This window comes from Vidua macroura, chromosome 8 (assembly GCF_024509145.1).
Source record: "Vidua macroura isolate BioBank_ID:100142 chromosome 8, ASM2450914v1, whole genome shotgun sequence".
Classification (NCBI taxonomy): Eukaryota; Metazoa; Chordata; class Aves; order Passeriformes; family Viduidae; genus Vidua; species Vidua macroura.
The window spans coordinates 17,263,283-17,405,822 of NC_071578.1; the positions used below are offsets into that span (position 1 = coordinate 17,263,283).

General features: G+C 43.1%; 4 protein-coding genes and 1 pseudogene across 5 annotated transcripts; 1 reads left to right on the forward strand and 4 right to left on the reverse strand.

Annotated features, from left to right (window-relative positions):
* Positions 1–312: 312 nt before the first annotated feature.
* LOC128810604 (lysosomal acid lipase/cholesteryl ester hydrolase-like) lies at positions 313–11,283 on the reverse strand (annotated as a pseudogene).
* Positions 11,284–14,812: 3,529 nt separating this feature from the next.
* ANKRD22 (ankyrin repeat domain 22) lies at positions 14,813–25,134 on the forward strand. 2 transcript variants are annotated; one of them, XM_053983608.1, is made up of 6 exons: positions 14,813–14,966; positions 20,901–21,092; positions 21,851–21,958; positions 22,276–22,353; positions 23,196–23,294; positions 24,049–25,134. In XM_053983608.1, the coding sequence occupies exons 1-6, from the start codon at positions 14,946–14,948 to the stop codon at positions 24,124–24,126; spliced, it is 576 nt and encodes a 191-aa protein (XP_053839583.1). In that variant the 5' UTR covers positions 14,813–14,945; the 3' UTR covers positions 24,127–25,134. The 2 variants fall into 2 exon arrangements, with proteins under 2 accessions (XP_053839583.1, XP_053839582.1); XM_053983607.1 differs by lacking the exon at positions 14,813–14,966 and having other exon boundaries at positions 20,841–21,092.
* Positions 25,135–26,000: 866 nt separating this feature from the next.
* Positions 26,001–39,017, reverse strand: LOC128810614 (lysosomal acid lipase/cholesteryl ester hydrolase-like). Its single transcript, XM_053983626.1, has 10 exons — positions 38,938–39,017; positions 35,564–35,702; positions 34,167–34,281; positions 32,920–33,118; positions 32,196–32,305; positions 30,569–30,705; positions 29,842–29,982; positions 28,637–28,708; positions 27,664–27,732; positions 26,001–26,687 (listed from the first exon to the last, which is right to left on the reverse strand). The coding sequence occupies exons 2-10, from the start codon at positions 35,693–35,695 to the stop codon at positions 26,454–26,456; spliced, it is 1,209 nt and encodes a 402-aa protein (XP_053839601.1). The 5' UTR covers positions 35,696–35,702; positions 38,938–39,017; the 3' UTR covers positions 26,001–26,453.
* A 2,542-nt stretch (positions 39,018–41,559) lies between these two features.
* On the reverse strand, positions 41,560–57,343 carry LOC128810626 (lipase member M-like). Its single transcript, XM_053983647.1, has 10 exons — positions 57,291–57,343; positions 50,245–50,356; positions 49,020–49,137; positions 48,111–48,309; positions 47,517–47,626; positions 46,645–46,781; positions 45,992–46,138; positions 44,914–44,985; positions 43,370–43,441; positions 41,560–42,246 (listed from the first exon to the last, which is right to left on the reverse strand). Exons 2-10 carry the CDS (start codon positions 50,281–50,283, stop codon positions 42,013–42,015), a joined length of 1,128 nt encoding a protein of 375 aa, XP_053839622.1. The 5' UTR covers positions 50,284–50,356; positions 57,291–57,343; the 3' UTR covers positions 41,560–42,012.
* Positions 57,344–68,529: 11,186 nt separating this feature from the next.
* On the reverse strand, positions 68,530–74,457 carry TMEM72 (transmembrane protein 72). Its single transcript, XM_053984229.1, has 5 exons — positions 74,388–74,457; positions 70,455–70,521; positions 69,984–70,055; positions 69,173–69,312; positions 68,530–68,990 (listed from the first exon to the last, which is right to left on the reverse strand). Exons 1-5 carry the CDS (start codon positions 74,455–74,457, stop codon positions 68,530–68,532), a joined length of 810 nt encoding a protein of 269 aa, XP_053840204.1.
* Between the last annotated feature and the right edge of the window lie 68,083 nt (positions 74,458–142,540).

Consider the following 142,540-nt stretch of genomic DNA (forward strand, 5'->3'; position numbering starts at 1 on the left):
TTCACATGTACCTCAGCTTCTTCAGAAAGACTGCAATCACCAAAATAGTGTAACACCATAGGGAAGCAATGTAAAAATATTGCAAACCAATTGTCAGTAGTTTGTAAACCTCTATACCTATCCCTATACCAATAATCAACTGCTAAATAGAAATCTCTTGGGTTTCTACTGCATGAATTAAATCCTTCTGTAGCACTCTAAGCATATTTTTTTAGTAGTTCAATGATTTTCAGATACATTTTCTCAGTTGCATCAAGGCCCCAAAGGAAATCAAGATGTCCCCATGTAGGAAAATGCTCATGGTAAATGAGATTAGTAATCCGAGGAAGTAGCCTTGCCATGTCTGTTGGGTCTGCAAATTTGTCCTGTCCAGCACTCCAAACAGCAGTTGGTATCTTTATCTCCTCTATCTTGTACTCAGGAGGAGCAGTCTGTAAGACAGGGAGGAGACCTGAGTGAATGCTGCTGTATGAAAGTTGCGTTTAGAGAGAGGTTTCTGTGCAAGCACCTCTCTTTGTCTTTTGCTTCTGCACTGCCCACAGTAAAACCATAGGGATGAAGGCCACCCTCTTATTGCTCATTGCCCTAACCCCATTCCCTGTCTTGCTTGTCATCACAGAAGTTAAAGAAACACAGAAGGTTAAAATGGAGATCATCTGAGATCTGAACCAAATGACTTAATGCAGGATGGTTATTTGTCAGTTTGGTAAGGCACCGTGCACAAGATGTTTTGAAAACTTAACCTCATCAAAGGGTGGTTCAGTTATCTTTCTTCTTGACTGCTTTTTGGGCTATTTCCTAACCTTCCACAATATTGGGAATAAAACATTGCCCATTTCAAAATTTAAACTTCAGGTATTTAAAGACCATATGTGTGTATGAAAGGTGTCTGAGAAGGAAGGTGTCCTTGAAATCTTTATCTACTTGTAAAATAATGTGCCCCCCATAAAATAACCTGCCCTGACTCACAAAGCACACTACAAGTCAACTGATCTGATCAAACCTCAAAAATAATCAGGCGAGTGATAAGAGTTGCAAGAGGAGCAGAGCATTTTCAGATGTTGATTAACACAGTAACTAAAGCTCCTACAGACCAAATTTTGCCTGTTTCCTTTTTTCCATACAGGATACTTTAGTTCTCCCCAGCAGTCTCCACTGTGCCATACTGAACCATCCCTTAAGTTTAGTTTTTACAGCAAGTAGCCTCTGAAAACCAAGGTATGCATTTCCACTTTTTTTTTTTTTTTTCATCCCCATTTTAATGTTTAACTGAAATGCAGACTTTGAGGATTTTTGGGGAAGAGCTCTGTAGTCATCCAGTCCTAGGACCTGGGTGTGACTCTTAGCCCTTTGGGAATGGCAAGCAAGCTGACATGTTGGACACGTCCCTGCATCAATATGGGAGGCTGCAAGAATCTGTATGTGCTGTGTTTGTGAATAGACTCTGACAATCATGAGTATTAGATTCAGGTGAAGCTTTACCTAAGACCACCCTTCCCTTCTTTTTGTAGCATTCAAGGTGCTAATATATGAATTTTTCTATTCTTAGTTTTGCCAGGACCTAAGGATGAGTTCTCAGAAAAATGAATTGCCTTACCTGGTTGTATTTCTTCACGTTTTCCTTGCAGCCGTAGTCATAAGCTTGAAATTGGTCTGCATGTTTTATCTGTTCATATTGTAACAAGGACAAATAAAATGAAAATGTTAAGAGACAGAGTGCAGGAGTTGTTTTCTTGCATATGATTGAACTCAAGTCTCTGGCAATAGACAGGATTCCAGGGATACTGAGGAGGGATCGTGGGATGAGTGGTTTCACCACCTTTCCTCTTGCTAACATTTTCTCCTGATCTTCAGCCACCACCCTTGTTATGTTTAGTTATTAAAGCCTTGCTGCCCTATCTTAATTGGCTCTTCAGTTAGCTAACATAGCTCTTTGTGATGCAGGAGCATGTCAGGGCTCTCACTAGCCTGGGATACCTCCTCAAAATCCTCGACTTTTGTGTGCCTGCTTGGTCTGGTCTGCTCTGCTCACAGTAGTGGCAGCGATATCAGAGGCTCTGAAGGGCATACAGGAATATTGGGAGCAGGGTGTGATTACCTTAGCACTAAACTCTTGTCTTCTGTGATTTGTCTAAAAGGAATATCAAAATAATAATAATAAAGGAATAACCTGTCTTACTGATACTGTGTGTGCATTTTTTAAAATCTAAACTTCTAAGTAACTGAGGATATGATAGAAATCTGCTAGCTCATCTCTGTTTTCTGGCTCTGAGTGCTGGGTTTCTGGTCTGGATACCAGGAATTTTAGGCAGGGGATGTAGAGCAGCACACATGTATTTAAGGGCTGGTTTAAATGGCACAGTTCACTTAGAGTTCACTTAAGTTCATAGTTCACATAGTGTGATGTGTTTCTGAGCCAATGCCATCTTGTCCTGGTCTGATTTGGAGCCTAGGCAGAACAAGCTTAGGTCTGAAAGTGGCATGAGGTACCAGCAGAAGAGGCAGTTCCCCATTTTGCCATTGTGTCAGCATAAACATTTGTGCATTAAACTGGCTTTTGGAGGTAACCAAGGCTGCAATTAACCCTCTGGGAGACAAGCTTTAACCTAGATCACTTCTTTGGTTCATTCCTGACTGTAAAGTTCTCACTTATGCCACCTGCCAAATGCCTAGACTGTGCTTGTGTTCACTTCTGCAGCTTTCTGCACACATCTCCATAAATAAGGATGAAGGCTGGAAGCCATTAGAGCCTAGGGAGGTGTGATGTGCCCTGGGGAAATTTCAGATCCTGGTGACAAAGGGGAAATTCAGGGAATGGTCTGATGAGCCACGGGGAGCAGGGCTCACTCTGTGACAGGTGAGATGTGATGGGCAGATTTCCAGATCTGTCACCTCTGGACTTCCCTGTTGGCTGTCAGTTGCATAAAAAGCCATACTAAGAGTGTTTGTATGTCAGCACAGTTATACCTGCTGCCAATGAATAACATTCTGTACTGATGTTCCAGCTGGGTAATGTCCCGTGTATGAATCTGTTCGACTCTGGAGACAAAGCAGAAGTGTTATGAAGGCAGAGATCCAGTGCTGTGACAGAATAAAGCTGTGAAGGCCCTGAGCAACACACTGCTGCTGTGTTAAACCCCCATTTTTATGGGACATTCTTCAGATATAAAAATGGAAGCTGAGGAAAGATTCACAAATACACTAGTTTACAGTAGGAATGATTACATAGGATTTTTTTACCTTTGGAATAATCTTTTCAACATTAGTCTTTAGCCATAGAGAAAACATCATTTGAGAAGCATATATGGCCTTTGTTTTCCCAGTTTCTATGATTTGTATGATGCTTTTAAATAGTGCTGTGTATAATCAATAGAGAAAGATTGTTAATATGCAGTTCTCTTGAGCATAATGAAGCTGCATGTGTGAGAGCTTTTCATGGGTACATTTGTTACATAGTCTGAGAGATGAAAGGTGACTGGAGAACAGACAAGTGAAAGGTCTGTAAGAACAAGAGGTAGCAGCCAGAGTAAAGGAATGCAATCTTTCTGCTGGGAGAAGTGTGAAGAAACAGCTTTGAGTTTTGGCTGGAAATGTTTCAACGTGTAGCAAGCAAAAATAAACCATCTCTTATGTTTGGAGGAGTCAGATGTCTTGTTGTTTAGGAAGGAAAATATATGAATTGTGCAAAGGAGAAAAAGATCTTTGTCCAGTTGCCCTTCAAAGCTTCTTCAGATTTCTTGTATTGAGGTGCTTACCGTGTTCATATTTTGTATCATGCCCCCGGCTATGTAGCAGAAGATATTGCCACAAACTTTCCCCAGACATGCACAGAACTGTGTTACAGGTCCATTCAGCAGCTCATTGTATTGAAGAAGTCCTTTGCAGCCAAGTAGTAACTGAGGGGAGGAAAAGTGCAAAACTTTTCTTAGCTGTTGCAAGATTATTTCATGCAGAAAACTCCCTCTTCTTTAAGTCACTCTCTTCTTTAATAGCCTTGCCTCTTCACAAGAGGCAAGATTGCTGAAACTGCTTGTTATCCCACTATCCTTTATAGTGTGTTCTTCCCAAGGGCAGACCACTTGTTCCTCCTTCTCCTTGAGATGAGTGCTGGAGGTCACTATCCATCTGTTTTTAGTGTACTGATCTCAGTAAGAAAGGAAGTTGGCTGCACTGATGGCTGCAGAATACAAAAAGTCCCTTTTTGCCCTAATATTTTTTCCTGGCAGGTACAAACTGTACTGCAATTACCACTCCTAAGTAAAGAGGGATCAGACAAATGAGACAAATGAGAAGGGTGTAGAGCTCAATGCTCTATAGTCACATCATGGGTGCAGCTTGGACAGAAAGAGGATGTGCTTCTGTGGTTTGACATAAAGTATAGCATGCATGATTTCCACATTCCCAGCAGATGGTATTAAGTTGACACCTTCTGGTGTTTAAATTTAATTTATCACTTTACAAGTAAATACTTTACGAGCATAAATGATCTGCATGTCTGATGAAACTAAGATGTGAAATATTTTATATGTGGTTTTTATTAGTGCTTAAGTCTAGATTTAGTAGACTATATTATATTTCTTTTGTTCTGGTATTTGAAAGTTTTCTTCAGAAATATTTGACTTAAATAAATAATGATGAAAATATGCCTGCTACCTTCAAGAAATTGCAAAAGCGATATCATGTGAAACCTTGCAGTTTAGCTCTCTGGAAAGTCTGATGTCTGATATGCTAAATTCAATTCTAACTGATCACCCCTTAAAAGTTCAGGTTGAGTGAGTCCAGTAGAGACAAAGGAGACAATTATGCCTTTCTCTTTAGAAGGAGAAATTACTTACCCTGATCAGTGGCTGGGGAAGCCGGGTAATCGTTACCAGAGGACTGGTGGCATGTGTGATGGTGACCACTGGTGCCAAAGCAAAGAATGCTTTTATCTTCTGAGACAAATCAGGATAAGTAGAAAATGCTATGAAGCCTGCAAGCTCAGAAAAGGAAGTCAAGTTGATGAAGAGTTCTCCACAGACCAAATAAATAAAAAAGCAGTAGGCAGCAAAGGAGTGAGACTAGATTAGCACCCCATTGGCTGTTTTCTATTTCTGTGCTGCAGACCTAAAGAGAATGTTTGATTCTGGCTTAAAACTTTTATTTGGAAGATAAAGTTCATTCTAAGGATACAAGTTCATTAGAGCATGTCCTGATACTGCTTTTGTCAGAACTGACAATTTTGTGTTAAGGCCAGTTTTGGTTGAAAAGGTATATTAATCAGATTTTTGAAATTCAAATTCTCTCTAAAGTTCCCTAAACTCAAAATAAAGAGTTTCTCAGCTTGCAGTCTTTAAAAGACTGTGCATGTGCATGCTGGCATTCAGCAATACAAGAATTATCTGAAGATTAAGAATAAATTTTTTCCTTGTGATTAAGCACATGAAAGTGAATTCACACATAAAGGAAGAGTATAAGGAAGGCATTTAAGCTAAGATGGGTTTGTCCCATTCTGTTTTCTGAATGTGTATAAATTTCTCCACTGATGGATTTGACTAGCTGACATAATTATCTGAAGACAACGAAGGTGGTGACTTCGTCTGAACTAGTAATTCTGTAAAAAGGCTCTTAGAATGCACATATGGGAAGAAAGGAAAATAATTTCCTAATAATGCCACTTCCCCCGATTTTCTCCTCTGTTTCTGAGTTTGTTTTTCTAAAAGGACAATGTACACTGTAAGATAAACCCCAGAGTCTGCTCACAGACCTTATGTATAAATCATAAACACTAACACTGACTGTTTGGTACCAGACAGTTCTAACATTACCTGCAGCTGACCCTTCAGAGTGACCAATATAGTAAACATCCTTCTGTCCAGTTTTATTCATGATGAAGTTCAGCTCTGCTGGAATGTCGTATTTACCTATCTCATCGAAGCTGTGGGGAGAAACACAAAAAGCTGGCAGACAATTTGACTATCCCAGCGTGAGTTACTGACTGTCAGTTTTGTTCATTGCACCAAGCAGGACCCGTTGAAGGAGGAGGTTGCACACTGTGTCTGCATCCTTGCTTGAGCTGGGGAAGTGCAGAGGGGTGCAGCTGTGCAGCCTGGCTGCCTGACACCTTGGGCTCTGTGTGGATGAGGTGCCAGTTTCACCTGACAGCTGCAGCCCTTGGGGAACTGAACTTAATCAGTGCTTTCACCTGCATGGGCTACAAGAAATAGTTTTCTCTCAGATAAATTTATCTCTCAGATAACAACAAAGTTGTAGTAGATCAGGTTTCTAGACTGAGCTGAGCAGTCTCCTGTCCTTTCTGCACTTGGGACACGGTGTCTGGTGGGAGACTTCAAGGTTACAGATGCCTCCCAGTTCTGGAAGCCTTTTCCCAAAGAAACCAGGATGGTGTATGGACAAAGGTGATCTGTGTACTTCCAGCTTTGCTTCTGTGTGTGCTGATTCCAGAAGAGCCTATCCAGATCATGCAGCCAATTCCTTCTTTTAACCTCCCTGATATGCTCAGGAGTGGCTGCATCTGTGGAAAAGAGTTTGTCTAGTCTCCTTAAATGTTGCATGTCCCACTTGAAGTCAGATTATATGAAAACATGTAGTGTTTTCATATAATTCAGAAGGGAATTTTTTTCATCTAGCCAGAAGAGGAAAGGTTCTGCATTCTAGTAGCAACTGCCTAATCTTGCTAGTTCCCTGAATGTTCCTTTCTTCAGAAATTCTTTCTCCACAGGGTACCTGAACTGCCAGAACTCTTTCTGGCAGGGTTTGAGGGTCTTATGTTTTAAAGACCAGGTGTCTCCTCGGCTGTTTCCCAACCAGACATCATAGCCAGCATCTGCAAGGATGAAGCCCAAGCTGTTGTTGGGCAGGTTGGAAATCCAGTGAACAGCATCTGCTAAAATACCATGATGTAGCAAGACTGCAGGCTTCTTCCCTAAAACAGAAGAGATTTTCTTAGGCTGTAATAGTAATAGGGAATGTGTAGTTAAAACTGAGGTGCAGAATTTGGTTTTACAGGAGTGTTTTAACCAGTATACAGAATTCAGGCTGCATTCTAGGCTGAATGACTGAGTGCCCTTGCTGAGATGGCAAGGTATGGAACTTTGCATATACAAAGGGGAAGGATGGAGAATCCATGTAAGACTTGGCTCTCAGGCTGTCCTTATACCCTATACATCATACCTGTATTTTGGCTGTTCCTTCCAGAAGGAATTCTGTAAACACCAAGAATGTATCCATCCTCCGTTGGGACTTCATATTCCTCGCTGGGGAATCCATGATATCTGATGATTTCACTCTGTGGGAAGCCAAAGAAGAGTTTGTTATCATGCATTTACAGTGTAGATAGTGGTGTAAGAACTGTTCAGAGGCTGCTTCTGCCCAGGAATGTAAAGCTAGCCAAGAACATGACAGGAAGATAAATGTGATAGCATATTGCCTGCCTTTCTCCACTGCTCTGTGTTGTAGTGGTAGGGAGGGACACCAAAAGGGATTCCTGCAGGAAAACAAACCCCAGGTCTCTCTTTTTTGTGGATGATTCTATAGCTGCCATGCTGTAGCCATGGAGGCTGGAGGATGCAAACAGCGGCAAGAGGAGTTGGGATGGATTTCTGTGAAGTGGTTTGTGTATTCTACTTAATGCTTAATATCACTTAAATTGTAGTAGTTGCTGTAGCTGTGGCACTCAAGCACTACACAGAGTTATAAGAGTAGCAGGATGAAGTAAAGTCTTCATCAGACCTGCTTAGATGGTCGTTGTCTGGAATTTGATTCCCTATTATGGGACAAAGTGAGTGACTAACCTTTTGGGAGATAGTTTATCCTGTTTTGCAAGGCTGACACAGGTCTGTAGTATGATATTCTGCCTTGGAATGTGGTCAAACCACTCAAATAATGTCCTATTTTGCAAGCTATCAGTGGTGGGCTGAGAAGGAGCATCATGTGTTCCTGTTGGTGTTGAATTATGCTAAAACAGGTCTGACACATCAACCCCAAATTAGCATCCTGATAATGAAACAAAGATCCGGCAAAGATAAACTGCTAAGCCAACCTGGAGACATAAAGTGGTCAATCACTTTATACTTTCAAAGTCCAGTCCACTTTCATATGGTTAAGTTTTCCTAATATATCCCTTCTTGGAGTGTATGAAGATTTCTCCTTTGGGTTGGGACACCCCTCAAAGTTATTCCTCGAGGCTGAGCAAAAGAGATTTTGCCCACAGTTGATATGGGTGGGGGTGTTACATAAATCTCTACTTTAATAATTGTTTCTTTTTGCTAGCTTTAATACAATTGCTTTTATATGATTGCTTTGTTATAATGCACTGTCCTATATTATCTTATACCAGTAGTTTTAGCTACTCTTCTGTGTAGTAAAAAATTCTGATTAGGATATTTTTATCTAATCATTAATTATAATAAATAATTCTTTTTTTTATATAAATATGTCTGGTTAGTCCTGCAGGACAAAGTTGTAGAATGGTTCAATCACACCTTTATAATTCCTTAGCCTTTAGCAGTGAGAGTCAGAGGCTAGGACTGGATTCAGCTGCACCCAAGCTCCTCTTTGAGAAGGACTTTGGAAATCAAGGGGGTCCTTTCAGCACCTCACGACTCAACAGAAGGGCTTCTCTAATGAACTTTGTCTGAAGCTCACACTCTCCCCACCACAAGGTTGTACCTTTCTAGACAGTAAACAGGCAGCAGTATCTATCTGACCACAGTGAATCCTTTCTTTCCCAAGTGTGGTTAAGCAAGCCATATAGGGTGGATCTCCTATTTCAGACTCACAGCACCACCTACTACACTGCTGCCACAGTGAGGAAACCTTGTTGATTCAGAGCAAAGGGTTTTTGTTGTGAGAATCTGCTGTTTGAAGAAGGGGCTCAAGCACCCTTACCTCTGTACGAGGCAAACAGGATGGTTTGAGGGGCAGGCCTTGGGAGTAGAAGCCAGCCTTTGTTTCCACTGCAAAGGAATTCTTCTCTCTAGCTCAGACTGCTTGGATAGGAGCATCAACATTTCCTCTAGGCCCATGATGCTGGAAGGACCCCTTTGAAGGGAACTTAGTTTAGCCTCCTGATAGGCACTCTTAGGCAGTGGTGGTGGTAGTGGGAGAGATGCTTTAGGAAAAAGGAAAGAAGATGACCCAACTTACAACATTCATGAAACATTCCGGGTTGCGACTCTTCTTGCAGCGGCTTGTGTCAACACCTGCAGTGGAGGCTGCTGTGAATCCTGCTGAAAAGGCAATTCCTTGGGAGCAGAGCAGCACAAGGCGGCACCACATCTTGGGGCTGTGTGGAAGAGTATGTGCTCTTTGTTCACTACGAAGAGAGTGGTGTGGAATTCCACAGGAAGACCCAAGAGGAGAGTCTCCTGAAGGTTGCCCAAGAACTGTTCCCCAAGGGCTGCCAGAATAAGTACCTGTGTAAAGGCAGGATTGTCTACAGCTTTTCCTGTTTAATATGGACCACAAATGAGTCAAAGGCTCCAGGATGAGAAGGAACCAACATGGGGGCCTGTGTTTATATGATATTGATGCTAGTTTGTGATGATACCTTCCTTTCTCTCTACATATTTTATATCACCTTTTCTCTTGTAAATCTGCCTTTCTTGGAGAAAAGGCTGAATTTTCCTGGATTTTAGGCCTTGTCTGTTGGTCACAGTAAAGCTTGTCTGAACAGAAATCGTAGCTCTCTGTGTAGCTAATGCTCTGCTTTTTGGCTGTAGCCACCTTTGTAATTAGCATGGATGAAACAGGTCATAAACCCAGAGTGTCTTGTCTGAAACACCATGGGGAAGATCATTAAGATTTGGAGAGTGTAGAAAGGACAGGTAAAATGTTTATTTGTATCCTCTGAATTTCTTCAGGAGGGAGGGAGTGAGTGGGTTGTCAATTATTTTTATTTTTTATTAAATCTATCATATCCCTTGAGTGACCACATTTGGATTACGCCACAATTGAAATATTATAGATAGATAGATAGATAGATAGATAGATAGATAGATAGATAGATATAAAAATTATATATCATTATATATTACTAGAATATATATACAGTGTAATATTATACTTTGAATATTGAAATCCAAACTCATTGTGGTCTATCCACTTTGTAGGAGAACACTCCAATTCTTTTGTCAATACAACAGAAATCCTCCTATCTGTGTGCTCTGGAAGCACAGTTTCACAGTAAATATTTCACTGTTTTCTGCTATTTTATTTAGTTCAAACAAAAATAAAAAAACACTTTCCTCTTTTTCTGCATGTGGAGCATTATTTGGGAAAAAAACTAAAAAGTTCAGCATAAGTCACAGTTTGTAGTAAAGATGAAGCTATGAGGTAGCTAAATTATTACCTTTTTTATGGTGTGCAGTTTTCTATACACTGTCCTGAATATGAAAGCTTTGTAAATCAGACATAATGCACCAATCAACTCCAAGGCTTGGCACACAACTGTCTCATTAATTTCAATGGCCAAGTCATGACTGTAGGAGCCTTGAACAATCATCTAGTATTTTCATGCAATGAAACAATGCCAAAGAGTGACATTTACTATGGCAAACTGGAAATAACTGAAATACTTAAAAAAAAAAAAAAAAAAAAAAAAAAAGAAAAAAAATGGTAGAGGAAGGTGCCTGAAAGATACATTCAAAAATGCCATTTCTGGAGGTTTTTGACATTAATGAAAACAAACCTTAAACCTTCTAGAAATTCATCAGTGTACTCTTGAGAGAGTCATATGGCCTTCACATACACTATAAATGGGACAGAAAGACACCAGGCTAGCAGATGTCAGAATCTCTGGGTTGACTTACAGGGAAAACTCAAATGCTTTTGGAACTATAAGAACAAGATTTATTTAAGTTATATACATGCTTTCAATGCTGAGATTTCCATGCATCCACAGTGACATCCATAGGGAAAAAAACAAGGAGAACAAAATGAAACCATTAGTTACTTCTTTTTCCCATTTGCATGGGCCAAAGGCTTTTTCCTCTCTACCTCTGGCACACCTGCCCTTTGATGCACAGCAGTCAGGAAGGATGGCAGGCTGGTTGCTCTGAGAACCAGCTGCACAGAACCAGGACAGCACATCTGTATGGAGACAGGCAAGGGAGAAAGAGAGCATGGATACATATGAACAAACTTACCTCTGGTTTGACTCCGTGCCTGCACCTTCTGCTGCCCCTCCTGGTCAGTCTCCTGCCGATTCACTGCCAGAAGCTTGTGCCAATAAAAGGAGCAGCAGTAGAGTTCTGTGTGAGATCTGCATGTATAGGAGAGCATGTTTAAGTGCTGCTTGTTTGGCAGCATTTAAGGAGTGGAGTTATTCTGTGATAAATAGCACCGTTGCATGACATTCTGAAAGACCAAATTGCACCATGGATCTGGTGAGGTAAAGAGGCATCTAACCTGTCATTAGAATACTTATGAGGAACTTGGTTATTCTTGTTCCCTGAGGCTGTGGCAGATCTTTATCTGTACTGCTACCTGTCTTAGTAAGTGCTGTAACTCCTATATTTTGGGATAAAAAGGAGAAAGAACCCATCTTTTCTCAAAACTTTCTAGCTGTGAATGTGATCTCTGCTGCTGTGGGCAGTACAAAAGATGTTTTGGTCACTGGTTCTGCACCAGTTGTTTGTTTCCTCAATTGCTGATTGCTTGGGGACAATCCTCCTTTGTTAGATAATCTTAGAATAAAACCAGAAGTGATTTGGAAGGTGTGAACCCCACAACATACAAAAAAGAGTTTGCTCTGAATTACCCTGTTTCTGTAGGGATTCTCAGGAACTGAATTAAGTTTCAAAACATTGTTTAAACTTCGAGTCAGGAGAGGGTGCTAACACCAATTATTATTTCTAAGCCACCTTGATAAACTCTGTGAACGCAATATATTAGAGACCCCTGCCTAACCACTGAATTAATTGAAGCCAGCCTGGGGGGCCTGATCCTCACTGAAACCGGCCTGGCTTCTTGATGCAGCAAATTCTTTGAAACGTGGGTGCTAATGATATGCTGCCTTGCCTGAGAAAATCAATGAAGTAAGTACTTGTTAGTAAACAAAACCTGAGAGTCACCACAGAAACAATTCTACTTTATGAAGTAGGGCGCAGTCTGTGGAAAAGCCAAAAAGATGATTTCTCAATGAAAAGCATCACAGCTCAGCACAGACAGATCAGCAGGTCTGATACCCCACTTAGTGAGAAATATTGAAGACTTTGCTCTATTCCCAGATAACACCATCCTACATTTTTTGTTTTATAGAATTGCCAGCTGGGAATGATCTGGAACATTTTACCTATATTACTTTGTGATGGCATATGGGATGTATGATATATTTTCTGATATTGTTGATGGGAACCAAGTGAAGAGCAAAAGATATGTTAGCCCAAAGGGAAAAGAGAATGAAAGTAATGCATATAAAAGGAGAATAAAAATAGAATATAAAAATAGAAACAGAAACTTCCCAGGATGGGCTGTCCTTACTTAGAGAACCAGGGCAGCTGAGATAGTAAGTATTCTGTTTTAAAATGCTGTGGTCTGGCCTGGAGCTGGACCTAGCGTGAGCTCAGTTTAGTGTTACAGAAGACAGGCTCTGGTCCGTGCCATGGAGGGGTTTCTTTGTGCTTGTTGGGTCTGTTGAGTCAATCCTGTCCTGCAGCAGAGGTGCAAGGGACCCTTGCAAGGATGTTGTACAAGTGGTTAACAGTCTTCTGAGGGAAAGTGTAAGGGGTCAGTGTCCCTTTTGTGCAGACACTGGCCATTCCAGGGCTGCATTTCTTGGGAATATGCATTTGGGAGGACTGTTCTGCACACGTCTCCAACAAGCCACAGGTTACTTTCCTGAGAGTAACATAACTCATGTGATTTGTGGCAATACAAATTCTAGTGCTTGGAATTTAAAGAGACAAATGATCTTCTGTGACTTGTATTGAATATGCTGTTCTTAAGCTATTGATATCTAGTTTAAAAAATTAGTTTACCTTATTATTGCCCTGGTGAAGGTCCTTCTGAAAAATATTTAGCTCCCTTCTGGCTCACATGAAACTTCTGAAGTGTTGTTGAATTCTGTCAGGAAGTAAGAATCATGTTTCCTAAACAGACTGGCTAGGGGACAGTTTGCCCATGCACTGTCTTGGCATCCTTTGGAGAAAAAAAAAAAAACAAACCCTTAGTCATAAAAAATAATTAAGTTTTTCAGGATTCTAATCTTCATTTACAAGTATGGCAAAGAGCACTGAAGCAATAGGTTAATCAGAAGTTCACAGAAGTGAACCTGTGACTAGATACATTTGCATGAGTTTCATACCTCATCATGGTTGGGCTGCTTAAGTGTTCTTGGACCAAAGTAGTCACTTCAGTGATTTTCAAGAGGACCTGGGATGGGATGCTGGATTAAATGGTAATTTACACTGTCTTGAGAAAAGTGTTACCTGAAGCTATTGCTCTGCTTTGGAGAGGATGTTTTATTTTTTTTTTTGGTCTTTTTTTTTTTTTGTTTGTTTGTTTGTTTGTTTGTTGGGGATTTTTAAAATACCTTTTCAGATTACCATACATTTATTTATTTTTGTTAGGAAGAGATTAATTAAACTACTAAATTGCTTTATGTAACATCTTAGTGATTTAATATTTCTGTCAACAGGTTGTAGTTTATAAATTCCAAAAAGCAGGTCAATAGATGTGGGAGGATGTGAATATCTTAGGATCTTGATGTGAAGAAGATCTTGATGAAATACTGGTGAGGAAGACCTTTTCAGCTTTGAGGTGTTACTCACTCTTCCATGTCCTTGGTCCAACGTCATATTCACCACATTCTTGGAGATCAGTTTGTTGTAAGGATCCCACTGAGTCTGTCACAGGTAGGTTTTATGTCTGTGTCTGTTACATGGCAGCCTAACTTTCTTCTGATAAACAGCCACTGAAAGGGTTAAACTGGTGCCAGCAAAAGAACACTACAGCCAGTGATGTTGTACTACTTTAATTTGAGAAGGCTGGAGATAGAATAAGAAATTTGGTAGGTCCTCCACCTCGCTGAGAATAAATATGAAAATTATTTGGAAATAGAAGTTCTCAAATGTAAGGCAGAGGGCTTGGATTGAAGATGCATGCTTACATGCAAATGTTTTAAAACTTTTTTAAAATTTTGCTTGAAATACACGAAACTATATTTAAAACTACATTTAAACTATAAAGGGAAAAGATGTTTTTGAGGTGAATGCAGAAATTTGAAATACACATGCCTTGCTCAGAAAGACTGAGTATAGTAGAGAAATGCTATCAGCATCTTATCCTCAGGGCCATCAGCAATAATTCTCTTCCCAATTAGCATATAAAATTATTAGGTTAAACATGAATCATATTCATTGGTTGGGCTGGGCTAGAAGGAGAAGACTGAGCAAAAGTGATGAAAGTGGCCGGCCTGTTTAATTAAAGAGTGAGAAGCTAATTATACTGGGAGTTTTCATTAAAGGTGCGGGATTTAGTTGCTTCCCTTTTCCTGACAGGCATTTGAAGTATTCTTGCAGAAGGTTTGGAATATGTTTTTATTTTTGGAATGCTCTCTATTCTTTTCACTCCTCCATTTCTTTACTCGTGAAACTTTCTTCCCTTCTCTGTCCCTTTTCTCCTCGACCTGTTCTGCTACTTTCCTTTTTAGGTAACTGGAGGATGTTATTGCAAAAATGACAAAGGAAAATGCTTCTGTGTTGTAACTTGTTCCGTCAGTCTCCCATAAGCTGCTGTTCTCACGTTTACCTCCCTGGGTTGGGTTTCTGAAGGCAATTGTTTTATGCTACTAAGTAGAAAGCACTGAGCGGAAGCATAGCTTAAGAAAAAGTGATACTTTTAAGTTAACTATTAACCAGATTCAAACAAGCTCAAGCACATTTCAAGTGAGGGTAACTTGCTGGGCAGTTGAACAAGAAGGAACTCCAGAGTGAAGAATAGGCATGGGGATACTCTATTCAGAGGTACGTGACCATTTTCTGCAGTTACTGCCGCTGTTGAAGGTATGGATATTCACTGGACTTGGTTTGTTCCCTTCACAGCCTCCCATACACAGGCTTGTAGAGATCTAGAAGTTTTTTTTCCCCTTTGGAAATGTTTTCCTTTGTCTATTACAAGCCGTCAGTAGTATTGTTTATAGAAGCAAAGAAAATGCAATAACCGGCGTAATTATCGTGGCTTCACAAAGTATGTGTTCAACATTTTCTGTTCTGTGTTGAGATCAAAATGATTCTGTACGTGGTGCAAGCAGCAAACAGCTTTGCAAAAAAGCAGACAACTCCTTGGCTTACACTGATACAGATAATAAAGTTAATGCCCAAGAAAGCCTCCCACTCCTCTCATATTGTTTTAGGAAGGAAATTATTTTTTTATCTTATCTTTATGGGTTAGTCCCCAAACTACAGTTCATTTAACATTTTCCTGTACTTTAGCATAAATTCTACTTAAACGTATTCTGTTACAAATTTCCCATTTGGACGTGTGGGAACAAATGAGGGTTTTGGTCCTTTGTGACTGTGAAAAGAGTGCGCTGCACTGTGTTTGTGTTTCTGGAGGTAGCATTACATAGCTGTTGCTTTTAAAGGCTATGTTTTTATGCTGAAAGCCACCCTTTTATTTTCAAAAAGCTATTCAATGAAATCAAGGATCTTCTCTTCTTTCAGTATTATCAGGAACCTGAATCTGTGCATTCATAAGGTGATCGGCTGAATAAACTGTAGCTTATTCTGAAAGGATTTCTTGCCTCTCTCCAGATCTACTGCTCTGAGATAGTAGTGCAGTGGAAATCAGTGTAGTCTAGCTTAATTACACAGGTTTTTAAAGAATGTTCAAATGCTGTCCATGTTTTTTCATGCTTATTAGTTAATATTTTCATATAAATTCATTTTCTCTCCTTAAACATTTTGAGATACTGTTTTCTGGGTAAATTATGGTTCATTTATACAGGATAGAAAGCTAGGGAACTGAAAATAAAGAGTTGTAAGTTGCCTTTTCTGAGAAGCATGTATTGGATATTAGTGTATTCCTCAGCATCCTAAACATAATTTAGACTTTCCTGTAAAGTTCATAGCATGCTTTTCAGTATAATTTTAGTTCAAAGGAAGAGGCTATGGATTGATTCAGAGTATTTTGATATTACAAAATGTCTTCCTTTTTTTCTAAACAGTTGCAAAGAGTTGATGCAATTTAGGCAATCCCCTGGAGTTCTAAAGGAGGAAGCAATTATAAACTGAAATTGCTCTCCAAGTTGCAAGACAGGCTTTACCTTCACCTCCTCTCTATTGGTTGAGTGCTTTGTCCTTCATACTGTGCCTTTAACCTTTACTTGTGTGGTAGAACTTGCTAAATAGCTGGAGGTTTATCACTAGCTCATCAAAGCTAAGCAGAGTGTGATGCAAGAAACTCTGAAAACATCAGACAGGTTCAGATGTGGTGGTTCATCTAGATTTGTGTACACTACTATGAACTAGTATCAATCATGTTCCACAATTGATTAAAAAAAAATCAAAAAATTGGTTCTATAACTGCCCTTCCTGATAGTGCAAGTGTTATTGCTTTTCTTGTACCACTTATTTGTGATCTTGTACTGAGTGCTCTCAGCCATGAAAACCCTTGCATGTCCTGTGAGTACTTCTCACCTTTCCTGAAGCCATAATATCTACTGAACAACTAAACTCTGGTCTGAAGGGCTTGCAGAAGACGTATTGTAGAAAGTGAGATTTTAAACACTGAATTATTGGCATATCTAATCTTCAAACTCTACTTTCCATTCTCCAGTGTCTGCCCACTGCTTTTTTTCAACTGGGCAGACTGTGCTGTAGTTCATGGTTAGCCCTGGTGTTATGGCTGGGAAAAGGCACCTCTGGTGAGGGTGAAAGGAGTGTTTGGGATTGTGATTCTGTTTTCTTCCCTTCCTTCCATTGTACATTTTGTGCAGAGTCACACTGTCAGGTTCATCCTGTGTACCTTGTCTGAATGCTGGGTGGTGCTGCAGGAGTGTGAATGAGAGCAGAGGGAAGGGCTTTGCTGCCAGATCTTTCAGAGAGGCCCTCTCCTCCTGTTTGCCTAAGCTGGAATTGTGGATCCTACTCCCCCTCCCTTCAGACCTGAGCCCGTGTCTGTATGGGGTGCAGTGTTTGTTGTGCCAGTGCTGGGTCTGCCCTGCTGCTTCAGGGAGCTGGGCCAGGTCTGTTGTGAGATCCCTGGGATTTATAAATGATGTGGTGTGGGCAAGGGAAGCCATTCTGTGTCTTGGACTGCAAATGTCCCCTGATGTTGAGATCTCACTGGTGCTTTCGTCAGAATTTGTAGTTGTGGGAGCACTTCTCTTCTCACACATCCACAAAGGAGACTCCACAGACATGTCCATGCTCCAGTTGCCAGTGCATCTCTGGGAACAAGGGAAGCTGCAGGGGCTCTCCTGGCTGTCCTCCACTGCCATCAGACTTCTCTTGTTGTTGTCCTGCTCCTCGCCACAGCTGAGCATGAGCCCAAGACATGAACTGTGGATTCTTTGGGTATAGCTTGCCCCTGGCATGTGAAGCTCAGGTACTCTGAGTACTATCCCATAGGTTTGTTTCTCTCTTGTGTGTGATGAGTGGATAACAATAACATAGCAACAATAATAACCATAACAGAAATACGAAACTGGCTGTGTCACTACTGAGGAAATCTTCTAACACTGTAGAAAACAGTGAGATTTTCCAGTCTCTTATCCTCCAGGCTTTTCTATAGACTTAAAAGAAATATGTTTTCTTGTGTTTTGGATGGAACCTACTGTTTGTACCTAACACTGTTCTAACTCCATACTTGCCCTCCCTGCTGATCCTCCAGATAGGTGCTGTCTATCTGTTTGTAAGGAATTGTATTACTGTCTCATGGGCAAACTTTGGGGAATAGTTTAAAACAGTCTTAAGCACAGTTAGTCCTCCTTTAGATAGGGTTTCCAGAGTGACAACCCAAAAATAGTGAGAGGTGGAAAAGAGATTTGTGGCTGAGGCTTCACAACCACAGAAATCCTGGCATATGCTCAAGCCCCAGCCTGGGGCCAGGCAGTTTTTGTGGCCAATCTGTTGCTAATGGAAGCTTGTTTTGTTACTTTACTCTGCTTATGAATACAAATCTCTTTCCAATTTTCATGCTAAATTTCTTGGTCAGATGTATCACCTTTTTTACCGTGTTCCTTGAAATTAATTGGTCTCCTTTACCACTGACCCTTTAATTTATTTTGGAACACTAGGGACAGTGCTGCCTCTCCCTAGCCCAGCTAAGCAAATCAACCTTTCTTCAGGCTCTTCGTATTCCTCAGTTGTAGAGATGTTTCATGTTCCTGCCATGGTCTGATCTCATTTTAGGACCCAAATGACAAGAAGTCTACACACCATCCCAGTAAAGTGTCTTCTATAACAACTCTTTCTGTGAGAGACACTAGCTAATATAGCATTTGCCTTTCTTGGACAAGTGGCTGATTGCCAACTATTTGTAATTTTTCTTATCTTTATACTTCTCTATCACATTTTTTTTTCTGAATCCTTATTGTTAGTGGTATCAATATAATAAATTTATAGTTGTTGATACTGTTTGTTCCTTTACTTAAATATTCTGCTATGATATTTGCTTTTCTATCCATGGAAAAGTCAATTTGAGAGGTATATTAAAAGTTTGGTCTGTGAGACTTTTCACCTTTCTTTGACTAAAAGGTATTTTCAATACTACAAACCAGCAGAGTGGGCCTCAAAAAAATCCCATACAAATGGCAAAAAAAGTTTGCGTTCCTTCATTGTTGTTGTTTTTTTGGTTTTTTTTTTTTTTTTTTTTGGTTTTTTGGCTTTTTGTTGTTTTTTTTTTTTTTTTACATATGAATGGAACATGTTAATGCAGACAGTATAATTTCTACAAAGTACCCCCACTCCAGGGGAATAATAAGGATTGAAAATACATCCTTACTTTACATCATACTTTAAATACATCAGTTTCTCAGGTATTAGTTGCTGGAATGGATGAGAACTGCTCCCTTACATTCTCTGTGCCCTGGATGTTTTCTGAGAACAGCTGGTTTCAGTAGGTGAAAGAGCATGTGTGACTTGTGTGTGCTGGGCTCTGTGCATGACTTCAGCCCCAAATAATGTGGTCTCTCAGGGAGTGGTCTGTGTGCCATCATTGTTCATGGCTCTAGAACTGAGTTCAGCAGTAGTGCAAGGTTTAGAAAAAGATCCCATGGATCAAAGAGAGCATCAGTCAGAAATGCCTTGGGTTTAATCACCTAGCAAGTAAAAGTCTTGGAGGCAGTACAGAAAGAAAAGCAGAATATATCCTTGAGCTGCTGAATGAGCAAAACCAGCCTAGAAAGGAACAAATTTATATGGTAAATGACTGGGATTTGAACAGATGTTCAACCAAAGAGCAAACCTCCTGCATCTTTAAATAAGTAAAGCAATACCTAAAAAAAAGAGTGATAGGGAAATCAGAGGTGCAGACAGACTCCACAGGATCTTCTCTTTCCTGGACATGACACCAACATTACAGAGAGCAAGGTTCTAGAGAAAACCGATCTTTTAGATGGCACCTGTGTGCAAATCACATCAAAAGGGGTTTGAAAGAGGCTTTACTCTTCAAAATCATTAAACCAGTTCTTGTTCTGGTGAAATGCAAAATGCCAAATTGTATAGTAGGCTTCTATGCAAATGCAGACAGATGTGCAAGTTTAAAATATGGCATGTGTTTGTAGATTTTTGACTGATATAATAGAAACAAAACAAGAAGTGGTGCAAGGTCTGGTAGGCATGTAAATACTTCCTTTGGAAATAAATCACTTCTCTTACACAGCTGTCCATAAAACTAAGCAGTAATTATGCTGGAGATAAGCCTGTGTTGTAGATCAAAGTTTGGCTGAAAATTGTAAATAAGGTGCATATTTTTAAGGCAGGAAGGTGTGGGGGTAGAGGGGAGGACAGAGAGGAGGGAACAATCTGGAGGAGTGAGGAAGGAGCTCAGATTTCAGGACTAGATCTTTTTCATGTAGAGCACTTAGTGAAAAAAAGGAGCATGGAGAGGAAGAACTACAGCTAATATTTAAAGAAAATTTCTATTTTAGAAAAGGTTGGGTGAAATCCTCAGTATCAAAGAAAAGAAAGACTTATTCTGTTTTTCACTGGAGAACTCAAACGCTACAGTCTGCCCCACTTCTAAATGTTAGTTTCTGCCTGTATTAGGCTGTTAGAAACTTGAAGTATTCCTGCCCTTCTCAGTTTCTCCTTAGTCTGAATTTTTACTACTGGAGAGGGAAGGAATTGCAGTTTAGGTCAAGGATGTGTAGAAATTGTGAGTGAAAAGCTGACCAGCAAGCAGTTCTCAAAAGCCAAGCAGGATCTGACCTGTGGGCACCCTGGCATGTACTTTTTTAGGTATTTCAAGGTGTAGAAAAGAAACTTTGGTGGGTGCTTGGTTTTTCAACTTTCACGTGAAATGTGGTTCTCTTCTGGGAACGGATGAGTCAGGAGTGGTTCATTCTGCTCAGCCAAAGGGAAAGCCTGAGGTAAACTCAGGCACGTGGGCTTGTCCCTGCTTGCTGCTTAATACAGTGACCAACTCCTGTGAGAATGGAAGCCGGTTTGGGTTTTTTTTTCCCTAATGTCTGCAAATAAACAGGATTTATTTCCTGAATTATAGAAATAGCATCCAAAATGAACAGAAAATCCAATCCACTGTGCAAAGGCTGTGACTTTGGGGCTGAGAGCTGTGTAGCAGCTGCAGAAATGTCTCCTACCACCATCTTCTGGAAGGCACCAAGAACTACAGCCTCTGTCAAGTGTTCTAGGGTGTGTGAGCAGTAAGCCAGAATGGGAAGTATGGATGTCTTAGTGAAACACGTGCTGATGAATATTGTCTTCTCACTTCAGCCCATCTGTCAGGCAGCTTATAACAACGATTTCAATAAAGTTCATCTCCTTTTGGAGCGCAACAGCAACTGTTTGAATGTCCAGGACAGCTTCCTTGGAGACACCCCCTTAATTTGTGCATGTAGACAAGGAAACAACAGGATAGTTAACTATCTTCTTGGGAAACATGCTGATGTCAACCTCAGAAATAAGGTAAGTGGCTACTGACTCTTCCTTGTTCTTTCAGATTCTTGGAGTGCCAGTGGGGACACTGGCAAGCACAGACAAACATCAAGTTTGTTTCCTACTGAGGATATGTGGAGAAACAGGTGGAACTAAAAGGCTTCTCTGCTTATTTTAGGGCCATGTGTCCAGCTCCATTTCGAAAACCTGTAGCATGTTTAACACTGTAGCACAAAACTTTGCAGACCTGCCCTTTAGTTGCTTTGGTATATTCAGTTTTCAAAGATTTTTTAAAGCTCTGTTCTCAATAGGAGTCTGTGGTGGTTTTTACTACTTTCCTGTTTTTCTCTGATGTCCCAGAAGAGATGTCCTAAGGTCTCACATATCCTTGCTTCAGTAGCCAGCACCTCTGTAAGAAGAGGGGCTGTGGTGATTCCTCCTGCTGATTCACCTTGCTGTGTGGCAGCAACAGCCACATGTGAGATACCCACTCTCTCCTTTAAATTTCTGCAGCCAGGTCCAAGTTTGCCAACACACACATGGAATCCTTTGGATCCCACATCCTCCTTGCATGTGTAATCCAATTTCCATGACCCTCTATGTGTTAAATGTGCTTTTACTTGAAGGAAGCAAGATGCATGTGTCTATTTCTGCTTGAAAAACTCAGGAGATTTCCTATTAGATAGTCCAAGAGAAAGCTTGTGGAATTTAAAATTATCTACTCTAGTCAATATTAAACAGAGTGGGTTCACTGAATCTGGTGCTAATCAGAGCTGCTTTGTGTTTAGAAGGACCGCACTTGCCTCCATTATGCTGTGAGGAAACGGTTCACCTTCCTTGACTATGTGCTCATCATAATCCTCATGCCAGTTATGCTCATTGGATACCTGCTCATGGTGAGTCTGGATGGAAGCAAGAATGACCCTGTATCTTTCCCTTGCCATTTTTCATGGCAGTGTTTCAGGCCAGGAACCTCTAGAGAATATGGACTGCTTTCTTAAAGCAAGACTGAATGTGTACAACAGAAGGAGCAGGGATTCTGCTGTGGCTGTAACTGGTGAAGGAACAGATTTGTATTACTGCATCAGTCTGACATTTCCAGAGACTATGCCTCTTTTTGGGAAAGAACCCTATGGTATTTAGCACAAATATACTTAAGACTATGTGCAGATTAACTGTTTTACTGTGTTACTCTTTCCCTTGCACCAAACAGGTCTCAAAGATGAAACAGAATGAATACCTGGTCAAGATGTTGCTTAGAGCTGGAGTTGATGTGAATGCTACAGACTCTGTAAGTGGGTTTATACAAATGCAAATGTGGCTCACATGCAGGAAACAATACTAAAAACAGCCAACAGAACCTTCTAGCAGCATAGCTGGGGTAGGAGCATCAGGGACTGAACTGACTAATGTACCAGGAGGATTCAGTGTTTCTGCTTGACACTTAGGCAATAGATGTATAGTGTATACAGAAATAATTCCCCACTGATCAACTAATCCTCCCTTTCTGATCAATGCCCTCATAAGAGAATCCAGGCAAGCTGGGCTCAGGTACTTATGTATTAAATACCCAATTCTGTAAAGATTCTAGTGATATAAGCATCTGAGTTTATCAGCATTTATAAGATTTTAAACTGGAACAGGTTTGTGGGCTAGAGAAGACCCTGTGTCTTCTCTTGGTCTTCAGAGTATGCTGATCTGCCATATACAGAATTATGTACCCAGTAGCCTACTTGGGTGAGGTAAAGAGCTCCTCTTCTCTAAGGCAGAAAAGGAGAAACACCAATTTTATCAGCAAAGAAATTCTAAAATACTGAAGTGCAAGCAATCAGTATTGTTTAAAATGTAGTTTCTGAGATCAAGCTCATGTGATCCCCTGAAATGATTCGCTTCCTGCTAATGTATCAAACCTGTTTTAGCAGTTGCATCCCAGGGAAGGAATTAATTATTTTTGTTCCTGTTTCTCTCATGGTAATGTAATTGTTTTACTGTGTAGTGTATTGTGACAGGAAATGGTATGTGTGTTTTGCATCCAGCTGTTAAGGAGAATCTGATAGGCTACAGGTAGTCCTACTTAGCTAAGTTCTACTAAAGAAGTCATAGAAATAAAATTAATCTGCTGTTTCCCTTCAGTCTGGCAGCACAGCCCTTCACTATGCTTGTGAAATGAAAAACCAGGCAGTCATTCCTCTACTGCTTGAAGCTCATGCAGACACTTCTGTAAAGAATCAGGTAAGAAGGTGAAGCTGATAAATGTATTTGCTTATCATGGTGGTCAAGCAGTAAGTACATTGTAGGCCTTAGCTGGTGCACAGCAGTTGAAAGAAAAGGCTGCATAGCTTCCTGGCAGCCAATTTGTTTCCTGGTTGGTATGAAACTTTTATTCCATTGGCTTTTTTGACTAGAGCAGCTTTAAAGTATGAATTCTTCACTGCTGGATTTCTACCAGTAAAAGCTGCCTGCATGTCCCCTGGCTTAGCACATCTCTTAGCTATCTTTATGTTGCCTCTTCTTACCTCAGAGCTACTCTACAGTTGTTCCTGAGATGTAGGCTGCAGGGCAGGGATAAAAGTCTACCTAGGTGGTTTTTGTTCTGTTGGGCACCCTTCTTCTGAGAGGCTAAGTCAAGCTGCTTCTGTCACCAGAACAGCTCAAGTGTTTCCCAAATCAAAATTGACCTGGGAGTATCTGCACTACTGAGTTGAGGTGAACTGTGTATTACCTATGTTGCTCTTGAAATCAAATCTTACCTGAGCTCCATACATTTGGATATTACTCCCAGGAAACAATGGAAAGGCTTTCCCTACTGTAGGGGAGGTCTCTGTTCCCTTCTTCAGCCAGAGCAGTATTAGGCCCAGCATGTCCTGAAACCTTTATTTTAGAGCAGAAGTGACAGGGGACCCTACACAGGTGGCAAAGTTAGGAAATCTCGTTGTATGTGACCCATATCTGTCATATTGCAATGTATTTTATGTGTTTCTTTCAGGATGGGGAGACTCCCTTAGATATAGCAAGAAGATTACAGTTCCACAACATTGAAAACATGATAAGAAAAGATTCTTAGCCATCAAGGATTCTCAAACATGCAGAAAATTACCTCATCTGACAACCCACGTTTCACAACAGCGGAAGTCCTGCAGAGGGCGAGGGATGACCCTTGATAAAGACTCAGTCCACATCCATCCATTCCTTGCTGCAGACTTGGACAGTTTTGTGTGAGATTCGTCAGTACCCCAAGGCCATGAAGTTCATTTTATTTTACTAAGCCATGAATTACTACAATAGTGTAGTAGTGTTCAAAACATTGCCCTTTCCATCTGCTTAATCAGTTTTATTACTTGACTTCTGCAGACTGTGGATTTTGAAAGCTAGCCATTAAATATCTGGAAGCCTAAACATTGCATATCATGGTTGGCAGCCAATGCAAAAATAAAATGTCTTTTAGAGTGTGTGTTACTTGTTCCATAGGGAAACTAAACAATATGCTACAGCAGTTCTAAAAGGTCTGGTACCCTTCGTCTTAGTATTTATCTTCCTACAATGGGAGGGGCTGGGAAAACAGATCTCTCAGTTGAGCCCTTCCTACAATTTTCACATACCTTAATTCTCACTGTGTTGCTACAAGGGATCTTGTAGGATAGGACTATCTTCTTTTGTTTTCATCTAAGAAATGGCAAAAAGAGATTCAGTGCATTGCTGGAGACCATAAAACAAATCAATTCCCAAATCACTTTAATGCATTAAGAAAGAGTAAAGAAAATATGTTTGGCTCAGTAGAGAAACAGGTCTCTTGACTACCTTTCCAATATAAACAGTGTACTAAAGAAAAAAAGGAGTCAATAAATGAAATGCTGTTGATGGAAACCAGATGTGTCATTCCCATGGGACTAGACAGGATAGCATGATGTACAGAGTGATGCATGCAGGAGGGGATAATACCAATCATAATAATAATATATCCACGAGTCTTCTCTTGCATAAGTGAAGGCAAAAGAAAACCTGCAGTAATAAGCAATGTATTAAAGTGGTCCAGTGCTTTGTGATTTAATAATGCAGCAATAAAGGGGAAACTTCTTTCATACACTGCTGTGTTGTGCCTCCTTGGTCTAATGGATCTTTATTTTTGTTGACAATTTTGGCCTGTTCCTGTAAGCTGTCAGAAGTGCAGTACAGCATTGCTAATGGGTGCTACAGTAGGTGTGTGGATAACCTAGTGTACTTTTCCTGGGTTGCAAAGACATCAGTGTCACTAATGTATTGTATGTCAACTCCAACTCCAAAGGGTCTTGGATGGAAAAGCTGAGCTTGAGGCTGCAGCCAGAAACACTCCATGAAATAAAGCTCCTTGTTGGAGCCTGTAATAATGAACATTTTGTGTGCAGTCTGGGGACAGACACTCCACATCAGCTTGTAGGTGAGAAGAGGGGAGGCACTTGCATGAATTATGAAGACAACATCTCTTAGGGCTGATGGCCAGAAGGGGCATCCAACTACTTTGCCATTTTTTAGGAACTGCTTGAATGAAGAATGGCCCAGACACAGAGCTGTGTAAAAGTGAATGCTGGCAGCTGACAGCTGTGTAAAAGTGAACGCTGACAGCTTTCATGGCCAGTGTGAAGAATAATTCATAGGGTGGAAGCTGTATTGCCTGGAGTGCACCTTGCTGGATGGGTCTACATCTCCTTATTCCACAGCTGCCATCTGCGGTCTTTGAAACTATGAGGGGTTCAAGGTGTGTGAACAAACATTTGGGTGATTTGTAGGCATGGGAGGCAGAGGAATACTTCAATGAATTTTTTTGAGGTGGGATTCCTTGGTATTTTGTAGTCATCTATTATCTGCTCAGTTTCTTGTGCTTGGAGATCTCTTGGTTGTGTTTACATTAAGGGGTAATTTGAGGAGGGAAAACAAAAAAGACAGGTTCTCTGTCAAGAGGATCAACAATTTAATTTAAACAAAATTGTTCATTTAAACAGAGAAATGATCAAATCACACTTTTGGGTCTCCATAGGAAGACAAAAATTGGGAATGAGAATGCCTCAATTGTGTAAATAAGATCTATCTGAAAACAACAGAATTTAGGCTTAGGAAAATTAGTCTTGTAGAAATAAAAAAATTTGAAATTCAGTGATCCCTGCAGTATATACTCAAATATATTCATGTTTTCAGCTTTCTTTCTTATATAGCTCAGACTTCTCAGGAAGCCAGCAGTCACAGTAACACCATGGAAAAACTCAAATTATGAGGAAAACAAGAAATAAATAAGAACAAATAAATACCCATAGAAGTATCCATTATGTGTGCCTGTGTGTTTACCTCTTCCCCACATACCACCCTTATTGCCAAATAGAAATTTTGGAGGTTTTTATAATCAACACTCTGCTCATGGTTTCAAAAATATTTTCTTAATAATTCAATGATTTTCAGATACATTTTTTCAGTTGCATCAAGGCCCCAGATGAAATCAAGATGTCCCCATGCAGGAAAATTCTCATGGTAAATGAGATTAGTAATCCGAGAAAGCAGCCTTGCCATGTCTGTTGGGTCTGCAAATGTGTCCTGTCCACCACTCCAAACAGCAATTGGTGTCTTTATCTCCTCTATCTTGTACTCAGGAGGAGCAGTCTGTAAGACAGGGAGGAGACCTGAGTGAATGCTGCTGTATGAAAGTTGTGTTTAGAGAGAGGTTTCTGTGCAAGCACCTCTCTTTGTCTTTTGCTTCTGCACTGCCCACAGTAAAACCATAGGGATGAAGGCCACCCTCTTATTGCTCATTGCCCTAACCCCATTCCCTGCCTATGGAATGACCCATCCTAATCCTGTTCTTTCTATAAAGCATGGCTAAGGGTTGTCTTGCAGTTTGGTCCTGGCTTATGCTCTTCAGAGGTGTGGCCATGGAATGACCAGTGTCAGTATTCATAAGTCAAGGACTGTGGAGATTTTTCCTGTGTGTATTCAGGGTGAGGCAATCTATAAGTTTTTTGGGGTGCACGGAGTGCAACTTTGAATCTTAGTTTTCATGCTTGGAACTGAAGTAGAAAGGAAATAATTTGGTCATTCATGATTTCACCCTAGAAAATTTCTGAGTGTGTGAGATAGAAGTGACTGATTGCAGCTCTGGAGCCTTTCTGTTTGTGAAAAACAGCATTTTGGTACAGCACGGGATAGTGCAAGTCAAATGTGCTGGTTAAAAGTGAAATGGTTGCCAGTTCACTGGAAAGGTCACTGGAGCTGTGAGATCCATTTCCTCTCTTAAACAAAAGGCAGGCTTTGAAGATTTTTGGGCAAGTAAAGAGCTCCGTACTCACCCAGTCCTAGGACTTGGGTGTGGTTCTTATTCATTTTTGGAATGACATGTAAGTTGACGTGTCATTGAGCACATCCCAGCATCAGTAGGGGAAACAAAATGAACTTCTGTTAATTGTCTGTAAGGGTCTATCTCCGCCTTGTTTGTGAATAGACTTTTACACTTGCGTGTGATTCAGCTGAAACATTATCTCTCCCCCTTGTTAGTACTCACAGGTGCTAAAATTTGAATTTTTCTATTACTAGTTTCACCAAGACTCAAGGGTAAGTTCTGAGGGAGTCCATTTTGCCTTACCTGGTTGTATTTCTTCATGTTTTCCTTAGAGCCATAGTCATAAGCTTGAAACCGATCTGTATGTGCTAGCTGTTAAAAGAACAGACAAATTAAAAGATATGAGAGACTAAGGAGTAGAGTGCAGAGGGTAATTCCTGCCTGTGAATTAAGTCAAGGCTCAGGTAGTGGACTGTGTTACTCCCACACCTTCCTCTGGTTGCAGGCTTTCAGGGTGCTGAGGATAGATCACAGGGTAAGTGGTATCCTTGCCTTTTCTCTTGCCAACTTTCTGTCCAGATCCACCCTCAGTATGTTTTGTTACTTAAATTTTTGTTTTACTACCTTAGGTAACTACAGTTGGGGTCACTGTTTGTCATGCAGAGTTGGGTCCAGTTGTCACATGGAAAGAGAACCTGAATGTCCATAATGTGCCAGGGCTTTTACAGGTCTTGTGTAATATGCCTTGCAGGACTGGTGAGTGAATACCTGGAGTTATTTGTTTGTTTTGGTAATTTAATTTTTTTGCACAAACATGACAAGTAATTTCACTTGTGAGTGGTAATAAAGGGTGAGAGAAACCCAGTGTCTGTCAGTTTAGAAAATCTTTGATTCCAGGATTTAAATAGCTGGATATGTGCTAAAAATCTGCCTGGTGCATTGTCTTTGCTGTTCTATCTTCCTGTTATCTGTGTTTGCTTTGCATCCACTTGATTTCATTAGAGGTTGGCAAAATAGACCATAGAGTCACTAGCTGTTCATGGTTTGTGTCCATTTCCTGCCTAGTTGTATCCTGTGGGACTGACTGTGGGAATCTTTGTCTTCAGGAGCACATCTATATTCTAGACCATATTAAATGTGCAGGTGCTCATGGCAGTAGGTGAGAAGGTATGATGGTCAGTTTCCCAAATCCAAAGCCTCTGGATTTCCCTGTAGGCTGTCAGTTGCATAAAAAGCAGTAGTAAGAGATTGTTTACATGTCAGTGCACAATTATACCTGTCGCCAATGAAAAATGTTGTGTGCTGATGTTCCAGCTGGGGAATGTCCTACGTACGTATCTACTCGACTCTGGAGAGAAAGCAGAAATTTTATAGAGACAGAGATCCAGTGCTGTGACAGAATAAAACTGTGAAGAGAGTTTCTATTAAAGAAGTCAGCTTACAAAACATTTTTTATAATTCTGTTAGGGAGGTGTCCCAGTTCCATCTCCCTGGATTATTCTTCAGCTATGTTATCTTGCTCTGAGAACCACCTAAGTGACTTAAGCAAGGCAAGAAATATCCTTCATAGTTCAGCTCTGCAACTCAAAAGCTGCAATTGATTTTGATTTGAACCTTTGAGTCTAACTGCTTTCCCATATATGCTTTTAAAAAGGATTATAGATGAAAAAAATGGGCCCAGTTGTTACAGACACTGCAGTAATAAACATTATACAGGCCAGCTTCTGCATACTTTGGCCACTGTAAAGGGGATTGGCACCACAGCATCCAAGTACTGGCAAGCAGAGGGAAAACTCTGCTGTCTCTCCTGTCCCCTCTGACTGATGCACAAGTGTTTGTGAATCCCACTCTAGGTGTGCTGCACTCCTCAGCACAGTGGAAGGGCTTTCTGTAGCTCTACACCTTGTGGATTGAGCTGTTGAGCCCAGTTCTAAGGTCAACAAAACCAGGAAAATGCCCCTTACAGTGGTTCTTTGGGACCAAGTTTTTGGTGCAAATAGTCTGAAAATTAGGAAGAAGAGGAGGTTTTTCTCCTGTCTTTTACCTTGTTCAGAGTGTTCAGAGGACCCCAGTGTCTATATGCTAAGGAAGGGAACTGTCAGCTGTATTGGCATGAAGTCTGACTCCATCACTCTTTGTCTCTTTTTTAAAGAACATCTATGTGTGACAAAAATCTGGTTGGCTTAGCCCCAAAAGGGGGTACATCCTGACATGTGCAGTACAGCTCCAGTCTGAACTCAGTTCTTTCCTTCTGCCATTGGAATGTGCCTAGCTGTTGGTCCCACCCATCGGTAGCCCTAGCCATGCTGCCACTGCTGACAGTACACCTCATCCTGGCGTTCCCTCGGTCTGCTGAGAACTACATTGTGGTTTGTGGACGTTTACACGCGTGACAGTAACTAGACAAGGATATAGTGCACAAGTGCAACTGCCAAAATCCCTTTAGTTTTGCTCTGAGTAGGTGTTATTGCATATACTTACTGCATTGATATTTTTTACACTGCCTCCAGCTATGTAACAGAGAACATGGGCACAAAACTTATCCAGGCTTGTACAGAACTGTGTCACAGGTCCTTTCAGAAACTCGATCTGGTGTGCAGCTCCTTTGCAGCCAAACACTAACTGAGGGAAAGGAAAAGTGCAACACTTTTTTTTCTTGTTACAGAAGAATTTAATGCAGAAAATTGTTGCTAATAGCCTAGCCTTCATAACACAATATTCAAAGAGTGCTGGAACAGCTTACCCTCACAGTACCCCTTAAAACACCCTCTTCCCCACAACGTATCATTTATTGTTCCTCCTTCATATTACTATCAGCAATCCTCAAGCAAGCTATCCTTCCATTTCTAGTGTGCTGACCCTAATGCCTACTCATTTTTAAATAAGTCCTAGAGATTGTCATGTCTGTTATTGCAGTTCTGGTTTAACTCCTCCTGCATGAAGCTAGCAAAATTTTAGTTAAACAGCAGGAATCCTAAAATAGGACAGAGTTTCACAAGTGTCCTTCTTCACTGGGAGCTGCTGCTACAAGCTCTATATCCTAAGTATTTTCACCACAGGGTTTGGGAACAGTTTTTTCAAGAGCACTCAGTTCATCCCAAGCTCAGTGTCAGCACGTCACTTGTTTGGGAACACTTGACCTCAGGCTGAGGGAACCCTGTGAAGATTAGTCAGGCATTGGACCTCTTAGAAGGAAAAAATGACATACCCTGAGCAGTGGTTCAGGAAGATTTGTTAACTTAACCAGAGGGCTTGTAGCATGTGGGCATGCGGTTACTGGGCCCAGAGCAAAGAACACTTTCACCCGTTTAGCCAGCTCAGGGTATGTATAAAATGCTATGAAGCCTGCAAACACAGAAGAGACAGCCTGAGTTAGTGAAGATATCCACAGACAAATTAAATACATGAACAGCAGATAGCAAACAAGACATCATAGTAGATTTGCAGCCCACTGTCTGTTGTTCGTGTTTGTGCTGCACGTTTTACTTAAGGAAAGTGTTGAAGCGAAATCCTGAAACTAATTTTATTTGGAGGTAAGTTCATTTTAAGGTTTAAAGCATGTCTGGGCATTGTCTTTATCAGAACTGTTTTTATAGGCAACATGTCGGTTAGGTTTTGAAGATATTATTAAATTCCCTCTAAAGTTCATGAAACTCTCATACAAAAAGAGTTTTTTGAATTAAAGTCTCTAAAGATCGATACATGTTTATACTCTTATGAAACTATAGAATAATTAGCTGAATACTGGGAGCTTTGAGTATTTTCAACTGATTGCTTGCATCACAGGCAGATGAAAAAAGCCTAGATACTTGGTTTGTTTTGCCGTGAGGGTACTTAAATACTCTTATGAGAGGCAAAAAAAAAAAGAGAAAAGGTCAGAATTTGTGACAATATATGATTTTTCCACAATTCCTTCTCTTTTTATCTGGGTGGTTTACACTAATAACTGGCAGCGGCTCCTTTCTAATCAATGCCCATTCATGGATCTTACACATAAATCATAACCATCAAGAACTTTCAATTAAAGAAAAAAGAAAGTTAGCATTTAGAGGCCATGAAATGAGTAATGACAAAGGCTGGACCTAAGAGAAAACAAACTATTAATGTTTCTGCTTTCCTGATTTTTGGTCTCTGACACTATGCTTTTAAACAGCAGTGTGGCCAGTTATAGCCAGTCATGAACTACAACTGAAATGGTAAGATTGAAACTATGTCATGACTTAGTAATTTTAAGGTTATTTTTCCTTGCCTTTGAGCAATTTGATTTAAAGAAATGTATTCATTTAAATTATGTATTATAGGGGCTGTTTTATCTTTTTAGTTTTTCCATCCTGTTCACAGGAACAGGCTCCCCAGGGCAGTGGTCACAGCACCAATTCTGCCATAGTTCGAGAAGTGTTTGAACAATGCTCTTAGGCACATTGGGGCTAGCTTGGGCAGGGCCAGGAGTTGGACTTCAATGATCCTATGTCCCTTCCAGCTCAGGATATTCTAGGATTCTAATTTTCTGTCTTAATACAAAAGAACTTCATAAAAATGCCCATTGCTGAGAAAAATACCTACAGCAGTACAAGAAGTACCCAGTAAATTACTGCTGTCTGTAATTATTGAAAAAGTTGAACTATCACTGCATCTTCTATTAAGTTTATTTGCTTCTTAAGGGTAACCAAAGCTGATTTTAGAAAAGTTTTTCATATTTTCCAAATCTCAACACAGAAAAATCTCAATGTTTTTCTAACTCTCTACAAACAAGAAAAACAACAGAATTAGTGTGGAGAGTCAACTACTGATCAAATAGGAACACAAATGGTTTCCAGTAATTCTCCTGACATTACCTGCAGTTGACCCTTCAGAGTGACCAATATAGTAAACATCCTTCTGTCCAGTTTTATTCATGATGAAGTTCAGCTCTGCTGGAATATCATATTTACCCATTTCATTGAAGCTGTGGGGAGAAACACAAAAAGCTGGCAGACAATTTGACTATCCCAGCGTGAGTTACTGACTGTCAGTTTTGTTCATTGCACCAAGCAGGACCCGTTGAAGGAGGAGGTTGCACACTGTGTCTGCATCCTTGCTTGAGCTGGGGAAGTGCAGAGGGGTGCAGCTGTGCAGCCTGGCTGCCTGACACCTTGGGCTCTGTGTGGATGAGGTGCCAGTTTCACCTGACAGCTGCAGCCCTTGGGGAACTGAATTTAATCAGTGCTTTCACCTGCATGGGCTACAAAACATTTCCCTCTTGGCTGAATTCAACTGTGAGAGATGAGATTTCTAGACAAGGCTGCTCAGCGTGTTCCAGATGAGGTTCTTGCTCTCCCTCTCACAGTACAGTCTCCCTTTTCCTCAGCATCCCATTTCATTTCCCAGTCTCTGAAATCTCTTTCCCAGCCAATGTTCCCAACTCTGGGTAGTAGTGAGCATCCATCTTTGTCTGGTTCTTTACTCTCCTGGGTCGGTGTAGGTCCTGATCTGATGCTGGTTTAGGTAAAGGCCATCAGGCTGAAGCTATCTAGTCCCCTTGGAGTATCTATGTTGAGTCTTTGTCTCTCTACTGAGTACCTGAACTGCCAGAACTCCTTCTGGCAGGGCTTAAGGGTCTTGTGTTTTAAAGACCAGGTGTTCCCTCTGCTGTTTCCCAACCAGACATCATAGCCAGCATCTGCGAGCACGAAGCCCAAGCTGTTGTTGGGCAGGTTGGAAATCCAGTGAGTAGCATCTCCTAGAAAAGCATGTTGCAGGAATACTGCAGGCCTTTGCCCTGAAAAAGATTAAAATATACTTTTATTGTAACAACAATTAATGTGTATTTAATATTGGAGTGCAGAGTTCAGTTTGTGAGAGGTTTCCTTCTTCTAGAATCTCAGAGGAGAACTATACATAGATATTGGTTTGAGAAGCCTGAAGGATTTTTTCTATGCAAGCAGGAACCATTTAATGACATTTCATAAGCATTTTACTACAGGTCTGGCAAATAATGAATTTACTGAGGATGCCTGTCCTACTTCCTCTTGCCCTGGAAAGCCAGCTTACAGCCCCTACGCTGAAATCATCTACCCAAGGGTGAAAATTGCTGAAGGCACAATGGTGTATGGAAAAGAAAGAAAAATTAATCCAAAGAAGGAAATCGACACTTCAGTAACCACTGAGCAGGGCTGAGAGGCCCCTGATCTAACTTGGCTAGCCTTATTTTGAGAGTCAGGCTAGTCCAAATGATCTCCAAAGGAGATGCAGTTAGGGGAAGGCATCCAAATAAATCATTCTATAATACTAACAAAGACTAATAATCAAAGTGACAGTACCCAGGGTACCACAAATTCCAGCTAGAAATTTTTGTTCAATTCAGAAAATGTGATGAAACTGATGAAATGCATTTGCTTTTCACTGACAACCTGATTTTTTTCCTCCTTCCTTAAGAATATCTCTGTTCTTCAGAAGCCTGGGAATTATTCATATGCCTAACCTCAAGGGCTTTGTTGTCAGACTACTATTTTATGTGTATATGATTTAAGTTGCTAAGGCAAAACCTCCTCAAATCCTGTTTACCAGCCTACCTGCCAGACCATTTGAGGGAAGAAAACCTCCAACCCTTGGATGTAACAAAATTATTAGGAAAGTCTGAAATAAGGACAGAGACACTGAATGTGTGGACTTCAGATAGGTTCAGGATTCGAGTCACATTTCTGACGAGGTGCTCTTGTGGAGCTGGAAAGGTATAGAACATGCCAGTGCAGGGGAAAAGGGGAAGGATGGGGAATCCATCTAAGAGTTGGCTCTCAGACCTTCCTTGTGTTCTGTAACTGGCACACCTGTATTTTGGTCATTCCTCCCAGCAGGAATTCTGTAAACAGCAAGAATGTATCCATCCTCTGTTGTAACTTCATAGTCCTCACTGGGGTATCCATGATATCTGATAATTTCACTCTGTGGAAAGCCAAAGGAGAGTTTGTTAAATGTGTCAGTTGTCCTGCTCTAGAGCCTAACCAAGATGAGCAGTGCAGATGTGGGATGTGCTATGATGGTAGAGCAAGGCCCCAGCCACAGGGACCATGCCTGAGAATAAACATTACAGGTCTTGTAAAAAAGATGAAGCAAAGTCCTCTTCAGACCTGTTTAGATGGTGGTTGTCTGGTACCTATCCCCCTATTATGGGACAAAGCAGAACTGTGCTGAATGACCAACTCCCTTCTGAGAAGTAGTTTGTTATGTTATGCAAGTCTTACACAGATTGTACCTTTCTACAGATTAAATATGCAGCCATATCTGTATAGGACAATGCCAATAGCTGTGGGGATGGTCCATAATGAATCCCTTCTTGGCAAAGTGTGGTTAGGCAAGTCATGCAGGCAGAGCAAACAAGGGTGGAGTCAAAGGAACTAATGGGACCACCTACACCTAATTTTGCATGTACTCTGAGGAAATCTTTGGTGACTCATGGCAAGGCATCTTTGATTAGTTTGCATTGTGAGAATCTGAGGAAGGGGTTCAACCTCCCTTACCAATGTTCTGAGCAAACAGTTTGTTATGGAAGGGCAGGCTTTTGCTTCACTTAAGCCTCTGCCTCCATTGCAAAGGAATTTTTCTCTGTGGCAGCCCAGACTGGATAAAAAAATCAAGGTTTCTTCCAGGCTAGTGCTGGAAGGTTCCTTGTTCTCTTGCCAGGTTTGCATTCCTCCCGTTATGCAGTAGCCTGAAATACCAACACCTGTTGAAAGCTGACTGCAAACAGGTATCATGAGCCATGACACAGCTCCACATTTATCATATATCTGTTGGGCTTCACCCTAAATGCAGACAGCAAAGTCTGTTGTTCAGTTTAGTATGGACTGGAGCAGTAGTCTGTGCTCTGTCCACAGCCCAGGGCTGAGTCTGGCCACTGGGATCAAAATTACGTAGTGTGGATCTCCAGTGCCCCTCAGGAGGTTCTGGGGAGCTGCCTAGCCTTGGAAGCAAAGGTAGCAGCCAGCAGTCCCCACTGCAGTGCTACATGTCTGTCCTCATGCAACGAGCAAGAGGCACATCTGTCCCCAGCAAGTTCAGAGCCAGCCCTCATGGTGGGAGTGGCCCCAAGGCAGTGGTTTTGGAAACAGCAGGCTGGGAAAACAGGAGATGCAGAAGGGGCTCTTCTTAGCTTTCCTGACAAGGACTGTTAGTTATGCAACTGGCAGAGCAGCTTTAGAAAAGGAAAGAAGATGACCCAACTTACAACATTCATGAAACATTCCGGGTTGCGACTCTTCTTGCAGCGGCTTGTGTCAACACCTGCAGTGGAGGCTGCTGTGAATCCTGCTGAAAAGGAAATTCCTTGGGAGCAGAGCAGCACGAGGAGGCACCACATCTTGGGGCTGTGTGAAGAGCACATGCAGGGGTGTTTGTGTTAGGAAGTGGTGTGGTATTCCACAGGAAGACCCAAGAGTCTCCTGAAGGTTGCCTAAGAACTGTTCCCCAAGGGCTGCCAGAGTAAGAACCTGTGAGCACCTGAGATGACCATCACCCAGCTTGTCTACCTTTATCTGTCTCCACCCTTCTGCCAGCAGGAGAGGTGAAGGGAGAAGAAAGCACTGTTTGTTTCCTGTCTCCTCAGGAATGAGGTGAAAGAGGTTCAGGATGGGCTCTCTTTAAGCTTGCCCTCTCTTCCTCTGGGACTGAATGCTATTCTTGTGTTCTCAGTGGTGTGCTGGGGGGAGGAACCTGATAATGAAGCTCATGAAGGGACCAGGAGTAATTCAGGCACTCTGTGAAGAGATTTAATGGATGTTGGGCAACATGCTTGCACGTTCAGTGCCAGTTTGTGCTTCCCTCATAGGGTGATGTGCCCCAGAACAAAATCAAGTTCTGTTTGAAATCAGTTGCTCTGAGAATAAGGAGCAAACAAGGTGACTATGTGTGGCTCCCCAGAATTCCCATGAGTCAGTTCCTAGTCAGCGTTACCTTTTGGCCACCAGGCAAGCAGCCGTGAGGAGTGAGCAATAGATCCTGAGACTGCCTTTGTGCTGCCAAGGGCCTGTCTCCATTACCTCTTAGAAATGGTTGTCTATGGTGCAAATCTTGTATTGGTCATGGGGAAGTGAGACCTTGCCCTTTCCTGGGATGATGGATGGTTCGAGATTAGCATTTCTGAATAGAAATTACAGAGTGCAGTCAACCTAGTACCAGTTTATGCCAACTCCATGTAAAATAGATATGCTTCCAGGATTTAGTCTTTATTTTCTAGAACTCAGATCAATGAGTGCAGGTACACTGCTCTCTCTGAACTTCCCAGACTGTTTTTCAATAAGATAATTTTGACACAACCATCTCTTAGAAAAGAGAAGAACACATTCTGTGACCTAGATAGTTACTGAGTGTGGGATTATAGGTTAAATCTGTGTGGAAAGCAAGAGCTCACACATTCAGTGCTCCTTGCTTCTTCATTCTGAAGAACTGCACAAAAAAGATTGGTCCATGAAGCTCAGTACTGTGCTTATGTATTCAGGAAAAGCCACATCATACATCATACCTCAAATTTTTGTTTTATGCTGTACTTTAATGTGTGAGGAGAGAATGATGCCTGTGAAGAGAAGAGTAGTAGTCATTCTGCATGTGTATAAAAAACATAAAGATCAGGCAGGAGACCTAAATGTTAAATTTAGAATCCATGGGACTTAATGCAGTGTAAGTCTTCAGGTGATCACAGCATCTTGTAAGAATGCCTCCCCAGTAGTGGCTGGGGACACCACTGCTCTTGCAGGCTGGGCTTCCTCAGAAGAGGACACATTTCTATGACCATGGTGTATTTGTGTCCACCATCCTGTCCATCCTTTAACTGACTTTTGATGTAATTGTTAAATATCTGCCAAGTCCAGCACTGAGATACAAGCCTGTGCAGTGATGGGGGTCTCAGCAGTTCCTGAGGACTGTTTGTTAGGGGAGGACAGGGAATGCCACAGGGTTCAGCCTTGCTGGGGGGAAGGCAGGCAAAGGCAGCTGGTGTCATGTTCAGGAGCAGCCAGCAAGAGACTGTCAGCATTTCAGAGTCCATGTAGCTTCACAGTAGCCATAGCAAACATGGTTTGTGAGTGAATTTCATAGGAGACCTTCCTATCTTAAAGTTTTTGTTAGAAAGTTAAGCAGGCTCAGGAGACAAGTCTTTTGGAACGAGACATTAGACATGGAGAATGCAATTTGTAATGATGAACAGAGGTTCTCATGTAGCCACATGTTTCTTGAGTCTGCTTCTAGCATAAGACATCTGTTGTGACAAGATATGATGCTCTGTGAAGTTTATTTGTACTCAGGAATGTTCAATATCAAGATCAAGAGAAAATAAGGAAGTATTCCCCATCAAATAATGGGGAAGAAGAACAGAATTTGTGGGATGAGAGAGAGGTAAACAAGGAAAATATGTTTTGACTTTTAGTGATCTTCAATTTGACCTTTAAATTTGACTGAACAAACTTAAAGAAGTCAAACCTCATGAGTCATCAAACAATTTAAATGAGGCAGCATTTGGAAACACACAGAATTTTAAATTTGGCATAAAACCACACTTCATTAAATTCCCTTTGTATATCAAATACTTCTTAATTTTTTTGTCAAAACAGGAAGCCTCACAACTATATACTCAGGCAGCGCAGCACTCTGTTTTGCTTTCTGCTGTTTTACTCTGTTCTGTGGAGCAAAACATACCTGCCACTCCCTGCACTGGGAATCTCAATTTGGCAAGGAAAAGTTCTGCTAATTTCTCAGCTTGTTTTCACATCACTACCAAAATTAGTTGAGGCAATGCAGAGGCTTAATTATTCCTCTTATTAAGGTAAACTTTCCTCAATGAACTCTGTGATCATCTGGCTTAGCTGGCATAGCTTATGGACTTCCAGATATTCATCTTTTACTCAGATGCAGGGGCCCAAGTAGCCTCAACCTTGGCAGTCCACTGCTCCCTTAAACTCTAGGAATAAAGACACGAGATGCGAACAGCTGTTTTCATCTAGTGAGACGAAGTCATACGTAACTATTGAGCATGGTAAACTATCATAAAAGAATATGCTTAGATCGAAAAAATATCAGAGAGAGAAATGCCTTTGAAAGTTCCTCTATGTACTTTGAAGATTTAGTGAAGCTAAGACGCAAGCCATTCTACATTTTTTCCTTTTATCCTTGTGCCTTAAGCAGTCTAAATTTACTTCATAGAAGCTGTAAGGCATACGCACACCAACCAGAAGAGCAACTGTGACTAAATATGCATGAGAATTTGCTGCCTTACTCACTAAGAAAACGTACACTCACATTATACAGAAGGAACAGGAGGTCCAGATCACACGTTGTTGCAATACTTGCACATTCATTCCCTTGTTCTCAGAGGGAAGAAAACAAGTAGGAAGAAAATTAAATAGTTTCTCTTTTTCTCCCTTTTGTGCAGGTCAAATTTCTTTGTCTTCTAGTTTAAGCAGAGGAGCACTTCAGTGCATAGCAATAGACTTACAGATGAGAGAGGAAAAACACTGCTTACTTTTACAAGCAACTGCACAAAAGCAAGCATCTTTATGGAGACAGGAAACAGAGGAAGAGACCATGAGTATGTATGTACAAGTAACTTACCTCTGCTTTGACTGCCTTGCTTCTGTCTTCTGCTACAGTCACTGGTCCGTCTCCACCAACAGACTGATTCACTGGCAGAAACCTGCGCCGATAAAAGGAAGTCAAAACAAAATGAGCACTTCAGGGAAGCAGCTGTGAGTGTTATGAGCTGGCAACACGTATTGCAGAGCGTGTTTGAGTGCTGATTTGGCAGTATTTCAGAAGTGGGGAAATCTTTGTGATGAAAAAGATGATCTGGTTTAATTCACCACCCCAAAATGCACCACGGAGCAGGCAAGTGTAGAGACTACCTATAAATCAGTGGTTAGTATGTTTAGCTGGGACCTGAGTGTTGCAGCTCACCGGGGCTGTGGCAGACCTTGATCGGTACTGTTGCCCAACTGAGAGGCTGCTTCAAATGTAATCTTTTAAGATGAAAAGGAGGAAGTGTCCAGCTTTTCTCAACACAGTGTCTCCAGAACACTGTCTCTGGTGTTGCTTTTGGTTTATGTTAACTTTAACATTGCAGACTGACCTAAATCTGTTTTCCAGTGAGCAGCACAACTCATGAAACCCACCTTATTCTGCATTAATCACACTCCAGTGCTAAAGAAGGCTTGAAAACGTGTAACCTTTTTCCCAGTGAGGGAACAAACAAGGGTTCTTGTTTATCCTAAGCCATTTTCATCACCTCTGAAAACATGGTATCTGGAGATCTTTGCTTAACGGCTGAATTAGCTGTAGTCAGCCAGAGGGCTCAGTCCTCACTGAGATTGGCTCGATGACCATGGGCAGAAGGACTTGTTCCATGTCCTTGGGCAGCTGGGCTATAAACTAAATAGAATCCTCCTACATGAGAATCAACCTGTTCAGCCAATTAACTCACAAGTGTCTTATCAAGGAGAACTCGAGTTTCATCATGGACTGATGAGCATTTAGAAGAGCACCAGATAAAAGGGATGTGTTCTTGGGAACACCATTGCATAGTATGATGCCTTTGACTACTGGGGGAAGGAAAGGAGTGAAACAAGAGGATGTTGGTGACAGCACAGTAACAGTTCTGCTTTACATACAAAGTAAAGAACATTGTTTGGGATAGTGGGAAAGGTAGTTTGATAATTTCTCAGTGAAAAGCATTATAACTTGACTTCTCTGATATCTGTGACAATAAGTATCATCAAACCACAAACTGATCACTCAGAAGGACTTCTGCAACATGTCCCTTCTTCTCATGTCCCAAGGTGGGATCAACAGTCCTCATGATGTGTCCAATGCTGTTTGCTCAACCTGCTTTTCCTGACTGTCCAGAAAATTCAACTCCCTGTCTCCTCTATGATGTCCCAGGTTGTAAGATAGCTGTACAATTGCAAACTCCTTTCTTGGTGACTTTATGGAATGCTCTGCCTACTCTCAGGTATGATGCTATTGCATTTAGCATGGAAAGGATTGAAAACTTATAAACCAGGTCTCATGTTGTCATACATTTTCCCTACAAGCAGCAAGTTAGTTGAAAGATTGACTCTCTGAAGGGTATTTGCCTCCAGGAATTTGTATTTGATGGAAGGAATGTCCTTGTCCGGAGGGGAACTGTTTTGTTTGGATCAAACTCTAGTTATATTTGTGAAACAGAAGGCAACAGGACAGCCTTCAGCAGTGGGCTCAGTAGATGAAAAAGGCCTGTTGTTTCTCTTGCAAGGGAAAGGTACAGAAGTGGTAACAGCCATGGTTAATTTGTTTGGCTAATGAACCATTACAGAGTGAGACACTGGTCCTTTGGTCTTACAGTGTCACCAGTGAACTGTCCCAGTGCAACAGCTGCACTGTGCTGGCTAGCATCCCAGACCTGGCCCACATTAACATTTCATTGAAAAGGAGAATGAGGGTGTCAGGCTGAAAGGAAACCCCTAAATGCACTGTGTTTCTTTTCACAGTGGAGCCAATGGAACTTTGTTTTGGAGGAATGGTGACCTATAATGCTGTAACTTAAAAACCACAGAGGTAACCCTTCAACTGAGTGGTTTTGTGCAATAACTACCTATTTGAAATAAAATTGATAGAGTCATAATTAACTCCGGAAATTAATAGGGTGAATAATTCTTTAGCACTGTCTTGAAAGCAGCTCTTTCCAGTAGTGGCCAAAGTGCTCTAAATTTATATGGGATGAAGATAATGAATTCTTTCTAACAATGTTTGGGTACTTCTCATTTTAGTGTTTAAACTCCAAAGAGGCTCCTCAGAGCCTTGACAAAGTTTAGATCATCTCAGCTCTGTGAAAGCCAGTAGCTTAGATGTGAAACAGCAGGAGGTGTGATGTTTCTGCTGGTGTAACTGGGAAATAAATGGTCCCATGGAAGTGCTGCCATTGCCCAAATGATTAAGATTGACTCAGCAAGGATTTCTCTTTCTCAGGGTGGGTCTTGAAGGCAAGTTTCCCAGCTTCCAGGTGCATGCTTGAACAATGATACTGGCTACTGTTTTCTGTTTGTCTCCACTGTGTCCTCTTCCCCATGAAAACAGGGAGTATTCCTGTTTCAAACAAAGACAAACCATCTACTTTTCAGGAGTGAGGTGTTTTGTTGTTTTTTTTTTTTTTTTTTTTTTTTTTTTTTTATTAACTTACTTTTTTTGTTTAATAATCTTGCTTAATAATAAAATTATACAATACCACAACTGGTAGAATAAGATTTTGATTACACTATGCCTTTAAATAACTGCCAGCCCAATAAACTGAGCAATAATCTGAAGAATGGAAAATGTCTAGAAATCACCAGAGAAAGGAAGTGCTTTCATTACTGTTACAGTCTAGAGAAGAGAGTAGGCTGGAAGCAAAACCTGTCTTCTGTTAGCAAAGTATGGCTATTGCAGAATTGAAAATGTATCAATTGAAAAAGTATTACAGATCCACAAAGTTGCCAGAAAATGAGCTGAAGTGTATGAAGTGCATGAAGTGCACTGTCAGGATGCAAAAGACATTGGAGTGACATGTAGTGTGCAGGAGGAACCCTTTCTCTGACTCCAGATGCAACGGATGGAGGTTTTTGTACCTAGTGAATCTAAGCGCTGTTGAATGAGTCAGGTAAGGCTTCTGGTTGTGGGTTAAGGATACTTCTGCATCAGGTCAATAATTTCATTGTACACATGTAAAGGTGCATCCAATCCCCAGATGAAATCCAGGTGTGCCCATTCAGGAATCTTCTTGTGATAGCTAAGCTTCTTGATTTTAGACAATAAAATGGCTGCATCCTTGGGATCTGCGAGCAGGTCTTGTCCCCCAGTCCATACTGCAGTTGGTACAGTCATCTCTTCTATGTTGTAGAGAGGAGGAACAGTCTGGAAAACAGTACAGGAATGAGTGTCCAGGAGAGCACAGCAACTTTAAACATTCATCTGGGGTTTTCTTCTGCCACTGCTCGAAGTAGAGTGTGTAAACCAAAGAGGAAGGAAGTCCCCTTGCCTGCCTTTTCTATCTGTGCTCACAGGGATTATTCAACTGATAGCACAGCCAAAAGTAAAACACCTCCTGAGCTGACAAAGAGTTATTGTTGAGTCTTTGCCCTCTCAAATGGGAATCTTAGGGCAGGAACCTGAAACTAGACAGATGTCAGGATGCCTCTGGATAAACCCCCACCATGGTCCTTTTGAAGTACTGTTCAGTCCCAGAAGACATGGGCTAGAGAGAAAACACAACGTGCGACAAGGATGAAAAGGATCATGAATGGCTTCTGTAGGAGAGGGAAAGCAGCTTAGAACTGCTGTGTTTGGAGAAGAGACACCAGAGCAAGGACAGGAGACAGGTTTATACAACCACAAATGGTATGAAGAAAGAGCACTGTAAGTAATTATCCCAAACACAAAACCTAGAAGGCATCCCATGACTTTCCAGGAGCAAGCAAATTCAAGGCAAACCAAAGGAAGCTGCATTTCATGCAAGTCATCATTAAAACATGTAACTTGTAATGACAGGCTACTGTGGAGACCTAAAGGGTAGGAGGGTCAAGGATGGGATTAGATTGTTGAGTAGAAAAGGTGTTCCTCAGGGTCTGCTTGAGGACAAAGTCCTTTTGTCTCTGGCTGCCAGAATCTATGGGTGGCTGCTAGTTTTCCAGTTTTCCTAATGTTGTCATCTGTTTCAGTTACACTAGAAGGCAAGATGCTTTTGTTATTTTCTGTGTACTCTTCTTTTTCAAAGTTATTTTCCTTTTTTTCTGCCCTTACTTCCCCTTATTCCTATTGATCATTTCATTGGAAATTTTTTTGTCTTCCTCTCTCTTTCTTTTAAAACGTATTAAATTTATTATTGCCCCTAGTGCTTGCATGCTTTCTCTGTTGACTTCCAAACTGAAAAGCAATAACATTTTCATTTACTTATGTTCTGAGAATGTGTCTCCTTCTATGTTTTTGCTCTCTTCCAGTGTGTTTCTGTGCTGTCCGAGGTTGCTTCACCAAGACATACCTGTTGGTATTTTTCCATGTTCTTCTTTGAACTGCCCCAGTCATAAGCTTGGAACTTCCCCGAGCGGGCCTCCTAAGAGGATGAACAAGAGCAGGGTAGTTATAAAGCCAGTGTTTGGGAAGTTTTTGTGTTCTTTCCCTGATGAACCTCTGACTCCAATCAAAAACCCCAACAGAAGTTCTTCTAAGAGCTATGAAAGAGTCGATAGTAAATTAATTAGAAGTGTCAAAAAGTGAAAAGAGTCAGATGTTGTTGTCATAACAAAAGAAATTCACATCTTCTGCAGACAGACCCAAGGATGTCCTCACAGGCAATTTGTTCAAGTCTGTAAAACTGCTGTTAACAACTGCTGTCAACAAGTCCATCTCAGTGCTACTGTCTTGTCCTATCCTTACAGTCATGCTGCCAACACTCAGCTCTGTGAAGTTAGAAGTTACCTTTTTTAGTTCTTCCCCTTCTTGGCTTTACCTACAGCATAGGTTGCTCCTACTCTGAGAGACACCCGTGCCAGAATCTTGGTATTGAAATTCTGTTAGCTCCTTTAGTTGTAATAAGGACTAAGTAAGGACTACAAAGACTTAGGAGTATTACTTCTGCATGTTTATGCTTGTAGTCTGTGGTTAGATGCTGAATTACATCTGAGTCAATTTGCAGAACTCCCCCCACTCTGCTTTTGTAACCCTTTTTCTTCACAGAAAAAAGTCTAGGTCATGGTTACAGAAACAATTTATTCAACCTACTTTCTAATGTAGATCTAATGCAATCTCACAGCCAAAAGTAGAATTTTATTTTGAGTAAGTGCCTGTGCAGATGTCACTCAGACATCTGTGTGTTTGCTTTGCTGAGAAGGGCACAAACACTCCTGCAATTTCTGTGTGCTCACAGCTGCTTCCAGCGCTGCTCCAGAGCCCGTGGTGCTGCCAGCAAACCTCGGATGCTCAGAGTGTGAGCCCAAAGACAGAAAGGCAGCTCCCATCAGCACTGCAGCTGAAGAGGTACTATGGCAGTACCTTGTAGGTAATGGATATAAACAGTCTACTAAATAAAGTATTCATTATTTATGGTTCTACTGCTGTTCAGACACTGACAGCCTTGAAAGTGAGAGAAGAAACTACAAGGGTTTTAATAGTAAAATGTGACAATTTATGTGGCAGCCTAAATCCTGCTTATTTCTTGACACCACATTGGAAACATGACTAATTTAAGGTAAACTCCCTACAAACGGTGGTCCTAATTTATAAAAGGTACCAGATACAAAATAAGAAGAGTGATATGTACAGGTGCACACACAGCCTACATATTTTTACTCAAATGTAGCTCTTCATTGTTGGCTTCAAATGTACCTGTATCACATAGAACATTTCTACCCTGCTGGCAAAAGAAGGAGCAATGAAAAATAGTGTTCTGAACTGAGTTTTCAGTTGCAATTCACAAGTTGCATGTGTTTCCAAGAAGTTGGCAATGGCTTCACAGCTGGTTATCTCTTACCTCTCTAATCAGCTCAAGGTGAGTACCCATCTTATCTTTCAGGGGATTGCTCATACCTGACTCCAGTGGACTATGTTCTGCACAGAAGTTCCAGCAGAGGTTTGGGCAATATACACGTTGATTCGGTTCTGAAAGAAAATATTCAATGAGCATTCTCTTCTTCCCTTCTATGCAGATGTGCATCAAAAGATGTACACTGCTACAGCAGTGTCATGTGTCAATTAAACTAACAGAAACTGGAGTGGCATGATTGGAGACTCCCTCAGATTTACTTCACATGTGGGAGTATGTCAGATTAGGAGTAGCACTGAAAGAGCAATCCCCAACCAGAGCATTTTCCAGGATGACTAAGAATCTAAAAGAATCTACAGGTGAGAAGGAATGAATAGAAACCCAGCAATTTAGACCCCAATCTGTGTGGTGTTTTTCAGAATTCTGTATCAGATTCTGTGTGAGAGAGGATCACTGTTGGACAGAACAGCAAAGGGAAATGCAATTTCCTGATGAATGCATGGATATTTTAAATAAAACACACGCTAGTACTACTGCTGTGTGATCCTTCCTCAGTGAACACTTTCTGAGGCATTTTTTGAAAAATGTTAGAGCAAAATTTTGACTCCTAGGTGATCTGTCTTACAGCTGGACATAGCATGAGGTGCCCAGGTACATCCTAATACTCTCCTACCCTGATGGTCCAAGGCTTGGAGAATGAGGACAAGGAGGAATATGTGTGTTCCTTTCTGTGTTGCAAAGTGAAAACATGAAGCAGGTAGACTTTTCATTTCTTCTTTTTCAGTTTGCCAGCATGTGAAATATCTCTGATGAGACCAGTAGCCACAGTATGGACCATGATATGGTACCCTGGATGAGGTCTGTCAGAAGGCAGACTGCAAAATTCTGGGGGGCTCTGAGCAGCTGTCAGCTGCAGAACTGGTATCAAATGTTCTTCTGAGGGGAGAGGCAGTCGTTCCCTGCTAGAGATAGGGCAATCAGCAGATACTGCTGTCCAGTAGTGGGGACTGTTCCCTGCAATGCAATACTAATAGAAATTCAGGATTCACATTACAGGATAGAAGGTGAATTTGAGGAGCATAAGCTTAAACTCTCAGTAGAGCTGACAGAAGTTATACGTACCACATCAATGTTTTTCAGGTTACAGCCACCCAGATTGAAGAAGACACTTCTACAAAGCCTGGCGAAAGCTCGGTGACTGCAGACAGGGGCTATTATCCTTGTTAGACACTCGGTCTGGGGAAGGAATTCTCTGTTGCCAAGCATGCCCTGTGAAATACAAAGGTAACAGTAATTTAGGAATATACACACTTCTCCAGCAATTTCAGTGGATCTTACTCACCTTTTCTCCATTTGTCAGATGATGTTCCCACAAACAAGCGAGAAATTACTTGGTTTTCCATTGCATCAGCCTGCTTGGGCATTACTCAGTCTGGGTTACATCACTTTTAATGAAGAGATATGTTACATGTTAACTCCAATTCATAGTTTAAGCTTTTATATCAGTTGTGGCTTTGCCTGGAGGAATCTTGGAAACCTTTGAGGATCTGCATCTTTGTACCTCCCTGGGTGACCTGTCCCTGTGCTGTGCCGTTTCCTTGTACTGAAAACTTTTCTTATTGCCCTGTCTGAGCTGTGGAAGGCCTCACCACAAGGTAAACCTGCCCACATGCAAATGAGTTGACTTCACAAAGCCCTATATTTTCTATTTTTCCATTTTAAGAGCTGAACAAACAAGTATATGGTTAAGCAGTGGAAACCAAAATATCACACACCTTGAGCATTTTCTCAGGAAGGTAGAGGAGTTTTGTTGCTGGGCCTTTAGCATACTTAATAGCAGTGACAGGTGCCAATGCAAAGTAGAATTTGATTTTTTGAGCCAGCTCTGGCATTGTTGAAAATGCAATGAAAGCTGAAAAAAAAAGAAAAAAAGAGGAGTTAAAATCCCATATTTTTACAATAGACTGTTTTCAGTATTAATATATATTCTGCACTTTCAATTTATAATCAACCTTGTTAGTTTTTCAGAGACTATGGTCCAACCTAGATTTGTATGTAATCCCTCCTCTCCATAAATTACCAGCTTGTAGAAGTTTTCCTCTTCTCAGAGAAGCTTCTTTCTATATTTTGCAGCTTTCTTCCAGACTTGATTAAATATAGATGTACATTTCTGATGTACATTCATGTATTTCTTATACTGTTGGGAGGAAAAGTAATTTTTCTTCCCGTCAATCCAATTTTGTATTTTCTTTTTGCATGTGTACATCTGGTCCAAACTGGCCAACTTCTCTTTCTATACTCTCATCTTCCTGTTTTGTTCATTTTGGTGAACTTATCAGCTGCTATTGGGCACACCCTTGCATCTTGGAAAGAAACAATTTGCAGGGGCCACGCACAATATTTTCCAGTATAATTCTTATAATTCTTAACAGATTTCCAGCAGCAGTGCATTTGATCCATTATGCTTCATTATCTTTGTAATAAATTTTAAATGTCTACAAGTTGAAAATTGCTTATACTAACACAGTATTTCACAACTACAAAGAGTTAATGAAAACTTCAGTACATCCAGTAACTCAGTATCTTAAATCACATTTTACTTCTGTTTTCTGGAAGAATTCCTCTCTTCCTCTCTTAAGGTACTTACCAATGGTAGTACCTTGTGAATAGCCAATATAGTACAACTTCTCCTGTCCTGTTTTCTCCAAAATGAAATTTATTGCTGCTGGAAGATCAAACTTTGCCATCTCATCAAAACTGCAGGCGGGAGATTGAAAGAGAGGAATGCATAAATTAAAACCCAGACTTTACATTGAATTAATATTTTTATTAGTAGCTTGTCAGCAAAGAAACAGTCTGACCGATTTAGTGAATTATTAAATTGTTCTGAGTTCTTTGTTTTTCTGGCACTGGATATGGAAGATATTACTCAAGATTTTTTTTGGGTTATTGTATTACACAGACTAGTGTTTCTAAGTAGCTGCCAAAACTGGCCCCAGGACTGAAGCACAGCTTGGAGATGGCCTGTGCAGGTTCCTCTGAGTTGTTCTGCTGCTATGCCTCTAGTTTGAAGAACCTGTTCAAGCAGTAATTAAAGTCATCTCCATTACTATTACAGTTCACATGCTTTTATAGGGGCACCTCAGCAAAAGCAAATGCAAAGAATGCTTATTAAAAAGTAGCATATGCAAATCCCTGTAAATAAATATTTAAGGATATCCCCTTCAGTGGTTCTGTCTACCTAAAAGCCCAGAATTCATCTTGATCAATGGAATACTTCTGATGTTTTCTTGACCAGCGATTCCCTCTGCTATTTCCCATCCAAACGTCAAATCCAGCATCAGCCAGCAGGAAGCCCAAGCTGTTGTTGGGCAGATTTGTGACCCAGTTACGAGCATCTCCCAATAATCCATGCTGGAGAAACACAGCAGGTCTTGAAGCTGAAAAATAAAGCAAAACCAAAACAGTTTATAACTGTTTTTATCTTTTCATTTCCTGGTTGTTCAGAGACATTATTGTCTCATATTCAATACTAGGTTTTTTTCCTGAATCAGCAAATCTTAAGAACAAAACCCCTCTTTCTGTAAGAGACAACTTCTAAGCTTCTGAAAGAATTTATGGAAAGATCTGCCTGACACCACAGCAAACAAACTTGGCACCCTCTGGTCATTGTTTGTAGAGCTCAGACACATCAGCTTGAGATTCACAACACTGATAGAGAGATGAAGGTGTGGGATTGTTTTCAGAGATTTCCTTTACCCAAAATATGAATCAGACACTGATACTAACCAGGTGTAAACAAAAGCAAAGCAAAATTAGAAGCTGGAAAAGCTTTTGCAAAACAAGCTGATTAGGCAACCTTTATCCTATTTTTAATTTTTTAAAAGGTTTTACTCATCAACTCTTACTAGGAAGCATATACTTCATACTATGGTGGATTTTTATTATAAATAGGTGCTTGATATTAATTTTGTAGATCTTGCAGGTTGTTCAGGGCAGCCAGAACTCTTTCCTAAAATTTCACTCTTGTATACATGAGTGTATACATGAAAGTATACATGCATTTGGTGGATGTTTTAAAAATACAAGTTATCTCTTTTGAGAATATGCCCTATCTATGGTGGTGTTGTGCCATATTAAATAACTGTACCTGGGCTTCCTTGATTCTGAGTACCATAAGGGATTCTGTTAATGGTAATGGTATAACCATCTTCTGTCATCACTTCATACTCCTCGCTGGGGTACCCTTTGTAAGTAATGAGCTCATTCTAGGAGAGAAGGTACAAATGCATTTGCTTGCACAAGTCCATTTCATATAAGACAGTCACAATGAAAAAATGTTAGAAATCAGGTACAGCTGGGGATTTAACCTACATACATTAAGCATCTGAATATATGTAACCCTAAAGCAATAACAAATTTCCTTTTTTCTTTATATCTAGGAGTTTACTACCTGGTTAAAACATGTCATATAAAATCTGTATTACACTCCTGCCATGCAATCATCACAAGCCCTTGCATTCTGGTGATATAAGAATCCCCATAAGCTTCTAGCAGGACCTTATGAGCTGACATGAGGTGTGTGGCTGAGACGAGGAGCTGTCTGGGTGCAATGCTTCTGATTTGTTTTGATACAGCCTGGAACCAGCTTATTTAAACTACCTTCAGGGAAATCCAGACAGCTTCACAACTACAGTGTGGTGAACAGCATAGAGGCAGTGAGCACTGCTGAAAAGCTGACTACATTATAGAAAAAAAAAAGATCAGGCATTTGCATAGTTGTAAGGGAAACTAGCACAGCCCATCTAAAGCTCTGAAGTAAATATTACTTTTGACCTGCAACGCTCTATCCATTTTGTTACAAAAGATTATTGGTTTTTATAACTTGTAATCAGAGAATTACTCAATGTATTTTGCCATGCAGGATAGAACCTCCAAGATTTTAACAAACAATGAAATTCCTACGCAAGCTTGCTTGGCAAGAGGTGTTTTTCTGAAAAGCTGGCCATTTCTGGTCTCTGCTGGTCACCACTAGTTGTTTACAGACTTCATTGCTGATGAAATGCTGACATTCCAGATAGTCATTCTTTCAGATAGGCAGGTAGTGCCAGTAATAGCAAGCTGGTAACTGATATTTAAAAGGAAAACAAGTCTGGAGATTTACTATTTGCTTTAATTTCTACCAGAGAGAAGATGGGCTGTTACACATGCAGGCAGAAGAGAATAGAAGAGAAAGCAGTGGTATATACAATGACTAGAGAGGATAGGTTAAACAAAGGCAGCTTATCTACTCTGTTATTCCTAACACTTAGAAGCCCCTCTGCTGTAAGTCATGCATGCCATCCATCCTCAGGTCACTCCATCAACCAACTTACAATACTCATAAAGGCTTCAGGATCCACAGCTCTCTTCATTCTTCTCAGTTCTTCTGAATAAATAACTCCCTGAAACAAATATGTCACAGCAACAAACAGCCATATCTTCTCCCTGAAAAATCCAATATATTAATCTGTCAGTAGTTCTCCTCTGCACTTGCAATCCAGACAGGTTCTGTACTTTTCTGATGAGGACAGTGCTGTCTAATAATGAATGGAGCCAGTCTGGTACTCCCTACTTGTTAATTAAATGGAACAAAGCTGACTTCAAACACCTGTCTGAGGGTGTTGGGCAGCAACCTGGATTCTGCTCAGGTTTGGGCTAGGATGTTGCTCTTGATCAAGGCAAAAGTATCAAGGCAAAAGTATCTAAGAAAAGGAGTAAAGCTTCTGGAGAAATGAATTTCACCCATTTGTCCGAGAAGTAGGTCACTTGCATTACCATACCATGCATTTGACCTTTAGGTGAATTAGGAAACATTTCTGGCTAACTCTGTGAAGCCCAGAGTTATTGGGTAACTCGTAAGTAAATCAATCATTGTCACAGTGAAGATTTCAAAGTGGAGATAACCAAGTTGTTGGATAGTTAGTGGAAAAAAATAAAAACAATTGCAAATAAAAGAATTAAAATGATTATAATTTAAAAAAAAAACTTAGGAATGTAAATAAAGCAGTTCTTTATATTTGCAAAATTTATACAAATCTGCTTAATGACAAAATTTATCCACTCCATGGACAAAGGAAAAGAACACTTAGCTACATGCAATTGCTAGGTAAAGACTGAGTGCAGGGACCAGGATCCAGTTTTGTTAAGCAAGAAAGGAACAAAAAAAACCCTGAGAGGTAGTTGTCCTGCTTAGAGGCACACACAGCTGCTTCATTGTCTGTGAAGACCTACATACACTTGGCTCAAAGAAAATGCAGTGGTAGTATTAGCATCTACACTATAGAACCCCCCAGAAGCCACACCTAAACATCTGTTGTCCCAGTGATAGATCTTTCAGTCAGACTGATTCAGCCAAAAAATCTATTGCATTTGTTGTTTTTCTATTCAAGAAGACTTTTAAACTATTTTCCCCCCAAATAATATGAATAGCATTTTTTTTTTTCTTCTCACAGAGCAACAATTTATACACTTACGTCCTAGCACTGCATTCTGGTACAGCCTGTGTGTTGAAAATGTGTAGCTCCTTTTGTAGAAAAAGGGACTTTTAGAAACCTTTGTTTTACTCAGCTATCACCCTTTCTTTTTGTTTAAAGTCACCACTTTCTGATTCTCTCTCTTGCCATCTTCTCATACACCTTCAGCTACCCCAGAGTTACCTAAATTCAGGCTAGGTGAGCCAGGCCTGAATCTCTTTAGGCAAAAGTAATCTTGCAATAAATAGCCATACTTTCACCTACTTACAAGCAAAACAACACAATGAAATACATTTGTTCCCAAAGAGTAAAGCAACTCCTCAAGCTCAGGTTTCATACCATCTTTTGCAGCTCCCATGAAGCCTTCACCAGTTTTGGATCATAAATAAATCAAAGCATTACTGACCTTGTGCCCAAAGTCATGTGTTTGGCTTAGCAGCTGTGGCTGCAGAAGAATGAAAACTCAATTCCTCGCTGTTTGGAAGTGGTGCTGGCAGTGAAAGGATGGTCATGCACTGTTTTTTTCCCCAATCATGCAGCAACTTGACAATAAGCCTCTGTTTCTTTCCCACTACTCATTCCTTCTACTGTCACTTCAGCTTTTCCCTGATGCAGCACCAGAGAGGGGTGACTCCTTTTATTCTCAAACCTCATGCTTTTCAGCTCCTTAGCCACCACAGCTATAACAAGGCTCTTCTACTATCACAGATTGCTGGATTTTTAAGGAGAATACCAGCCTCTGTAGAGTGGCAGAGCAGGATCAGGAATTTTGAAAACAAATATATTCATAGATATACCTTATCATACCTAATGAAATTGTCAATAGATCTGCAACAATTTTCTCTCTTACTAACAACCTACCAATTCCAGCTTCTCATGTTATCTGGAAAGGAAGAAAGGAACTCTGATACCTCTACAGATGTTACTGCACATATTTTTGTTTTATTTTTTAATGCTTTGGTTGCTGTTCCATAATTCAATGTTGTTGCTGGAGTGGTTTCAGGAGATTTTCCTCCATTTACATTTCACTTCTTAAATGGCCATAGAATTGAACATTTAGGATATTCCCTAAATGAATAGTTATGAAACTAGAAGACTTTTCTGTAATCTGTATAGACTCGGAAAACATTGCCGAGATGGGCACATGTGTGTCAGTGGTCTCAAGCTTACTCTGAGCAGGCCAGAACTGTTCAGCAGTGGAAATTAGGTAGGCCTGAACAGGGAGTCCAGACACGTTCTCTTTAAGGCATTCAGGACAGTGACCTTTTAAAGTCTCTTCTTTTTGTGGAGGCAAGCCCCATGCAGCTGTGTTCCACCATGAGTGATGTCCTCCCTACAACAATACAAACTTTGCAGAAGTATGAGTGAGGATCTTTTCTGTTTTTCCACTTGTGTATCCTGGTATGAAGCTGGTAGGTTTTTCATCCTGCATGTTCCAAGTATTTTTAAATCTTGAAACTAATTATTCTTTCTTGTTCAGTTCCCAATTTTTATTCCTCCAAATATTCTTTCTGTCTCACAAATACTGTTCATCCACATAGAACAGATCATCTCAAACACTGAGATGAACATTGACCAAGGTTTTGAGCAGGATTTGATATTTCTATTTAATATTATAGCTTGCATGCCTTCTTCTTGCAGTACTGCCTCTGGTTAGGATCAGAAATATTTAATATATCCTCAGAAGTTATTTTCTTTAGTATTTACAGATCAGAAAGAAATATTAAAGAAAATCTCAGGAGAAGACCTGTTCCTACAAAACTTGTTATCAGGCTTTCAAAGAGAAATAGAAACATCTGAGTTCAGTTTCTGGCAGCAAATTAGGAGAGGAAATGATTTTCAAAGAGCTGGTTTAGAACATAGAGTGTTTTCAGATATTGATTCTACACACAGGATGGGATGTTTTCGAATCTTCTCATTATTTCCTTTATATAGTCCAAGTTCTTTCATCTTTCCTGTAACAAAAGCAGGTTTCAACCTTTTTAAATTCTCAGTGTCTTTTGAAACTCGACAAGAATTTCATGAGTGAACTGTTTAAATGTTTACTTGCCTTTGAGTACCTCATGCTATTCTAAGTCATTAAGATGTGCTATTAACTCACTGTGAACAAAGCCGGCTTCATTCTTTAGTGCAAAACAATGCTCCAATAACAAAAAAATTCACTAAAACGTTGTATACACATGGCATAATACCATAAATAGCAAATGACTGGATAAAGTCATTGCAGGCAGTATGTGTTTCAAGTGAGTGTTTGAGATGGGAAAAGAAGGTGAAGGGTTAGTGTTGGGCTGATTTCTTTAAAACCAGACATGCACACTCTGTTGTAAATCATCAGGTTTCAGTGGAAGTTACTCACACTATAATCAGGTATGGAATTCAGTGGAAATGCTTAAAGGTTGAGATGTTGCTGTCAGAGTTGTGGCTGCATCTTCACAAGTGTGGTCATATGTAAATGAACTTTAAACTGGTCAGTCTAGGTGCCCTTATATAAATAAGTGCCTTTATATAAATTGTTCTCTACATGCTCAGTTTATGAAGCCTCAACTCTTTCCAGTGCTTTTTATGGATAAAACTCCCATCAATGTACAGAATATCATCCCTAGCATTTTTGTGTTTTCTGTAAACTCTTTGCTCCCCCATTCTCTCCTGCTGCAGGAATTGGACCTGGCTCTGGAAATTACTTAGGAATGGAAGATATTTTTATACAGCTGAATATAGCAGTTCATCATTGATCAAATATGTCCTTTTGGCTTCTTCATGCAGCTAGTGAACGTAGTTATCAGAAATGTTTGGCTATTTTAAGTATGCTAAGGAGGGCCTTTAAGGCGAGGTATGCTTTACTGAGAGACAGACTTGTTTTTGTGGAAGTTGCCATCCAGGAGTCTCCAAGGGAACACATAGCAGCAAAAACAGAAGGATCCCCTTGTGCACTCATATGGCTTTAAAAACATTTCATGTCATAATGGTGTAAACAGTTGCTTCCTGAGAGTGAGAAAAACACTGAGAACTAAGCACAGGGTCTAATAGTGTGCTCTCCACTGAATCCCTGGGACAATACCTGATTCCCACAGCATACAACAACTGCCCTCAGCCACCCACCCCATGCTGTTGCCTCAGCTGGAGTGCTGCTGGCCCCCAGCACAGGCACATTTTGGGGGTGAGAGAAGACCCTCCCTATTCAGCAATGGACCCTACACCTCCAAACAGCAAAGGAACTGCTCTCAGGGGAGTCCATACACACAGACAGAGGTGCAGAAGCATAGAGCACTAAGGAGAACAGGCACTGCTTGGGTGAGAGATTCTTCTCAGCTCTGTCAGGCCTGCAAAAATATTTCTGGTGGTCATCAGCAATGGACTTGCTTGGGGGTTACCAGCAACTGGGCTGAGTAGCACAGTATTTGTAAGTGAGTAGCTCTGCACTGGCACTTAGACAATTATGAACCTTTCCTGTGACAAAGTAAACTAAGAAGTGTAAAAAGGAAGAGCTCATGAGGGACAGAGAGGGCTGCATGCCTGGCTGTGCTGCTCACACTGCTGGTGCCTTGTCTGGAAATGTCCCAGGCAGCGTTGCCCTCCTGCTCAAGTGCCAGTCACGTATAGAAGGGGCAGCTTCCACATGAAAAGCTCAGCATCAGCCTGTCTGTTAACTTATCCAAAGGAAATGCAACTTGCAAAAAGAGCAATTATTTCCACAATACTTTCTGGCTGATGCTAAAGTTTGTGAAATGTCTGCAAGCCAGGACTTCTTCACCTCCAAGGGTGGATGAAGTCTGTGTTGCAATTTATGAGCTTTGCCTTGTTAAAATTGTTTTGCCTCACAATCTCACAAATGCAGAAATTTTTTTTTAATCCTTCTGCTAATTTTTGTAGCAATGTATAGAGCTTTTCACTCCCACAGTCACCAGGTATCAATTATATCAACTATAATTAGAGAAGAAAGGAATTTACACATGTGCTGACACATGTGGAAAGCTGAAAATGACACATGCTTTATGTACAAGTATGCTTGTACTTGTTGCTAAATGAAGGTCTTGGGAGTGTGAATTGAGATCCTCTGGCAGAAGAATTGGGACCCGTAGGAGCACTGTGCAGGCCTTGCACTCAGTGTGCAGCAGTCTCCTGCTGAGCATGGGCCATTGAGCACTGGTAAGCACAGACTGAAGTCTCTGGTCAGCTTCGTGCTGCCATCAGCAGGACTGACCCAGGTATTTTTAGGGGTCAAAGGGACTGTGGGCAGAGGGGCTGTGGTTTTTCTTAATCCTAAAAATTAAAGTAAGGGGTTTGCTCTGGGAAAGAAGGAAGGTGCTGGGGAGGTTAGAGACAGCACCGCTAAACCTCTGTCCTCCATTCAAACTGGGATTTTTGCATACCTGTAACTGGGTTGAGTGGGGGCTGAGTTAGCAGCATCCCAGAGTAGGATGCCTGCCTTCTTTCTGCTGGAAACTTCTCATCAAATATGAATTCCATTACTAATCATTTCCATTAAGGTTTGTTCATTCTCTTCATGCATTAAAACCAACTTCCCCCTAACTTCACACAGAATCACACAGAATCACTAGGTTGGAAGAGACCTTAAAGATAATTGAGTCCAACACATGTCCTAACACCTCAACTAAACCATGGCAACAAGTCCCACATCCAGTCTTTTTTTAAATACAGTCAGGGATGGTGACTCCACCATCTCCCTGGGCAGGCCATTCCAGAACTTTATCACCCTTTCTGTAAAAAACTTCTTCCTAATATCCAACCTATATTTCCCTTGGTGCAGCTTAAGACTCTGTCCTCTCATTCTGTCAGTTGCTGCCTGGAAAAAGAGACCAACCCCACCTGACTACAACCACCTTTCACGGAGCTGTAAAGAGTGATAAGGTCACCCCTGAGTCTCCTTTTCTCCAGGCTAAACACTCCCAGCTCCCTCAGTCATTCCTCATAGGGCTTGTGTTCCAAACCCCTCACCAGCCTCGTTGCCCTTCTCTGGATGCACTCAAGCATCTCAACGCCCTTCCCAAACTGAGTGGCCCAGAACTGGACACAGCACTCAAGGTGTGGCCTCACCAGTGCTGAGTACAGGGGAAGGATGACGTCCCTGCTCCTGCTGGCCACACTATTCCTGACACAGGCCAGGATGCCCTTGGCCTTCTTGGCCACCAGGGCACACTGCTGGCAACTTCTGCTATGGCAGCAGGTGAGATAGTCATGGACCTGTCTTTCCAAATTGTAAAGCACTTATTTTTTCACTTGTACCTTTATATATATTAAGAATTTATTTTGAAACAGCAAAGGTTTTGCTGACTCATAGATCTGATCCTTTATCTTAAAACAGTGAAGATACAGTTACCAACACAAACTAATGATTTGCTCTGAGCATCAACATTGATTTTCCCACATGAAATAATCTACTGTAAACAATGAAAAATGAAATATACAGTAATTATAAAATTAAGATGATTACTTTGTACTTAGGATGCAGAATATTGTTTTGATCTTTTATAAGGGAAAAGGAACATGACAAAAATATTTTAACCTTAGCTATAGAAATGCACTTTAAATAGCAAAGCTGCTTATCAAATATAGTCTGTTTTCAATGCAAGCTTTCCCTTTTAAAGACAAAATTTGCCTGCTGACCCCAAAGTGATACTTTCCAAACCAAATGAAGAACCTACATGTTCTATTTTACTTATGTCAACAAAATGTTTCATACTCTTGCTACGTGAAGGAAGTTAACTTCTAAAATGTTAGTGCCAACACATAGTTCCACAACATTGCACAGAGGAACAAATGAAACTTATGGACCTCTTTCAAGCTCTGCTCCACTGAATGTTGCATTAGACACCAAAAGTTTTCATTAAATAAGGGAGTATTCTTTCATTAAGACAAACAATATCAGACAAGGGCATAATTCTTACCATCCCAAAAGAAATCCATGTCTTTTTGATGATCAGGATGACTTCTTTGTTTTGGAAGCATTTTGTGAAGGGTCTTGAGGCGGGAAGATCCCTTTGCAGGGGGGTCTCATGGCTGTTTCACTGCCCTGGAGCAGATAGTAGCGGCCATCTGAAAAGTAGTCAGATCCCAAAGTCTGTGTAAGAGGACACTCTGTCCCTCTTTGCTAGTGGGACTGTCAATTTGCAGAGGAGAGGCTCCAATATTAGAGGAGAACAGGTCTGAAAAGCTGGTAATTTGTATTTTCCTTTTGAAAACCAACAGGACAACTAGTCAGGTCTTCACTGTCCAAAAAGTTGTGGTGTGGTGATCCTCAGGCTGTTTCTGGTCTGAGCTGGCAGCAGCCCTACAGAGCAGCACACAGGGGTACCAGCTAAGACCTGGCCCTGGCAGCACCAGTCTTAGCGTCTGTATCCCTTGCACTGTGCCCCGTCCCTCAGCTGGCAAGGCTGGGCTGGCATCTCCCTGCTGCAGCAATGCCCAGCCAAATCAGTCAGCACTGGTTGTATCCACAGTCTTGCTCAGGTCATCCTGACATCTTGAAATGAGTGTCTGGTGTCCGTGTCTAAGGACTGGGACACTGGGCCACTCATCACTGTTATTCGATCTTCTCAAGTAATTCTGATCTCCAGGGCTTTTGTTCCTTCCTGTGCTTCAGCTGGCACCTCCAATTAGGAGGATTTTGTGCATGAACTGTTCCTGCTACTTGTCTGAACAGCTTCTAAGCTGCAATCTTGATAATATGAATAAATATTCAAATAAGTATATGAAAATTGTGGCTGAAATCCTTCCCTTTGTGCCCTAAGGGATGCCAGATTTTTTTTTTTCCATATAAAACATAAATCATGTCCTAATTATAAATTGTACTGAAAGAGACTTTAGAAAATGGATTACTGGAGATAAAAATGTCATTGTTTTTGCCTCAGGAAAATAAAATATCTGAAAGAAATATTTAAACAAAATTTTAAGAGGTAGGTAAATTCTTACAGTTATCAATGCTGTAAAAAATTTAATTTGATCCTATCAGAATTCCTCTTTGTTTAATAAATAGTTCCCTGAGCACTAGATGAGGCCACCCTCGTTTCCTGTCAGTTTGTACCCTACAGTTGATTGCAGACTGCAGTAAAATATTTAGAGTATCTCTTGCTCTTCTTCCTCTTCTAATTTCCTAATCATGCTGCTTTCCTTACTGGTCAGGACACTTGCAATCTTTCTCTTCTAGTTTGTCAACTTTTTGTTATCAAACAACAAAGCCTTAATTATTTTGTGCAGGACTATGCTGAAAACCAGGGAACATGCAGACAAACACGCAGCATAATCTGCTGAACATCGATCCCTTAGGAAGGCAGCTGAACCTTCCTCCCTTAAGCCTTTGAATAAAATTACAGTATGTTTCTATACTCCTGCTGGATTGCTCATCAAAATGGATTGTGCCATTGCAAAACAGAACTATTTTTTAGACTAGTATAATTTTCAAATAAGAAGGCATGCACAAGTACTTTTAATAAATGAGTTATACTGATATTATGGACCTTCTGCAATCAGACTCACTCTTTAACTTATGGGCAACATATAGTGCCAGATTTGTATGTGTTGCATATACTGGATACCTGTCTTTTTAGTTTCATAAGAAAGCATTTGATTCCACAGAAGGCATTGGACTGGGAGGTACCCTGAAGTTAGTGTCACTGTTTTCTGCATGGCTGTGCATGGTTCACTTTTAACAAGGGAGGAACTGAAATTAGACCTGTTCAGAGAAAATGGGATCCACCCAAAAATGGATGGGAGTTCCCAGTCTCCAAGGATCTTGGCATGTATGTGGAAAGAATCATTACCATTTTGTGTATTGTGAATTCTCACCTGGCATGTTCAGCACCCTGGAGGCTGTTCCAGATTGTGCAGAAGTGAACCACATCTCCATACCAAGTTCTACTGGGATATTGGGGAGAGCCTTTGGGATGATCTGTGGAAGGAGACAGCTTTGCCTTCCCCACTGCAGGATTGCTAAAATCAGCAGATTTTCCACATGATGCCTTCCCCACGAGTGATGCTGCCACTGGCGCCAGGGAGGGGGAGCAGCATGAGGGGCAGGTCAGCTCTGAGATGGCTTCTGTGACCACTGGTCTATAATTTTCACTTGGGACTGCAGAGAATTACAGCCTTGGACTTTATTTATTAGAAAATTAAATCAAAGCCAGGGCTAGATAATTGCTTATGGCAAACTGACTTCTCTATGTGATACACCAGCCATCAGCTACCAGTGGGTAAAATCATAAATACAGGGTGTATGTGCACACAGGGTGTGCTCGTGCAATCCTCTGCTCACAATGGCTACTTTTTCCCTCACATGGCAATTCACTTCAGAGGGAATTTTGGGGAAAATATTTTTTGCAGAATCACAGAATTTCAGGCACTAATCTCCCTGTTTTTTTCCTTTCTCTTTAACCCTTGGTCACTGTTACCTATGGGACACTGGACAAAGACTGGAGAGTAGCAAAAGCAGGGGTTACTCAACACACCAGTAATCAGATCCTGGATGCATCAGCAAGGAGTAACCAATGAGCTTTAGTACCATTTCATATGCCTTTGAGAACCTTGCCTGCCTCTGGGATTTGACTCAGGCTTTGTATGTAGTTATTTTGGCTGAACCAGTTTCTTGGTCGATCATGTCTGGACTGTGTTTTATCTTAATCTGGTAAAGATTGCTTTATTTACAAAACTATAAGTAAATAATGAAGACTGGATTTTCAGGTAAACTTCACTTGGTTTATACAAAGCAACAGCCAGATTTTCAGGTGTAGAAGAAATTTTCTATTTCTGATGACTGATGGGCACAAATTGTTTAAAATCCCGAACATCTGTGGTGTGCAAAATTTACACGGAATGTAGCTGAACATTACAGGGGGAAGGAATGTATTCAGTTTGATATTATCCTTGGACTTCAGAATACTTGATAGATCATCTCACAGTTTCTTATCCAGTTCTTTGATGTTGTGCAGGTTAGAGGGTTTTGGTTTGTCTGTTTGTTTTTCCTGTTACTGATATATTTGGTTTTGGTATTTTAGTCTGGTGGTGAGGCTACTTTACACCATTATGACTTTTCTAGCCATGGTATATTTTCTAATGTGCAACAGACTTTGGCTTGCAGAGATCTGTCCAGCACAAAATGTGTGTATAACCATGCTGCAGAGGTTAGCTCTGTTAGCATGTGAACTCCAGAGGGTTTGCTGTCTTTGAAACATCAAATGCACGATGCATCAGCTGCCCAGTGTGCACACATGCAGTTCTGCCTGAGAAATCACAGTCAGAAATAGTGTCACTGCACCTAATTGGAGACAATCACCCTGATATTTCCCATCAAAGCAATATGGATTTACCGAAGTGACACAAAATGAAATAGCAGACTCTTATTATGCAATGCACGTTGTCTTGTTTATTAGTAATAGATAGGGGTGGTCATTTAAAATGAACTTGGTTTGCTAAATACAATCATAGCATGGAAAGGTGTGGTATCTCCTGGATGAGTTGAGGAAAAGCTGTTTAGCTCCAGTGGTGGTGCTACAAGGACGAGCCATTCCCACACACACCCTGGTGTGCCACAGCTCACTGTCCCATGCACTGACCTCCCTGTGCACGGGGAAGTGATGCACACATTCCTGCTGCTCCTGCCACAAAACCACACAGCCGTGCTGCAACAGCAGAGCATTGCACAGTGTTCAAGCCATCGCAGAATTAAAAAGCAGATGGAAGAGTTCTACAGGGCAACTAATCCTCATGTATCTGTGTTTGCTTATGTTTGCTATATATTTGCATTTTTTGAGTCTGCCTTCTGGGCTTTGCAGGAGAAAGAGACACTCCTAATATATATGGCAATTTCAGTTCCAGATTCAGCTATATGTGGCCATACTTCTGCTCAGGGAGAAAGAAAAAAAAAAATCTTCATTTGCCCTCTCCTGCTTTTCATACACATCCATTTATCCATTTACGAGTGATTCATCCAGGGCAGAGTAAGTTTATAGACTTGTGAACTCAGATTTAAAGCATGATTAAATAGATCAAATGAAATATAAACCGCAGTATAGTAAAACAGAAATTCCCCTTGGCTTCAGCTCTTCTTCGCAGCTGTTTTGCACAGGTATTGAGCCAGGTACACACCTACTCAGCTTCACAAGAAAGCTTTTCATAGATGTCAAACGTTTTCTTTAAAAATATAGAAAAAAGGCAAAATGCTATTAATAAAATTATCTTTCATCTTAGTAGTGCCAGCATTAAAGTAATTTTAAAACACATTAATGTTTTCAGAAATATTATTTAACTTTAATTTCTAATTATTGTCAAGTGAAAGCTCTGTAAAACTTGATTAACAATTATCATTGCTGATTTTCTACTTGAGATTAGCTTTGACTGAATTCATTTCTACTTGTAATTTTGACTGTGCTTGCCTGAGATGAAGAATCTTTTTAATAAGAAAAACACCCATCTGAATGGCTGATCTGAATGCCAGTAACATGTGGGTTATAGTCTTATAAAAAAGGTTGAAGACATTGCTCAACTTGATTTTTCTTACACTTTTGTTTTGAATTGTTATACAGACTTAGCTGGTTGTAGGGCAGTTATTTGAATAATTACTTTTCAATAAAATTATTGAGTAACAAAGCTCAGCTTGTGCATGGCAGTTCTGTGCAGTCCAGAGTGGCTGCATGAGCATTTCACAGGTGACACAAGAGTTTTCACAGCTATAAGCAAGTAACAAGAAAGAAGAGAGTCTGTCCAGAACGGCACACAGGACATTGTTTTGGGGCAGAATCAGCACAGTGCCTGCAATAGCATTTCCAAGGCAATGTAATTCCATGTGGAATTTTTTTCTTTACCTTGTCTGTTAGTTTGTCTCACATGAGCTGTGATGGTATCCTGTCTAGATACACAGTATTGAGGGAGTAATTCATACCTGTGGCACGGTTTCAGGATGAGTAGCACTGAGATTAACGGGTTTGGGGCATTCTTAATTGTAGCTGTGAGATATAAAGCAAAAAATATTTTGCCATTTTTTTGCCAGGTTTTCCATGGTTAAAAGTGCTACGGTAGTGGAAAACAAAAAGGCATGGAATTTTGATTTAGAAGGAATCAGCTTGAATAAGGAAATGTTTGTGTCTGTGATTACTAGTTGGAAAAAAGAAAACATGAAACAATGAGCTTGATAAAATGATTATAGCAGAAATGCAGTATTTTAGTACTGGATAAGAGCCAGGAAAAGTAATGATAAAAGCAGAGCTTTTTCCATTTCCAAACCAGTCAGCAAGAATTTGTTTGCAATTTCCTTCTTAGGGCACTTCCATAAGATACGTTGACAGTAAGATTGTCATATTTTTTACACTGTCACAACATGTAGTCCTAATGTGAAACACATAATATCTCTTTTGGAGAAGACACTGAATTTCCATTTCTGCAGCTGATGATTTCTTCTGAGCTTGCAAATGCTTGCATGAGAAACAGATGTTGAGATGGAATAATAATTAATTAGGGACTAATAAGATGGAGTTCACTCTCCTGCCTGGGCCCGGGTTTTTGAGGGAAAGGTGCTGGCTAAAGGGTGAAATTTCCTTCTCAGGTCCAATCCCCCAAGAACTGCTCAGATCAAGCTGCCTTGCCACATTGCTGCAAAGTTATATACCCATAAAAGGGCTGGGTACTGTTTCCTCAACAAGCACAAAAGTAAAAGAAATTATAAAGAACCCACAGCAAGTCTCCCCACCTTGAAAGGGAGAAATGGAGTGCTACTATATCAGATTCAAAAGTCCTACCATTATACCAAACTCCCCCAGAGAATTTTACTTGAGCTTAGAGAGAAGTCAGTGTAGAAGATCTTCTTCCCCTCAGTTTAGTGCACAATAAAACATTTTAGTGTGCTTCTGCTTTCTCATGCTATTGAAGGAAGTAATGTTGTCCAGCAAAAACATAACAGAAAAAAAAGCGCTTTTTTTATGGCACAAATTATTTTTAATGTGGTTTTTTTGTTTTTTTTTTTTTAATATGCTGCATCAGCATGCAGTTGGAAGAGTTGGAAGATGAGGTTTGCCAAAAAAAACCCTGGAAAAACATAACAAGTTAGCTAGGGCTGCTGTATAGTTTCTCTTTTCTGGGCACATTCCCTTTGTCTGCTTCCTTCTTTCCTTCTAGGCACAATTTGGAAGATGTGAGCCCCCTCTGCAGTGTTGAAAGCCTCATCCAAAACTGCAGCTGCAAGCGTGTGTCTGCAGGGAGTGTGGGGCAGTCGGGGAGCTGGGTGCCAGCAGGGCACTGTGGGCTGACAAGCAAGGTTGGGCATCTGGTGAGTACCGAAATCACCTACTCTTACAGAGGGGGTTTGGAGAGAAAGGGACGGGAAGGAACTGTGCAATCATGTCACAGTGCATGTAACTTTGTTCAGCATGACATGATCAAGACAGTATTTCCTTTTAAATAGTGCCCTGGAGGGGAAAAGTTTGGGGTGAAGAAGTGGCTGGGCAGAAAGAAGATATGAGAGTGGGATAGGGATTAGTGTTAAGATGCTGTTTACCTTCCTCCTGAGCTGTAGGAAGTCCAGGATGTGACGAGGAGGAGCTCCCAATAAATATTACTCTTCCCTTTTTTTTTTTTTTTCCTTTCCTTTTTATTTACTTTTTTTTTTTCCTGTCTGACATATGGATTCCCTTTTTAGTCTGTGAGCCAAAGACCTGGGTTGGTTCCTGGTGTTTGCCTAGAGCCTCAAAACAAGATTCAATAAAGTCACATGCTGAGTGAATAATTGCCTAGAATTAGAATCCAAGAGGTACCTCAAACATTAATTAGGATATAACCTATGCAGTCATTTCACTAGTGGTATGTCAGCTGATATATGGTGGCTGGAAGTCATATTCCTGCTTTTGCATCGTGCCAAGCAGATAAGGGAGCTGACAGCTCCAAGCAATCCCAGGCAGGTTTGGGATCTAGTTTTGGTTTCTGTAACTTCCCTCACAGAACACAATACAGGAGACCAGCCAAAACAGAAACTGCATTTCTGTCCCAACACATGGGAGAATCTCCTGACTGGGATAGGAGAAGGTGCAGGGCTGAAGAGTGGTAGGGTTGCAGGTGTGTTAGTATGCAGCATTTGGAATCAAGTGGACACAAGTCCTCTCCTGCATGTGGATATGACTCAATGCTGAATTAGAAACCACCAATGCCACTGATGCTGATAGTGGTGTTTGCTGATGCAAGTGTTGCAGTTACAGGCTCAAGCAGGGCATTTTTGATTTTAATTGCTGACACTGCAGAAACTGAACACTTTTCTCTCCAAGTGTGCCTTATTTTCCTAACACTGCTGTTGTTTGGGTAAAACATTAATTTCCATGTTTCAAATATGGAGCAGTGCTCAGAGAAACAGGGGACCAGAGTCCCAGTGGGGATTTAGGAGGGTGACCATCTGAGTCCCTGGTGTGAGGTGGAAGCACTGTGGTGGGGCAGGGAGTGTGCATGTCTCCAGGGCTCTGCAACAACTGCTTATGAATTAGAAGAAGAGAGGAATTGTAAGTGAAGTTTGCACCGAAATCTGGTTTTCCTGCATAGAAATCATAAAATGGAATAACTGCTTGCAACACACCAGTTCACTACATTTTGATAGGGGCTATCTAGCATTGTAGAGTGTTTCCACTTCACATGTAAAGCAGGCAAAATTTTCCTGATGCAGGGGAATCTTTGGTGGAAATTTTGAAGGAAACAATTTCTGCCAGGATTACCTCACAGAGTTTTACCTTACACATGTATTTCTTTTGGATGATTCATCTCATTTCCTTTCAGTATGTGAATCCACCCAGGAGTTTATAGCTTTATGCACTCTAACTCACTGGATTAATCTCAATGGACCAGCCGAGTAATGAATTTTAGCAATGCAGGCAAAAATTACATAGCAGAGTTCATTTAGTGGTGTATGGCCTTACAGTTCAGGCAGCTCATATTCAGATACCGTGCACTGCAAAGTTGATAGCATCAAGTTCTCCCTCTTTTTCTTTCCCTGCAATTACCATGCATATATGAGGGCTTTTCTCACACAGACCCCCCCAGTGCCCTCTACATCATCTCTGGTGCTTTCAGTAGCCCCTGGGATGGCTCTCACAGCTAGATGTAGGGAGTGGGGCCAACAGAGAAGTGCACACTTGAGTGAATAATCTCTGAGGCCTCTGCAAAGTCATCTGACACCCCCTGAGGCTGAACATTTCCTCTGCACTGGGTTTTAAAGAAAGCCTGAGGCTTTGTTTCTTTAAGCAGTTGAGCTGCTCTAACAGCCTGCTGACTCTGAAAGAGATTCTTTTATCTCCCACCCCCTTAATTTGTGGCTGGCCCTCCCTGAACTTATTTGGCTCATTACCCAAGAAGATAGCCACCTGCTTTCTTTTTCCTAATTATTGTTCCTCTGGGCTAACAGGTCTGTACAGTGGTGGAGCAGGAAGGTGGCACCAGGGGTGGGATGGGTGGTGAGGAGCAGAGAGGAGAATGTACAAATGGACTCCTTGGCAGGGAGAACCTGGTCAGGTGCTGTTTGAGGTGCAGCTTGTCTGCCTCTGAAGGAGCAGCCACTTCCCCAGCATGGATGCAAACTCTTGGCAGACTCCAGGGTGAGTCAGCCATGGACCTTAACTGAACAGGCAATTTAATACCACAGAAAAGACAAGAAGATTTTTTTCCCTGGCCTTTATCTCCTGAGCCAACTAGCTGTGGGGATGGAGAAGGACAGGCCACACAAGGGAGCATACAAGAAAAGCAACCAGGTCCAATGCTGACTCCACGAAGCCCGAAAAAACATCTCACTTGTAGCTTCTTCCATTCTTGGTTCTGAAGGGAGACCTACAACAGACTTTTAAAAGATAAGCCTAAAAATGGAAACCTAATTGTGCAGACTCTAAAAAGTGCAAATGCATTTTAAACACTTCACAGAAAAATGAAATTTGCTCCCTACAAACCTCCAAGTGCCAAAGGTGCTGTCAGCACATTGCTTCACCCCTTGTGCTGCCCCACAGGTACAAATCATGGGGCTGGCTGATTGAGTAAGGGCTGAAGGATGAAATCTGTGGCAGAGCATCTTTTCCCACCCAGGCTGCCCAGGAGCTTTGCTAAGGAGAAAAGAGTCTACAGCAATACAGTCTTTCTCTTGTCAGCAGATTGCTCCATATATAGGAAGCAGTGCCTTTTCAATGAAGTTTATCTCCCTATGTGCAATTAATTAAGCAATGTTCAAAGAAGAGCCTTGGATAATGCAGAAAGCTGACTTTGCTAATGAAAGTGGCTTTAATTGCAGAGCAGATGTGTGGTGAAGCTGGGGAGCCAGCTCTGCCTTCTTGGGCAGAGTAGGCCAGGGTGGGTATCCTCTTAGCATGGCTGGGTTGGGACCTTGGTTGGTGCAGGTATGTCTGTCACCAGCTTTAGAGGAAAATAGCTTTATTTTTTATCTCCTAATGTGATGAATACACCAGGTGGAGGGTGAAGCTGTGGGTGGATCTTGGGCTTGCTGCTATCAGTTGTGCAGTGTTAATTGGGCACAATTTTCTGAAGATATTTTTACAGGTGCAAATCCACCCTAAAGGCACATGTGTACACGACTCTTCCCCAGCACACCATGACAGGGTGGAAGGTTAATTTCTGCAGCCAGAAACAGGAGGTCTCTAATCCATGTATCATGTTTAGAGCAGATTAATAACAGCTACTATTTTAAATGTTGGTGTTGCAACAAAAAGGTTTTTGTCTGTGTCTCATTGTAGGACTGACAAGTGTGTGTAACCCTTCATAAACTGCTCTTGTCAACAGTTTCATTATTAAACACAGTTAGTCAAATATTGTGAGTCAATGTCTTTCATCTTCTTCCTCATCCATATCACAAATTAGAAGTCACTTAAAAAGAGTTTATTAAAAAGTAGCACTGGTTTCTTATCTCAATTGCCTTTTGATTACACTTTGACTTACACTGCTTTTCTAAATGAACACGATGATTGTCTGTTGGAGAGCTGAGATCTTAAATAGAAGGAATAATGTATTTACAAGAAAAGCAGCCAGCTAACTGGCTTCTACCTTATAAATAGTCTAGCAGATCCCAGGAACTTTCTCTAATTACCATCACTTCCCCCCAGTGCTATGTGCCTGGACTCAGAGCATTTATAGCTTTTCATCCCAACAGCAGTGACAATGTGGCTTCTTGGCCCATGTCCAAGAGAACCCAGCCACCTAAGCTCTTCCCACATGTCCTCAGGTGGGAGCTGAATAGGAGGGAGATGCTTGATTATGACTGAATGGTCCTCAAAAGGCAGAAATTATGCCAGGATTAAGCCAGAGTTATGGGGTTCAGGGAAGACCTGGCATGGAAGACACTGGTGGGACAGTATGGTAATTTTATTATTGCCTTTGCCCTCTGGGGACCATAATAACACACACTGGAGTTACACACAGTCTGCTGTGCCAGTGAGGTGCTGAACCTCAAGACCTGGGCTGCCATGTCATCCCAAAGTTCTAATTCAAGGGGGCTGTCCAAGCAGGGGACACCTGGAAGGCCCCTGCTCCTGCTTAGGTGTCCCCAAGGCCAGAGATGATTTCTCTGCTGGGCTCAGAGTGCCTGGGGAGGTACTAAGCAGGTGCTAATGCCAGGGGTGTGCTTGGTCTCAGCCCACCTCAGAAACATGTTTTGCATGTCTCAAGCTGCTGCAGCGGATGCAGATGCTGAGAGGGAACTGCAGGCTGCAGTGCCTGTGCTGAACGCGGCCCAGCGCTGAGCTCTGCCATGTGCAGTGAGGGCCAGAGGGACACAAGTGCCCCAGCAGAGGCTGCTCTGGGGCACAGAGGTCTCCCCTCCTCCTGCCTGTGTCTGCCAGAAGGGAGGCACGCTCCGTGGCTGTGGTGTCAGAAGGAGCAGGCAGTGGTGTGTAGTGCTGAACGGGGGGTGACACGGGTGAGGCCGTGGGAGCAGAAACCTGTGCTGGCACTACCCCGGTTGAACCAGCGCCTGTCCCCTGGGCCTGCCACAATGCGGGGGACAAAGGAGTGCAGGCAGCCCCTTGAAGAGGGGGTGGCACAGTTGTCACCCCGAAAAGGGTGCCAGTTTTGTGCCAGGAAGGCAAAAAGGGCCACCTCCTGGGGCCCTTTGGCTGCTGGAGCATGTGTTATAGGGAGCATGTCTGTCCTGTCCTCATTCCTGCTGAGGGCTCAAAAGAGGCCGGCAGAGCTGAGAGGGGCGATGATGATGGGGGCATCAGGTGAGGTGAGGATGGGTGTTGTGTCCGATGTGGTCTCCTCAGCCTCACTCTCCACATCCTCCAAGTCCTCGCTGACAGAGGGGATGATCTGCACCACCTTCTCCTGAAAGTGCACTTGCTTGCGAGGGACGGGCACGGCTGCTGGTTGGACAGGAGTTTCTGGGGCTGAGCTGCTGTCCTTGCTGCCCTTCAGGATGCTCTTCATATGGCCCAGAAGCGAGCGGTGCTGCTCCCTCTGGGCCCCGTGGAAGGTGTAGGTCTGCTCAGTGTCACCAATGATGGTTGGGGCTGCCTCAGTGGCTGAAGGGTCCACGTACTGACCTGCCTGGGGATGCATGTCTTTGTGCCCTGGGCTCTTCCTCCTCTTGCTCAGCAGGAAGTAGGCCAGGGCAGTGAGCACCAGCATGGAGCCTGGAGACAAGACTAGGTTGACTGAGGGCTCTGGCAAGTGGGAAGGCCTTGCCAAGCAGTGCTTGGTCCGGCTGGCCCAGTGCCATCAGCCACCAGCCCAGCTCCCTGCACATCCCCACCCCCACCCCTTGACAGACCATGCTCCTCTTCCATCTGCACTACTCCCCACCCAAGCTTCTCACCAGGGATGGTGACATGCCAGACGAGGACGGGATGCAGGAAGCAAGCCACTGAGAGCAGAGTGTAGCCCAGGAATTTCTGGAAGCTCCCTGGGCATCTAGCTCGCTTCCAGAAGGCCTGTGCCAGGAATTCAGGCTTGTGACTGGGGAGAGAAAGAGAGGTCCTTGTAGCATGAGGCACCAACCATATGCCAAGAAGATTTGGTCCTAACCATGACCCATCTAAATGTGCAGATCCTCACTCTGGTTTGTCAGAAAATGGGTGTGCTTTTCAGGGAAGATAAGCAAAGCCTGAACGTCTCCTGTTGGGAGAAGAGCATTTGCCAGAGGCCAGTAATCTCAGCACCTCACTAATCAAGTGTCACTGTTTGGAATAAGGTGTAGTCTCTAAGCTGTGAAGACTTTTGAGTTTCTGCTACAAGACTGCAGCAGTGCTCAGCCTCTGAAAAGGACATAAGGATTGTAGACATTTGAACTTCCGTGCTGTCTCTGAAGGGAGCTCAAGCTCACCCTGGGGATCTGGTTCTTCCTCTAACCCGGGTACCTTGCGCCTACACACTGTATAGAAGACCAGGGTTTGTTGTGCTGATGCTCGGGAAATTAGAGCACAAGCCTGGGTTAAAACACAGGTTTAAATGGCTGTGCACATGGACCCATTTACCTCCCCCCATCTGAGTGCACTTGCCTTGGCTTTAGGGGCAGGACCTTTGGTCTGGCACTTGCAGCTCCCCCAGATCTGGTGTTGCCTGTAAGGGGCAAGGTGCCTTTGGGAGGTCCCACCGTGGCTGGAGAGTAGTGGGCAGGGTCTACTCACGTGAAGCACATCTCCAGGAACAAACTGATAAAGAAGAAGCCTTCGCAGACAGTAACTGCAACCCCTGAAAAACTGAAAGGTGGAGCTGTCAGGGGAGCAGGGCTGTGTTTGAGTATATTCTGCAGGTGGGCAGAAAGGGCACAGGGGGCCAGAATTTACTATCCAATTTTCAACAGAGTCTGTATGCTGGGGTCTGAACACCCTTTGCTCATCTGGTTTGTGGAAAACTCACAGCCCTTCTGCCCCTGGGAAATCAACTCGCAGCCAGTGTTGCCTCTGGCCTGCCGGAGTCTGCAGTAGCATTTATTTTCCTAACAGAAATAGCTTATTTTTTTGAAAACTCAGTATGGAGATCTGAAATACCCAAAGCCTTGCCCTGCTGCTGTTGAAGTCTAGTCTGGTGCTACATATGGTGGAGGGGTTGACCTTGTCACCCCTGCCAGCTCTGATTTCAAGGGCAAAAATACTCACAGCAGATAGAAAGCCAGGCTTTTAAATTGTCCTCGCTGCAGAGTTTCTATGCCCACACCGATCAGCACTAGAAAGAGAAGGTAGGAAAGATGCTGACTGCAGGGTTCATTCCCAGTTCCCTTGGGTTAGTTCCCAGCTTCCAGGATAAATGTCCCCATTTCCCCAGGGGCTAGCAAGGCAGCTTCTTCCATGCAGGGCAGCATGTTAGGACTGCCAGCACCAGTGATTCATGCTGACACACCCACCCAGAAGAGTCAGAGATCAGTGCTCCCCTTGACATACATCCCTGAAACCCATCCCAGCTACACCCCTATTATGGCAGCCTTGCCACTGTGTGGGCTGGGGAAAGGTGCTCTGGGAATATCAGCTGGCCTTGGACAGCTGGGGGCGGTGAGCAGCAACTTCCTGTGACCAGCAGTGTCCTGTGACCGTTCCACTCTCTGCCATACTGCCACATCTCAGCTGCCACAGGGCCCACTGCCCCATCCTTCTCTGCCCAGGTCCCCCCAGTGCCTGCCAGCCCCACTCCCTTGCCCTCCCTGCTTGCCCAGTCCTGCTGCACCCAACACGTGGCTGCAGAACAAGGAAACTGTGCCAGCTGCCTTCATGAAGGGCTGTAGCCATAGCATCAGGAACCTTTGCTAGCCAAACAGAAAAACATATAATGGGAGCAGGCAGATTAAAACCAGGGAATGAACATTCTCTCAGTGCCTCAGCCAGTACAGAACACCAGGGAGTCAGTTTTAGGGGGATTAAAAGTATTAGCAAGGCTGAAATCTTTGATGGATTGGCCAATAGCTTCAGGGGATGGAAAATTTTCTTAAATATCCTTCAGTTCCCTTCAAGATTATTTCTAAAAGGGAGCAGAAATGTAATGCCTCACACCAGCTGCAGCAAGTTGGTCAGTACATGCCAATTCACAGGGCACAGGTGTCAGCAGTGTGCTGAAGCCCAGGTTTCATAGCCAGAGCACCACCTTGGGCAAGCACCACAGCGAGCAGTCCCCACCCATCCACTGGTGCTCAGGAAGTTCACCACTGGTCCTGTTCCATGCACACTGGCCAAGGTTTGAGATGCAGGTTGGATCCATTTCTCTGAGCTGTCGTTTGCCCCATCTGGAGAAGGGTACTGGGCTCCCAAACAAGGACACAGATCAGTGATCAGTGTCCATCAAGACTGCAGCGTAGGTCAATGCCAAGAGTTAGCATTCCCATCTGGGCTGAAAGAAATCCCTCTGTGTTTTCCCTGTGTCTCCTGCAGCTGCTGGCCACTGTCAGCCAGGGAACTTATGGGGCCCATGTGCCACCCTTCTACACTGCCTTTCCAGCCCTGAGCAGAGCACAGGGAAATCAGTGTCATCAGAGGGCTGTGAAGCTGCAAGAGCTGTGTAATCCTACATGCAAAGTACTGTCTTTTACTATCTTGTGACTAAGGACCATTCTTCATAATCTTTCCTACAAATGTGGACTTCATTCATTCCCATTCATTCATTCATTCATTCAGTCGCTGTGGATGAATGCAGAATTCTACAGCTTGGCTGTTAGCTCAAGCCTCTGCTCTGGATGGGGAGATTTCCTCTTTCTGCACAGCTTCTGCTTTATCCACAAAATTTTTGGATGAAGAATCTGCAAGAAGAAAAAAGCTGTTTCGAGGTGTTTGTTTGGACTAGTCACTGCCTTGATTTGGATCTTGTCCAAACCATGTGGCTAAAGGCACATGATTAGGAATTAAATGGTTGAAAGCATGAGAATTAAGAAATAAGTAGGAAGTCTTTCCTAGATGCAAAAATCACAAGGCCTAGAATCACAGAAGTAGAGATGCTGCAAACACTGCAGCAAATCACAGGGCTGTTTGACGACTCTTTGCTAACTTGCCATAAGACCAGTTAGCCATTTTCTGATACAAAGGAAGCCCTGTAGCCTCACCATTGCAGAGAGCCATTATACTCCAAGATCCTGGGGGAAGGGAAGGTTTATATTATGTGGGTAACTTGTATTTACTAGCAGCATAAGGAGCTGGCCAGGCCTTCTCAAAATCAATTAGTGAGGCTGATGCACTCTCCATTTCATAGGGGTTTTTTTCAAACAAAACCCATGGGAATTTCTTCTGCATGGTTTCCATTTCATTCAAAAGCCTCACACACCTCATCAGGCACTAAACACTGCATCAAGCTGATTTCTTACTCCATTGAAATACACAGAGGAATAAAACACAAGCACATCACAGTCTTCACGGGCCTTTTGGGAAAGTCAGGTGATACTGGGAATGCACCAGACCTATGGAAAAGCACAGTGAGATGTAGTGCAGCTCTCTATGCTCTGTGATGCTAAGCAGACAGATAACTGCAGCACTCATTTAAAGAAAAATTAAAGAAAGATGTGCAGATGCTGCAAAATTATGAAAAGAAAACATGCAGGAGAGAAAGATGATATTCCACTTACACATTTCTATATTGTAAACTACTTTCAATTTTGTTGGTTTAGCATTAGTTTTCTCATGGCAATAAGCTCACATTTTCTCCCAGGAAGGTCTCTATGAGTTTCCTTGGAGTTTTAAGTGAGAATATGACCAGTGTGAGGCTCATGGGGGCCCAAAGGGATGGGGATGAAGAAATTAAGTGATCTGCATTTTCTGATTAAAGCTTTGTCCCATCTCCCAGTGTTGCAGTATCATCACAACATGCACTTATCTACTGGGAGTTTGTATAAACTCAGAGACACAGATCTCTCTGCCTCTTATCAGTATCAACCCTTTAAAGCACATTCCAGAGCCTCCATCACCCCACCTGTGTCCTTGGGAACCTGTGCACACTTCAGCTGATCTGTGTGCTTTCTACTTTGTCCCTGGTTTGAGCAAAGTGCTTCTTCATGACTGTCTGCAGCTCATAAAGGAAATACAAAGGTAGGAGGGCCTGCTGTGACTTACTCTGCAGTGTCTGACTCTGAAATCCCTGGGGTTCTGAAACAGGAACCACAGGCACCACCTCAAGTCACCTCTTACCAGGAACCTCTGGTTCACCCCTCCAGCCTTTAGACAAATCAGACCCTTTGATCTCTGCTTTACTGATAGGGAAACTGAGGCAGAGAGTGCTGCCTGTCCTGTCCCATAACAGCTAGTCAGCAGCAGTGCCAGAGTCAAGCCCTGAGCCTTCTGCTTTAGCTGATTCCCCAAGTCCCATCTGGAGATGCTCCCTGTGAAATGGTATTCCATACTCCAGAGTGAGACACCTGGCTCAAAACACCTGCATTTCGTCTGAAACCAAGCACTTGGGTGTGTCACCAAACCCAGAACACCCCGGTCCAAAGCAGCCCCTGGAAGCGGGTGAGAGGATGCAACTCCCCAAGTACCAGGTGGATGAATTTATGGTGTTTGTACTGCAGCTGTAACCTGAACTGCTCTGAGTTACTCCCTGACAGGCTGCTAGAGAGGCAGAGCAATGCTTTTACAGTAACTATGCCATGATGGCTGGGACAGAACCTCTCCATCCTGCCTGGCGCAGGACACTGTGCACACTACAAGGAGCTCCTCCTTCATCTTCACATCCCACAGTGTAGCCCGGCAGTTTTGCACAGCCATGAGTATTTTGCTTTTCAGTCTCATTCGCATCTTGCCTATGCCTATGTCTGTTTTAGAAGAATACAGTTTAGTTTTCTTTTTTTTTTTTTTCTTTTGGCGTGCTTTAGCTTGCTCTCTGAATGTTGGCCCTTCCTTTCTGATGTCTCTCTGTGCCTCCCACAGCATTTGGAAAGAACCTAGCTAGGCAACCACCACTCTCCCACCCCGGATCCCAAAGCAAAAGTGAGCAAGTTTTCTTGTCCCCCCTCATAAGATGGGGCCGTGGCTGCAGCTGGCCAAAGGCAGGGAGGCAGCCTGGAGGTCCTAGCACCCACTCAGTGCCTTTTAGTGCCAAAGACAGAGAGAATTTGCTCTTACCTGCTGCAGTGGAGATGCCCAGCAATCGGCAGGTGTACTCCAGGGCACTCCAAAATGCCTTGCGCTGCATGGCGAAGAGATGAAGGCTGCGGTACAGCCAGGCAGAAACTCCTCAGCTTTCAGAGCCCCCACCCCACACGTAGCCCAGCAGCTCCCAGGACCAGGCAGAGCCTCTCGTTCCCTGGACTGAGTGACCTTCCCGAAGGAAAGGGCAGTGCGTGCAGGACTGGCCACCTCCACAGGGCCTCCCAGGGGAGGGTGGTCGGAGAATGAGCTGCCACCCCAGGGAACCGGCCAGCGCTGCTTGCTGCTGCTCCCGTGGGGGCTGTGGAGACCCGGCCCTTTCCTGCTTGCCGCTTGCTCCTTCTCGCCCGGGTGATTAATGATTGGTAAGGCAGGGCTGCGGCTTTGGGAGCATGGGTGCACGGCCTTCCCTGCTCCTGAGGTGGACGCTCTGGAAGCCCAAGCTGATTAAATGAATGTGAAGTCATTAGTGCTGTGCAGCTCCCGGCAGGTTAACCATTTGTGAGGATGACGATGTTTGCTCCTGGCAAGAGAGCAGCACGTTTCTGGCAAGTCACGAGGGGCACACCAGGCCCACTGCCTCCTGCAGCTGAGCCCCCACCATGGATGCTGCTCACCATCCAGGTTCTAACTAATATGGCTTGGGAAGTGTCTGTGCTGATGTGCAACCACAGGAACAAGACCAAACATGTTCAGAGGGGTCCCACAGACTTAGGACAGCACAGCAAGGGAGATCTGATTTTCTTCCTTTCAGAACACCAGTGAAATGTGTTTTTGTTTTGTAGCCACCAGAGCCATTTGAACAGCACCAGGGTCTCACAAGTGTCATAATGTACGGAATGAGCTGCACAGGTACTCTGACCTCTTTGCCTTGGATTTGGTAGACAGCCTGGGAGTCCTTGGCTTGTCCCTGCAGGACGCACTGCCTCAGGAGAGGGGCAGCCCTATGCACGTCTGAAGGACAAGACAAGAAAACAGTGGCTGTTCTGGACCCCAGCCCCACACTCCTTTGTGCTTGAACAGGGTACATCTTGCTGGAGGTCACCATCAATCCCCACCTGCTGCCACTCAGGGAAGAGGTGGTGTGGGCAGCAGCACGGCAGTCCTGCATGGCAGTCTCAGCAGGAGGGTCATGTGAGCACAGCACAGTCCCAGTGGGCAGCACGGATGTGTGGTGCCTGCAGGGCTGTGGGTTCACAGGTCAGTGAGCTCACCTTGTGCTGGACAGTCACTGCAGCCCCTGCCCCTTGCAGTGCTGGCTGGGAAGCTGCTGTGGGCAAGGGACTGGGTGAATCACACTCAACTCACACACAGCCCTGCAGGGAGGGAGCAACCAGCTGAACCTGTCCCCCTGTGATCCCTTCTCACCTGCTTCACACCACAAAGCTGAGCCTGGCTGGTAAGTGTTGTACTGACTTGTTCTGGAAGTAGAGATGACTTGAGCCAAGGACAAAGTAACAGCTTCTCTTCCATGGGTTCTCAGTCTGTATTTCAAACTGGTATTTTTCTACAGCAGCCAAATGTCTGAGCTTATGAAATGGGTCCATAATTCCTGTAAATAACTGCTGATACTGTTTTTTTGAACATTCACAAGGTTCTGAGTGGCAGAGATTTTGCAGCAGGCAATCCTGACAAGGTTTGGGCAGAGTACACATTTTCCGTGTGAAAAATAGAAAGGCCCACAGGAGAAGAGTTTCCAGAGCATCCTGAGGGGCAATGCTGAACGATGCAAACCCAACTTGTGTCTGTGCTTTGTGGCACTGTCACACCTTGGGTGTTCCCATTGCCTCTTGTCCTCCTGCACCACCTCCGGTGTTTGATGGAACTGCCTCTTTTTCCACAACTGGTGACTCAGTGGTGAGCCTTCCTTTCCAAGAGAGTGGAAATCAGAGGCAGCCAACAGGGAAGGTCACACAAAGGCTGAGGAAAAACCCAGCAGGGGTACCTGCCGCCCTGCCTACTATGGCTGGGCATTGCCTGGGTGATCCCCATGCCTTCTAATGGTGCTTTGCTGCAGGCTCCAGGAGCACCCTCTGCCTCCAGTAATCACCAAAACAGCTTAAAGGCCCCAGAGTTTATGGCATACAGATTCACAGAATATTTTGAGTTGGAAGGGATTCTCAAGGGTCACTGAGTCCAACTCTTAAGTAAATGGCCCATATGTGGATTGAGCCCACAATCTCAGTGTTACTAGCACCATGTTCTAACCAATTGAGCAAATCTCAGGGATTCCCAGGCTGTACAGGTTGTGCAGGTTCTTTCAGGTTGTGCAAACAGTCTGGATGCTTTCTTCCTTGCTGTCATGTTCGTTTTTTAACATTGATGTACTGAATTGAAGGTGTCTCTTTACAAATGTGAAAAGTAGAAAAATACTTTAAAAGCAAATAGAGGAAAGGAAGACATAAGAGTCTTTCAGAATCACTTAGAGCCATGAGCTTAGGCTTGAAGAGATGCAGAAAACAGTGCAGCCCTGAGCTATGACCACCTATCCTTCAGCAGCACCCAGCACTGCTCAAGGCAGCAAGCTGCTGCTTCCTCCTGAGGTAGGGGCCCCCTTAGCCAACATGGGCAGTGCAGCATGCTGGGCTCTTACTCTGGAATTCTTATTAAACTTCACTGAGCTCTTACCCAGAAAGTACCTGACTTTGTCTAAGTGCCCTTGACAGCAATGTTTCCTTTCTGGAAAGCAACATGCCCCAGGGTTTTAAAGAAATGTTAATGTATGGGTGCCAGTGGTGGCAGTCATGGAGGAACAGAATCTATTTGGAAAAGGCAGGTTAATACATTAACAATTTAAAACTTCCATCTTGTCCCCATGTTCCTTTGGCTACTGCCCAGCCTCCATCCTCTGAGCGGGCCTGTATTAGCCTTCCTGAGGGTCCTTGATCCCTCTTTTTGAGGAGACCATTAGCCTGGGGCAGCATAAGGCCTTCAGTCACTCTTCCTGGGTGCACTAGGTGTTTCTCTCACTCCAGTGCCCAGCAGGGTAGCATGGAGTGAGCTGGTATCCTCAGACTTCATTTGTATCAACACCCATTCCGCAGCTCCTTCCCTCCATTTAGGATTTTTTTGGCTAGTGCTCCTACAAAGCAACCTCATATGAACTTGATTTTTCTTGGTAGAAGGGTCCCTTCTTCTGCCTCTGTTCAAGTGGGGAGATGATAACCTTAATGAAGGTGTGTTTTAGTGAAGTTTTTAGGAATGAGTTTATGCAATCAGAAGAGGACTGACAACTTCTGAGCTTAGAGGGTTTAATAGCCTGTAACCAACATTGCAAAACCTATGCACCAGCACAGGCTGTTCTGGGACATGTAACAGCAGTGATCTCCACAGCACATTAAATCACTACTCTTGCACAGGGGCTTACCATTTGCACTTTGGCTTCCAGCCAGGATTCACATTTACAGTCTGCTTCCCATGATGTATGGGCCGATTTGAGAGGATTTTATCTCAGGGTAATGGCTTCATGGTCATGTTAGTCTCTGTCTTCATCTCTCCCTACTCACACTTTGCTCAAGTTAGTTTTGTGTGGCATGACCACTGTGGCCATTCTTCTGTGACCAAGGCAGCATTTGGATTGGCTGCCCCAGTAAGGATGTAGGGGAGCAGCACACCCACCTCATGTTTGTCTCTGCAAAATGGTGATGCTGCAAGAATGATGCAGATAGTGGAGATCCTATCCTGGGACATAGGGTACCACAAACCATGCTCTGGAAGAAACCTACAGGAACATGTTTCACTTAGCTTGCCCGAAGTATAAAAACAGTTCCCAAACTGCCTTGGACAATGTTCTGGAAATTGGTTTCTGATATTTCACCTCCTCTTCTCTCCTCAGCCCTCAGCTATAACCACCATGTCAAGTAGCCTTGCTCAGCAGCCTTGGTCCCCTCTCTGAGCAGCAGCAGCTGCGGTGATCCCACCAGAGTGTCCAGCTAAGACAAACTGACACCAGCGCTCTCCCTGGCCCATCAGAGGACAGGGAGCCAGCAAGCAGCTGCCCAGAGCCTTTGCAGTGGTGCCAGGTGATGCCTCCCTGTGCTCTCCTTCCACCAGGTCACCTGCCACAGAGAGCAAATGGACTGTCATGACAGCAGGATGATGGCAGATGGACCCAGTCGATTGGAAGCACCAATGAACTGCAACTGTGGGTTCTCTGGGTACAAATATCTCCTTGCAGTCAGCAAGAGTTTCACTCTGCCTTGTATCCCCAGAGGTTCACTGCTTTCCAAACCAGTCTGAATGTACTGACAGCATCCTGAGGCGAGCTTGGCAGACCTCCCTCTGCTCCTGAGCCAGGGAAAAACATGGCAGAGGGCTGCCTGAAGTCACATAACCAGCAGAGCTAAAGAGAAAATCTTACATGTGCCGCCCCTTCTTTTGCTATAACAGGAAATGATGCCCTCTGCAGTCTCCGGACCCGGGGCAGCACTGCAAGCCGTGCTGGGGATGCCCGGCAGGGGACAGCAGGACCCCACCACGGACAGACCGGCTGCTCCCTGTGCAAGGCAGGCTGCAGCCAGCCCCCTGCAACGTGGGGATGAAAGGGCATCATTAAGTTTTACTGTTTGAACAAGAAAAGCATGATAGCCACAATATGGATCTGAAGGCGACTGGGGAGAGCCCAGAGCTGCAGTGAACACAAATCAACAACTGGCCTGTTTTCCTTTATGCTCTGCGATCAAAGGAATCACCATGCTGCCGAACACTCGTCTGCTCCTCCGGGAATTTCCCAGCGCAGCAGAAATGCCAAGGCTCAGCGCTCCACTGCCCGATTGTGCCACACCAGCCCAGCCAGCCCCAGAAGGCTTTAGTGCGCAGCTCCAGTGCTGCAGGCTGACCCAGCAGAGAGGGGTGGCTGGATGGGCTGGTGAGGAGCCTCTGTACTCACAGCCCCTCCTGGGGAGCTCTCCCTGCCGGCACAATTGGCGAGACACTGCGTTTATCCCAGGCCAGGCCTGGCGTTGGCTGGGGGCTGAGCTTTCATCCAGGCATCCAGTGTTAATGAAACTCACGACACACGGTGGTGGGGGATAATGTGGGGATGATACCAGGGAAGGGGGCTGAGGTTGACACCTCTGTAGAAAAGGCAATCTTAAGCAGCAAATGGATGTAGAAACCCATCTGATGCACTTGTGGGGATCTCACAGACCTCTACAGCACCTCTATTACTCTGACTTGCTGGTGATTTCTGCTTTCCCTGTGAAACCTGCAAGCCTCCTCACCCCAGCCCCTCGCTCAGGAAAGCGACCTCCCAGCATGTCAGCATGAATGTCCCTTTTCTTACTTGGTCACCTGTTTGACATCAACTTCAGAGGCTTTCCAAAACGTGGACTAATACCAGTTCCCTGTGGCAGCACGTTCCCTGTGGCTGGCCATCCCCCAGGAGTGGGGCACAGCTCTGTACAGTTGGGATCAATCCCCATCCCAGTGCTGCTCTGCTCTCCAGGGGGGTGGGCTGAGCAGTGTGTGCTTGTGTCATTTTACAGTATTTGGCAGAGAGATGTGTGATCAGGATGTATGCACACTTAGGCAAGTGTATGTATATATGTGTTGAAAACACGTGTTTTTCTTAAACTAAGCTGTAATAACAAGAACTATCAAAATTACATTTATTTATTATGCATTTGATCTCCAGTTCCACAGTGGGGCTCCCAGAGATTGGTGTCCAGCTCCCAGAACCACGTGATTATGCAAGACTCTCCATGAAAACACATTTCTAGCTTAGCAAACTGCAGAGAAAAACTGCAGAAACAGACTCAAAATCCAGAGGAAAGAAAGCTCCCAAGTTAAATCTTTGTTTCCTATTATTAATATCATTATTTCTAACTGTATGATTGAAATGCATGATCTTTGGGGGATTACAGTAATTACAGAGCTGAAATTAAGGTCAAGGCAGTAATCCCAAATCTAAGCCCCAAGGCAAGAAATACCTTCCACCTCAGCACTTCTCAGCTGCCTGTGAAGTTTCTTTGCTGACAGCAATCTGACTGGCTAGGAGGACTGAGGCAGGAGTGGGGCTGGGAGCTGCAAAATACCATGAAGGCAGCAGAGGCCTGACAGGGATAGGAGTGCTCCCCCAAATTAACAAGGGGCAGGGATGCCAGACAGAGAGATGCATGAGCCTGCTGTCCAGGGAGCTGCCAGGGAGCTCCTCAGGGTTGTGCCTGGTGAACAGGGGGCCTGCTCCGTGTTGCAGGTACAAGCCCTCTCCAGTAGGGCTGTCTCCACTCCACTGGGAGGCAACACAGCCACGGAGCGGGTTGGCAGCTCCTCTGACAAGGAGTGGATGAGGGGGGACCCTCAGCCTGCTGGGGTTGCTGTGGTATGCCCAGGGCAAAGGGAGCACAGCTCAGTGCTGGCCTTGGCAGTGGAGACTTGGGGACTTTGTCCCTCTTCCTTGGGAATCTCTGGTCTTTGTGAGACTGATTTTGGCTCTCAGTGGATGAATGGACATCTCAATTTGCATGTAAAGAGGGAAGGGAAATGTGAAGGGAGTTACTTATGTGATCTTAAGGCATGGCTACACCCTGCACAGGTCCCTGCAAGTCCTCTATGCCTGCTGCCCCTCGGTTCTCGTTCTTTCTTACAGGCTCTGTCAGACTCGCTTGCTGTGAACTGCTCCCATGCAATAACCGTGGGAACTGCAGACGTGTTCAAAGATGACATGTCACAAAGACCATGTTGCCCACACGTACAGGAGCCCCCTACCATGAATCAGTCAGATGCAGAACTTGGGAGAGGCTCATCATGCTGAAATTGGCATCAGTGCCTCTCAATGGACTATCATGCTAAAAATAAATCCATCTCCTTTTTTTCCATGTCTGGGCTGAAGTCTAAATCATTCCCAGAGTCTGAGTGTGAGGGAAGTCCTTTAGCAGGTGGGTATGTTGGTTAGCATTGTCTAAGAGGCAGCTAGAAGTGATCAGTAAGGCACACAAAGACAGGTAGAGCAGATGAAAAAGGTTATGCTTAGGATCACTTACTGCAATATGGGCATGGCTTGGGATCCAGATGTGCAGGCCATGGATTTCACCTCACATGGATCCAGTAAGTAGACATCCATTCTTCCCACTGACACTGAAAATTTCCTCACTCCACAAGAAGACTCATAGGACTGGAGTAATCAAATAGGGAGGTAATTGAAGATTGAAAGACCATTGCTGCCTTTACGAATAACAATGTGTTGCTTGTAGCAGTGGACCACAGTAGAAGTCTAGCCGCACACCACAGGTCACAAAAAAACAGAGTCCAGGGGCCACCAAAGGTAACTACATAGCAGCAGTGCAGAGGCAGAAAAATTACCCATGGATAGGCTAGAGTAGCCTCAGCCTATTTGTATGGAGCTGAAGAAGAGATGAAATCAATCACACATCTTCTGTCTGAATTTGCCACTCAGCTGCTGCTGGGACCCCTGAAGAAAGACCGTAGCTTGCTCCCAAAGCCAGGCAATTCCTTCCTCAGTAGCTGTCAGAGGATATGAGCTTTGGGCTGTCACAGTAGGTGTTTGAACTGCTGGCCAGGCTGATCTAAGGTTCATCTCCCCTCTTCTGACTTCTCCATCCCTTCAACTTCCACTCTGCAAAAAAATTTCTATTATCTGCCATCACCCTGGGAGACAACAACTTGCAGCAGCCGTTCAGGAGACACATGCAGATATGAGAGGATGTTCAGAAGGTGTTGCTTTCCCTGGAGCAGTGTGACATGTTACAGTGTTTTGTATGTGCTGGCTGACTCTCATCACTGAGACTCAACGAGGCCAACAGGAGTGCTGTGTCAACATAAGTAAATATTCTCAGTTTTTCTGCTGCACTGATTAGTTTTCATTTTGAATGGGGAAACTGAGGTGGGGTGATGCCTCGATCCAGATAGTATCACACTGCATTGTCAGCAGGACAGCTTACTCAAGGATGATGAATCTTGCCTGCCTGTCTGTAAGTCTTCCCTTGTGAAATATAATGCTAGCTCTCAGTTGAGGAACTTACTTAGCTAAACTCTAATGTAAATCCATGACTCATTCCCTGAACTAAAAGTTGTGCTATAATGATGAAGGGTGAGATCCACCTCTGTGTGGAGCAGGTCTGTAACAAGACTAAAATACCACCTTAACACCACAAAATAAGGCTGTTCTTTTACTTATTCCTGTAGAGAGAGAAATTGCAATAATGTAAAAGGAGCTCACAAAGAGATCAAATATTCATGTGCAGGTTCTTGGTCCAGAGTATATTTCCTAAGGAAGGCTGGTGGAGTAGTGTTCTATTAGTAAGTAGGAGGAGGGAGAGCTAGTGACTTGGTATAAACAAGCTCTGTGCATGAGCTTTATCCCACAGACATTTATCCATCCATCAAAACTATTTGACTCTTTGCCCTCTTTTCTGGCAAAGGGGACTGGTGACTCCTCCCTGCATGGGAGCAAACAAGGTGTGCACAGCAGTGATTGATACACCTGGGGGTTGAGACAAATCAAAGAGCCTGCTTGCTGCATTTTGAGTCCCAGTGAGCAATTTATAGAAGGGTTTATGTAGATAAATAACCAGGGAGATTTATATGAGCAATACAAAACATATGTTTTTGGCTGCAGAGATGTAGAAATACTCAAGGACTTGGAAGCTGTGTAGCTGAGGTTATTTGTAAAAGTGTTCCTGTTAGCAGGATTTATTCTGGGGCTTCATTTTACTTGGCATTGCCTCCAAAAGGCTGCAGAGCAAACAAGCATAGCAGGAGCCATCACCTCTTTTACTATGTTGTCTGAAAGTGTTTTGAGCTTTAAAACCAGAAGTTTGGTCACATCTCTCCTAGCTGGGGCTGGAAATAGGAAAAGGCTGAGAGCAAGGAAAAGCAGCACCAAAAGAAACAGACCTTCTGGAGATGGAGGTTGGGTGAAGTCAGACAAGTCCCTGGAGAAACCAACTGGGTCTCCCAGCCTAGCCACCTGGCATGGGGTGCTTACCTCTGAAAACCTTGCAATCCTGCCATGGCTAGTGTGATTTGAAGGGAGAAGAGGAGACTTTTCCTTAGCTGGAAAGCTGGGATGTAAATTTGAATTTGTCCATTACATCAGGTGTGTCTGTGGTAATGGGAATAAGTTTCTGCCATGTATTGTATTTGCCTGGCTTGGACATGCCCTGCAATCCTGTGTCCCTCTGGCTGTGTAGTATTCCCTTTGCGCTGAGATCCAGTCCCTGATCCTGTCAGGTGCTCATTTGTGCCTGCTGAATGTTAGGAGCAGGCTCAGTGCTGTGTGACAGTGAGTCAGAGCCTGGGTGTGCTCTCACTGCTGTCCCACCGTAAGAACTCATAGTCTGAGGAAGCTGTGTGCCCTGGACCACCCCCTTCCTGCTCCTTTGCCCTTGTGGGATGGCACAGAGAACTGTCAGAGTGGGCAGCTTAACGAAAACCTCTGGAGTCAGAAGAGACTCACAGTGGGCCAGACAGCAAAGTCACCTGCTATCTCTCTGAGGGTGTGCACCAGGGAGAGCTCACAGCCCTCACACCCAGTCCTGGCCCTCCAGGTAGACCCTGACACCTCCACTCGCCTGGCAGAGGGGCAGATCCCCTACCACCATGGGATGTTGCACAGGAAATGGAGGCACAGCTGCCTGGCAGCCTGAACTGCCTTATCATTTATTTTTCAAATCTGAGCTGTTTCTGATTCAGAAAAGAACAAAGGAGTCATTCAAACAAATGATACCAAACTGTCCCCATAAGGTGTGCACCCCAATGAACACTGATGTGCACATATACCAGCAACACAAGGGTAAGACTGATAATCTCTTTTGTTTGCATGCCACTTATCCATAAAATTGATCCCTACATATCTCCCTGTTCCCTGACCCTCTCTCCTCCATGTCTCCGTCTCCTGGTAATGGAGGCAGTTCTCAATGTGCCAGTGCCTGTCAGAAAAACCCTAGGCAGAAAAAAAATATCAGCTGTTTCAAGATAAGTTGTGACTGCTCCTAAATCTTAGGCTCCCTTTCCCTGTGCAGGAGTGCAGAGCTTGGGATTTGCTTGGCAATCAGCCTTCCCATTGATGGGAAAGGCCCCCTGCCCTCGTGTGTACTCACCACATGGGCCACTTTATTTACATAGCTGGGTCCACACATTTATATTTAGTATGTTTGAGAGGCCACCATGGAATTACAAAGCTAAAAATGAAGATGGAATAAAATGTATGGAAGTTAAGGGGGGGATAGGAGAGGAGTGAAAACTGAGGAGGCTGGAGGTAACTCCAGGGCTCGCTTGGCTGTGTGACCATGAATGCTGGAGTCTCCTGCTCTGAGCAAAAGGACCAGAAGTTAAGGTCACCGTTGGATATGAACCTGGATCAGATTCAGGCCCTTCTTCAAACATTCTTACTTGAATACAACTTGAAATTGCAAAACCAACCCAGTGTTACAGACTACAAGACATCTATAGATCTGTCTATATTTATCCCGATTTGGAAATTTTTAGTCACCACATAAGTCTGACCAGAGTTAGGCCTGAAATTTCTCGTTGTAATGCTTTAACTCAGGTGTCTCAAGTGAGCACCCAGGAGATTATTTGCTGTGGCCCCCCTTCCCCCTGCAAAAAAAAAAAAAAGAAAAAAAAAAGAAAAAAAAGAGAAGCCATTTGATGAGCTGGAAGTCGATTGTGCATTCATTTTCCTCCCACACCCTGCACACATGGAGGGAATAGGGCAGATCTGTTTCTGCCAGCATCTCCAGTGGCACACAGCCTGCTACAGCTCTAGTGACCTCTCACCTGAAAGGCCTGCTGGAGGTGGTCTGTGATAACAAACAGCTCTGGTTCCAGCTGAAAGGCTTTTTCTTACCTTAAATGCATTTAGTAGAAATGTTGCATTCAGTGCAACTCATTTCTTCCTTTAGTAACTATAAGCAGAGTAAATTAAACTTTCATGAGTCCGAAGTCCATAACTCTCCTTCTAACTCCAGGGTCTGTTTCCCTGGTCATCCTGCACCAACAAGGGCTTTGCTGGTGCTGTTGGGGTCCTGGGCAGAGCTGGTGATGTAACTGGTACTAAGTTATTGCTCATCACTCTTACCCTTGGTAGATTTGTGTAGCTGCTGATTGCGGCTGGTTGTGAGCTGTGGCTACTGGGAGCAGGAAGGGCAGTGGGTGCTTCCCTGCCATGGCTGGGGTTGCCCCCCACACAAGCAAAGAGGGCATGAGGATCACCTTTGGGCCAGCTGATTGTTTCCAGGAGCTCAGTACCAGCAGTCCCCTCCTCTTGAGGAGGTAAATTGCCCACATATGCTTTGATGAGATGTGCTTTAATTATGAAGAGACTGAAACACTACTTTCTCCACCCACCCCCACCAGCTCTAAAAAAAAACTTGTTGACTCCCCAGCCTGTTTCATGCTTTGCTGGCAAAAAAAAAAAAAAAAAAAAAAAAAAAAAAAAAAAAAAAAAAAATCTGGGGAAAATGAGCATGATTTTGAGGTTCAAGCAGGCTCTGGCCCAACTGCCAGCTTCTCTTGTATCAATGCAAGCAGCAGTTCCCAGGAAGGTAATTTTGTGTGTCCAGGCTCCTAAAAATGCTGTGCTTTGTTAAGAAAAGGTGCTGAAACCTTCTCCTCTCTGCGGCCACAGCCACAGTGAGCCCCCCCAGAAACCCCAATCACTCTCCTGGGAATGGGGTTTCCCCATCCACACTGGGATATCCTGAGCCCTGAGAGGAGCTGGGGCTTAGCGTGCCTATTTTGATGCTAAGGCTGCCCTCAGGAGTGCAAGCAGATACAAATTTCACTTACTGTCCCTAGTTCAGTGGCTTAACATCCTTATGGAATAGCTGTGGCAGCATTTAGTTGATGACTATGAAATTTCCTATGATTGGGGAACACAGGATTGTGAATCTCCTGTAGCCTATGATAAAACTTGTTTAAACTCTGGCATGAAATTCAAAAGCAATTTTAGCCTTTTTCAGAAAGGTAGAAAACAGTAGTCTTGACCAGAGGCAAATTCTCTTTTAGTGACTCCAAACTCTCTTACTCTCATATTTGCACTTCTAGCAGAAGTTATTCTTGCTTTAGATTTATGTCTGCTTGCAAAACTCTCAGCTTGAATCTAGCAACATTTTCTTATGAGACGATGTTGCATCATCTAGCTTCGGTCAGAAGCCACTCAATTTTACTCCTCAGAGTGTAAAAGTGAACAGAGGGGAGATGATATCCTAGTTTAAGAAATATTATCTGTACTGGTTAGAGATTTTCTGGGGGATTAGCTTTCCCCTTGGCATGAGGAGAGACAGAAGTGAAGGCAAGATTTCGCCTTGGTACTCTATGGCCTTGATAAATGAGGCACCACAAATCACTGCTGTTAGAACTTCAAAATGTCACATCCCTTAATGTGTGGGAGGCAGAAGTGCACTGTCTTTTGAGAAGATCCTCCTGTTTCGTACTTGCATGTTAATTTAGCAGCTCCCGAAATAGCAACCTATCGTACCTAGATTCATAATTCATAATTAAAACTCCTAACAATGTTCAGGCTCCACTGGTGGTTTGACCTCTGTGCCTCTCCATGAGCATATATCTCAAGGGATTCTTGCCCTCTTCTCAGGGAGGGCCCTGTGACTTATCCCATTAAGTTAACAGAAGGTCATATAATAGTCATAAAAATATTATGGATCCCTCCCACATTCCTCACCCATGGCAAAATTCTGCAACAGGGAGCAATCAGTGCTTTTTAGCTGGGCATCCAATAAATCTGGAGAGGTATTAGAAAGAACTGAAGCTCTACAGCTGCTGGGGTGGAGCATGAGCACAGAGGGATGGCTTGGGAAACTGGATTCTTTTTTTTGCCTCTGTTACTGTTTGGAAGCAAACCTGTGTTTCAGGTTTTACAATATCTTTAAGAGGTGTAAATGTTCTATTTGTTAAAAGATCTTGTCTTCTGTTTATTTGTCAGCTGTGTTATATGGGGAAGTAAATTCAACAAAATTGAAGTTGTTTTGCAGAAGTGCTGTTCTGCTCGGTTGCTTTCTCAGTAGTGGTTAAGAGGCTTATTTTGTATGGGACCTACCCGAAAGCAATCTCTCTCCAAGCTCCCTGCACTGGTCCTTGCTGAAGTCTCACTGCTGCCAGATGAGCAGCTGTGAGCTTTGTCCCTTGGTTCCCAGGAGCAGCGTGTAATTCAGGCTTTTTGTACAGAGGAATTGCAATGTCTGCTACAGGCTGTCCTTCCCCTCAGCTCCAGCCCACCGAGTCCTCTCCATCTGGCTGCTCTGCCTTGGGCTCTGCTTGAGCTGGGGACTGAGACATGCTGGCATTGTCAGCCCAGCAAGCAGCCAGGGTGGTTCTTCTCCCTGTGGTACCTCAGCTTGTCTCATGGGCTCATTCCTTACTCTTTCCTAAGCCCCTGGGAAAGACCTGGGGGAATGTGGTTCTTTCTATACACTTGTTACTTGATCTGCTCTGGGTCTGAGTTGTTATGTGCTCCTAACTTCTGGGTGGGGTATTTGGGGTGAGAGTTGTGCCATGTGCAGTGGGACAATACTGGGTGCTGCTATTTAGGCCAACACAGGGTTACAAAGTTTTCATACCACTTGGAGTTCCTTCAGGGAAACTTGTCTGACATACACGTTCAAACTTTCCTCCTTCACACTCCCCAGTATTTGCTGGAACTCCTTGGTTTTCTTGTGCTTTGTCTTGGCATGTCTGTGCCTTTGCTGAGGAGTCTGCCACCATCCCAACTCTACCTGGAATTTGGGTTCCAAATTCCCTGCTGAGAGCCCTACTGAGTCCTGCATGTCATACCTTAAGCCTCACTTTAGCAGAACCTTTATCTATGAAATACATTACATTTTGTTAAAACATGTCACAAGGGTCAGGAATGAAAGGATGCTGCTGCCATGTGACTGAAGTCCATTTCTGAACCCTTTGCATGCTCTCATCTCCTTGCTGTCGAATGTTTGTTGTACTTAAGAGGGCAGCAAAACAAACTTTGCCTGGCCTCTCTGGAGCCAGTTGTGTGACAGTCAAGAGACTCAGCCAGTAGTCAATATAGCTGTGACTAACTTCTGCAATAACACAACCTTTCAAGATGAACAGTGACCTTTATAGGCTTAAGTGTGTTTCTTTATGGCCAATAAAGTGTAGTCATGGCTATATTTCCAATGATTTCTCTATGGATGGCAAGTAGCTGGAAGAAGTGTCTACAGACAGAATTAGCAATTTGAAGAAACTGAGGTATGCTCCTGCTATTGACTCTTTTGAAAAGTTTCTGCAAGCATTGAATGAACAAAGGAACAGGCTGCCAGTCTGCATGGCTGTTGAAGAAAGTCTTCATGATGCCTGAAGGCAGAATCTATCAGAATTTTATCCGGAAGTGAATGAATATGTTGACAATGTGCTGCAGGGGTAAAGTCACATCAGTCTTAAGATTTTTCTCAGGAACTTCTTTTGCTGCTCACACAGTTTTCAGGCTGAAAAGATGTATGTGAAGAGAGCAGGATGAGAGACAACTCCAACTCCTTGACCGTTAGCCTTTTGGATAAACTTCAGATTTTAGCATGGGGGTGCCAGTCACACTACCTAGGAGGGAAGTAGTCTAATTTGTTACATCTGCAGTCCAGTGGACACCCTGTGCCACAGCTTTGGACTGTGGTGTGTTAATGAGGAGTCTCAGCCTTGCAGGGGAGTCTGTGTCCAGGCTGGCACCTCTGGGATGCACATGCTCACTGCCTCACAAGAATGCACTGGGGACATCTCCTGTGCAGGTATTCTTCTCTGCAGGGCTGGAATGAGCAGCTGTAGATCAGTTGCTCTGCAGTTGCCCTTCCTTGGAGGGTGTCTGTCAGCAAGGTGCTGCCCAATGCAGAGTGAGGCCTCATGCAGAGTGATCTGAAGAGATCCTGGCCAGCCTCAGCCTTGGACACCAGCTGAGGATCAGGTTGGGGGCCCACTGTAACCCTTGCTCAGGCAAAGGCCAGGCAGAAGGAGAAAGTAGAACTCAAGAAAATAGTTTCCCCTGGGAAGCTCCTGCAGGAACAAAAAGCCAAAGCCTCTGTAACAGAGCCAAACATCAATGAAGGAAAAATCTAATTACCCCTTCTTGTGGGGTTTGCAGTACAGGAAATGTAGCCCTCTGGGACAGATGTAAATATAGGCATAATCTAATGCCATAATTGCCTGAACTCCTTGAATTCAGGATCTCCCTATTAAGCAGTCAGTTGGTTCTAATGGGAGGTTTTGAGCTGGAGATGGTGTCTGGTCCCCACCAGTCTGTGCACAGTGCAGTAGGCAAAGGCCAGGGGCATTGTAAAATAATTGGCATGAGTTACTTCTCTTAATTCTTTTAGCTTTCCATATAATGTGATGATGTCTGTAACCTCCTGGCTGTTTCCACAGCTATTGCTGGAAAAAACTGTAAAAAGGGAGCCCTTCAGGTGTGGGAAAGTGCCCAAACAGCAGCCTGTGTGTCTGTCCATGCTCCCTCCTGGCAGTGCTGCAGCCTATCTTCAGCAGAGATCTGCCTCAATTTGAGAGGCAATCTCAATTTGGATTTGAGAGCTGCAATACTTGGGTCTCTTGCCAATCCTAGTGGTTTTTGCTTGTGATTTCTTGCTGAAACCTTGAGAGGTGACCGGTCTGGATTTGCTTTCCAATCCTGCCTGTGTGAGAAGGTGGGGTGGTCCTGGGATGATCGGTGCAGGTCCAGGACCCAGTTTCCACAAAGGTGTGTAAGGTTTGTTGTTTCAAATTGCTGAGAGGTGCTTAAGTGTAGCCATGTGAGAAAAGATGCTGGACTGCATCAGACTAAGGGCCAAAGAGTCTTCAGCAGCTGTGATCTCCACAACTGTTGTTACAGTACAATACACACAGTCACCTGGAAAGGCTTGTCAGCAATGGAACCTGCCACTGAGCAGAGACTGCTTGAAGAATCCACACTGCTGGCTTGGGCTCAGTTTGCCTTCCCAGTCAGAGGGCTGGCCCTTTAGGAAGTAGTGTGCTGCCTGAGGTGTGCCAAAGAGAGAATAGATAAATTTCCCTTGCATGTGGTAGAAACCCAGAAGACTGGCTGCAGGGATAGCATTTAGCAGGCAAAGGACTACTTCAAGCGTCTTTTGTTGTGTTAATTGACTGCTATCCAAGTGTGTTTTCTCACCGTGCTTTCGAGGACTGATCTAGCCAGATGCAAAACACTCTTCTATGAAGGAGCAGCTGTGTGTGCTAGCAGGGTTTGCTTGGCTTTCAGTCCCAGGGAAAGGGCAATCTGAGTGCTCAGCTGTTCCTAAAAAATTGCTGGTGGGGAAAACAAACAGACACAGCGGGGATTTTGTAGCATACAACTGAGGAGCTCTTTTCCTCCAACAGAGCTCAGCACCCGTGTGCTCCCACACAGCCTGCAGGCAGTGGGCTCTGCGCAGGGGCTGCCTTTGAGCCCAGCCCCAGGGAGCTGCTCTCCACCTTGGGCAGAGCCTGCAGGGCAGAGGGGCTGTGGGCACTCAGCCCCTGCAGCCTGGCAGAGCCCAGCCAGGACTGGCAGAGTGTGTTACTGTGGAGATTTGGTTTACTGACCATAGAATTCAGAACCAGAAATCAAGATATGTCTTTTTCTAGAAGATCTGTGCAGGTTAGACTAAGTACTCATCACACCTTGGTCCATCCTAGAACACGGTTTTGTTCCTGCAACAAGCAGCGGAACATCAGACTGCTAGTGATGGGAGATGAGGGTAAAAAAGCAAGTGATGACCCGTTGTAAAGGCTGATTTCATTTCCTGCTGAAAAACTGCCAACCTGCCTTCATAGCCTTGTGTCCCCTGGGGACCAGTAATGCCAGGTTATGCAGTTGTGTGAGTACCCACCAGCTTCTTCAGGCTGGAGCTCCATTGCTCTGCCATGTTTAACCGAGGGGGAGCAGCAGTGGGTGAGGTGATGTTACCCAGATCCCTGTTCTGGGAATCACCCTGTGATGCAGGCAGCTCCCTGTGCTTAAATAAGTTCTTGGTAGCAGACTGATAATATCAAACACTCAGTGCCCTGGCAGCACTTCTGAAAGCCAAACTCTGGAGTGAATGACAAAGTGTTTTTCCGTTCCTTGGAAAGTACAAACTGCTTTTCTTTTTGCTGCCCCAACTCTCACTGCATGTGGGAGATTTGTTTATATTAGGCTGTGGAAAGAGAAAAAAAAAGTCTACACGTTATCTCAGAGCTGGGCAGATTAATCCAGAGGAAGATTTACTTGAGTGCAAATCAAAGGCTTAGTTTTGTTGGCTAGTTCTTCACTGTCTTGAATCTAAATCCATCATGCTATCCCTGCAGCACTCAAATATTTCAAAAGAATTTGTAAAGTTTGCAACCAGACTGGAAGTACTGGGTCTATTGCTGTCTTTTTTTTTTTCTGTTCTTAGGACTGCAACTCTGCTATCTTTTATCTAATTTATTTCTGTTATGTTTGGTGTTCAAGATCTCTGAAGCCCTAAGGAAGGCTGTACAAATTAAAGGTACAACCCAAATCCAGGACATGCACTCCTAGTTCTGTGTAAACAGATTCTAAGCTGAGCCTATGTAACTGATGTGCCCAGGATTTAATGAATCTCTCACTGCCCGGAAGCAGAACAATATTTCCATGTTTGCTACACTTGTCTAGTTTTCCTAAGTGTTCCAGGCAGTTATTATAGGACCCTTTGATTTAAAATGCATATGTATTTCTTATATTCCTTGCTTTGGGTGTTAATTTATTTCCTGCATTGTATTGTCAGGTTGCTGTTATCCCACTGCCTACCTGGGGTGCTCTGCTGCCATGTCTGCATCAGGCACATTAGGAAGTTGTTGGGAGCAGTAAACTCTCCTCCTGATCAATGATTTTTTTTTCATGTGTGTGATGGGAATGACAGTGGGCTGCTGCTTGTTCTGACACCTTCTGTGCAGGGAGGGCTTTGGAAGTGGGTAACACTTTTATTCCCAGCTTCTGCCACTAAATTATGGGTGTGCAGAGAATATGGGTCTCAATATATTGATAGTTGTAGATGGGCAGTCCAAGAAATGTTAGCAGAGTTCTGAGATATAGCAGAATGTCATTGTGGCTCTGGGTTATTTAGAAAGTTGGGCAGGATCAGTTCTGGGTGTTGATAGATAATTTATAGTTTGTGTATAGCAGCTTGGCTTCCTGGACTGATCCTTGTGTCAGTGTGATCTGGAGATATTCCTAGTGAGAAATTGAGCCCTGGCTCCTCTGTTGCATCCACAGGACAAGCTGGAGAATCTTTCTGCTTTTTCCAGCAGTTGTGAGCACTTTTCAGTTGATCACATGTGTGCAAGTAAAATGATTTTTAAAAAAGGTATTACCAAATAGATGTCAACTGCTGATGCAGCTCTTTAGTCTGAGTGAAAAAGAAAGCAGAGTGGTGCTGAGGCTGAGCTCCACATCTGGCTGTCAGGCTGCAGGAACACTGAATGCAAGGGGCTGGCCTAGAGGAGATGGGGAATTCAGACTCTGAGCCAAAGGCACTGGGATCACAGGAATGGATGGAACACCAGGTGCAGGAGAAAGAGAGGTGTTTCCATGGGGTGATTCCAGCAAAAGGGCAGAGAGCTTAGGAGATAAAAGGTTAATTAGCCAGAGCTTGGGGTGTTGTTTGGTATGTGTCTTGTGTTGGGAACTAGCATCTTTAATGAAGCCTCTTCCTTTGGGATTTAAATGCTGGGTTCAAATAGCAGTCAGGACAAGAAGTTCTGTTTCCCATGTCACATCAAACTGCAAACGGCAAGATATCCAAACAAATTGGCCGCTCACATTGTCAGGTGCAGAAGGCTGAGAACTGCCAGCCAAGTCTTTCCTGGGCTCTTTCTTTAAAGTTGTTAGTGTGTGTAACGGTTCTGACTCAATCATTTCTGCTCTGGGCCCCTGTGGACCAGCTTGTCTTCCATTTGGCTTAGGGAGCACTGAAGCAGATCTCAAGTGAGAAGCCTTTTTGTCCAGCAGCCTAGAAGCAAGGCAGTTTTCTCCTGCATGTTTTGTTCAGCTGAGGGCAGTCATGCACACTCCCAAATTTTTAAATTCTTTATTCTGTCAATTTTTCTGGCTCAGGCACCATAATTGAGAGCTGGGTAGAGTATTGCATTTGCATTGCTGCCACAGATTCCTGTCTTGGTGCTGATGCTAAAAAGGTTGCACTTCTATACTGGCATGATACTTCAGTAATCAGTGTTTGCCTTTGCTTCACCAAACATAAAACTGGTGTTTTTCCAGTGCTAATAAAAGGTGTTTCCTACAAAGAGGAACTCATGAGCAGTTTTTAAGATACCTTTCTCTACCATAATGGGATTGCCCATGGATTTAATGTCTTTCAAAACATTTATCAACAAAATGATGGATCTGCTGCTGCATTTGTTATCAACTGCACACAAGCCTATTTGGGAGACACACTGTTAGTACATTCAAAACCATGAGGAAGTTCTCCAACTGATTTCCTTTTTTTTTTTGCGTGTGTGTGTGGATCTGTCCTGCTGAAGCGGATGGCAAATCTCATGAGTGTGAGCAAGATGAAATCAGTTCATTTCTGGTCAGATTACAATAGTTTCTGACAACTTTCTGGAAAGCACAGATAAATAAGAAACCTTTTCATAAGAAACCTAGATAAATGATAATCCTCTGACATGGAGGCAGTGCCCACTTTGCCAAAGGTTTCTTGGAAGCAACTTACCTCTGGACAAGAGGCATATCTGAGCTATTCAGTTTTCTCACCAGTGTTGTTGAACAGGGTGAAAATGTTACCTATTCCAGAAGGAGCAGATTTGTGTGATTTTACCCATAATTTGCTGTCAGGTCAGATATTATTACTTAGGTAAAAACATGCCAATTTTTTTTTTTCAGGGTTTTCTTCTTTTCCATGATATCTGTGAGTGAGAAGTTCAGAGCCTTGCATTCTGCTTTTCATGTTATCTTCCAGATCCACTTTATCTCTGCTCAGATCTTGTTGGCATAGTGCTCTGTGTCCAAGTGTTAAGGTTTTTTTACTTGGCTGAGATAAATATTTTATTTTTGTGGACATCCGATAAAGACCAATTATTTCTGTGATGTTTGCTTTATTTGGAAAGGCCCTTCTATTCCAGTCTGATGTAAAATTCATTGCTCTATGACTGACTCAGCCTTTCCTTCCCCAAGCTGTATCCTCTATTTCTGAAGCAGGCTATAGAGATTCTGCTCCCCTGGACATCCTTGTACATAGTACTAGAAGGTTATTTGCACTTGAAATTGGATGACACTTCATGGTTGGCTGACATGAGCACGTGTCTGACATCGTAGCTGGCCCAGCTTTAAAACCAAGTTTCCAGTTGTAGTTGCCAAAATCTTAATAGGATATGTAGTATTCCTGCTGATGGCAGAGGTTATTTTCAAAGGGGGCTCAGATGGAGGGCTTGTTCTGTCTCCAGTCCTTGGGATTAGCAGCATTCATGGACATGTGTGAACATTTGCAGACTCAATGTGAAAAGCCAGACTGAGGATTTAATTAAATCTGTAATCTGTTGTCATTTGGCTGCATATCTATGACTGCAAATAAGCAGCCATACAGGTTTTTTTGCAAAAAATTACTTCCAGGCTAAGATCTATTTGAAGAAAAATAATTTTCCTGTCTAACATTTCTTCGACTTCTTGTAAAGATGTTGAGCTCTATGTATGGCCTAAGCCACTTGTATAATTCCCAAGAAACAGTAGTAGTGCCAGAGCTGACCCACCTACAGTACTGGTTCCAACCACCATGGGAATTTACTGACCTCTGCTTTCCTCCTCGTTTTTCAGCTGGTTTCCTATTCAACCTCTTGCTTAGTATATGCTTTCATGTCTTTGATGTTAAGCACTGTTCAATACCTTTGAGTATATTGAATTTTTGAGGGAATTTTAGAGCTTGAACAAGTTATGCTGCCTTTATACAGCCTTTTGAATGCTCTGCTAACTTATTTGTTGTCCTAGTTAGTGCTTCATCCAATTCCCTGGCAGATGTTTTCTCAGACTTCATCCCCTAGGAGGTGCTCTGAGATAATTTCCCACTGTTGATGATTAATTGGCAAGTCTGTCTTCTGTGTTTGCTCCTTAAATCCTTGTTTAAGGTACAGCTAGTTTTCTTTTTTGCTATAATGTAAAATTTGACAGCTGATACACTCTCTATAAAGGAGGATCTCTTCATCTAGTTCTTTTGTAATCAAAGCTTGGGAAAGAGCAGGGTAAGAAAAAAACTTTCTGGAAAGAGAGGAAGTTGCAGCCTAAACCTGCTAAAACACAGGAGTGTATAATGCATTGCTTAAACTGTAAATCCCAGCAAATATCCTTTCAGAATTTGCTCTGGGATTGATGCTTGGCAGCAAATCATGGCTGAAGACAGGGCTATTTTTGGCCCAGTTAGGATTTCCCTTCGTTTTGTAGCCAAGTGCAAAACCACCATCCAGCTGTATTGCTAGATATAGCACTGACCTTTTTACCTTATTGGACCACAGTTTGACTCTTAATTGAAATTGCGCTATAATTACACCTTATGTCCCAAACTTGTCTGTCTCATGAAACCAGTACAACATATTGGAACAATCTGTTCTCAAGTGATACAGAGCAGACTCTGAGGAACCACTGTCTCTCATCTCTGCTGCTGGTGGTGATTCCTCCAGGACATCACAGCTAAAGCTGCTGTCAAAGGAAGTGTTCACTTGGGTGTGAGAGGGTGGTGAGGTTGTGGCTGGTTTCAAGGGAGTTGGCTCCCCCTCTTAACTGACCATCCAAAACATTACCATGAAGCAGAAGGAAAAGGTTGTTGGAAAAACTTCTATGAGATCTCTCAGCAGTTTCTACACCTGTAGAAATTGGAAGTTCCTTCAAATCTGCTGTGACATCAGCACAGGTCTGCAGAGCAGTGTGCACTGTTTGTGTCAGTACACCTTGACACTGGCTTCAGGACTAGAATATTTGTCCTGGCTGTATTTCAGTCCTGTAATATGAAAAGTACCAGCTCCACTGACCTCTCAATCACAGAATGGGTCAGGCTGGAAGGGACCACAGTGGTCATCTGGTCCAACATTTCTGCTCAAGCAGAGTCATCCCAGAGCACATGGCACAGGATTGTGTCCAGGTAGTTCTTGAATATCTCCAGTGAGAGAGACTCCACAGCCATTCAGGGCAATCTGCTTCAGTGCATTTCACCTTCCTCCCTCTCAAAGGCATCCTAAAGGACAAAAGGAGGTTGTTACATGTTTGGCTAAATCTCTGAATTGGGCAATTAGAATATCAGGATTATGAGAACATAAATATGCTGCTTGGTTTAGCATGTTTACTTTTGTTTCCTGTAGTTCTGGTGCTTTCCTGGTTGAAATAAAACAGAATTTACACCAAAAGGCTCAGTGAACTTTGTGCTAAGGAGTACAGTGATGTTTATATGGAGGATCACTTTAACATTGTACCTTATGCTCTGCCTAGGAAGCGGGTGCAGAAGAGTTTTGTAACACTGTTTGCAGACCTGCCAGCAGGGAGTGAGAGAGACCTGTCTGAATTTGAAGATCAGCAGTGAGTAGGATACTGCTTTCCACCTAACAAGACCAAGTGAGTAAAACATAGCTCCTCTGTGCAGCTGAAATATCTGCAAAAAAATTATACATAAAATAAATGCTGTAGCAGCAAGCCAGTTCTGCAGTAGTTATTTGGTAGATGATGTATGCAAAAACTCAGGGCTCTTATTCCTCCCAAACTCTGTCCAAACTACCTTAAATGGTCTCAAGTAATGGGAAATTTGTCACTTTTTCCTGGACTCCTCCTTGGTGTAGGCACCATTTCTTCCCATCAATCTCCATTAACTTTCCTTTGGTCAGATTCATACAATTATACCTTCTCTGGCCTTTCTTTCTCTGATTGCTCCTCTTTGCTTTATACATGTCTATGAGAGCTGTACAAACAGCCTGGACCTCTAGGATAGTTACCTGTCCCAGGAGGAATTTGCCGGTGCTCAAGATAGGCATTTTTATCATGATGGATGACCTTATGGAGACAAAGCGAAACGTGGAGTCTTGAGGACTTGCCATAAAGTTGGGTAATTGGTTGCATATGAGGCAGGTTAATCACTGTCATAGTCTTGTGTGTTGAATGTACAAGGGGAAGGTTGCATGGTGGTTTGGGGCTGTCTAGAGGGGATATACAGAGTTGAGAAGATGCTATGCACACAAGATCAGTGTGGCTAAATGGTGAATGCTGGTTAAAACCTGGGAACACAGTGTAAAGACTGTGCAAATCTTGTCCTCAAACATCAGCCTTCACTTAAGACAGCATGGCACTGACAGGTATGTCATTAGTGTTATTCTGGGGGAGTGTGAAGGAGCTGTGCTGACCCCACTTCAGGTGGGTACCTAAAACCAGGTAGAAATTGATGCTTCATTTCTCACCATAGCTGTTTGTGGTCTTTAGCTCTGTGTCTTGCTGTTTTGTCTATAAACTGGGGGATAATTTGCTGCCCTACCTTCACAGGAGCTTATTAAATGTTGTGTTCATGGGGCACTGAGACTGAGGAGTGGTGAGCAGGATACATTAAGGGAGGTGAAAGTAATAGCATTGTGCAGACAGCAGGGCTTAGGAGCCCATGTTGAGCCATCAAGAGGGAAGAAAGTTGTGGAGAGCTCTTAAAAGAGTTTTACCTTTCCTGTGTGCTCATGTTTTGTGGAGCAATAGTCTGTGACCTGTATTTTAATGCTGCCCACACTGGATGCTTTTCTCTGCTGTTCTAAGGGTGATGTTGGCTCTTGATCATTTTAGCTCAAGTGGGGCTGGGTATATAAATGCTGTGTGATGAAGCATATGAGGAGGATACTGGGGAGTTGGGAGACACAGCTGATGCTCTCTGCACAGTGACTGTTCCAGGCATTTTTCCTCTTCAACCGGGCTGCACTAAGTCAAACTATCTGGGTGAACATAGGGACAAAGTGACAAAGAGTAAATCGCTTAAGAAATGGCAAGCCCAGAATTATGGATGTTATTTCTGTCTAGTTAAATTGAGAAGCCTGATGGGGAACTGTTTTGTCTATTGATGGAAATAGTTTCCCTGATAAACTATTTGCAATTACCTGTTAATTGTCTTCCTTCAGCTCCTGTCATGCCATCTGGAAATCACCAAAGCCTGGCTATTAACAACTGGCTTCTCAGCTCAGCAGGAAGACTGGGCTTCTGATTTGCTAATCAGAGTATCAGGCAGTCACTGCTGCTCCTCTTGTCTGGGCTTGAAGTGTGAAATACAGCATGATTATGGTTGAGGGCAAGATTACTGCATGGGGCACTCCACATTTACCCTCCTGTCTTGAAGAGCGGGCTGTAAGCACAACTGAAGTGAAGCAAGCAGGGGTTGGTTTCTCCCCTTTTCCCAGACAGGATAATTTCTGCCTCGTATTGTCCAAGGTGCTTGGGAAATGTGCTTCTCTGCTCCTAGAGCAAGCTGATACTTCTACTTCATGCAGTCTGAAAGGTCCAGGTGGAGCTTTCCCATCAGGAGGATTAATTTGTCTTGGATTTTCTTGTGTCTATAGAGAGGACAAAGGAGTTCAGAGCTTTCAGTAGCTAAGAAAACCTTGCAGCAAACAACTGCAAAGTCACACTGCAAACTTACACACTATTTTTCCTGAGAGTTCTGGATGAGGGCAAGCAAATGAAAAATGTGAACTTTTTAAGACAAGATATTTGTAAGCTGTGCATTCCCAGGGAAAGCAAAGATGGCTTTTCCAAATGTGAGTGTTTTGAAAGCCTTGTCTGATGGGCCACAAACTTCCGCTAGAAAAGAATTCAGCAGGAGACCACACAGGATAAACTTCAGGCAGAAATCATCTACTGGAAGGGAAAGGACTCAAAACTCAGGACCTCTGGTGGGAAAAAGAGTTAGAATTGTAACAGGATATTGACTGCTCTTCCAGTGCCACCACTCCACAACAAAACTGACAGGAAGGAGTAATCCCCTCTGCCTTGCTCACTGCATTGGGCAGGGACATCAAAGGCTGACCAGTGTTTAGGGCAACAGGCACACAGAAATATTTCCTCTTAATTGGCATCATGTCAGACTGGTTTCCTCCAAGGACACTCAGATCATATTGATGACCATCGAACAGGAAAACATCACATTAAAAAAATTTTCATAACTTTTTTTTTTTTTTTTGTATGAAGCCAGGCATTTTTCTTTTGTCAGAAACATTGCAAGCGTTTCACTGACAGGTTTATACAACTCAGATTTTGTTCAATGAAAAAATACTTAGTTGCAAATCTGGTGTGTATTGTAACTAAAAATTCATAAGGAAGATGAGGAACAAATCTGCTTTGCTCCTGACTAATATGAGCATTTGCAAAGAGAAAGGAACATTGTTAACCTTGCACCTTTGCTAAAATGACTCAGCCGCCAGGAGTTCTGTTTTTTCTTCAAAAATAATTACTGGGGAATAAAAAGGCTGCAGTTGTTGCCTTATTTTTATTTCCCTTCTGAATTTTAGGCAAATTTGTCTGGGACAAATTTTCAAGCTTTTTAAAATTTAACCATGACTGGAAACGTGGACCAAAAGTTGGTTCTCTCTCATGTGACCAGCACTCAGCCTGGTGTTCAGTGCCCACAACCATGTCCACAGCAGCACCATGGTCCCAGTTTGCACTGATGCAAACTCATGACATCTTCCCCTCTGGAGTGTTCTTGCTGTGAAGCTGCCCCTGTGCTGTGGCTGCCCAGTGTGGTAGGAGCTGCTTGGGTACTTTATTAGGTTTAATTTCAGCAAATGCTGAGACTAAATCAAAATCCAGGATTCCTACTTCCTTTTCTTCGCACTTTCTCTCTCTTGCATGTTGAAGAGGTAGAATAAAAATCACAGGATTTGACAATGCCAAAGTAATTTCTTCTCAAATTTGGCCTATGCTTCGGGGTTTTAGCTGAAGAATAGCATTTTAGAAGAATAGTTTTTATCATTCTTCCCAAGAGTCTACTTCTAAACAAATAAATATTCTTCCACCGATGTTTACAATCAGAAGGGGCAGCCAGAAAATTTGCAAGCAGTGAAAAATAAATTGGTCAGTAAGTATCTTTGCCAACAGGGAAGTAGAGGAAAATAAACAGCATCTATTATGGAAGTATATTTTATTTGAAAGGTGTTGTCCAGCCCAGACTCTCAAAGACTTATCACCACTGTTGAGATCTCCTGGCTTATATCTTTGATTTATGTTTGAACTTGTTCACATTCATCCAAGTGTTGAGAAATGGCCAGTTTAACAAACAAAGCCTTTTATTCATAGCTACACAGGGTTCATATTGCAGTTTTGTGTACAGATAATTACATTGTGTATCTTGACACTATCATTTTTCATGTTTGTTAATAGTTGCTGTTTGCCAACAATTAGTGTCTTTCTGGGGACATAACTGCAGGCAGTTGCCTTCTCTGTAATCATATTTGCTTCAGTGAAACAGTTTTATTCTGATTTTGGGCATATGAGACCACTGATTCATTCCAGGGGTCTGCCTTAAAGTTTTACTTTGAGTAGGTCTGTGCGATTTACATGGACTAATCAGGAAGAGAGCTCCAGCTCAAACAGTCCTGAATAATTAAAATATCATTGGGAGATCAAAGACATGAAACATGGATCAGTCCAGTAGGATCTCTGGGGCTGCATCTCAGCTATATTGGTGGCCTCAGCTCCTGCAGGACCAGATCTGCATACCAGGTTTTGCTGGTCAGACAGTCTGTCATAGGTACAGACCTGAGAATTTCTCTTCAGACTTGGTGCCTGTCCCAGAAAGATCCATGAGGACAACAGGGAGTCATTAAACCCAGTGAATGGCCTCAATCTGGTACACCAAGATGAGGCTCCTGGTCAGCTATTCTGCTCACAGTTCAGCCCTATGGTGTTCAGTGTCTGCACTGCAACTTGTGGTTAAAACAGGCATTTCTGTTGTTATGAGTGCCACTTACCTCCCAAGTGCCTTGCCAACTTTATTAGCTCACAAGATCTTTGAGGTATGAGAAGCTTGTTTTTACAGACTGAATTGTTTTTTCTTTGCATGCTTCAGGTGAGGGGAGATCCCTTTAGCCCTGATGCAATGAAGAGGTGGCCCTTTTGTGTTATCTGCAATTATTATGTTCTACTTTTATTTGGATAAAATTTACTTTACTAGGAAGTTCAGGTCTCATCACTGCCAAGTCAGGGGTCCATGTTTCATGTCCTTCATAATATGTGAGGTAAAATTTCTTTTTGTCAAAGTATACAATGTTACATCTTTAAATCTCGTTTTGGAGGTGCTGTGTAGGTCATTATTCCCTTCTGGTGCCCCAAGATGCCTGGGTAGATTGTGGTAATAACAGCAAGGAAGGGTGCAGACAAACCATGATGCTCTCAAGCAGGAGGTACAGATGTCTGTCTGGGTGGAGTGGAGGAGGTAGCTGCTAAGCCAGGAAAGGCTCCCTTGTGTTCAAGGGGTCTAAAGAAAAAACTGCATGGCTCCCATCAGCCAGTGCACAGGGAAAGTGAATCCTTGTGACCATGGGGCCAAAATGAGATAGTAAATCTTTCAGAGAAGAGGGGAACTCTGGTTTAGAAGTAAATACAGGAAAAAAACTTCTACATTTATTATATGCATGTCATATATCAGAGACCAACACATTTACTTGAAAAGGAACAGGCATCTGTTCAAAGAACCCCCCCTTCCCTGGTCAGTTGAATTTCCATCACTTCAATCACTGTATTCAGCTTTCCTGCCTATAGGAAAGAAAAAGGGCAGTGAGAAGGGCAAATAGTTGGAACATCTCATCTTTCAATTTGCTTTCTGCAAATGCAGCATTGGGCCTTGTCAGTGGGGAGGATAGTGCTGGGAGTAGAGCAATTCATCAGAAAATCCTGTCAATTTTTCATCAAACCTTGATTTCCCCCCAGCCTGTAGGAGGTCTGGCAGACAGGTAACAAAGATGATTGCTAGCTCAAAAGTGATAACTCTCACAAATAAGAATTTTGAAGTTAATCAGAGCATCTTGGTTTATGACCCAACCATGGACATGCAAAAAATCATGAAAACCTCCCTTTGTTGCTGGCAATGATTCTGAGTCTGCTTTAGAAAAGTTCTACTCCACTTATTTATCTACTGTATCTTGGATGGGAATTTTGTCTTATCGCCTTGCCTTACATGGTGTGCAGACAGAAGAGATGCCTTGTCAGGAAAGAAGTATTATTTTTGCCCTTCTTGGGACATGGGGGACATTTAAGTGCATCTTTGTCTTGTGGGTGAGCACTTAAGAAAGTGATTAGGCACAGAATTAGGAGCCTAACTTCCATTGCAAAGCAACGCATACCTGTGTTTGGTACACCGACTGGCTTCATAAGATGACTTAATTTATTTTGTTAACCTTCTTGGGCCATTGTTGATTGTGTGTGGCAGTATTAATCAAGTGTGTTATAGAGAATAATTTTGCCTGAGTTTTTGGGTCTGTGCCATGTAAGGAGAATATTTGAGTGGCATAAAATACAGTTTAAACTTGGTTTGTGCTCACTGTGTGCCCTAAATTGATCAGACATGTTCAACAACTAGCACTCCAAAAGCATCATTGTAAATGAATAGTTTTGCATAACTGTGAAAAGCAGTTAATTTGTTAACAGCCTAGTCACCAAATTCACATAACTTACCCTATTTCTGCATGACTCTGTCACGCTGAGCTGTGGATGGTATTGGAGAGAAGCTGCTTTAGCAGGACAATCCGCAGGACAACCATTACTGAAGAAGGATAAATATGAGCTGTCCTTCCTCATAGCTAAAAGTTTGTGAATGGTCTCTTTGTCATATACATGAGTATTACAGGAACCTCTCCTACTGACCAGCAGTTGAGAATCATTCTACAGAGACAAAAGAGAGATACTGACAGCCTTGACTAGTACAGGTTTGTTGGACTAGCCATATAATGATTCTCTGGAAATTCCTTTCAACAAGAACAATTCTGTGGTCTAGTTTATATTGCTGACAGAATATTTGGAGCTCTTGGTCAGCTGGGAAATGATTAAAATGTTTTAAAGGTGTTTTTTTGTATTGGTTACTCACAAATGAAATACAGATGTAAAACAGCTTGAGCTATAAATCTGGCCTCAATCATTCCTAACATTTCGGCATTATACTGTGCAAAATGGCCTCCACTTAAGTAATTTCCAAATGACTGAACTTCACATTTTTCTTCTGCTATTGTCATCAACCTCACCAGATGTCATAATCAAGGAAGAGCCACTAATGAGAAGCTGCTGGTAAATTTGGCATGTCTCAGTCACTTTCATGCGAATACCTGGAGAAGACTGAGCATCTACAACAGCCAACATGAATCAAAAACAAAACTAAGGATAAGAGCATGGATATGAGCTGTTCTTTCAAACCACTCTATATAATCAAAATAAATAGCCCTGTCAGTGTATACAAAGCAATAACCTGACTCACAAACAAGGTGAACCTTTCCAGCCTTGTGTTTCCACTATTGCACTCTACAACTAGACCTAGAAAGACAGCTGTCATCTGCACCTCAGTGAGCATGATAAGAAGCGACTATTTTGTATCCAGCACAAGACTGTTGTTTATATTCATACAGTTCAGCTACACAACTGATAGATAAAAAGTTACAAATACCTTGGTGCTCCATTAGATCTCTTTTAAGATTACATGTATCAAGATGACAAAGAATGATAAAATTAGATTGTTCTCTTGCTGCAGATATTGCAGTCACTGACTGAGTCTTTCCACAGTTAACTCTTTCTTACACTGAACAGACATTTTCCAGATATTTGCATGGCTTAATACATCTGTTTACATATTTCCTCAACCAGCCAGATTTTCTCACTGATTGAATCTGAGAAAACCTATGGAGAGAGAGAGAGAATATGGAGAACAAAATGTGTACAACATATTTCTCTTGATGTATGTTTTCATCCCAGCTGCTCTTGTAATAGAGATGTCTGAGAGCATTTTGGACGTGATGAACTGTGACCTTCAGTGAGCAATGGCCCATCCCCAATACACAGAGCTAAACTTTCTCAGACTAAGGATTGTCCTCATCCTCCCTACAGTGTGTACGTTTCCTTTGTGTGGATCTGCATGATGGAATAAGCCAAAATCCAGGTCTGAACATTCAAGTATCTTGGATAAAATCTAACTCCAAGGCCCCTGTGGCTGCACTTTATGATTGTACAGAGAAGTGTACAGCTGAAACCTGTTTGTAAACAGTTTGGTGAATAAGAAGCTAAGTTACCATCTGGCTTCTTTGTGCAGCTTTCCCTTTTTGCTGTTTTGCAAGTTCTTGCACATGGGAGAATTCATATTGTTGATGGAGACTGAATTTTGAGTCTATGGTCAACATGCATATATCCAAGAAATAGAATTTTTTTGCTATTTAACTTTGTAACAAAGGTAATGTATTTAATTCAAGTAAGGTTGTGTAGTCATGATCAGAAATCATGGCATGTGTCCTGAATGACCAGGCACAGACACTAAGCGGTAAGTTGTGTACACTGGATAAACATGTGTTGAGACACAGTTTGGGAAGCACCTGATGCTCTGGTCTCCAAGGAAAAACTATATTGGCTCTATTAAATAAAAAAAGGATAAATCCCCACAATCTGCCTAGAGGAAATTTGTAAACAGAGGGGCTGGAGAAAAACTATATTGAAAAATTGTTCACTAGTCCTAATGCTTTAACAAATACAGTATGGATATTTCAGTAGTGGAGAGGATGATGGGATGTGTGTTAGAGAAGGCTGGATTGAATCCAGGCCTCTAGGATGATTTTCTGTGACAGTTTGGTTAATTATAAGAACCACATGAAAAAAGGCACATAAACTTCATCCTGTTCTGTTTTAAAATTTTCCCCAGAGCATAAGTCCTTCTTTAAAGGTTACCCTCTGATACGTAACACGTCCCGTGTTGTTTTGCTAAGCTATGACTCTGTAATAAGTGTTTGAAATTTACAGCTTCAGTTAGTCATAGACTTGAGAAGTGTTTATTTTTTCTCAGTTGTTCTTGCTATGTAATGAATGTAGCTCACCGAGTGCTCTGACTCCAGCCCCGGACTCTGGCAGCCGCCGCCTTTCCAAGAAACAGCGCCTTGGCTGCAGCACACGGCAATGAGGCCTCTGCCGAGTACTGAGTCGTAATTTGCAGGCTGAGGAGAGGCTAGAACCGAAGTCACACGAGGTCATTTCTGGCTGAACTGAAAATAAAGCTCATGTTTTAAAGGCAGCTTAGGAAAATTGCAGCCACTTATCCATATTGGTTTGCAGAAAGAGTCTGTCTGCCCATTTAGATGCGGTGGTTGCAAAATGGGGGGTTCCTTTCCCATAAGTAACTCATTTGTTTCGGTGAGTTAAAATTCTCTATTTGGATAAAGGTCTGTGACTGCTGGCAGTCATTGTGATTAGTACCACGCTGCAAGCAGCTCAGGGTTTCTTGCACAATGGGAGCTGCTGTGCACGAAGGATCCTGGATCTTCTTCAGGAGACTTCAGAAGCATGTGTTTGTATTTTGAGAAAAACTGAATGTACTTTATGGCAAAAGGAAATGTCAGCATTAATACTAGATATATGTTCTGTAAATGACTAATACTGCAACTAAATCCAAGTTAAAACTATGCTTCTGGTCATCAAGACTGATTAGCAAGTGTTTACTGTTATGTAGTTGATTTATTTAGCATTTCCATAATATTCTTAACAATAACTGCACGGCACTTAAAAAAAGATTTCTTTCAAAAAAGATCTTTGTAGTCTTTTGCTGGGGGGAGAAGTTCAAGCTCTGTGCCTGGGCATGCTGTAGTGACTGTGCTTGTTTGGATCACCCAAGAATCACCCAAGGATCAAGTGGTGAAGCCTTTGCCTGCTGCAGAGCTTTTTCACAAGCCCCAGCTGCAGGTGGGTCCTTTGCACAGACACCATCTGGTATCTCCCTGTATCAGCACCATGCAGGTTTATATCAAGGATAAAGCAAACCTTAGATAGCATCAGAAAATCCCTTTTAGAAGTGCATTGAGAGGGCTGTGAACATGGGCCTCTGAAAATGCAATGGAAGCTTCATTTAATTACTGTGTGTCCAGAACCTCTGCTCTGTACAGCCTGTAGACATCTGCCTTTGTTGCAGTATCAGGCAGAAAAAACACCCAGGACATTTTCACTGCAGGGGCTCCACTGCATTTCCTGTGAGAGGCTTGAAACTGCCTGCTTAGGGTTTGGCAGCAGCCTGAACTGATAGCTACTGGCCACACAGGCTATGGGACACATGGACCTGGGTCACAAGGTCTGCCAGGAATTCAGGGCTCAGGGAATAATCTCACAGGCTGTATTTCAGTGTAAATTATTTCCCTCTGAAAAATATTCCTTTTTCATGGCTTTACTGGAACATAAAATGTGGCCCTTAGGAGGTGGAGGCTGCTTCAGGCTTGCTGATTGGATTAAAATAAAATTATTTCCTGCTCTCCCCAAATCACTTGGTACCCAGTTGGGGATGCTGCAAAGAGGATGCACTCCCCTTGCCCAGGAGCTGAATAGGATTTCTCTTCATTCAGCAGAATGGAAAAGAAAAATAGAGACTATTACATTAGGGACTTCTATGTTGTTGTACAAATAATTGCTTGGCATCAGAGCAAAGCCAAGTAACCCCACCAGCTCTCATTCACAGCTGACCAGCAGCAGGAGGGTCAGGTTCATTACCTGGGGGATCCTGCTCAAATGCAGGCTGCAGTCCAGCAGGGAGATGTCAAGAAAGAGTGAAGGCAATATAATCAGCTCTGAGTGTAAAAGTTACAGTCTGTTAGAGGAGGGAGCCTATAACATCCTGCAATGAGTGAAGTGAGACTGGGGCTGAAGGATGAAGGAAATTGGGATGGAGGATTTTCTGGCTTTTGAGGTTTTATGAACCTTGCAAGCTGTTTTATGGGTTCACAAAGCTAGTTGAGTCTGCAAACCTTTTTTTTTTTTTTTTTTTTGTAATTTAAATCCTTTTCTTTCCAGGGCCAATCACCTGATAAAATAGCAATAAAAATAATGTCAAACAATGAAATAAAGCTAAGTCTGTTCTGCAAAGACTAGAACATCCCACCAGAGACAGCTGAGCCACAGAGAAAAAGCACACTGTCTTTATTCACTGAATGGTGAATAAATGGATGCTTATGCTGGCTGTTATTTGTTTCTATTCTCATCTTTATTTTCAGTAACTTTCACTCTTCGCTGTGTTGTGTTTGGTTTTGGGTTTTTTTTACTTTGGTTTCATAAGGAAGCAAAAGTTATGAAATAAATCCATTTGTGCATGTATGAGTGCCTTTCAATCTTGCCCATCTGGTGTTCTTATTGTGGCAACTAATTTCATCCAAATTTACCATGAAGGCACAGTTCTCAAAAGTAATTGTGTTCCAATATGTTTTGTGAAAATAAGTGCCTGAAGAGAGAGGGGCGAGACCTTGTTAATATTTTGAGAAGGGGCAAATCTTCAGGGAGTTGAATTAATTAGGAATTATAAACATACTCCCCACAAAAAAAAAAAAAAAAAAAAAGAGGGAGAGAGAGAAAGAAAAAAGAAAAGGAGGGAGAGGGCTCAGGAGAAACTCACTGTGCTGCAGCTTCAGGAAACATTTATAACTACCATGAGACTGAAATCCTTATGAGACCTTGTCATTAACTCATGGACCTCTCTGTGTTTCTGCTTTGCTGAATGTCTCTGTAAAGCAGTATGTAACCTATAACATCTGAGAACAAATCAAGCTGACAATCCAAGCAGCAGTGAAACTAGATCAGCCTGTTTGTTATTCCGTGGCTAGTCATGAGAGAAACGTGGAGCTTGTTTCACAAATTGAAACATCCCAAATTATCAGCAGGCCTGTGACCACTCTGCATTTTTTTTTTTTATTGGCAGTTAACTAAAACCAAACAGGACCAGACCAAGCCTGTTACTTCATCTCTGCTTGGCTGGAAATGTCACTGTGGTCTGAATGTACTCCTGGAAATATCAGACGTGGCTTTGTATTGGAGGATGCTGGATCCAGAGGCAATGATTTGTGAGTTGATCCTACTACTTGTGGGATGAACTCCTTTTGGAGTCTAGTGCTTGCTCTGGACTCTGAAGGACAGGCATATGTGAAGGGAACAGTAATGTAAATGTTCTGGAGTTAACTCTGGATAATATTGTTTTCATGTCCAAATTTCCATATAATCCCTGTAATTTCAATTGTATGTTTAGGAAGAAGTAGAAAAAAGTAAAATATGTAAATATTTTTAAAAGAAAGGGAGAGTGGCTCCCTTCTGGTCAATATATCTGTCCTGCACAAATGTCAGATATTCCAGGGTAACGAGTGAGTGCTCCTCTAATCCCTAAAGAGCAGCTTTGCTTCCTGACAAGGCAGCAGTTACTGGGCTGGGGCAGTAAGTGGTCTATTTTCTGCAGCTTCTCTTGAAAGGCCATCCTGAATTTTACATCCCTTAAACTCTTGTGTTCATGGCAAGCACTCTCCTGGTCATATAACAATACAGCTACCAGGTAAGTACTTTCATGGCCAAAAAGCAGGTGCCTAAATGTGTGTTTACTGAAAGCCATTTCAGAGGTGAAATTTGGGATTGCCTCACAGATGCAGCTTTTAGGGTGAATGCAATTTGGGAAATGCATAGAGAAGCCCTGTAAAGGCTCTGTCCTCCTGTATCCTGCCATAAAGTGGTGCATGCAGCCAGTCACTGGAGATTCCTAGCTCCATGTCTGACCAGCTTGTAAAAACTGACTTGGCTGTTGATATTTTACCGCTGTTGGAGGTACCTGCCCGAGGCCATGGTGCTCTGAAGCCTCAACAGAAACATGCTTGGGAGAGAAAATGGGAGTCCCTCTCTCTTTGGCCTTGAACCAGTTTCCTTCTACATGGCTTGGTGAGAAATTCAGCGGCTCAGGAAAGACTGTGCTGGAGTGTCAAGGATGCTTTGGCTCATGTGTGTTAGAAATGAAGCCCTCTCCTTTTCAGTTGCTGTTTGCAGGAGTTTACACATAAAAAGTATAAAACTAACTGTAGTAGCATTTTGTTTTACAAACCATGAGGCCTGACTGGGTGTCCCTGGTACCCTTCACCCATCATCCATCAGTTGGTGTGGGGCCAGGGGTGCCCTGGCTTTGTCTTGGTGCCCTCAGAGTCATGGTGCTGCCCAGAGCCAGAGGAGCTCCAGGCTGTGGTGTGTTGTGGCCATATGGCTTTTGGACAGAGACTGAACCTCGCTCTGAAAACCATCAGGGAAAATAACCTGCTTTTTGGTGTGAATTGATTCCTGAGTAAGCCTACCAGACCCTAGTTAGAGGGTGTCCCCCATGGCAACTGGTTTCCCATCTGGCTGACTAAAGATGGTAGATAGGCAATGTTGCTAGCATAGGCCATGGCTGTGTGCTGTTCCAGCCAAAATTGTAAAAACCAGCTGTCAAACAAGATCAGCAAGGGAGGATTTTGCTGCTTTGTTGCTCAGGCCATTTTGGGGGAGGAAGGAGTGAAGAAGCTGGGCTTGATGCATTGCAGGCTACCTGCATTCTTTCTCCAGGCTGGGTGCTTCACAGTGCAAATCCCTTATGCTCTCTTATCAGCAATGGGAAGGTGTTTTATTACTGGGTTGCTGCTGGCTGCTCACCAAGCACCCTTGAGACAGGAATCGTCACTCAAGCTAAATTAAAGAGTGCTTGAGTACATACAGGGGAAGGAAAAACAAGCTGTTGGGAACTGAATCCAGAACACCTGACATTCAGAGCTGCCTGGTTGACATCAGGCTTTTCCCCCTCCCCTAACCAGGTGTCCCTCTTGCAGATGAAATCTGGGTTTCCAGAGCTGTCCAAAGGAGTTAGGCACCCATCTTCTTTAGAGTGAGATGCCTAACGTCAGAATTCAGGATTTCTGCAGTTTCCCCTGACTGTCACTATTTCTTTGTATGCCCTTGGGTACAGTTAACTTGCATTAAGTATCCTACTCTATGCAGCAATCCCCTCTCACAGCTCAGTGATGCTGCAGGCTGTGGAGATGTGCAGTCGATCAGGCTGGGATGGGATGAATTGTGTAAGCCAGGGCAGGGTTGAAGGTATCTTCTGATGCAGCAAGGCCAGGGAAACTTTGCTTCACAGCCCACCTTCCAGTCAAGGGGCTGTGCTAGCACCGTGCTGGTGCACAGGCTCTGCTGTGTTTGCCATATGAGGTTCCCATCATTTGCAGACCATCCCCATACACAGCCTAGAGCGGGGCAGGGCCTGCCTTCTCTCACAATGGTTTGAAGCAGCCCTCCACAGGAATATAATACAGGGATTTTGTTTTGTGGGAATTGTAATCTTCAGCTTCCGCTTCTCTTTGGGATGAGAATGTATGGATCTGGCAAGGAAGTGGACAGTTTGGCAGCTCAGCAAGCCTTGGCTGTGAATAGAAACAAACTGTATGGTCTGCATCGAGGTTCAGGCTGGGGAGGGAGGGAGTTTGTCCATGCACCAGTGGTCTGGGAGTATGGTGAGGCAGGCAGGCAATAAAGTGTGAGATGCCTGGAGTACTGAAAAGTCTTGGATATCTCATATACTGCCTGTTGTAACCCCACCAGAGCTTACACTTATCTCTCATAGGGAAGGAACAGTCGAGTTCCCTTGAACTGTTGTTTTGCCTCCTCTCATTATGTGAAGCCAATACCTGCCAGGAGCAGGCCTATGTGTATCATGGAAGAAGCATTTTCCCAAGGAGAAAAAAGTTAAATCTTTGGTGTATTTTCCCACAATTTTGAATTTTAGAATAATTGGGAAAATGTATATTTATAGCATTACGTCAATAATTCTGAATATTGTTGCAGAAAACATTTTCTGCCAGAAAAAAATCTTTCAGATTTGTTTTACTTAGCTATGTGTTTGCCAAACAATACCTGAACAACTACCTGTGCTGAAGGAGGAGGAGAACTGTGTGTACAAAAGGGGACAGTATTTATCAACACACGTGGTGAGGGAGCTGGATGAGTCCCTGCTGAATTCCCTGTCATCCAAGAGCCCCTGTGGCAGGTAGAGGAATCCAACCCCCATTCAAAAATATCATGTCCCCAGGCATTATCTATCCCAAGATTTTGAGGCAGCTATTTAAATATGTGCGCCTTTGAATCTCTTGTCCTTGATAAACGGCAACAAACTCCTTTGTTAAACCAGCCCTGACTTTGACCCACATCTATGAACCACAAGAAACACCAGGTGCCATCTGTCTGCTGCATGCAAATAGCATGGAAATGGGAAAGCACCGGGGCTTTGGATGGGCTGGCTAGCTGCTCTTCCCTCCTGGAAGCACAAGACCCCTCTGCTGGTGGTGGGGTGAGCCCTGTGGCTGTGACAGAGCTTTATAAATGCTGGAGATCAGGCTTTCTGTGCATTTGCTGAGCAGCTTAGTAATACAGGATAAATATCTGGGGACAACATCTATCATCATGACAAACCTCTCTAAACTCCCCCAGAACCATGCTCCCTCTAAGCAGCAGTGGGCTCCTGGTACGATTAGAGTCCACACTCGGCCCCTGATCTGTTTTCAATTTGCTGATAATGATGTCATTTATTTCTTGGTCCGGGTGTAATTACAAATCAAGTTGGGTCCCTGCAATTGTCTTGTTCAGTCTCTTCCTTCAGTGAGGAGCAGTGTCCCACCCACAAACATTAGTGTGCAGTGAAGGAGGACCAGGAGGGATCATGACAGCTTTCCAATTCCCTGCTAATATGCTTGATTTTGGTGTTTGCAACATGCCAAGTTTGGATCCTGAGCAGAGGCCAGGCAGCACTAGGAAGGAAAGGCCTTTGGGGGATTGGAAAAGGCTGCTGGAACAATCAGCGCAAGAACAAAGCAAAGGCAAGGGTCAGGCAGATTTTGCTGCATGCATGCAGCAGTTGAATGAAATTGGGAACTGATCACCAGCGCCTGGGGGTAGAGACAGTATTTGCACTCAAGGGCACCTCACCCTACCACAGCTGCAGCAGAGGGATGCTGTGCTTTTTACCTTGTTACTTCTTGCAGGGTTTCTCCTCTTGGATTGGAGAGATACAGCAAATGTGCCTCTATTTCTCCCCTAGAAAGGCTGGGAGTGAGGATGGGTTTAGCAGTGGTGCCAGGCCCACAGAACATGCCAGGGTGGAGGAACAAACCAGCATCTTCTGTTACAGGAATGCCCGAGATGCCCAGTTATCCAGATGGCTTGTTGGGCTGTGCAGGGTTGAATCCCTCAGGAAAGGGCATGAAATTATCTGATTGTCACCTGGTATGGAATAAAAAGGTGGTGATTTTTCTCTAGTAACTGCATGTGCTATATTTTCCCAGTTTTACAGTATCTTTCTTGCTTTTCCCCAGTCTGGGTCCTAGGATGCTTCAGAGTGTGTTTTAAAATCTCTCTAAATCCACTTGTGATTTCACTGTCTCCCCCACTATTGGTAACACCTTTAAATTAAGTTTCATCTGTGAATATATTTCTTCCCTAAAGAAATTGCTTTTTCCCCAAAGGATGCAGTGTTTTTATGGTGACAGAATAAATATATAAAGGCAGATTGCAGGAGTGAGTGGAGACCAACAAACTTTGTCGAATGCTTTGGAGTATCTCCAAGGCTGGACAAGAAACCTGGATATCTAGGGATAGTTAATTGGCTGGAATGCTCCAGAGACAGGGGGTGTCTGAACATTTGAAGACACTCAAATTCCTGTCAGCTCATTCTTCCAGAGCAGAACTGAATCCAGAAATTTTAGCAAAGGGCCTTATTACCAAACTAAAATTCAGGCTGCAGAAATATAAATGTAACTCAATAATAAGGTACTGCAAACATGTTTTTTGCTCTGTATGTGGCTTTGGGAGTCCAACGGCTCTGAGAAGCTTGGTATTCGGGGCCAAACTCTGGTCTCCTGCGGACCCAGAGGAAAGTGTGCATTCATATTCATTTGTGTGTATATTATGTATTTATCAGTTTTCATCTGCTAAACACATACAAATCTGATGTGTATTCAGAAACAAAGGATGGAATTTTATCACTTGTTAACTTAACCTTCCTAAAGCTGGAGAAGACACAAGTGTCTTTTCCTAAGAGTTTTTCGTAAGAGTTTAGCCTAAGGGCTAAAGTTAATATGAAAAATCATAGAATCATTATAATCTTTTAGTGCTGGAACAGGCCTGCAGAGATCTCCTTCATCACTCTGCATTTAGGCAGGAGGATTACTTCTACAAAATGCTTATGGTTGTTTGCCTGGTTTCTTATGAAAAACCCTCCAATTTTTAACTATGCTGATAGTCAGAAAGCATTCTTAATAACTCCTTTAAATCTGCCTCGCTTGGAGAAAAACTGATTTTTCTTCTCTTCCTCTTAGGGAACCTGGAGAGCAATTGATCATAATCTTCTTGACCTTTTAAATGTGAGAAGATTGCTATTACATCTCTCCTTAGTCTTCTCTTTTCTAGACTAAACAAATGTACTTCTTTCATCTATCCTTCCTGGGCCATATTTTCAAATACCTCGATCCTTCCTATTACTATCCTTTGGACTTCTTCCAGTTCTCTACATCTCCCTTTAACTGTGGTGTCCCAAAATGAATACAGTATTCCAGAAGAGTGATATCATTGCTCTTGTGTTATATACACATAACACTTGTGATAATACATCTTAGAAGGAAATTTGTCTTGTTTGCAATGGCATCACACCGTTGACTCACTGAGTTTATGATTTGACCATTCTGTACTGTGCAGTTGTCTGTTCAGTCAGTGAATAGTTCATCATTCTCCCCTCTGTTTTTGCACTTGATTTTTCCTTTTGATGGTTGTACTTTGTACTTGAACTTACCAAATTTCATGTTGGTTGGGACTATCTGTCCAATTATCAAGGCCATTTTTCATTCTGATCCTGCCTTTCAAAGGAGTAGCAGCCTCTTTCAATTTGTGATCCTTTGCAGAGTCTAAAACTGAGTTCTTTTGGCTGGTATTCAGAAAGTTAGGACAGAGATGTTCATTCAGAGGGGACTAGGAAATTGGTTGAAATTTACAAAGGTGGGGGAACTGTGGGTTTTTTTCACAACCCACTTAAGAGCTTCTGGTTGTGGTGTCCTTTCATTTTTGAATTATTAAAATAGCTGGCTTTTTTTAGCTGTTTTGCAGTTGTACACTAGAGACATCTTGTAAAAAATGTATGAGTACTGATCTCTTAATGCTCTTTCCTCACAGAGCTCTCCTTCCTTTTCTAGTTCCATTTGTAATAGCAATGTATTGACTTTTCAGGCCCAAAATGAGATCAGTTTTCCCATATTATTTCTATTTAGGGAAAAGCCTTATTCTTTACTTGAGAAGAAGTTACTGCAAAGGCATTCCCCTGTTGTAAGAGAAGAGACTTGGGGCCTGTGGTCTGTGATAAGAACTCCATCTAGATCTGTAACTTGGCAGGCTTTGTTTCCCTTGTCCACTGAAAGTTCATAGAGAGTATCTGCCCCAGAAAAAAATCTAGTTCCTTCAAATTTCCCCTTCTATATGTCACCAGATGTCTTCTTGTGCAGCCTCCTAGTATCAATCCTCTTCTTTCTCTTGATTCCATACTAATAATGCCTCTTCCTGGGCTGTGCATTTATAAAGCAGATGATACTGGTGTTCACAAAAATGGTGGGGAAGTGGGAAGATAGTTAACATTAACTGAAGGAAAAGGGATTTCCTTGTTCTCATCCTTACAAATTGCTCACTGCAAGCAAAGTTTCTCCAGGAGGCCCTGCAGGCAACATGTGCAGCAGACTCCATTCCTGCAGCATATTTCCCTGGCAGTGTGCTGACAGATACTGCTCTGACCAGCAATTCTAGTAACATCCCTGTCTGTCCAGCTGTCAGAGGACTGCTTGAGTATTTTCAGAAAATCAGTTCTAATAGTCTCACCATTTCATCTCTGCAAGGTCATTAGTCCCCAGGTAACTATTGAGACAGACTGTAATTACCTCCTGTCTGCTGCACTATAAATCCTAATTTTCACTCATGGGTCTGCACTGGGGCTAGTCTGAAGCTTTCCTCTGATGTGGTGATCAACTTTGGGGAACAATTATCTCTCCAGTACTTCTGAGAGAGGATGTCTTTTCTGAAAACTACATCCTCCCACCTAGATTTTGTTTGCCTAGAGTAGGAGTTGCTGGAGAAAGTCCTCTGACCAGGACTGAGTGTATTGTAAGGAACAGAATAGTCCCCAGTGGATTTGCTGTCTGTGAACTCAGTACCCTTTGACCAGGGTCATGAGGGTTTGTATTTAGGGACTGCAAATCCTCCTGAAACAGGCAAGTCAAAGATGGCAGAGCTGGGAACTGCTGCCCTCAGTTCTCTCCCTGTGCAAGTACAAATAAGGCATCTCCCTCAACTGATCTTGTGTGATGTATTTGGCTGCTTACTTTGGCTAGTTTTGCCTTCTCAAATGGCAATGGAGTTTGGTCTTGCTGGTGTTTGCTGGGCTTGGAAGACAGTGCAGAATGGGGCTATCTTTGACAGCCTTGTGTCCAAGGATGTCCTGACTCATGCAAGACTGAGAAACTTGTGGTGCCCCAGTCAGCTCATCCTCACTCTTCAAGAGCAGAGCAATGCAGGCAACTCCCTCTCCCTGCCAAGGACCATCCAGACTGGGATTTGTATGTGAGAAGCAATTGTTATCTGCTCTCCATAATCACTGCAAACCATATGCTTTTGGAGGCATCTAGGGCTGGGGGAGCCTGTTGTACAAATCAAGATGAATTAGGAGGATGTCAGGATGATCTTTGTACATAATGAGAATGAAACAGGCTGAGGAATATTGGACAAATGAAGAAAGGGAGCAATCAAGGAGAAAAGCTAGTTCTGGGCAGGGATACTTGGCTTGGCTGTCTTCCCTGAAGGCTTGTTCCATCAACATTTGGATATTCAGCAAAAGCTGTCTTTGCTGGGGTAGAGAGATAAGCAGAAATGTTTCGTTTAAAAGTAGCAGAGCTCCAGGTTTCAAGTGCATTCTGTCTGGCTTCCTCCTTCTCCCTCAATGAAATACTCTGGCGTTTCTGTAGCAAAATATGTGAGTGAGTCTGGGACATGCCTGGGTTCCCTATGCACATGTGGTTCTGCTCCCCTCTTCTGATTTCATCCAGATGTCTTTTTTAATTATCATTATTGTTAAACCATGCTGCTATTAATAACTTGGAAATAGGATTGCTCCTCTGTACAGCAACTGGATACAAACCCAGAACTTCATTTAATCTTCATTTAATGCTGGCTTCTTCCTTCAGTACCACCCTGGTACTAAAAAGACACACATCCAGAACAGGATGATATGAACCTTTCCTTTGCACCTCTGAGCTGACACCTGAAGGTTGCTGTTATAGTAGTGGTTATACTGAGCGCTAGGTATTGTTATGAAAAAATCACTGAGCCAAACCCTCACAGATGGGTTGGCTGGCTGGTGGGGCCAGGCATGTGAAATCAACATGATGATTTGGCTGAGTTGAGGTCAGAGTCAAAAATGAGCATGGTCTGTAATTATCCATAGTTTGCAGTATGCATGCAGGAATTTGACTTCACTCAGCATGCAGAAGTCCATTGCCTGGTCCTCAGCAGAGGCAGCACATAGACGTACATGTTTCACTGACTGCAAATGGCTGCTGCTGAGTTTATATTGCAAGTTTCAGGGCATGTCTGGAAGGATGCCACCTCTTTGAAAGAGGCATTAGTTGTCCACAGAAGTTTTGCTGTAAAGGAATCATGTTCACTGCCTTGCCTGGCACCTTTGTGTGAAGTCGTGAGGCGTGGGAGCCTGTAAATGGCAGTCTAGCTTTGTGGGTGAGACCTCTCCATGAGGTTAGATATGAGATAGGTCTGATGTTTAGCAGTGGCTACGATGCTGTTTTTAAACATTGGAGGTATTTTTAATTTGGTGGCCCTACCATTGAGTACTATGGAGCATCTGCAGTTCCCTTTGGCTATAGGTGGGTACGCTGAAGTTTTGGGGCCTATATGACAGTGATCATATGCTGCCAGTTATACAGAGAAACCAAACATGAGCCAAGCCTCTAGGAACTGTATTGTGTGGTGCTGTGAGAAGTGAACTTGATGACCCAGCAAGTCCTTTCCAGGCCTGCATTCCTTTGGTTCTGAAGCTGGAAACATGAAACAGCGTGATTTCTGAGGACCTTGTTAGCTTTGGCTTTAAGTGGTAGCATGTATCTCCTGAGAACCATTCATAACATGAAAAACTTTTCTTTTTTCTTAATGGTAAAACCTAAACACTTTGCTCAACAGTAATTTAATGAGTAGAATATTCTCATTGTCAGGGTCTGATGCTAATAATAGACAGATGGCTGGCAGTTTGAAAATCAGTCAACACAAAATTTTTTGCTATATTAAACCCAAACCATTTTAGCTTGAAAAAATTGAACTGCTTATTCCATGGTCAGATTGTAAATGAACTGGCAGTAAGTACAATCTACTGACAAGATGTGTTTATACTGCAGAAATCTTGAAAACACATATAGCGTAAAATGGTGCATCTGATGTTAAGTGAATTATACATACGGAAAAAATGAGGTGGGAAGAAGAAACCTGACAGAGGGTAGGAGAAAAGCAGTGACGGGAAACAGCAAAACCAACAAAAAAGGGAAGACAAAATTCACTGGCTTATTTCTAAGAGACAGTTCTGCCAGATTCAGGATTAGGTAACAATTAAATTGGTGCTCTGTATTGTTTAGAACAGTCACCTTACCGGTGTGTTGGTTGGCTGCTGTGATCAGGTGCACAATCTAACAGTGTTAGATGGTCACTGACGTCCCTCCTGTTACTTGGTGGGAGCAACTAACTCAGTCAGACTGATAACAGTAATGTCACAGAGCCCAAGTGTTTTGGGGAAGCTGAGGGAGAAGTTGCATCTGGAGGTGTTTCTAAATTATGGTGGCCACCCTTGGGTTTGGATCATCTATATATCAGCCCTTTGTCAGGGGTAGTTCTCAGTTCTCAGTTCATTACTGTCAATCCTGAACTCCTGATTTCTCTCCACTGTTATCTCTAGCTTTACAGGCTCTGAGATATAAGAGCACAGTCTTTGTGGGGAGCCCAGTGAATCCACTGCTTAGGATTTAGACTAACAGGAATTCCCACAAGAACAGGAAGTTCCTTGGCATTTTCTTCTGCTACTTACTGCCTGAAACAAGGCATGAGAAACATGCAGAGTGTGTATTATAGCCCCTCTTCAGAGATGTGTCTCACTGTCTAATACTTATGATAAAGCAGTCCCATGTGAAGATAGTTATATTAAACAATTCTCCAGACAAGCACTAGAGAAAGAGGCAGCAATTCGAGATCTCTTTTATTCTTGCATATGGGAAAAGGGCAGGAGCTTTTCATTGTCACAGAAAGCTCAAGGTGTAACATTTAATACACTAGAACAACTTCAGGGCTGTGCCCAAGGCTAAGAACTATTTTGCCTCTACATTAAACTGAATCCCCACACTGCAGAAGAAAGAGTGGAAGATATCATGTTGAAAATGCTGTATGAGAGAGAGCAAGAGATACTGGACCTGCCTGGATTTATAAAAAAAGAAAACAATCTGTGCTACAGCATTGATTTTCTTGCAACCATTCTAAGGGATAATGAAAAACCAGAAGGAGGATTTAGAAAGAAACAACGTAGGCTATGGAAGAACTGCAAGCAGTCTATTTTAGAGTATTTATGCAGTAGAATATTATTCATTAGCACTTTATGAAGAAAAAAAATTCCATTTTGAAAATAACAGCAATGAGTAATCCTTAAGAGAAAAAGGTTTCAAATTTAGTCAGTGAAAAAAAATCAGTGATTCTTTATTCTAGAGAAGATCAAAAGAACATGAGTTCCATAACATCACTGGAGATCAAGAGCTGCAAAATAGTGACATACATCTGCTAAAGATTCAATTATGAAGTTAATCTGAGTGCAATGAAAGGAGGAGTCAGAAGAGTCACTGAAACTACCTAGTGTTGCTTACAAGCTGCCCACTCCTGAAATATCTGGTAGAGACTACATGTAGTTTACAATATTGAGCAGATACTAAAGGAAGAGTTTGAAGATTTACATATTACCTTGATCCATGTATCTGTTTACATCTATTCTTTGAGCCACATGTTCTCTGACCTCTAAATTATTATATCTTTTCTACTTACAAATATGCAGCATGATGTATTTGAAATAAACTACAAAAATAGATCCAATGGTAGTGGTCTTGTCACCTTGAACACAGTTTGTGTAATAATACAGTGTATGTCTGAGACCTTCTTGTGCCCATTTGGATTTCGGAGTGGTAGCGCCACACTGACTATGGCTGGGAACAGGCTTTTCTAGCTGCTGTACCCTCACACATTTCCAGAATTCAGTCATACAGTTCGGAAGTAAAACATAAATTACAGCAGAGGCAGAGAGCAATTGACAGGTATGAGGAAAGGGGAGAAAGGACCTATTGTGTGAGAAGCAGACAGCTCTGCTGACCTGAAAATATATTATTCTATGGAAGCACAAACCAGAGGGTTTGTGGAATTTGCTCTCAATTCACCATGAAAATTCCGGGCTGGGGCAAACCATCCATTTGATGCGGGTGGTCCTTAATGCATGTCATAATTTACACTTAAGGCATATACGATCCCTTGAAATTCCCTTCTTAGGAGGACCGTAAAAACAGCGTTGCACATGGAGCTCACTGGAGGTTTCTGCAAAGCTCCCCCATTGTCAGACATAAACACATCCTATTATTCTAGTTTAGGTCAGAGTTCAATGACTCCCCAAAGCTTATTTCAGTCCTAAACTGATCCCACTGCAGTCCGGGTGGGCAAAGGAGAAGTGTTTCCACCACAGCTTCTTCGCTGTGGCTGCTGTGCTCCGCAGTCAGAAGCAAACCTGTCTCCTCAGGCTGCAGGTTAATGTACAGCTTATCGGTGAAATCACCCTTGCTCATCCTCAGGCTGTTTTCTGAAGGATTTTGCAAGCATTACTGAAGTTTCCTCTTCTCTGTATAGGAGATCCTGGGATTATCATTAGCCTCATCTTCAAGAACAGGAATCAGAAGTTAAAAGACTTCATGTGGGGAGTCCTTTAGCACAAGAAACAGATCACAGATGTGTCTTTGCCTGGCTGCTGCTGTGAAGGCAGAGCCCAGCCCTTGCTGCACTCCGTGGGCTCAGCCCCGGTTGGGCTGTGCTGCTGTGCTGGGCACTGCCCTGCTCCTGCACAGCCACTGCTGGGGCCACCTGTTGGGCACCTGGGTGGGTCCCCCTCCTCTAGGCACTGTCCCTGGGCCTGTCTCCAGCAGGGCAGCAGCAAGCAGTCAGGGTGAAGAGCAATCCACTTGGTCTAAACATGGCAGTTCCCTACAATAAGGCTATTCCTTGCTCTTTTTACCAAATGCACTTTCCAGGGCCATTTGTTTCTTGCTTGTTATCATGGGGGTCACACAGTGATATCTCCAAGACACTGCTGCCTTTGGGGATGGTGACCCAATGGTCAGTGACCAGAACAGGGCTCGTGGATGGCAAATCAGGAAGCCTTTCCTCTGCTTAAAATGATGAGATGGAGCTGTAGAAGGGTTTAACACTTGGACCAGAGGTATGGGCTGCACAGACTGGGGAGAAAGCATTGATTCCTACCCTGGGAAATTAATGGCAAAGGGTTTACTCTGTACTCCATCTCAGCTGACAGGACGTAAAGCTATCTCTTTGAACTACATGGCTCTGTGGTACAAGGAATGGCTCCACAAGAGCAGGTAAGAAACATTTTGGCCATAGCTGCAGTTCAGAGGTTTCAAGAGCCAAATAAAGCAATGAAGGAAAAACAGAGAAAAAATCTGACTGCAGAATATACACAGAATAAAAACTGCTTGTTAGCATTTCATAATAACTGAATCAGGAGAAACCAGGATATTTTACTTAAAATTGCAACGTGCATCAGAATTTGCTTCTCCCTTTTAGTCTTCTGTCTCTCAGAATCAGCCAGTTTGTATCCTTAGATACAGACAGCAAAAGACCACAATGGCAACTCAAATAGAGAGGTTGCATGGCTGGATCTGGCCCTTGGTAGTATTTTATCTCTAATGGAGAGAAAATAGCAGTGACAAGGAATGCACATGCACAGTGTCTTTCCCTCCCCTGGCCATCCCGGGGGAGCTTTCCCTGCTCAACTCGTGACCAGCAGGCTGTTTCCCCTCTCTGAAATATTGCCCATTCCCTTCACCAGAAGTTTCCTGTGCTGACTGAAATATTAAAAGGGCCAAACAACATGGGGGAAGTTTGTTTATTTGTAGGGCTGCATATTCATGCCTGGCTTAGGCCCCTCCTGCTGAGGAATTTCAACTATTTTGCTGGAAATCTGGGGTGGGGGAATTAAGGCCCTGGTGAGAATGGGGGACTTGTGGTGATGCTGGTGACAGGAGTCAGGCCCAGCTGGTCAATGATGTCTCCATAACAGGGATCAGTGGAGAAGAGAAACTGGGTGGGAAGGGGACTGAGCCCACAGGAATCTGCTGTGGCAGGGGGTGAGTGGAGCCCAGGGCCACCACAGGGGTCACTGAGGCACCACATAAGGAGGTCCCCAAGCCCATGCAGGCTCCAGCACCTCAGTTACAAGGGGTATCTCCAGAGAGTTTTGTTTTCCTTTTGAAGATCCCAGACCCAGCCTCCACTGAAAACTCTTTGGGAGCCTCCTTTCAGAGGAAGGCTGTGCTGGGACCTCTGCTCCCCATGGCAGGGCCCTCAGCCATGCTCTGAGAGGACGGGGTGTACGAGGAGGGAAAACAAGGCAGTTGCTTGCATCCTGGGGCCAGTATTTTTCAAGGCAGCACAGCAGTGATTAATGCTCAGCCTGGCAGTGGGGCCTCTCTGCGGAAGCCCGGCTGGTGCAGGCTCCTGTGGGGCACCTCCTTGTGCCCTTCCCTTGTGGTGAGGGGCAGTGGCTCCCCAGCTATGGTGGCTGTGGGGAACAGCAGCCTCTGTGGCTGCCCAGGCGCTGCTGTTAGGAAGTCATCATCTAGATCTTGGGAAGCATCTGTGCTTCCTGCCACTGTGGGTTCTCAGCGTGGCTGTGTTAGCCAACAAAACTCCTGCCCACCACCAGCTTCACCAGGAGCAGGGGCATGGAGAAGTTCCCAAGGATTAAACATTGGTTTGCCAAGCCCTTGGGGGCATGAGATGGCTCAGGCAGCTCTGACTATCTCTGTAAGCAGTTGGCTGTATCAATCAGTTTCAAACAACAGTTCTTCTCCAGGTCCAAAGGAAATACAGGTTTAAAGTGCTGCCTTTAAACAGACAAGTTAAATAAAAATGGTAGCAGCAGAAAACTGCAGTGTGCATGAAGATTGTGATGACTGAAGCATGAGACCTGGCAAAGATTAACACCCCTCTCACGCCAAGGGCTGCAGGGGCCCTAATAAACTTACAGCTGCTTTTCTCCTGAAGCTGTAGAGAGACCAGCTTGTGTGGATTTTAGCACAGAACCAAACTGAGATGATGGGCTTGCTGTGTCTGGTCCTATGGCTACCCACTGAGAAGAGAGGCTCACCATGCCGCAGACAGTTCACTTGCCTCCTGAGTTTGGGATCCCTTTGCCTGTATGCTGCCAGCACTCAGAAAGCTGAGGATATTGGTTTTGCATGCTTTTCATTAGTACTATTTCCATTTTTTTTTCTGACAGTTTCTACAGAAAATGTATTTTTATTAGAAAATGCCGTGACATTTCCAAATTTCTAGTGTTGGATGACATTTGAGTTTGTGCGTGCTCTGTAATTAAAATCTTAAATGGTTCCTAAAATGAAAACAAGAAAGAAAAACCTAATATTTGAGAGGGGGTGGATGTTTTCAAAAGAAAAAATTAGCTGTTGCTTCTGCAAATTGATTTTCTGGCAGATGATTATATTACAACCATTTTTCATTAAAAAATAATCTGCTGACCAGCTGTAGCACATTCATGTTTCAAGAGAAAGAGGAAGACCTCCACGTGCTGCAGTTTGGCTTGGACTGTCAGAAGGTGGGAGGGGAAACAGTAGTCAGAGGTTTTCCTGAACACTGCAGAATGTGGTGCAAGCACAGCATGGAGTGGTAGGCAGATCCTGCTGGGCTGACCATGTGTGTGGCCTCACACTGAGCACCTGCATCTACCTCTGGCGCCGCGATACAACACTCCCTACCCCTGGAAGGCTGCAGGGACACAAACCCTACAGTCTACAGACGTAGGATTTTTCAAGGCATCTGTTCTGCTGGGCTGAAGTCAGGATGTCTATCCCTCTGGGGGGGCAAGTCTCATTAAGAGGTTAAAGAACTTTAGGACTTGGAGAGGGAAAGCATAAATGCAGTCCCTGAGCTCTCCAGTGACTCTCTGGAAATCACCATGACCATGCACAGGCTTGAAATTCTGTCACATCTTGCAAACATATGATAGAGGGTGATGTAGAGGTGACTTTTGAGGCACCATAGCACTAAAATTAACACTGGCTGAGTGTGCAGATGGCAGTGGCCCAGCTGTGAGAGCTGCTAAGACATGTCTGACACCCAGGTGATACCCGGGCACAAAATCTGCAGAATGTCCCAGGATCTGGGCTGGATTTTAGTCTGCATTCTAAGCATCCTGGTACCTTCGGGTTGTGTTAGAGCACCAGAGTTACAGAAGAAGAAAAAAATACTGACCACCACAGTTTTTCTGATCACTTACAAACCAATGACTAGCTCTACCTCTATACATTTGTAAGCAAACCTGTGTTTGTCCAGAATGTGTTGTATTTAATTGCGGTGTTAACATGCTACTGAAGTTACAAAGTCAGTAACAGTGCAGCTAGAGAGAAGACTGAAGAGGCCAGTTTGTAAACTTGCTCTTTTTTGCTATCCTTTCTTAGAAGTCTTATTTCCATTGTGGTTTTGCACAGAAAGGCAATGGGAATGTGTGGCCTGTTCTAACTGTACAGGGGTTTGAGCCAGTCCTGTCCTGGTGAATGGCTGCTAAACCTTGGCAAGCAGCAGGCATGAGAGTTGGAGTTCAGGGAACTGCACCTTGGTTTGCAGCATGTGCAAAGGGGCTGGCACCGAGAGAGCATTGCCTGTTGACAGCCTAGTACAGAATGTACCAAGGAATTCCAGCAAGTGAGGGGTACAGTGGTAATGGTACCAACATAACACCAAGCAGTCATGCTGCTGGGTTGCATTTTGCAAATGGGGAAATTTTCTATCTTTTCTTTGTGACCTACTTATAAGGCTGGTGAATCTATCGAGGAAGAGAAATACTGAAATATGAGTATGATAAAAGATGGGAAGTCATGCTGATGCTATTCCTCGCACTTACTTACTTGTTCTCCACAAATATTCCTGCAAGTAAAACTCAGGCCACAAAAATGCTTGTAGAAAGCTCAGAGCTTCCTATCAGCACTCCAGGAGTTTGTATTGTGGTCAGTTATCTTCTGTGCTGTTTGCTTTGTTGAAAGCAAGTGGGCACAATTAAAGGGAGTTGAATCCAGCAGTGTCATGGTAGGAATGGGTTGGGTAGGAATGGGTTGGCTTCCCATGCACCATTATGCTCCAGCAATCTTCTCAATGCTGTCAGTAGAGTGTGCTCAGCAAATACATGCCCTCTGGCTCTGTGCAGCAGTTGAGTGTTGGCACTGGACTACCAGCATGAAATCAGGTGTTGACCTGTAGCCCACCTCCCACTACGGAGGCACTCTGCCAGCAATCCTTACTGGGTTACATGAGCTACGCGCTTGGCGCCAGAAGTTTGCTGTCATGGAGCTAGGAGGTGCTCAGCAGATTTCCCAGGCAGGAACAAAAAGCCTTATGTCCTATTCAAACTTCATTTAGGAGGGGGATAGCTCCTAATCTGGGCTGTTGTCAGGGTTAGCCAGCACTCTTTCCCCTTCATTCTCACTGTGCATTACATGAGCTGCCAGCCAGCACCAGAGTTGGCTACCTGCTCCATCTTGCTAGCACTTGGTGCACTTCAAATCTGGCCAAATTCATAAGATGATGGTTTTGCCAGTCAATCAGGATATCTGAAACTCACTTGTGGTCTCTGTGCCCTGTACCATCATGTGTGTGAGGAAACAACACTTCATTCTAGGAGGTGGCAGGGTCCCAGAAGACTCCAGTTTCACTTGTGTGAGGCAGTGGCTTTTTTCTTCCTGTATCTGTACAGCATCAAGCACAGAAAGGGACCTGGCCTGAGGCTGGTGTACCTATGTGGCATCATAATAGTAGTAAACATAGAAGCATGTGATGTTTGTCAGGGAAAAGCACAGTAATCTACTCTGATTTTTTTGTATTTGGCTATATACATTGCTGGAAATTTTGCAAAAACCTAGCCAAAGGAATTGTATAAACTGCCTTAAATGTAAACCAGATACTGTCAATTTAGGGCATTTGTATTGGTGGTGTAAACTGAACCAGAAATGCTGAGCTGTGAGTCCAGGAGACAGCCAAAATGCAGCCAAAAATCTTTTCTCTGTGTTTAATTTAGTACAAGTGTGACTGGATAGGTACCAAGCCATGATCCTGGTCACACTCTGAGTAGGGAAATCTTAGGAGAAAGTGACTGGGGACTTTTGGTGAGAAATCACAGATCTTCGATCAAGTTTTATAACGAGGTAACAAAAGTGGGTGAGCTGGTACCTGGAAAACTTGCCCTGTGGGTTCCTCTGTTACATTTATCTAAGGATATGCTCGTGAAGTGATGTGAAAATAGAGGGGAGTTCAATCTGCCCATGCCCAAGCAGTCTGGAAACCAAGGGAGCAGCAACTGGATGACCTCATGCCTCAGCTGATAAACTTCACTACAACCTTCAGTTTGGTACCTGTAAAGCCCTGAGGACTGAAGCTGCAGAGATGTGTCATGTAAAGGGCCATTCTGCCTCCCTTGGATTTTATATTTGTATTTGAACACCTGTGGATGGCTACTGTCAGAAACTGGGTGGGAGTGGTCTTTGGGCATCTGCCTTTTTTTCCTAGTTGGCTCAGCACATGTGCTGTGTGTGGATTAAGGCTTTTACAAAAAGAACTTGCAGATGTAGCTCAAAGCTTTAAAGGTGACCAGTTCCAGCGTTACACGAGCTGCCAAGGGAAAGAGCTGCATGCTAGAACGCTTCTCTTGGAGGTGTGGTCCAAGCAGATCCAGAGGACTGGAAGCCAGATGATTCAGCTTGGAAATAAGGTGCAGATTTTTTTACAGTGAAGAAAATTAACTACTGAAATAATTTACTAGAGGCTGTACTGTGTTCTCTATCACAAGTAGTTTTTAATCAAGACCAGGTGTCTCTCTAAAATATGTCTTTCCACAGCATAAGGATGGGCTCACCCCACCACAGGTGATGATGTTCTCCAGCCCGTGTGATGCCATATGCCAGCTCGCTTGACTAACGTTTCCTTCTGGATTTAAAAACCTATGGATCTTGTGGACAGCAAAAACTGTGTACTCTGTAACATGGAATGTCTCTTGCATCTGGAAAGTCTGACAGATTTATGGAGTTTCCTCTTGCAGTTGATGGTAAAAGAAGGTGTTCCTGCTTGTGAAAGACCAGAGGCTGGATAGTGGCTCAGCAGGGCTGCTAAATACTGGGGACCTGGGTGTTTCCAGTCTAAAGCAAGAACTGAGACACACTGATGTACCCCACATGCCTGCTGCTCTAACAGTGGATGGGATTGAGAGGGCTGGTGGATTTTATGGATGGATTCCTGCAGTGGAATTTGTGCCAGGAACTGCCACGTTACTGTAGGTGATGGAGTAGGAAAACATGGCTCCTTCTTACCTTCAGGTCAAGTCTGCAATAAGTCTGTGTGAGAGTGAGGGTGGGGGAAACACAAGGGGAAAGGAAACACAGGTCAGAGATGCACTGATAGCAGAACTGAGTTTAAATGTAAGGTTTCATTCTTATCAGTAGCAACTGGAACCAACTTGGGAGGTAGACATCCAGGAATGCCTGCGTACCTGGGTTCCCGTTACACTGGGCAGCAGCTTGACTGCTGCAGGAACTTTAGTAAAGTCAGGCTCAATAATTGAAACTGTTTTGGAGAGAAAATAAAGAAAAGCAAGGAATTAAAAATGTATCCTTCCCCACCAGAAACTGGCTTTTCAGAATAATCTCATGTGAGCTACAAAATCCATGTAGTCAGCAGATCTGCTTCCCGCTGCCCTGAGGCCTGGAGAGGTGATGCTGTGCAAACTGAGCTGCGAACGAGGTGAGAGCTGTAGGGGCACAACGTGTCCTGCACTTGCCAGGCACTGGCAATCCCTTTGCAGAGCATGCTGAGCACTCAGCAGTGTAGCCATGGCGCTCTTGTTATGTTCCTACAAATTGTGCATCTCTTTCACAAGCTGATTGTTTATCTCTTGGCTGACTGAGGACATACACATAATCCATGACAAATAATTTTGATTCAGTGAGCAATCTCTCACTTAACTACCTCTCCCAGTCACAGCCATCTCATTGGCAGGCTTTGCTGACAGATAATGCTTCATTTGGCAGACAAATTCCTGACATTTACAGCTTCTGCTTCAGTTCCAGTAGAAACAGCCTGCATGGCAACACAATCCGACCCCACTGGGTTCCTGGCTCAGCTCATTATCATTAGCTGTTTTAAAAGCAGCCTCTAAAAATCTCTGTGCTTCCCCTCTCAGCACCTCACAGTGTGAATGCTGTAGCTGGTTTACAGATGGGGAAGTCACAGGAAAACAGGCTGGTTCTGGGACCCTTCTTCACAGCCATCACTCATATTGAGTAGGTATCTGCGAGCTCTGTCTGAAGAAGGGGTTATGTGTGAATACTCCTGTCATCCCCACAAATTCCAACACACTACCCCTATGCATGAAGTGAAAAAAAATTTTTACTACCTTGCTTGAGCTGGCTCAGGGCCAGTGGGCAGAATACTGCTGAGCATCTGCAAATCACAAACTGGAAATGCTGTGGTTCCCCTCTCTCAGTGGGCAGTGAATGTGCACTGCTCACCATGGCTGGTAGTTCACATCCCTTCCACTCTCCAGCCCCTCTGCCCTCCTCCCTGGGATCCATTGCTAGGCTCAGACATGCAGCCCCTGGTGTGAGCAATTCATGGGTGCCCACGGGCTGGCCCCACTCTGCCTTCAGTCTACTGCCCCAGGAATGGTGGAAGTCAAGAAACACTGCCTCTGACATTAATGCTTCTGACTTATTTGCTTAATTGCATTCCCTGGCTCTGGGTCACTCTTAAGCCTTAGAGAGTTGGATCAGATTTCCCAAGATGCTGAAGTGCCTACAAATGTAGGTGGGCTCCTATTGGGATCTTCAAATATTCCAAAGGCAAGGCATTTACCCCACAAAATCTGCTTACTTTTTCTCTGTGGGAGGGGGTCAGTCCCAATGGAACCAGACAGATCAACATTTGCATGAAATGACGAGCAGCTAATTGTCTGTCCTGTTCTCTAACTCACCTGTGTACCTTATAGCCACAGCTTTTGCAGTGTTGCATACTTGCTTTTTGATGCCTTTATTCAGCACCTGATGTTGAAATCATGAGTTCAAAGAAAGATGTGCACCTTCAGGCTGTGACTCCAGACCCTGAGCCTTCCAGAACAGATTCCTTTAGCCTCCATTGTTTTTGTTGCCTTTTGTGCCATTAAAAAACTTACTTGATTTCTAAAACCAGATTAAATAAGCAATCCCTGTGTTTTCTGATGGCTGTTTTTGAGCTTTTCTGAAAGGCACAGAAGAGGCCACCAGAAGCAGCTCTTTCCTTTGTTTTAACATCACATTTGAGCCTTGCCTGTGATCACCTGACAGATCAGAATAGAACTTCTACTGCTGCACAAATTGTTCCTCTTCTTTGCTCCTCATGTCTTTCCTGGCTGAAGTGCTCCTTTGGAAGGCAGGAGACCAGGAGTGCCCATGTGGAAATGATAACGGTTAGGAAATCCCAGATTCCTTGCCTGCCTTTTCTTCTTGCACCAGCTAATGCCCAGAAATATTGCTGACAACAAAGAAAAAAATTCTCAGGTCAAAACTGAAACTCTTTTGAACCAAAAAGCATTCCTGTAGCTGGAAATCACTCAAATAATAATAACAAAAACCTTGTACATATGTTATACTTTTTCAATTAAAAATTGTCATCTGAATGGAGAATTTCACCAGAAGGGAAACTCTCATTTCTCCTGAAAGCATTTGCCACTTCAGTGTCTGGCCAGGTCTGACTCTGCCCTGGTATTAAGAGGTGTATGTAGGATTTGCTTAGGAATCTTCAGAGGGGAGGTTTATGTGCCTTGTGTCCAACTGTACACTTGCTGGCCAGGTGCTATGTTGTGCCATAGCACAGGGATGCTTTTTGGGCTGTCCCTAGCCTGAGCACTGGCCCCTAACACACCGGTCTGGTGAGTCTTTTTTTTCTCCTCCCAAGGCTTTGACATTTGCATGTTGGTGTTTTTATTATTCCTGGGATATTTCCAGCCCCCTACATGCCGTCTGGCAGAACAGTCCCTGCAAATTCCTGCATTTATAGTTTCTCCTCCATTTTCACCCTCTGAATGCATAAAGATTTTCTACAGAGGAAATAAAACCTGTGTGCCCTGAAAGCTGCAAAGTCACAGACAAACCAGAGAACAGTGAAGCATTTAAATCTCCATATATAGTGTTTTGTGCTGCAAATAAGCCAAAATCAATGGACATGAGAATATTTCTTTTATATTACTTGTCTCAAAAGCAGGACTAAAAACATCTTTTCATGGCAGATGGGTTATAGTGCTTTCATTTTGTTTACATGGCTGGGAATGTGACACATCTTACTTTTCATAGCTGCCATCTGTTGGTCAAATTCATTCCAGTGCAATCAACCAGGTCATGGTTTTGGGTTTTGTTATTTTGTTGTTGCTGTTGTTTATTTATTTGTTTTAACTTATTTTGTTGTGGTTTTCATTATTATTGTCTCTGGGAATTTAATTCTGAGGTTTTGGATCAGTGAGTAGAAAAATGTTTTCCCCTATCTTGCAATGTCTGCTTGAAAGAGCTTACTGATAGTAAAAAATACTCTCTCCTTCTGCTTGCTTGCAAGTTTTTCAAAAAAATAAAGCAACCACAAAAAAAAAAAAAAAAAAAGGTTGCTTTATTTTTTTTTCAAAAAAATAAAGCAACCTTTGAACAGGTGAGCACTCAGTCAAAGTAGTGGAATGATGGATTTGAAGTCTTCTCACAATGCTTTGTCCAGGTCAACAGAGGACAGTAATTAAAAGATCTGTATCAACATGGCTCAGGTTTCAAGCAAATTAAGAATTCTTCAGGCTGAAGAATGCCAAGAGCCTCTTTCTCTTGAAAAAGAGAAAGGTCACATATTATTCCCTAAACTAAAGCTTCTCTCACAAATTCCACTACACTAAGATCACATTCACTCCATTCTTATTAAGTAATGATCTGCTTTGTCTATTTTTATCAACAATCCTTTTCTTTGCCTTGTAATTATGTTTTCATTGAGTTCTTAAGGATGGAAAACACCTTCAAGATCATTGAGTGGGGTGGGCACAGTTTGTTAACAGGAGTTTCTTTGGAAAGGGGCACCAAAATTATTCAAATGCCCAGGGTAACTCTATGGACTTCTGCAGAAGAGCAAATACTATGAAAAGAAGGGTTTAAGTTTCTGTGGTCGTAAAAAATTTAGAAGTGATTCTACTGCAGGCATTAGAGTCATTCAAATACAGGCAAGAAGCAAATCATGCCCTCTCTTTTCTCAATATGGGCAACAAGAATGTGCTTTCTGTCCCATGTGGCGTAGAAGAACAGGATAGAGAGAATTGGTCTTTGTTTTGAAAGCACTGGAAAGCAGAGACTTTCAAAGCATTTACAGAGAAAAGCTATAATTTAAGAAGATTGTAGTAGAGATTTTGGTTAATTTAGCTATTCAATTACCTATAGAAAATGGAATTTACCATTTAGGAAAAAAGGTTGAAAGAGAAAGAAAAATACCCTTCTGAAGATGTTGGTGGATGTTGGTTTCAGACTGACATTATTTTTAACTTCTACTGAGAAATTTGGACTGTATCTGTGTATTTTTAAAAAGTCCTTAGGGATTTGCTGCAAATTTCTTGTACTTTTGGGGAGGGAATGTGATCACTTTTTCTTTTTTTTTTTTTTTTTTTTAACTAGAAACTGGTCATATACTGCTTAATAGTTTTTAGGTGCATTTATATTTCTATCAAACAAAGTTCTGTTAATTACTATAATAAGGCCTGTGTTTATTTTGCCAGAAAACCCTGTTCTTGTTATAAAAAAATCTCAGAGGAAAAACATCTGTTTGGAAAAAAAAGTAGCCAAACCTCCTTGCTTAAAAGTGTTTGAGTTTTTTCAACCTTTTTAAGAACAGGTTAGGGAAAAGTAATTGAACTTTAAACAATGTGACCAACTGAGAATAAAGGTAACAACCTCTTACACTGGCTACACATGTAGGGGGTGGTGATGGTGGTGCTTTTCCAATGTAAGTACAAATTGCTTCTGAGATTTCCTATCTTGATGATCTTTGTTAAGGTAGACCAACTCTTTGGTAGGAACCTGCCCAAAATACCCAAGCACAACTCTTCCGCCTTAAAGTAAATGTTCAGTGAAGTGAAGCTGAATTTCACACAGCCAGGTAAAGACCAGTGGAGAGCTCACACTGCAGAAACCGAGGTCAGTTTAAACAGGACTCTGGCTCACATTTCAGGTAGCTCCCCTGTCTGTAGCTTGGCAGAGGTGGGCACCAGATGAAAGGAGAGGAGGCAAAATGGTGAAAGGGGTGATGACAGACAGACAACACCCATACATTCCTCTTCAGATGCATTTTCACATCTGTTTGGCATTTCAGGGGTTGTTTTCCTATGAGCATTACTCAAGGACATCCAAGCAAGGTGAGATCCTACACTTGAAAGGCCAGGAAGAAGAGTTTATCAGAAAGGTACATTGGACATGTGTGGTAAAGTGTGGCTGCATAAATTAAAAAGCTGAATGGGCCTCCAAAGAAATAAAAACTATCCAGACTCTGTACCAAAATCGGTGGGGTCCCTCAGTTTTCCTTTTCTCTCCCAGGCAGAAGGTATTTTTCCAGTGGCCTGAACTCCTGACCCAAACGTTTGCAGATCTGCAAGTGGATGTCTTTTGTTGCTCCCTAGATAATACTATTTTTAAGATCTAGATCATCTCTGGAAAATAGGACTTAGATGCAGCCTTTGTAGGAATTCTGCTTGAGGCAGCAAAGTGTGCTTCTTTTAAAATTTTCTTTCACCCTGTGGATGTTGTTCACCTGTAGTCTTACAAATAAAGCCATGGCTGTATCCATCCTTCCACTGCCTTCTGTCTGGTTCTGTCTAGCCAGCAGTGCAGTATGCTTTGGCATGAGCCCTCCAGCCCCAGAAACATCAGTGGTTACTGAATGTTGCAGGGTCCTTCCTCTGCAGCCCAGGGTTGGGAAGCACATCCACCCTGTCATTCCTATGTCTGCTGACATCTGTAATGTGGAAGAAATGAGGGACAGAGGTGTTTGTCCAGAAACTGAGCCTTAAAATGCCTTTAAACACCTTATTGAATATATTTGCTCTCTGACATACCAGTCCTGTTGTAAATGCAAAAAGCAGCAAAGATCTTTTTATCAGAGTTTTCAGTGGATTTTAATAAATGGGATAAATATACACATGAAAAATCAGCAAGCACAGCTCTGAGACTACTCTATGTAACAGCATTAGGACAGTACAATAGGCAAATCAATGGCATAGCTGAATCTGAGTTATCAGATGGTGGAGGCTACAACCATTTATTTTAGTTATATTAAATGGAAATTCTAGATACTGTCATTCTGCCTATTCCTGCTGCTAACACCACCTGGCAGAAAGGTTAAAAGTATTATTATCTGCAGTTTACTTCTCTCCTTTTAAAAATCCTTCAGCCTTCCAATCAGAAATAGGCACAATGCCATGGGCTCCAAGAGACCAGGCTCAGATGAAGAAAACCAATCAGATACAGAAAGTGATTGCAAACATTTTTCATCTGGTTATCTGGGTAATCCTTGGAAATGCCAAAAGGATCCAGACGAAAACAGTCTGCTAAAAGGGATGACAAGGAGTATTTTTCACAAAGATACAGAGCAGCTGTATTAATGAACCTGTTGTTCAGGTAAATGCTGGCTTACCCCCTCCTCCAGCCCAGCCAGAAGCTAACCAGGCCCATGGGGAGAACCATGCCTGGGCAGTGGGCACCAGAACTCTGCGGCTCTTCCAACAGGTTTGTGATCTTCTCCAGGGCACTGCACACTCCCCAGGCTCTGTCCCTCACCCTGTTCCCCTGTGGTATAGTTTGGGTAGTTGGTTGTTGTGTGGGGTTTTCCACTTTACATGGCAGTTCCAGCCCATGAGAACGGCGAGAGATCGGTAGGGCTGCGTCCAGGATCGTACAAAGTAGGTGAGAGCTTAAGGAGCAAAGAGCTGCTCTAAAACATTTCCTGGGACCTCAGAGCCCCAGCAGCTCCTTAAAGTTCTGTCTCAGGACTGACTCTGCTGCATCTGAAAAATCTGCTACCCCCAAAACCGTAGATGAAAGAGGAATACAGGAATTTTCTCTTTATTACTGAAAAGCCTTGAGACAGTTCCGATGTTCAGTATCTTGGGAGAAAAAAAATCCTTGCAGGTGCATGATTCTCTTCATTTACAGCACTATGGAGTGAAATGTTGTTCCAGGAGGCTCTCTGCTCCCTTTGGGAGAGAGGAGATGTGTATGCCTTCTTGGAATGGCAGCTCATGCCCCATGTGTCTGTGAGAGGATCACTGTATGTTTCCTGTTGCTCTGTCTGCGCAAGGTCTATCCAAACTCTTGACCTCCACCCCACTTAGTAAACTAGGGAGGCCAAAATTTTCTCCCTGGATCTTCCTGTAAGGATGACACTCACAACATCTCTTTTAGCATGCTAAAGCACCACACCCACCAGGAACAATAAATTAATCTTAAAAATAAACAGCTGGCCATAAAAGTGTCCAGAAAAACCCTGGCCTCTGCTCTTCTGATAGCCTAGGGGTCTCAGTGCAAATCACCCTTGCTACCTACCCCCAGTGAATATTCCCTGCTTGTCAGGTCAGCTAATTGTTTTGGAGTGGATGCAATACATCTTCTGCCAGGAGAGGCTTGTGAGGCACATGATGCTGTCAATGATCTTCTGTTTGTCTAATCTCTTCTCTTGCTGCTGTCACTGTACATATACACAAACTGCCTTTACAGCCTCCCTCCAGCCACTGCTCTGGTTACAGGCTTAAACTAGCCCTTGGTCATTTTAGAGCTACAGGCTTATTTAAGAAAATGAATGCAACAGCAGAAGGCTGTTGTGGTCTCCTAGCAGGTAAAGTGTTGTGCTCTCCCTACTCAGCCTGCTTTTCAAGGTGATGATCTTTGCAGAAATTTCTCTGGATTGGACCGCTGCTCAGCTGGGACACAGGTCTGCTCTTTGTTCATTTTGCATACACAGAGACAACCCTGGTTTAATTCAACATATGGAAAAAAGTCCTAAAAATCAGATTAACTTCTCCAATTCAGAGGCATGCACAAGGAATATGTCATCCAGGAGCTGGCTCCTGATTTCTGTGGATGAGATGGCAGTGCAACTCACTAGAAGACACTCAGGCAAAGTTGAAGCAAGATGGGACATGAACACACCACCCAACATCCAATGAACATTCCTAAAGCAAGGGCTTAAGCCACAAGTGTGGCTTAGTGTGTAGGCCAGCACTAGAACTGACCTTGTCTCTGTGTTGCCAGAGAGAAATGTGAGACCAAAGAAGGGTTTTATGACAGCTTATAATCTCCCTATCACTTCTGCAGAGAGTGAGTGGGCAGGCGATTAAGTTTTAATTGAAAAATTGGAGGGAAAGGGGTGAAAATCAGAAAAAACAAACATTCAAGTCAGCAAGTCACATTAATGACAGCAGCTAATGTTTCTAACATGAGCTTTAAATCCTCCAGCCTTCCTCCAAAGCAAACATATTATAGATTGTTCATAATGCTCTTTATTGGAAATATTTAGCCATCCAAATAGTAGAAGTACATTCAATTATTTGCTCAGAGCCTGGATCAATATCAGCATTTCATCATATATCATTGTTTAATTTTAGGAGAGATATATTTAGTTTTCATTCCACAGATCACCTGCACAAAACTGTTTGAGATTTTACACTGGGCATCTCGGTTTCCTGAAACCAGTCTCTGAAAACAAGGAGCTGGCTGAAGGCATCAAGGTTTGTGATGGTGGGAACAATGCATCAGGACATTCCTGGCAGAGAAAGCACTGCTTCAGCACAAAGGATCTGTCTGAAGGCACCTGCTGAAGTAATAGGATTTTCTCTCCCATGGTGTACAAGAGGTGCAATGGGCTGCAGCCTCTGCTTCAGTCTGTGGCTGCAGTTCCGTGCTTGTATCCCAGGCTGTGGCTGTGTCCTTTGCTTCTCCAGGCTCCTCACTGCACTGCCCCATGTGTAACTCCAGGAACAGTGCCCAGAGCTTCCTGGGTGCTGGCCAACTCTCAGTGTCCTTGATCCACCACCTGGTTAAGACTCCCCATCTACTACAGACAGCCATTAACTGGGAGGGACTGTAAAAAACATAGAGATGTACAAGAGGGGCAAGGCTCTCTTTAAAGCATTGGCAAGAATTGCTGGCACTGGTGGCAATAGGAAATTACATTTTCAAGGTAGAAGACAAGTGATACATTTGGTCATTCCAGTCCTTGGGAGGAGGGAAGCAGTTAACGAGTCCATGTCCAAATATATCCACTGCCTGTGAAGACATGTTAGAAGAAAATCCAAACAGAGTGACCAAGCTGCTCAGATTTTTTTCTTTCTAGGAACCAGCCCAAATCCAGCTCATGTTGGAGACTGTTTGCTGTTTGTGTGAGATCCCAGCCCCTGTCCCACCACCAGGTGTTGGCAGCACGACACACCCACCCATTGTCCCTGCACAGAGGCTTCAGACCCCTGAGAAGAGCCCCCTGTGGAGAGAGCTCACCTCTGTGTGTGGCTCAGGAATGATGAGGGTGGTAAGGACTCTGGCTAGGCACTGAGAAAATACTAAGCTTGTAACAGGTTGTATGCTCCTGATAATCAAGAAGTTTACCATATTTTTCAGTGCTTTTTTGCTAGGTGCCTCTTACATTTTGAAATTACCAAGGATTTAACAGGAAGGCTGCTTTTGCACTGAAAGTATATATGAGAAAATCTTATCTTTTAACCTTTGCACTACAAACTAGTTTTTAGTTCCAAATGGTCTTTTTTTCCATTCACTTATTCAGGAAATATGGTGATTTTTCCTATGATCCTGGGTGAGGGGACAGGAATAAAAATGATATTTCTCTATTCATAAAGAATAGATTATAACAAATGAAATTTCAAGCCATTTCACCATTTGCTTTGAATCTTTTCACGTGTTCTTCTGGATGCCCCACATACAGATGGGATTTGCAAACTGCTACTGGGGCTTCTTATCCCGGGCAATACCATTGTCCAGGATTAGGAGATGTATTTGCCATCTCAGCAGTTGTAAAGAGGGCTGAGACCATCCTGGGCAGAGTGTGGCTTGTGATTCTCTGCTGATAAATAAACATCTCTGTTTCCCTTTTCCAGTATGCAATTTGATGGTAAGGTTTCAAAGAAAAGTTGAGCTGACATCAAAAAAAAGACTCTCCAAGGCAAATAAAGAGAGATTTATTTTCTTATTCAGGATTCTCAAAGGCTCCTTCTCTGTGCCCATTCTGTACACAATTGTTTTCAGCATTCAGGAATGCTTTCATTTAATGTCTGAAATAGCCTATTGTATCTCCTAGTATCTTTCTTTAACTGTAAAATAAATATCCTTTCTTTAACAGGTCTGAAGATATGGTGTTTGGGGCAGCATGTAAATAATTGATCCAGAATATAATTTTTTTACTCACTGTATTTTTCGACACTGTTTTTCATCAAGCTATTCTCCATGTTTGGGTCTCCTCATAGAAGTTTGGTCAGTATAATTCTGTAAAGATGTAATTTTGCATTAGTTACATCAACTCAGCTTTAATGTCAAATATGGAAGTTTTTTGTATTGGTACAACTTATTTCCTTTGCTATGGAGCAGAACAAAGGGCAGGATGAGCTCTCTAGCACTGGTATCAGGGTAGCTGCAGTGGGCAGGGCTGTATTCATGCAAGTCTGCTGGGATGGTTATGGGAGCAGGTAGAGAAATCCTAACTACTGAGTGTGATCTGCTGAGGGATTATCTCTCAGGTGCTTCACCAGGTCCACACTGCTCTTGGGAATAAGGTATTGGGCAAGAAGGATACAGGGCAGGTCTACTCTTGATTGAAACTTTATGACCTCCTCCAAAGTCTGCTTTTTTTCCTGAGGACAAAGAACAAACCATTCCCAACCCTCTGGCATAAGCAGCTGCTGCTAGCATTATTGAACAAGGCAGTGTGCATGAGGTTATGACACTGCTGATTTTTGAAATTGTCTTTAAATTTTAAAAGCGCTGCTACAATGATGCTGGTACTTGGTTGTATTAAGCTGCAGACACTGGTAGGCAGGGATGCCTGTCTGTGAGATGAATTCCTGCACAGTGATAATTGGTTATCACGATTTCCTGCATGGCTGTGTGAATCGGGGCGTCTGTCAGCAGCTTTCTGTGGTGACAGATCGATGCTGAAAAGACAGATGGAGGGAATCTGAAGTGAGAGACCTTCCCAGCTGTAGGGGAGGCTGAGCTGGATAGATTTACAATCTGCTTCATTCTCTTTAGGAGTGATGCTTTCCTGAACTGCTTTTCTCTGTACATGTGATATTTTGGCATTAGGTTGTTCCCCAGGTGCTGCATTAGCTGCTGGGAAAGAGAGCTGCAGGATCTCAGCTCAGGTACATCCTGGGCAGCTGTATCCCAAAACTTGCCTGAAGATGGGAGGATGTTTTACCCCAGCTCTACCTTTGGAAGCCTGAGGAGAAGAAAAATCAGAAAGATGTAAAGGGAGCTCATGCAGTATCTGTAGCCAGACAAAGATTGAAGCTATAGCTTAAAAATAGCTGCATTGTGCTTTGACTACAGCTTACCAAAATATTTACTGTATTCCACTTGACTTAATGTAGTTTTTGGTGTTTCTCTGTGTTACCCTACATAACTAATTTATTGCAATTTGAGTACACCATTGCTGGTTTTGAACTCAAACAAATGGTTTTAGTGGTGATTTATGTTTTAGAAATAGGAGCTGCCTAGTGCTGGAGAGCTATCCTACAACAACAAACCAGCTCAGGCAGTGCAGTCCTCATAAAAATGCTGTTTTGTGGCAGTACAGATTAGATGTTCAGCCTTTCTAAGATTTCTGTGCTTTCTTTGTGGCACTGGAATTGCTGAAGATGGGGTAGTTTAAGGCTACAAGCAAGGCAGGGATGCTGGAGAAAAGCAGTATCTTTTATTAGTCTTCACTAACTGAAGGCTTGTCCAGTTTCTCCAGCTATGTCCTTTAGTCTAACAAAATATATTGCCTCCCCTTCCAAGCCTTTGTTGTGGACTTTTTAAAATGGGGCTTACATTTAAAGAAACTGAAAAATTAGAGAGGTTCAGTGGAAAGCTACACACTCAAAAAACTATCTGAGAGGTTTTAATTGCTTTGCACTGCAGGAATTGGAGAGCTCAGGCTACTTAACACATCAAGATAGATAGTGGAACTTTGCTAGTTAGGTGCTTTGTGGGAAGAACCCAATTGTAAAGGGCTTTTTACCCTTGTGAAGTTGCAGCAAGAACCACTGCTGGAGATAATATGTGAACTAGAAATAATGACATTTTTTATGGTATAGTGATTTCTCTGAGCTTTTGTCTACATTCAGCTTGCAGGCTCAATATGACAAACTGACGGTATAGGACCTGTACTTCACATTGATGGATCCTTTCCCCTCCTATAAAGAAAAAGTTTACAAATTAGTTAGAAGAGCATGGGATTATCTCCAAGGAGTCTGAAGTTCTGCAGTGTGTCTGAGGCTAAGGAGGACACAGATTCCTGACTCTGTGTTTGCCAATCCTCCTCCAGTGGTAATGAAATACCATACAGCCAGACACATACTATAAATAATGAATGACCTAAAGAGGAGACCACTAAACATTGGAGAGATTTAATGGCTGGCCTAGGATTTAAGAGATGTGCATCAAAAGATTTGCTCTGTCCAAGGAAGTTTGTAGCTCTTCCCTTCCCTCACATTATCTGTGAAGGTAAATGCATTAAGGCTTGTAGGAAGCTCATGTGCTGCAAGGCAAAGGCCAGGCGCCTAAGAACTAATCAAAGGATGTGCACATACAATAAACAGGTTGGTGGCTGATTGGGAAAGGCTTTTAAGAGGCTCCAAAACCTTTCTGCTGAAAAAAGAAGAATGAACATTTGTCTTACTGGCTGTTCAAAGAAAAATTGTCTCCAAGCAGCACTGGCACCAGCACCCAGTGACATTCTGCCCTGCCATCTTTTCCTGCATGTGTCACAGTGCACTTCCTCAGGCAGCAGCACCAGCCTGCTGAGAGCATGGAAATCCTAGGGAGAAACAGCACAACACTGGCTGGGAATTTAAGAGCATCAGCCTTGCACCCTGTTAGCAAAGCCCCGTGTAAGACCAATTCAAAGTGAAGCAAGAACAAGAGCGTGCACTTGCAAGTTTTCCTCTTTTCTGATTTTACCCTGCCTCTTGGTTTCACTCATCCCCAGGATAATTTTGTCTGAAAATAATCAAGGTCTTTTGGACCACACACAATATCAGCCTTGTTGAGACAGAGCAGTTTGACACACACAAATGCTGAAGCAACTAAGTTGTACCAAATGGTCAATGGCCCACTTAGGAACCCCTTTCCATCTGACTGTGACGTTGGAAAAACTATATTGCCTCATGCCCTTGACTTGCTGGGGACCAGTAGTGCAATGGATAACGTGCCTGACTACAAGGGTGTAGGCAGGTCTCTCTGCCCTGGGTAAGCTTTTATCCACCTTGGAATATGAGATGAAGCTCCTACTACTTGGCAGATTTGTCTGGATGGGATGGTTGGGAAGTGGTCCCATCCATGGAAGGAGAGTTCTGGAGACCATGATTTGTATATTTTAGAGAACAGAGGCACCAAGCAGGAGGGCTGGGATTACTGATGGCAGCTGCTCTCAGTCCAGTCAGCAGCACAGTCCCCAGCCCCCAGAACGGCCTGTGCTGGTGGCTGCAGCTCAGCTTAAGCCTCTGCCTGCGTTATTCCCAGCCTATTCAGGCAAGGTCTGATCCACAACCCGCTGAAATCAGCGGGGATTCCCAGCTGAGTGGCGAGGTGCAGATCAGGATCCTGCTCACAGGCGTTGCCTCTGGTGAAGCTCCAGCACAGTCAAAGGGAGCTCAGACATACCGGAGCCCATAAAGCAGGCCACAAAAACTGACTTCCCACTGGCCCTCTCCTGCCAGCGAGAGGCCCCTCTGCTGCTGTGCTTCTGTTGAGGGGTGTCAGGTGCCTGCTAATTACGGCTAATGAGGAATTTAATTGCCCTCAGCACAGGACTAGCTGTGCAGGCTGTGTGTCTGCGGGCAGGTGGCAGCTGGGGGGTCCCCATGCCCTGCTCAGCCCACACACATGGTGGAAAGGGGCCTTCCCCTGCCCTCGGCACAGGGGACTCTGCGGGGAGGGGTTGTCCCAGACCTACAGCCCCAAGCACATCCACGTGCCCTCCTAGTCTGCTCTTCCCCATCTGGAGGCCCTTGGCTGGGTTAACCCTCCCTGCTGGGACCTGCCCCTCTGTTCAACCTGGGGACTTGTGAGGGCTTCCTGGCAGGGTACGTGCTTCTGCAGGGGGCTTGGGTTTGTGCGGAGGCTGTTTCTGTGAGCTCTGTGGGCATGCCAGGAGGAGGATCCTGGGGCTCTGAAGTGGAGGGGGGCTGGTGAGCCCCTGCAGACAGGCCGGGTCCCTTGCTTTGCCCTGTCGTGGGTTTGCTTTGATCTAAATGGTCTGTGTGTTTGGGGCATGGAGCAAGGTAGGAAGGAGCTGCTGGAGGAGCCCTCACAGGAGGGCAGATATTGCCTTGGATACTCCGTTTATGAGCACATTACCCCTTGTAATGCACCAGCCATGTCCCAAACCCATCTGTGTTGTCAGTGTTTCTCCCATGCTGACCCCTAGCACTGTGCTCTGTCCTGTGTGCCTCCCCTCTTCTCTGTTCGGTAAATAACACTCATGTAGTCCCTCTCCTCTTGCCTATGTATCTCCTCTCAGAAAAATGAGTCTGCCCCTTGTTTTGTGCAAAAGATAGCAGATATTTTCAGGTAAGTTCCAGATAGGCAAAGAGATGAAACACTGCATGTTTCAGAGAGGCATGTTATATCCTAGAAGAAGCCTAGTTTATCTTCTAACCTAATTTTATAACTTAAAATTACTCTTTCCCAGGTTGCCAGATCAGTCACCTTTTTCTTTAAAAACAAAGGCAAAACCTCTCTCAAAAAGTACAAGTCCTGTATGAAAGTTGCCCTTAGGCAGTTTACAGTTCAGGACGTGGCCTGTTCTTTCCTGGAGGAAGCTGATGTGCAACCAGGATTTTATAAAAAATCATCACTGAGCAGCCTAACAGGAGAGAAGGCATATGTGCTCACTTGTGTGACAGAAATAGCTGTGCTGGCTGCAGAGCATGGCTGTGGGCTAGAGCTGGGTGTGATTTACCCTCAGCAAAACCAACTGGCTCCAGCAAAACATCCTTGTCTGTTTGATTTCATATCAATTGAATGTGTTTGCAGAGACTTGTTGAAAACCAATGAGGTTTGGATTTAGTCTGACAGGACATGGCCAAGAGCATTTTAGCATTTCTAGAAGTTTTTTTTTCACTGCTAAGAAATTCTGAACCACCTAATCTGACTAGATGCCTGAATTCTTAAAAAAAAAAATTAAAAAGGCAAGTAGCAAATAGAAGGAAACGGGATGATTTCTACAGCTACCAGGTGCTGGTTTACAGGAGATCCAAATGTCCCTATGTTACAGTCTGTGTTACAGATGTACAGCAGGCAGCCCAGCAAGTCCTGAGGGAAAGGCTAGAGGCCAAATTTTGATTCTGGTCTTGCTTGCGTAAGACTAGAAGAAGCCTTTCAGCCTGGAGAAGTTTAAAGAAATTGTTTTGAGCAAGTCAAACACACTCTTTCAAGAATCCTATTTTGCAGGCAAAATATTGCAAATACTAAGCTATAAAGCCTGTATTGAATCTTTGCTTTCC

Excerpts from the sequence above, each read along its gene's own strand:
- ANKRD22 (XM_053983607.1), top strand. The coding sequence starts at position 20,841 with ATGGGAAGTATGGATGTCTTAGTGAAACACGTGCTGATGAATATTGTC. Across the intron at positions 21,959-22,275 it reads TCATTGGATACCTGCTCATG|GTCTCAAAGATGAAACAGAA; the intron begins GTGAGTCTGGAT and ends TGCACCAAACAG. Across the intron at positions 22,354-23,195 it reads ATGTGAATGCTACAGACTCT|TCTGGCAGCACAGCCCTTCA; the intron begins GTAAGTGGGTTT and ends GTTTCCCTTCAG.
- LOC128810614 (XM_053983626.1), bottom strand. The coding sequence starts at position 35,695 with ATGTGGTGCCTCCTCGTGCTGCTCTGCTCCCAAGGAATTTCCTTTTCA. Across the intron at positions 34,282-35,563 it reads CGGAATGTTTCATGAATGTT|AGTGAAATTATCAGATATCA; the intron begins GTAAGTTGGGTC and ends GGCTTTCCACAG. Across the intron at positions 28,709-29,841 it reads GTGTAAAAAATATCAATGCA|AGTCGAGTAGATACGTACGT; the intron begins GTAAGTATATGC and ends CTTTCTCTCCAG.
- LOC128810626 (XM_053983647.1), bottom strand. The coding sequence starts at position 50,283 with ATGAAGAGAGCTGTGGATCCTGAAGCCTTTATGAGTATT. Across the intron at positions 49,138-50,244 it reads CTGAAGCCTTTATGAGTATT|AATGAGCTCATTACTTACAA; the intron begins GTAAGTTGGTTG and ends CTTCTCTCCTAG. Across the intron at positions 48,310-49,019 it reads TCAGAATCAAGGAAGCCCAG|CTTCAAGACCTGCTGTGTTT; the intron begins GTACAGTTATTT and ends TTTATTTTTCAG.
- TMEM72 (XM_053984229.1), bottom strand. The coding sequence starts at position 74,457 with ATGCAGCGCAAGGCATTTTGGAGTGCCCTGGAGTACACCTGCCGATTG. Across the intron at positions 70,522-74,387 it reads GGGCATCTCCACTGCAGCAG|TGCTGATCGGTGTGGGCATA; the intron begins GTAAGAGCAAAT and ends TTCTCTTTCTAG. Across the intron at positions 69,313-69,983 it reads TTCCTGGAGATGTGCTTCAC|TCACAAGCCTGAATTCCTGG; the intron begins GTGAGTAGACCC and ends TTCTCTCCCCAG.